At 43.1% G+C, this 144179-nt stretch overlaps 3 protein-coding genes across 13 annotated transcripts in view; 2 read left to right on the forward strand and 1 right to left on the reverse strand.

The window, feature by feature from the left end:
- Positions 1–4843: 4843 nt before the first annotated feature.
- On the reverse strand, positions 4844–15035 carry KIAA1143 (KIAA1143 ortholog). Of its 3 annotated transcripts, none has more exons than XM_069958365.1 (4): positions 14939–15035; positions 13074–13183; positions 9681–9822; positions 4844–5258 (listed from the first exon to the last, which is right to left on the reverse strand). In XM_069958365.1, the coding sequence occupies exons 2-4, from the start codon at positions 13179–13181 to the stop codon at positions 5053–5055; spliced, it is 456 nt and encodes a 151-aa protein (XP_069814466.1). In that variant the 5' UTR covers positions 13182–13183; positions 14939–15035; the 3' UTR covers positions 4844–5052. The 3 variants fall into 3 exon arrangements, with proteins under 3 accessions (XP_069814466.1, XP_069814464.1, XP_069814463.1); XM_069958363.1 differs by lacking the exon at positions 14939–15035 and adding an exon at positions 14842–14932; XM_069958362.1 differs by lacking the exon at positions 14939–15035 and adding an exon at positions 14640–14761.
- KIF15 (kinesin family member 15) lies at positions 14749–87332 on the forward strand. 2 transcript variants are annotated; one of them, XM_069958360.1, is made up of 35 exons: positions 14749–15134; positions 18521–18554; positions 20830–21016; positions 34061–34137; positions 36497–36534; positions 39139–39236; positions 39514–39693; positions 40868–41077; positions 41543–41668; positions 42036–42158; positions 52367–52490; positions 54638–54726; positions 56248–56457; positions 59033–59210; positions 60106–60247; positions 61066–61207; positions 62686–62883; positions 63344–63451; positions 63862–63967; positions 66037–66202; positions 67544–67694; positions 68767–68852; positions 68964–69042; positions 69163–69249; positions 69754–69858; positions 70021–70143; positions 70264–70410; positions 71991–72077; positions 74089–74226; positions 74305–74414; positions 76355–76430; positions 82258–82295; positions 82726–82891; positions 84176–84307; positions 87223–87332. In XM_069958360.1, exons 1-35 carry the CDS (start codon positions 15116–15118, stop codon positions 87280–87282), a joined length of 4140 nt encoding a protein of 1379 aa, XP_069814461.1. In that variant the 5' UTR covers positions 14749–15115; the 3' UTR covers positions 87283–87332. The 2 variants fall into 2 exon arrangements, with proteins under 2 accessions (XP_069814461.1, XP_069814462.1); XM_069958361.1 differs by having other exon boundaries at positions 60109–60247.
- A 7311-nt stretch (positions 87333–94643) lies between these two features.
- TGM4 (transglutaminase 4) overlaps positions 94644–144179 on the forward strand; it is a 53070-nt gene continuing 3534 nt past the window's right edge. The window contains exons 1-14 of one of the 8 annotated variants that reach the window (XM_069958366.1): positions 94644–94786; positions 99816–99962; positions 101152–101198; positions 126994–127034; positions 129511–129690; positions 130393–130499; positions 130639–130771; positions 133343–133461; positions 136355–136462; positions 140140–140314; positions 141137–141275; positions 141470–141573; positions 142782–143033; positions 144016–144179. The exon at positions 144016–144179 is cut by the window's right edge and continues 133 nt beyond it. In XM_069958366.1, coding sequence (XP_069814467.1) covers positions 94733–94786; positions 99816–99962; positions 101152–101198; positions 126994–127034; positions 129511–129690; positions 130393–130499; positions 130639–130771; positions 133343–133461; positions 136355–136462; positions 140140–140314; positions 141137–141275; positions 141470–141573; positions 142782–143033; positions 144016–144179 — 1770 coding nt within the window. In that variant the 5' untranslated portion in view covers positions 94644–94732. The other 7 variants (XM_069958367.1, XM_069958368.1, XM_069958371.1 and 4 more) reach the window with 7 other exon arrangements.

Genomic DNA, 144179 nt, shown 5'->3' on the forward strand with positions numbered 1-144179 from the left:
GGTGGAAATGGACAATCTCGGGGTGTTTACTGACTATCTGAGGTGGCAACAGGCAATCTGGTGGGGTTATGGGCAATCTGGGGTGGTTACGGTCAATCTGGGGTGGTTACGGGCAATCTGGGGGTGTTTACTGGCTGTATGGGGTGGTTATGGGGTGTTTACTGGCTATATGGGGTGGTTATGGGCAATCTTGGGGTGTTTACTGGCTATCTAGGGGTGGTTACTGGCTATCTGGGGTGGTGATGGGCAATCTGGGGGTGTTCACTGACTATCTGGGGTTGTAATGGGCAATCTGGGGTGGTGAAGGGAAATCTGGGGTGGTGACGGGCAATCTGGGGTGGTTGCGAGCAATCTGGGGTGGCTGCGAGCAATCTTGGGGGGATACGGGCAATCTGGGGTAGTGACAGGTAATCTGGGGTAGTGACAGGCAATCTGGGGTAGTGTCGGGCAATCTGGGGTGGTGACGGGCAATCTGGGGTGGTGACGGGCAATCTGGGGTGGTGACGGGCAATCTGGGGTGGTGATGGGCTGTCTGGGATGGTTATGGGCTGTCTGGGATGGTTATGGAATGTCTGGGATGGTTACTGGCAATCTGGGGTGGATACGGGCAATCTGGGGAGATTACGGACAATCTGGGGAGATTACAGGCAATCTAGGGTGGTTACGGGCAATCTGGGGTGGTGACGGGCAATCTGGGGTGGTTACAAGTAATCCAGGGTGGTTACGGGTAATCCAGGGCACTTGACTTTGGTGACAGGCGTAAAAAAGTGCCGGCACCATTTGGAACAAGCGATCAGTGGTATATAGTATATACCGCTGATCACTTGTACTGGGACCACACCGGGTGGTCACCGATCATTGCCCCATGCTCTCCACCACCTCCGGTGGTGGAGAGAATTAAGCTTTGATCATTTTTAGGAATCCATCACTGTGAACAGAGTCTGTTCACAGAGATGGCGGCGGCCATCTTGGATCAGATGGCCGCCCTGGGAGGGGAGGGTCAGTGACCAGGTCACGAGGGTTAATTCTGGGGACAGATGGGGACATGTTCTCATCTCCTCTCACTGTGGATTCACGGTGAGAAGAGATGAAAGCGTTCAGCTGCGCTGGCATCACTTTGGCGCAATAGAAACTATCTTCCTAGCAAAAACCCACAAAAACTGTCGCCGCATTGCAAGATCCATAGCGTTCTCATCTTTTGCGCGACAGAGCTGGTTTTGGGCTTATTTTTTGCGGGAAGATCTGTAGTTTCTATTGATACCAAGTTTTATATGTATATGACTTTTTGATCTCTTTTATGACGTATTTTCTAAAGTGGATTGATAAAATACAGCTATTCTGGTACTGTTTTTTTTATAGTGTGTGTCGTGCGATATAATTATTGATATAGTTTTATAGATTGGGTCGTTACGGACGTGGCGATACCAAATATGTATATGATTTGTGTTTTTGATCACTTTTATGTTTTATTGGGTATAGGGAATGTAATGCATCTTTATTATTGGGGGGGCTGTGTTGTGTTTGGTGCACACTTTTTTTACTTTTACACTAGTGTACAGTACTGTACACTAGTGTAAAATACTTTGATCACTGATACAATACATTGCAGTACCTGATGTTAGATGCCGCTGTCACGCTTTGACAGCGGCATTTAACGGGTTAAACTGCCCAGAGCGGAGAATCCTCCGCTACGGGCAGTTAGAGGAGGGTGTCAGCGGTCACACTGACCGCTGATCACCCGTCCTGCATTTGCCGCCGGGCGGTAATTTATTCTGATGCGCCAGCCGTTAAAAGGCGTACGCATCGGAATAAAGCCCATTAGTGGCCGCCGTGAAAAGGCAGCATGGCGGTCACTAAGGGGTTAAAATGTACCTGTCATGACATATAAAACCCCCAGCAAATATATAGTTAATACTTTTCTTATGTATGCTGTCAGTTTTGATATTACCTTTTTATTCTCCATTTTGCTGTATTTCACTAGTCCAGCCTCTTTTTTTTTTTTTTTATAAATGACATTTGCCCAGGGCCAGAAGATCAGACAGTATATTTAGCTGCAGCAGCGCACAGGGATGTGTACGGCTGCTGGCCAATTTATCTTCACTGGGCCAGTCTGTGCATTTTGTATCTTTTTTTTTGCTGTTACTAAAGACCAAATGGCCTTAGTGTCGTAGCCTTAACTGCAACTTTCTAGCAAGTGAGACACCTAGTGGCTGATTTTATAGCATTGTATTTCAGGCAAAAAAATAAAATAAAAATAAAGTAAATTGAAAAGATGTAGTACAAGGATGTCAAACTCAAATACACAGTGGGCCAAAATTAAAAAATTGGACAAAGTCAAGGGCCAACCTTGATAGTTATCGCCAAATGCGGTGGTCCTGGCACTGTGAGTGATGTGTGCCTCCCAGCACTGTGCACTATGATAAATGACATGATAAATTGCTATGATATGATTAAACCCCAACCCATGTAATAGCCCCCCCCCCCCCCCTCAATATTGACCCATGTAGTAGCCAACCCAACCAAAATTGCCCAACATAGTAGCCAGCCCTCCCAGGAGTGCCCAAATAGTAGCCAGCCCTCCCCAATAGTCTCCTACAGTAGCCAGCCCTCCCGAATAGTCTCATATAGTAGCCTGCTCTCCCCTGAAGTCTCGTATAGTAGCCAGCCCTCCCCCATAGTCTCATATAATAGCCAGCCCTTCCTCATATTCTCATATAGCAGCATGCCCTGCCCAGTAGTTTCTTATATATTAGCCAGCCCTCCCCCATAGTCTTTTATATATTAGATAGCCCTCCCCATAGTCTCTTATATAGTAGCCAGCCCTCCCTAATAGTCTCATATAGTAGCCTGCTCTCCCCTGAAGTCTCATATAGTAGCCAGCCCTCCCCCATAGTCTCATATAGTAGCCAGTCCTCCCCATATTCTCATATAGCAGCAAGCCCTGCCCCGTAGTTTCTTATATAGTAGCCAGCCCTCCACAGTCTCATATAGTAGCCACCCCTCCCATAGTATCCTATATAGTAGCCAGCCCTCCTCATAGTCTCATATAGTAGCCCTCCCCAAATAGTCTCATATAGTAGCCAGCCCTCCCCATAGTCTCGTTTATAGTAGCGATGGCGGTCCAGATGTAATTCAAACTCTGAATTGCTGGTGGGCCAAAAATAATGGCACCACGGGCCCGGGTTTGACATGACTGATGTAGTATATTACTGCCCCTGACAAATTAGCATTACCTATTGACAGTAATGACAGTGCCCATTTAACTTGAGTGTTCAGTTGTAATTAAAATTTTTATGAAAATTTGAATACTATACCATACAAATTACATCAATATATTTATTTTCCAATAAAATCTGCATTTTATGAATTATGATGATTTGCCAGACTCCTTATTTTCCTTCCTTTTTAGGTGGTCGTCAAGAGGTCCACGCGATGTACACTGAACAGGACCAGTTATGATGCCGTCTGGACTATTTCACTAGGGGAACATATTGTCTATTACAAGAGAGGGAAATACTGCATATTTGGACAACTGCTATAAATAGCTACTATATATCATTTCTTTTCATTTCTACCTCTTATGAAGAATGCAGTAAATATCCAATTTTATAAATAAATAATCCTTAGTCTATTAACTTTTTATGCTACTTTTATTTTCTGATCTGCAGGTTTTCAATGCAGATTCTGAACTGAAAATCTAGTGATATACACTACATTATGTTGATGTCGTTATATACCGTGTTTCTGCGAAAATAGGAAATTTTTGGGCTAGGTCCTATTTTCTGAGCAACATGGTATGCCCCTACATTGTAGCCCCACTTCATATGATAGCTGCCATACTCTATGTCCCACTGTTGTTAGTCTCCTATACTGTAAGCTCCCCTGTAGTTAGGCCTCCATACTGTATACCTCCCTCCCCCCACTCTGTAGTTCTTCCTGCATACATCCTCTCTCTGCAGGTAGTATCTATAATTTATACCTCCCTCCGGAGTTATTCATCCATACTGTATACATCCTCCCTCTGCAGGTAGTCCCCATTACTTTATACCTTCCTCCTCCCTCTGTACTTATCCCACATACCCTCTGCTTCCAATATTTAAAGCGACTCCGTATCCACAATCTGTCCCCTCCCCCAAACCACTTGTACCTTCGGATAGCTGATTTTAATCCAAGATCTGTCCTGGGGTCCATTCGTCAGGGGATGCAGTTATTGTCATAAAAACAACTTTTAATCCGGCAGCGCTGTGTCTAACGGCCGGGGCTTACATTTGTATATACATTAGGCTACCACCACCTCTATATCCTTCCTCCCCGCCCTCCTCATTAGGAATGATCCAGGAACATTTACTGCTGTTTGAGCTTTGCACAGGTGTATTAACGATCCAGCCCATGTGCCGGGCTGCCACAGTTGGGGAATAGGAAGCAATCTGCCTGGAGTATTCCTAATGATGGGGAGGGTGGGGAGGAAGGACAGAGAGGTTGTGACAGCCTAATGCATATTCAAATGTAAGCCCCGGCTGTTAGACACAGCGCTGCCGGATTAAAAGTTGTTTTATCAGATCTTGGATTAAAAGCAGCTATCTGAAGGTACAAGTGGTTTGGGGGGAGGGTCAGATTGTGGGTACGGAGTCACTTTAAATGTCCCCTACTGTGCATCTTCTTACCACTCCAGTCTTCCCTGCAGATTGCGGTGAGCAGGTAAATTAAGAAAAAGAGGCAGAAAATTATCAGCACAGAATTAGGGGCATGCTACAAATTTTCTAATATGCAATGTGATTTTTGCCATGGACCTGTTACAGATTCTATCCTTTGTAATTTTTGGAATATGTGTTATAGGTATGTCTTTGAAGTATACAACACCTTTTTTTATTTCAGTTACAAATGGGTTCATGTCTAGCTTTGTATACAAAGCACACAATGACAATAGATAAAAGGAACTAGTAATAAGAATCAGGAAAATTTAGTTCAAGAAATAATTACTCTGAACTAGTATTTTCAAGGCCAAAGAAAAAGTTCTCAAATATAAATAAAAAATCCAGTGATCTGGATGATCTAATCTTCATCCTCCTCATCGAAAGAAAGTAAGCTGGTATTTCGCACTTGTTTCTGGCTGGATTTGGCAGACATTGATTCCTTGCTGTCTTCATGCTTTTTTTTCTTGTTGGACGATGCATTTATACCTGTGAACTTGTCACCAGTTGAACGTTTTTCAGGCTTTTTAAACAAAATCTTTCCATTTGCAGGGGTGGGTTCTTCTTCTAAAGAAAGAATTAACATTAAAGTAAAAATACACAACTCAAATTCATGGAACAAAAACACGTTTGTTTATGAAGAAAACAAAGTACTAGCTTCCCCCACCAGGATGATGATGATCCTGTTCTGTGCTATACTGCAATAACCTACCAACTACTAGAGAACACGAGTCTCTTGTACCCTGTAAGAACGAAACCACAGTGAGCGTTTTCAGCCACAAAAGATACACAAATACAGTGCTTGTCTGTACTCAGCAGTCCAATAATCCCAGGGTGATTTGCCCAGGGGCAGTTTAGGACTAGTTGTAGCCCAGGGCAAAATTAAAAGTGGGTCCATGGATGCACAACCAAAGATCACAAAAGCCCCTGAATTGTGCTGCATCTTAGCTAATGTAAGTTGAAACACTAAACCGCAGCGGATTGTGACCCCGGCAAAATGCAATAAATTTATGTTTGTAGCAACGTGCTAATTATAATGTGACCTCATTCACCTACATCTCATTCAAGGAGCACAACAAAGTGATTTTTGACTGTGCAACAAGTGTTGCAGTCAAAGTTTTCATGTTCCTCTAGCCCAATCATGTCCTCTTTATAATTTTTTTAAATAACTCATTTACTCATTTATAACTTATTTTATTCACAAAATACACCTATAGCGCCCCCCCAACCTAACCCTGCCCTGTAGTGTAACCCCTAACCCCCCACCCCAAGGACACACAAACTCCCCCATGGGAAACCCTAAAGGCATCACAAGTGCCAGCAGCCCTGTCCACAGCACACAGAACGGTGCTGCTGGCACTTGTGGTGCGGCTGCCTCCCCAGAGGCTGGAGAGACAGCGGGGACACCGGTATAGCAGCGCTCACCCCACTGCCCGGTCCTCTGTGCAGTGGGGTGAACACTGTGGTCCCCGCTGTCTCTCTCAAGCTGCACAATTATTCGCTGCAGCGGGAGGGAGACAGCGGAGAAGGAGAAGCCGCACACAGGAGGAGATGCTCCTGTTGATGTGGTTCAGGCGTCTGGCAGGGGTAAGTTTGGGGGGGGGGGCAGCTGCACCACAAGTGCCGTGGACGGGGCTGCTTGCACACTTGTTATGCGGATGGGGCGGCCAGGATGGGGGTATTCTGGGGGTCTTTGGCTGCTGGACCGGGGGGGGGGTGTTGTTGTGATCTGAAAGGGGGGGCAGCCGCACCACAAGTGCCAGCAGCCTCGTCCTATGGGGGGGCCCTTGGGGTGTGGGGGTTGGGGGTTACACTACAGGGCGGGGGAGGTTGGGGGGGGGGGGCACCTTTGGTGTATTTTGTGAATAAAAGCAGAGTAAATGCCCCTGTTAGTTTTACAATGTAATTTCTCCATATACTGGGCCCCCTGCTGGACACTTTATATGAATTACACCCGATTCGTGACGTCACTTTTTTTAAAGAGAAATTGAAGCCTGCCTGATCTACTAAATTTAGGGAAATAGCATTATATGTGTATTCCCCATAATAAGTGTACAATTTGTCTAACTTTTCTAATGTAATAACATATTAAAAAATACATTTTGCCTGGAGATGTCCTTTAAAGGGGTAGTGCGGCGCAAAAAAATTATTCACAGAATAACACACATTACAAAGTTATACAACTTTGTAATGTATGTTATGTCTGTGAATGGCCCCCTTCCCCGTGTCCCACCACCCCCACCCGTGTACCCGGAAGTGTTGGTGCATTATATATTACCTGATCTGTGCCATTTTGTGCCAAACGTCATCTTCAGACGGACGGCCGGGTCGCTGCTGCCCCCCCCCCCCCCCTCCGCCGCGTCACAACTGTGCTCAACCGCGATTGGCTGAGCACAGTTATGCTCAGCCAATCGCGGCTGAGCATCTGATGATGCTGCAGAGGGCGGCCGGCATTCGGAACAGTCGGAGCTGTTCGCCGGCCGGCCGAAGAAGACGTCACTGAATGAAGATCGGAGACGGGGGTCGGCACAACAGGTGAGTATAGCGCACCACACTTCCGGGTACACGGGTGGGGGTGGTGGGACACGGGGAAGGGGGCCATTCACAGACATAACACATTACAAAGTTGTATAACTTTATAATGTGTGTTATTCTGTGAATAATTCTTTACCGCCGCACTACCCCTTTAAGGCTACATTCAGAGGTCTGTATGACAGACTACGGACAAATAGGTCTGAGCATTGTGGATGGCTACGAATGCACGTCCATAGTGCCCTGGGTCCACAGTGACAGACAGCCCTATGAACGTGTGAATGTAGCCTACGATTGCAATGAAGAGAACTGCATCTAAGGCCATAACACATCTATATCATAGGGTCAAACTCTAAGGGTGCCTTTACACAGAGATATTCATCTGACAGATTTTTGAAGCCGAAGCCAGGAACAGACTATAAACAGAGAACAGGCCATAAAGGAAAGACTGAGATTTATCCTCTTCTCAAATCTATTCCTGGTTTTGGCTTCAAAAATCTGTCAGATAAAACTCTCTGTGTAAAAGCACCCTAACTCCTATAGTGAGGGCAGTAGGGCTCCTATTGATCACCATTGTCTACCCATTTTTTCCCCAGTGTACACCTTTGTCACTGCTCCATTCATTCTCTATGGACGTCCGTACTCAGTTGAGCAGTCAGCTATGTTCATAAGACCCAGAGAGAATGGACAGAGCAGCAGGTGTGTGGCTACACTATTCACCTGGGAGAAAAGCAACCTCCATTTTTGTGATTGGTGGGAGCTACCATGCTCAGACCCCCAACTTTTATATACTTAAGTTGAGGAGGTGCAGCTCACAGTCACAGAGGTGGCAAAAGGATCGAGGTTACCTAAAAATGCCTCTACCTAGTAATAGGCAGCACAGTAACAATATGGATATTTGAAGAATTAGTCCTCAAGATCTAAGCCTTATGAGAGTTGGAGATGTAAAATTATTGTTAATAGGACTGTAAAAGGAATATATAGACATTGAAACGCTTTTGCCATCATACTTTGTCCCCCGGCACCAATGTGTAAAGGACACTGCATCAACAGCACAAATTGGGGCCCCATACCTTTAACACACATACATTTTTTGAGCCGGGACTGCAGCCTCCTATCTAGCAACACCATTCAACGTTGTATTGCCATCTAGTGGACAGATACTTACCTGATACAGGACTGCGCTGAGCACGCAAAATCCCTTTGATTCTGCACGAGAAAGCGCTAGCAGAATGACTCTGCAATCTCCTGTGGGACTGGGACAGTACAGACATCAAACAGGTGAGAGGTGACTGTGGTACCATATTATGTTGTTCACAACTGTCTCTCCCCCCTAGAGTCAACGAGCTAGCACTTGTCATAGCTAACTCCTGTTAAGTAGTACAACAGATCTCAGCGTACGGTACCTTGCATGACACACCAGCGCTCCTGCAGTATGAGCGCACCCCTTCCTGCAAAGAGGTAGTACAACAGATCCCAGCGCTTCAGCTCACTATTTTTGGCAAAGTAGTAGTACAACAGATCCCAGCACCTCTGCAAGAGTGCTGTGCATTAGCAGGTGCACAACTCTTGCCTAGATTTACTAATGTGTCTGTACACAATTTTTGGCTTGTTCTTGGTAATTTTTGGCACACAGGCTTTTGGCTGTATTTACTATTTCTATGAGCCATTTGGGTGCCACAATTCATGCCTAAGATACTTCATGATCAATGAAAAAGATGAAAAGTAAGAGGAGGCAATGGCCACTCCCTATGCTGCTAGATGCATTCAGGACTGTTTCTGTATCCTGCAAAGTTAAGCACTCTTTTCAATTCTATCTCCCATAAAAAGGGTATTCTCACAGTAAGTTTTATTTTACTCACAGGATAGGAGATAAGTAGCATGTTGTTGGATTTAACCACACTGATCCTTAGAACACCGGGAAACTATGCTCCCCAAATAAATTAAGCTTTTGCGGTTTCGAAAAATATCAATTTTAGCAACATTATTAACTTATTTTGTACTTTTGTACTATTTGTACTATTTTCAGCTTTTAAATGGACTTTCACCACAGATGGTGAGGCCCCACCATCCTCTTGGTCAGTCTGGTGAGGCCCAGGCATTGCCTTGGTCTGTTGGGTGAGACTCCAGTAGAAAAAGTTTGAGAAGCACTGCCCTAGCGGATAACTTGTTGTTGTTAACACACCCATTTAAGGGCTCATGCACACAACCACATTTTCCTTGCAATCCTTTTATAAATTACATCATGGTTACCTTGCTTGCATGTAGTATAATGTAGATGTTTTTCCCTAGAAGCATTGATTTCATTAGAAAATAAAGTTCTTTACAAAAGCACCATTGGGTGGGATGGGGTGGCATAAAAAAAACTGTGGAAGGTTCATGTGAAAAATCCCTTTAATAAATGTCTCCTAAAGTTTATACTATTTGACTTATGAAAGAAAGTAGAAGTTTACAAACCTTTAGAACCTTTCAGCTGTTGTTTAATGTCCATAACCTCCTCTGCTGTCAGGTCACCTTTCTTAAGCACCACAACCTGTGGTAATTCATCCTCCTTATCACTGCCATCACTATCATCTGCCACTGCTGGAAGATCCTGCCGCTGTGAGAGGGGGAATACCGGCAAACAACACCAAACTACATTAAATATTTCACTTTACATATACTGCCACTATTCCAAAGGAACCAAAAACCCATAATACATAAGTAAACAAAAACAAATTATGAATTTATGTTCACATCACATTTAGATATTTTTGGCATTCATCAATAAAATCTAACACATACCTCTAGCTCACTCGTTTGGTCTCTGTTGAGTGAATGAAGCCCTATGTACGATTGGCATATACACTTAGCATTGTAGATAAGAAACTCATACAAAAAAAAGTGAAATTAAACACAGTGAAACCTTGGATTACAAGTAGCTTGGTCTGAGAGCGTTTTGCACGACAAGCTAACAATTTTTCGGTAAACAAGCACCCGTGTCCCCATCCTGATGCTGTACTTGGTAGAAAGCTCTCTCATTGTAACCCACTGCTACCTGATCAGCGATGCTAGTAATCAGATGCCTGGCGGCTCTCCTACGGTGCCTGTCTGCGTCAGAGATCCTGTAGAACTGGGGAGATCCTTCTGTGGAAGCAAGCAGCTCAGCCTCATCTCCTCTTCCTGCTACAGGAGGACTGAGGGCCCTATTACAACAAACCGATAATCATTTGGTGTAATAGAGCTTGTGAAAAGACGATTAGCTGACGTGCACAATGTCAGCTGATCGTGGTCTTTCAACGGGTTGAAAAATCACATTAACGACGGCCCACTGCGCATCATTCCGTGTAATAGGAGCAATGGCAGAAGACTGCAAACTGACTTCAACGGGCCACTCCTTAGATTGTCTGGGCAGCCCCTCCCGTAGCTCCCTCCCCGCTGTCTGTGCGTATAATAGCACAGACAGCGGCGCTGATCGGACAGGTCAGTGCTCGCTTTCTCCTCTTAAAATGGCAGAGTGTGAGTGAAGCTACGATGCCCTTTTACTTCAGTGTTCAGGCAGAGTAAATCCTGCGTGCACAGATGTAACCCGAACTGTGAATTCTTCAACTCCCCAGGTATTATTCCACACTTAAAGTGTACCTGTCGTTATAACTTTTAAAATCTAAATTAACAGTAGATGTGATATAAAGAAAGTTTGCCATATATATTCTTTTTTTTTTTTTGTAATCATGCTGTGAAACAGAGCTGGACCTATTAGAAATCCAGGTCCAGTCTCCTGAAGGCAGATTTTCTAACTTGTGCTGGTTGAAAAAACAGACTAAACACAGGGATTCTGACCAGTACAGAGAGTCACAGCTTAATATGTCCATCAATCACATGACTGCCTTCTCTCTGTGAGCGCTCAGATGGCCTGGGATACACAAAACTTCCTGTTTTCTGAGAAAAAAAAAAAAGAGTCAGAAAACAGGAACTGCCATGTTCTCCATTATAACAAAAAATAATGAATGTAAATTGTTAACTTGATATAAATGTAGGATGAAAATGTTTTGGCTTTTTCACCTGATGACGTTGCTATGGCATGGAAACATGTAGAGGAGACTATGTTGATCATATTTTAAAGTGCATGACACCCAGTGTGCGATATTAAGCAGAGACCTGCAGTCTCTGCTTAGCATATACTACTAAAAGACCTACAGATTGCACTGGGTATTATGTGGTTTTAACCACATCCTACATTTATATTAAGTTAATTAGACTAAAAGCTATGTTTTATATGTTTTAGAGTGGTTTTCTAAAAGGGGTTTTGTACCAAGAGGAGTGTGCAATAATAGTTGCGGAACACCGAAAACACCTGTGAGAATAGCGTGTGTCAATCAACTCCGCAGGGCCTCATCCACACATCTCCTGCCACTGCCATGTACAGTACAGACCAAGGGACACTCCTTCTCATTCAAAGAGTTTTCTGTATTTTCATGACTATGAACATTGTAGATTCACACTGAAGGCATCAAAACTATGAATTAACACAAGTGGAAATAAACAGTATATTTAACAAAAAAGTGTGAAACAACTGAAAATAGGTCTTATATTCTAGGTTCTTCAAAGTAGCCGCATTTTGATTTGATAACTGCTTTGCGCATCTTCGGCATTCTCTTGATGAGTTCCAAGCGGTAGTCACCTGAAATGGTCTTCCAACAGTCTTGAAGGAGTTCCCACAGATGCTTAGCACTTGTAGGCCCTTTTGTCTTCACTCTGCGGTCCAGCTCACCCCAAACCATATCGATTGGGTTCAGGCCTAGTGACTCTGGAGGCCAGGTAATCTACAGGCATAACACCCCATCACTCTTCTTCTTGGTCGAATAGCCCTTACACAGCCTGGAGGTGTGTTTGAGGTCATTGTCCTGTTGGAAAATAAATGATGGTCCAACTAAACGCAAACCAGATGGAATAGCAAGCAGTTGCAATCTACAATTTTTATAGTCATGAACATACAGAAAACTCTTTGAATAAGAAGGTGTGTCCAAACTTTTGGTCTCTACTGTACGTGTCGCCGACCATATTGCCTACATATGGCACTGGATGGTGTATGACTGCTGCTTCCCTCTAACCCCTGAATTAACTCCTTAACTGACAGCTGCTTCAGGCAGCCAGCACTAGTACCAGCAGGTTGGCAGTGACCTGTTAAGGGAGAGTTAAAGAGGTACTCTGGGCTATGTGTATTTTTAGTGTACGGCCGGGGAGGGGGTGGATATAAAAGCCACCGGTCAATTACCTCCCCGGTTCCATCGCCGGGTCCCGAATTGCGCCGCCCTGTTCTCCCGTCCGGCCGCCGCTTCCTGGTCAGAGCTGCAGCTTGAGATGTGACGTCTCAAGGCAGGTCAGCCATTCAGCAGCCGAGGCAGGACTCTGTTATGACCGCTGAATGGCTGAGCTGCCTTGAGACGTCACATCTCAAGCTGCAGCTCTGACCAGGAAGCAGCATTCGGATGGGAGAACAGGGTGGCGTGATCCGGAACCCAGCGGTGGAACCGGGGAGTTAAGTGACCGGCGTCTTCTATATCCGCTTCCTCCCTGGCTGTACACTGAAAATACACATAGCTTGGAGTACCCCTTTAACTAATGAAATTGCCTGTGTTTCAATAATTTCTCATGGGAAAATTTGCTTTGATATACAAGTGGTTCTTGCAACAAATTATGCTCATAATCCAAGGTTTCACTGTACTATTTAGAGAGAAAGAACATTTATGTATGCAAATGTCACCCTTCTGTCAGGAGGACAAAGCTGTAAATTACAGATAGTAAAGAAGTCAATATGCTTGGTTTCTACTACAGTAAGAACAAAGTATAATGAACACAGGAACTACATACCTTTGTGTCCACGGTTGGCCCTTCTTTAAAGCCAACATCCTTTTTAAATTTTTTCAAGAAAGACGGCTCTGCAGGCTTCACATAGGATACTTGGTTTCTTTTACTCATGGCTGAAAGATATTTTATTATACAGTAATCCACTATGTTTGTCACAGAAGCAAATCAAATATTGATACAAGGAAACCACACTAAAACACCACATCTTTAAGGGTCTATTTACACAGAAAGATTATCCGACAGATTATCAGCCAAAGATTTGAAGCCAAAGCCAGGAATGGATTTAAAAAGTTAAGAAATGTCAGGCTTTCCTTTATGACCTGATCTCTGTTTATAGTCTGTTTCTGGCTTTGGCTTCAAATTTTTGGCAGATAATATTCCGGTGTAAATGGACCTTTAAAGAAACCAATCAGCATAATTGTGCTAATATATAGATCAACTGTGCAACTAGCCATCTGGGCGGGGAGCCACCCATGACTAGTCCCGGTTCTCTCCCCACAGAGTGTACTTATCGGCAGAGAGACGTGAGTAGTCACGGGCGGCTCCCCGCCAAGATGAATTATTTCCGCTCTTCTCACTGCCTTACGCACCTTAATAAAACTGCTTTTTTCCCAATGTAAAGCTACTGCAGCTGCGGCTGGTAGCCTCAGGGAGATGCACAGTAGCTCTATACTAAAGACATAGCTAGAGGGATTTTTGGCGCAGAATCTCCATGCCGAATCGGTCTGTGTGTGTGTGTGTGTGTGTGTGTATATATATATATATGCGCTATGGCTGCAACAGGCTGTGTGTGTGTGTGTGTATATATATATATATATATATATATATATATATATATATATATATATATATATGTGCTATGGCTGCAGCAGGCTGTGTGTGTGCGTGCGCACTATGGCGTGCCCCCACACTTAGTGACCCCTCTATATCACTATGGCTGACCTCTATATTACAGGTACCTGGCATTATTAGCAGTGTTTCTGTGTGTATGGTGAATATTTAGTTAGAAACATAGAAGATTGTCAGCAGGAAAAGATCACCTGCTCCATCTAGTCTAGGTGTGAGTAGTTCAGGACATGGAGGCTGGAGACTGGCTGCATCCACTGCACACACAGGAGAATTCGCTTTATATCTTTCCTTATTCCCTCAGAAGTCGCCCCAGGATCATGTAGGACAATAGGGAGAAGCTGCTGAGCCAGTGTGATAAATAACTCCCCTGGTATCTCACCGGCCATTTATGAAGGAGCAGGAGTCGGTCCTCATAAAATTCAGGAGTCGGAGTTGCAGCTTACCGACTCCACAGCCCTGCTATCCTGTGTGTACTCTCTCACTATTGGATATGACTATATGGCTAGGGTTACACACACTCCTGTCCTTTATAGTGATAAGTCAATAGGGTTTATCTGAATACTGGGCCCTGTACTGGGGTTTTCTGCCTATTATGCAAGGCAAATGTGAACAAGACGCTAAGCAGTTTCCCAGTGTAACTGCACAGAATAGCCACCAAGTCCTATCCCTTATCCCATGGTTATGAGAGATGTCAGGAGCCATACTCCTCTATTGTCCTACCACTGTCCATACACTGCACTACAGTCACAGTACACAGTGGGATCTGTATTAGGGAATCCCCTCAGCCACGTGCGTGTATATAACGTTTACGCAGCGGATGAGCAGGGACACACACAGACTACTGCGCTACATCCGCATACAGGAATGGCCTCTAACAGACCGTCACACGGCTGCATGGAGCAGAGCAGACATCCGTACATACCTTTCCTCACTCAGCCCCGATACCCACAATTCCTTACAGTTTCAAAACAAGCTACACGGGAAGACGGGGACTCGGAAGGGACAATCCGCATACTAACCAGAAGCCGCGGACTACACAAAGATGGCTGTATCCGTAAGTGGGCGGAGCCCAGTGACAGCTTGTGAGGGTTTCTTAGCTTAAAGCGCCAAATTTGAAGTCTCCGCCATTTTGGTTTTCCGAAGAAGGAAAAGAGCGAATCAAAATATAACCAAGAGGGACGTGAGCGACAAGGAGGATGGCGCCGGGGACGAAAGGTATTGGCCGGGCAGGTCATCGATGTAATGGAGTGTCAGCCTGCAGACTGGAAGGACCCGAGATATACTGCGCATATACATGTACCGATACGTATATTATATGTACTGAGCTCTGCTGCCCATACATGTAATGATGCGTATATTATATGTACTGAGCTCTGCTGTCCATACACGTATCCATATGTATATTATATATACTGAGTGCTACTGCCCATACACGTAATGATACGTATTGTATACATATGTACTGAGCTCTACTGTCCATACATGTACCGATACGTATATTATATGTACTGAGCTCTACTGCCTATACATGTACCGATACGCATATTATATGTACTGAGCTCTACTGCCTATACATGTACCGATACGTATATTATATGTACTGAGCTCTACTGCCCATACATGTACCGATACGTGTATTATATGTACTGAGCTCTACTGCCCATACATGTACCGATACGTATATTATATGTACTGAGCTCTGCTGTCCATACATGTACCGATACGTATATTATATGTACTGAGCTCTGCTGCGCATACATGTAATGATACGTATGGTATACATATGTACTGAGCTCTACTGCCCATACATGTACCGATACGTGTATTATATGTACTGAGCTCTACTGTTCATACATGTACCGATACGTATATTATATGTACTGAGCTCTGCTGCCCATACATGTACCGATACGTATATTATATGTACTGAGCTCTACTACCCATACATGTACCGATACGTGTATTATATGTACTGAGCTCTACTGTTCATACATGTACCGATACGTATATTATATGTACTGAGCTCTGCTGCCCATACATGTACCGATACGTATATTATATGTACTGAGCTCTACTGTCCATACATGTACCGATACGTATATTATATGTACTGAGCGCTGCTGCCCATACATGTAATGATACACATAGTATATGTACTGAGCACTACTGCCCTTACATGAAATGATACACATAGTATATGTACTGAGCTCTACTGTCCATACATGTACCGATACGTATATTATATGTACTGAGCTCTGCTGCCCATACATGTACCGATACGTATATTATATGTACTGAGCTCTACTGCCCATACATGTAATGATGCGTATATTATATGTACTGAGCTCTGCTGTCCATACACGTATCCATATGTATATTATATATACTGAGTGCTACTGCCCATACACGTAATGATACGTATTGTATACATATGTACTGAGCTCTACTGTCCATACATGTACCGATACGTATATTATATGTACTGAGCTCTACTGCCTATACATGTACCGATACGCATATTATATGTACTGAGCTCTACTGCCTATACATGTACCGATACGTATATTATATGTACTGAGCTCTACTGCCCATACATGTACCGATACGTGTATTATATGTACTGAGCTCTACTGCCCATACATGTACCGATACGTATATTATATGTACTGAGCTCTGCTGTCCATACATGTACCGATACGTATATTATATGTACTGAGCTCTGCTGCCCATACATGTAATGATACGTATGGTATACATATGTACTGAGCTCTACTGCCCATACATGTACCGATACGTGTATTATATGTACTGAGCTCTACTGTTCATACATGTACCGATACGTATATTATATGTACTGAGCTCTGCTGCCCATACATGTACCGATACGTATATTATATGTACTGAGCTCTACTGCCCATACATGTACCGATACGTGTATTATATGTACTGAGCTCTACTGTTCATACATGTACCGATACGTATATTATATGTACTGAGCTCTGCTGCCCATACATGTACCGATACGTATATTATATGTACTGAGCTCTACTGTCCATACATGTACCGATACGTATATTATATGTACTGAGCGCTGCTGCCCATACATGTAATGATACACATAGTATATGTACTGAGCACTACTGCCCTTACATGAAATGATACACATAGTATATGTACTGAGCTCTACTGTCCATACATGTACCGATACGTATATTATATGTACTGAGCTCTGCTGCCCATACATGTACCGATACGTATATTATATGTACTGAGCTCTGCTGTCCATACATGTACCGATACGTATATTATATGTACTGAGCTCTGCTGCCCATACATGTAATGATATGTATGGTATACATATGTACTGTGCTCTGCTGTCCATACATGTACCGATACGTATATTATATGTACTGAGCACTACTGCCCATACATGAAATGATACACATAGTATATGTACTGAGCACTACTGCCCATACATGAAATGATACACATAGTATATGTACTAAACACTACTGCCCATACATGTAATGATACATAGTATATGTACTAAGCACTACTGCCCATACATGTAACAATACACATAGTATATGTACTGAGCTCTACTATCCATACATGTAATAATACATATGGTATACATATGTACTGAGCACTACTGCCCATACATGTAATGATACACATAGTATATGTACTAAGCTCTACTGCCCATACATGTAATGATACACATAGTATATGTACTAAGCTCTACTGCCCATACATGTAATGATACACATAGTATATGTACTAAGCTCTACTGCCCATACATGTAATGATACACATAGTATATGTACTGAGCTCTACTATCCATACATGTAACGATGCACATAGTATATGTACTGAGCTCTGCTGTCCATACGCGTAATGATACATATGGTACACATCGGTACTGAGCTCTACTATCCATACATGTAATGATACATAGTATATGTACTAAGCACTACTGCCCATACATGTAATGATACACATAGTATATGTACTGAGCTCTACTATCCATACATGTAATAATACATATGGCATACATATGTACTGAGCACTACTGCCCATACATGTAATGATACACATAGTATATGTACTGAGCACTACTGCCCATACATGAAATGATACATAGTATATGTACTAAGCTCTACTGCCCATGCATGTAATGATACACATAGTATATGTACTGAGCTCTACTGCCCATGCATGTAATGATACACATAGTATATGTACTGAGCTCTACTGCCCATACATGAAATGATACACATAGTATATGTACTGAGCACTACTGCCCATACATGTAATGATACATATTGTATAGTTTTGTACTGAGCTCTACTGTCAATCGTGTAAGGATACATATAGTATACATATTGCCTGAGTGTCAATTCTTTCCATTGAATTTGGGCAATGAAAAAGAAATCATGGCACGATCCTTCAGATGCTGTGTGTACTATAGAGAATGAGCATAGTGTGCAAGGTGCTTTGGTGTTATATATCTATGGTGTTCAAGGCAGGATTCCTTTGGATATGGTAACATACAGAAAAAAATACTGCTTCTAAATGTTGTTTTTTTTTCTTTTATTAAGGGGACCCACTTGATGTTACTACATGTTTACCAAGGTATGTGTTATTGTAAACTGTCAGCGAGTTGTTTTGTTCTTGTCTGTTAAAGATGCATTGTTATTTTGGGTGCACCTTCAATATTTAACATCACTGTCATCCGAGGGGCAAAATAGATCCTGCACAAAGTCATCCATGTGGTGCTAGTAATTCCAAGTCATATATCTGCCACACAAGTCATAGGGCCCTATTCCACAGTAACGATAATCGGCCGGATCGGCCCCATTTGGCCCGATTCGGCCGATTATCGTTCGGTGAAATAGAGAGAACGATCAGCCGATGATCGCGTCATCGGCTGATCGTTCATGTAGGGCCAGACCTAAAATCATCGTTCCCCCACCGCGCTTCGCTATGGTTGAATAGCGGTGCGCGGCGGGCGACCGACGATTTCAGAAGAAGCAGCATCATACATTACCTGGCTGCAGGGCTTTTCCGCGCTGTCTTCATCCCCGGGTCCCGCGCGCTCTATCTTCTGAATGGCCGTTCAGCTGACGGAGCGCTCAGCCAATCACAGGCCGGGACCGCCGCGGCCTGTGATTGGCTGAGTGTGGCCTGTCGGCTGACCGGCCGGTCAGAAGATAGAGCGCGGGGGACCCGGGGAGGAGACGGAGCAGAGGACAAGCTCTGCAGCCAGGTAATGTATTGCTACAAGGGCTGCAAGGACATCGGTAAACGATGTCCTTGCAGTCCTCGCTCAACGATCATCCGCCTGTGGAATAGGCCCAGTAAACGAGCGGCGATCTAGTAGATCACTGCTCGTTTACATCGTTGATCGGGCCCTCCTCGGCCCGTGAAATAGGACCCATAGGTGTAAAAGAAAAAAAAAGTTGTCAAATAATTTACACTTTTTTTTTAGGCCCGGTGGCTTCGCCAAGGCCGTATTAACAGCTGCTGCTGCTGCCCTAGGCGCTAAACCTGAAGATGCCCCATCTTGGGGAGCGTGGTTTCAGCCACATGCATTTCTCTAAATGTGGAAACATTGTCTAAATTGCGTTTTTCGTGGTTTTCAACAGCTTAAAACATAAATTTCCACATTGAATCAGTGATTAGAGCATCTGCATATTGTCTGAAGGAATTCTCACCACAGGATTGATAGATTGGTAGGTAATAGCTCCAGGAGTCACATTTACCACCACCACACCAGACCTGACCAATACCACCATATCCCCCCCCCACACCCCCTTGAAGGGAACCTGTCACCCGACCCCCTGGTGCAGCCCCGGATACTTACCCTTTTCTGTAAGTCCTGCTCCTGGACCCGGTCCCGGGATGGAGATATCGGCGCCCGAAGCTGAGCGCGCGCTGTATGCTAATCAGCAGAGATGAGTCCAATGTCCATAGAGAATGAATGGAGCCGTCATTCTCTATGGGCATCGGACTCATCTCTGCAGCACGCGCACCACTTGCGGCGGGGATATCTGCGTCCCGGTACTGGGTCCAGGGGAGGGACTTGCAGGAAAGGGTAAGTATCCGGGGCTGCATCGGGGGGTTGGGCGGGCTCTGCGCCCACATCCCAGGTGACAGGTTCCCTTTGAAAAGACAACAGATTTACTGACAATTTTGAACAGAAGGTGGGAGACTAAAAAAAGTTGTTTTCTTCTCCTGCTCCCTGGTGCTGCCCCCTTGAAAGGTGGTGCCCTAGGCACTGGACCACCTAGGCACTGGACCTAGTGGTAAATACGGCCCTGCCTATCGCTGTATCCATATTTTTCCACACTTCCTAAAGGCCGTGTTCCACGGGCCGACTCTAAGAAGCAAATGAGCGCTGTTAGCACTCGTTCGCTCCTCGTTCCCTGCTCGCTGCTGCCATTATTACACGCTGATCGCTGATCGTCCGGGCAGCCCATAGGATATAGTGGCGGTCTGCTGCCACCGCTCCTATTCCACTGAGCAACAGCAGCAGATCGCTGCTATATAAGTCGTTTGTCATTCAACATGTTGAAAGACAAACTACTTCAACAATTAGCCGACATGAATGTCGGCTGATCGTTGCTTCCTATTCTATGGTACAATTTTTGGCCGATAATCGTTCTGTGGAATAGGGCCTTAAGGCTGCATCCAACTGCTTCACTCAACAGTATTCAAATGCCGAACAATTGGACTTGAGCATGCCTGAGCTGTGCTTATCTTTATTGTACACTTCCAGTTTGCAGTTTTGCCACCTCGTCCATTGTTGTTGTGAAGGCAGCATTATTCCAGTGAGGCTTGTGTTCGTATACGGATATTATCATAATACTGAGTAAGGTAATCACAGGTATTCTTTGTTACTATACAGCTCTGAAGGGGATGCCATCAAAGTATTTGTGAGGATTCGGCCTCCTGTGGAAGGAAGTCTGGTTGGAGGTGAAGGGGATCAGGGACTATGCCTCTCTGTGTTGACTCCGAAGACAATCCGTCTACACTCTAAACCGGAGCCCAGAGTTTTTACCTTTGACCATGTGGCAAATATGGATGCAACTCAGGTCAGTGTAAGGTCCATTGTTACTGTATTTCTGCACTTATAAACACTGTGTGGTGGGGATCATCCTCAATGACTTCTAATGGGGTCTTTCAGGATCTGTCATTATTATTGCATTTAGCACTTTTCCTGCTGTCACAAGGATGCCAACAGTGAGGTAAAACCTACTGCAGGTGCCACATGCTTGTCTAGCACTTATTTTGACAAAAACCTGACGTAAGGTGCCCAGGAATACTAGGGAACCCCATGATCTCCTAGATGCTGTTACAGGGATTCCCTGGGCAGAGGAGGATTGTCATACAGAGAAGCGGTCTGCATAGTCTTTGCATGTCAGTGTATACAGTTTACAGTAACAGTGATGGACTGTTACCACTAGCTCGCTGTGATCAACTATCAGTGAGTTTGGAAACAGCTATATATAAACATATACAACGTGAATGTCAGCAGCACTGCTTGGAGCTTGGTGGGTGCCAGCTGGAGAATCCAGACCACGGAGGAGGAAATAGTAAAAGTATTCCAACAGCACTCCGAAGTAGTGAAAAAAACGTGTGATTTATTCCATCTTCAAAAAATGCAGCACAGCAAACAATAGCAAACAACGTTTCTGCCGTCTCACACGGCCATTTTGAAGCTTGAAGCTTTGCTATTGTTTGCTGTGCTGCATTTTTGAAGATGGAATAAATCACACGTTTTTTTCACTACTTCGGAGTGCTGTTGGAATACTTTTACTATATATAAACATAGTTATGTGTTCCCTGATGGTAACCTGTCTCTATAAAATTCCCCTAAAATTGTGAACACCTTTTTCTTTTCATACCTTTGCTAAAAATCTCAGTTATTAGATAATTGTAAACAACAAAGGGTGTTACTCCTCTAAAACGCCTATATTTCCCAATGGGTAAAAATTTACTTTTATTCAGATCACATTAAAATATCTAACACAAACAAAAAATGCACAAAGTGAATATGTGATTAAAAGGCTGGACACCATCTAGAATCAGTGCGATATTATTGCAAGCCTAACCCGCTGTAAGCAGTACTATAGAACTAGGTTCCACAAGTCATGAAATTCCCCTGTAGGGATTACAATACAATTATTACAATTATTGTAACCCCGATGCGGGAGTTGCATGATTTGTGGAACCTAGTTCTATAGTACTGCTTACAGCGGGTTAAGCTTGCAATAATGCACTGATTGTAGATGGTATCCAGCCTTTTAATCACATATTCACTTGGTGCGTTTTTTGTTTGTGTTAGATATTTTAATGTGATCTGAATAAAAGTTAAATTTTACCAATTGGGAAATACAGGCGTTTTGGGGGAGTAACACCCCTTGTTGTTTACAATAATTGATGCCTCCTTTTGGACTTGGGATCCGGTGGTCCTTGAGTTATTAGATAATTGTCATCTATGTTAGAGGCTAAAGTCAACAATGGAGTTACAACTGAGTAAATAGTAGAATTATGACAGCGGCACTCATGAGTACGTGATGAGGAGTTACATTTGACAAAGCTGTCCATACGCCTTCAGTAGCTGTTGGCTATTTCTTCCAGCTTCTCCATACACATGTTTTGCCCAGCGCTGCTGAGCATGCATGTGTTCTTAATAGGGAGAGGGGAATAAGCCAAAGTCTCCAGGCTGTGTTGTCCTGCTCTGTATGCCAAATAGTGTTTCTGTCCATAAGCTGGCTGGGCATAAAGCGTATCCTGGAGGAGGGTTGCTTGATATTTAGCACTATAAGGTACACAGGGAGCTGCTGTCAGTAAGTGCAGTGAGTACTCTTACTAATATTGTACACTAAACAATTGTTCTATTCACTCTTAATCAGGGGTCGGGAACCTTTGGCCCTCCAGCTGTTGCAAAACTACAATTCCCATCATGCCTGATGGGAGTTGTAGTTTTGCAACAGCTGGAGAGCCGAAGGTTCCCCATCTCAGCTCTTAATTGTTAAATTGCATTCTGTTCTGGAGATAAAGAAAGAAATGTATCATTTTGGACTTTCCACAGTTCCTTTTTCTAGCTTGCATCTTCTTTCAAGATCTGATATTGAAAATGTATCAAATTGTCCCATAATGTACAATGAATTTCTTGTCTTCTGAGTTTTATGCCACCCATTAAATGGAGTGAATTAAAGCGTAAGTGTCATTTCAGGGTAATTTTTCTGAAAACATTAAATATCAACAGTACAAGCGATTTTAAGAAACTCTGTAATAGGTTTTATGTACTAAAAGAGTTTCCTTCTGTACTGAAAAAGCAATCTCCCAGCCTCCCCCCTCACATCAGAAGAAGCAGGATTTCTGCGTCCATTATGTGGCTATGGAGAGGGGAGGGGCTGTTAGGATGACTGAGCACGGAGGATTTCTGCAAAGCACAACACCCTGCAATCTTCTCTCAGTAAGTTCATAGATAAGCACTGACCTTTCTGACACCTGAATTTAGCGTTTTAGGTGCCCAGACAGTCTACAAACAGCTGACCTTCATGTCACCTCTTCCTGCTCCCTCATCTCCCTCAGCCCCTCCCCCTTCATAGGCTTACAATGGAGAGAGCAGAACCCGTCTTCACTGGCTTCTCTGTAATGAAGACGTGTTTGCCTGATAATGCACAGATAAGAAGTCAGGGGGGGAGGCTGGGAGATTGCTTCTTAAGTACAGAAGGAGGCTTTTTTTGGCTGATGAAACCTATTACAGAGTTTCTTAAAATCGCTTATACTACTGATTTCTGCAATAAAAAAAAAAAACATGACAGTTACGCTTTAACCCCTTAAGGACAGAGCCTGAAATGGCCTTAATGACAGAGACAAATTTTATGAATATGACCAGTGTCACTTTAGTCATTAATAACTTCGGGATGCTTTTACCTATCCGGCTGATTCTGAGATTGTTTTCTCGTGACATATTGTACTTTACATTTCTGGTAAATTGGAGTCGATACTCATAACAAATCTTTATGAAAAAAAACCCAAATAATGTGAAAAAATGTGAAAAAATGCATTTTTCCAACTTTGAAACTTCTTTGCGTATACAGAAAGTGGTTATACCACATAAATTATATATTAAATAGCATTAGCAACATGTCTACTTTATGTTGGCGGCATTTATTAAACTATCTTTCATTTTTTTTAGACGATAGGAAGCTTAAAACATTAGCAGCAAATTTCCAAATTTTCAGTAAAATTTCAAAATCAGATATTTTTAGGGACCTGTTCAGGTTTAAAGTGTATTTGAGGGGCCTGTATGTTAGAAAGCCCCACAAAGCACCCCATTTCAGAAACTGCACCCCCCAAACTCTGCAAAAGCACATCCAGAAAGTGTTTTAACCCTTTAGGGGAGTCACAGAAATAAAAGCCAAGTGTGTAAGGAATTTGAAAATTTTAATTTTCTGTGCAGAGATTTTATTGTAATCCAATATTTTTCATAATTATAAACCTATTACCAGAGAAATGCACCCCAATAATTATTGCCCCGTTTCTGCAGTTTATAGAAATACTCCATATGTGGCCCTATTGCGCTATTTGACGCAACCACAAGCCTCAGATATAAGGGAGCGCCTAGTGAATTTCAACGCCTCCGTTATATTTGGTCATTTTTGACTGTACCACTTCAGGTTGGCAGAGGCTCTGGGGTAGGGCTGGGCGATATTGGCCTAAATCAATATCGCGGTTTATCGCACATGTAGCCGCGGTAACGATAATCGAACGATAATTATGACACACCCCTTTTTGCAAACCACACCCACTTGCCGTGCCAAACTGGCGATATTTTGATTCAAAAAAATTAAAAAGAACTGAGCAGCAACCCATGGTTAGTCTATTATCATTATTATTATTTGTCATTATTAGGGGGTCTCAGCAGAGACCTGGACATGTGTATATACAGGTATACACCCTCTACAGGGTATACACAGGTCACAGAGGGATAGGTGTGTATGACTATATGGGGGGGATGGATTGGGGTGTATTACTATACAGTAGGTTGGGATCGGGTTACAGGACTATACAGGCAGCACATAGGGATAGGGGGCGGATAGGGGTGTATGACTATACAGGGAGGGCAGATAGGGGTGTATGACTATACAGGGGGGGGGGCGGATAGGGGTGTATGACTATATACAGGGGGCGGATAGGGGTGTATGACTATACAGGGATGGCAGACAGGGGTGTATGACTATACTGGGGGATAGGGGTGTATGACTATACAGGGATGGCGGACGGGAGTGTATGACTATACAGGGATGGCGGACGGGGGTGTATGACTATACAGGGATGGCGGATGGGGGTGTATGACTATACAGGGATGGCGGACGGGGGTGTATGACTATACAGGGATGGCGGACGGGGGTGTATGACTATACAGGGATGGCGGACGGGGGTGTATGACTACAGGGAGGGTGGATAGGGGTGTATGACTATACGGGGGGTGGGCAGGGGTGTATGACTATACGGGGGGGCAAGGGTGTATGACTATACGGGGGGGGGCAAGGGTGTATGACTATACGGGGGGGGGCAAGGGTGTATGACTATACGGGGGGGAAGGCAGGGGTGTATGACTATACGGGGGGGCAGATAGGGGTGTATGACTATACATAGGGGGGCGGACAGGGGTGTATGATTATACGGGGGCGGACAGGGGTGTATGACTATCTGGGGGTGGCGGACAGGGGTGTATGACTATCTGGGGGTGGCGGACAGGGGTGTATGACTATACATAGGGGGGCGGATAGGGGCGTATGACTAAACGGGGGCGGACAGGGGTGTATGACTAAATGGGGGGGCGCGGATAGGGGGGTATGACTATACGGAGGGGTGAAAAGGGGCCTGTAACTTTACAGGGGGCACATAAGGATGGCAGGCGGGTAGGAGAATATTATACAGGGAGGGGCATGCTGTTACCTGTAGTCCCCTCAGTAACAATACAGGGCTGTAACATAGGAGGAATGGATGTGCTGCAGCAGGCAGGATACCACACACAGCTATAAGTTATCCTGCCTGCTGCAGCCCATTATTCCTCCTATGTTACAGCCCTGTATTGTTACTGAGGGGACTACAGGTACAGCTGCTCCTCCAGCTATGACATGCTGGCGTCACTGCACACACAGCACAATAACATGTGCAGGGACGCCGGTATCAGAGCGGGAGGTGGAGGAGCAGTACGGCCCAGGTGACAATGCCGCCCGACCCGCCCCCCGCCCGTCTGAGCGCCCTCACCCCCCACCCGTCTGAGCGCCCTCACCCCCCACCCGTCTGAGCGCCCTCACCCCCCGCCCGTCTGAGCGCCCTCACCCCCCGCCCGTCTGAGCGCCCTCACCCCCCGCCCGTCTGAGCGCCCTCACCCCCCGCCCGTCTGAGCGCCCTCACCCCCCGCCCGTCTGAGCGCCCTCACCCCCACCCGTCCGGTCCCAGGCCCCGTCCCGCCGCACCTGTCCATCCATGCGCCCACCCGTCAAGTCCGGCGTCCCTGCACACACAGCACATTGACATGTGCAGCGCTCGCCGGCCGGGGGGTGGCTCGGACGGGACTGGTGCCGGGGAGGGCAATGTCAATGTGCTGTGTGTGCAGGGACGCCGGACGGGACCGGACTTGACGGATGGGCGCATGGATGGACAGGTGCGGCGGGACGGGGCCTGGGACTGGACGGGTGAGGATGCTCGGACGGGCGGGTCGGGGCGGGGGGACGGGCGGGTCGGGGCGGGGGGGCGGGTCGGGCGGCATTGTCACCTGGGCCCTGCTGCTGCTCCTCCACCTCCCGCTCTGATGCCGGTGTCCCTGTGTGCAGAGACGCCGGCATGTCAGTGGTGGAGGAGCAGCAGAAAAAAAATACAAAAATACCGCAGATACCGTCCTGGCTAAGTTGAGGTCGGTTAACCGACGCCAGTGACTGTATCGGTATTTTTGCGGTATACCGCCCAGCCCTACTCTGGGGTGTCAAAACCTAAAAAACACCCCTAAAGGGACACCATTTAGAAAACTACACCCCTCAAGGAATGTAACAAGGGGTGAGGTGAGCATCTGGACCCCACAGGTGCTTCACAGATTTTCCGAACAATATGGCGTGAAAAAAGAAAAATTTATTTTTTACACTAAAACGTTGTTCTAGCCTTCAATTTTTCATTTTCTTAAAGGGATAAGAGGCAAAAAAAGACAAAAAATGTGTAGCGCAGTTTCTCCCGAGTACAGAAATACCCCACATGTGGCGATAGAGTGCCAAGGGGGCGCAGGACGAGCCTCCAAAGGGAAGGAGCGCCAATTGGCTTTTGGAAGCTGAATTTCACTGAAAAGGATTTCAAGGGCCATGTCGCATTTACAGAGCCCTCGTGCTGCCAAAACACTGGAAACCCCCCACAAGTGATTCCATTCTGGAAACTACACCCCTCAAGGAATCTAACAAGGGGTGCAGTGAGCATATGGACCCCACTGGTGACGGGCACAAATGTGGAACAATGTGACGTGAAAGGGAAAAATTTCATTTTTTCACTTTCATGGCACAAATGTGCCCGTCATCAAGGGGTCCATATCCTCACTGCACCCCTTGTTAGATTCCTTGAGGGGTGCAGTTTCCAGAATGGGGTCACTTGTGGGGGGTTTCCAGTGTTTTGGCAGCAGGAGGGCTCTGTAAATGCGACATGGCGTTCATCATCCATTCTAGCCAAATCCAACCTCCAAAATCCAAATGGCGCTCCTTCCCTTCGGAGGCTTGCCCTGCGCCCACATGGCGCTTTATGTCCACATGTGGGGTATTTACGGACTCGGGGGAAATTGCTCTACACATATAGTGTGTTTTTTTCTCTTTTAACCCCTTGTGAAAATGATAAATTCAAGGCTAAACCAACATTATAGTGTAAAAAATGTAATATTTCATTTTCACGCCACATTGTTCCACATTTGTGCCCGTCACCAGTGGGGTCCATATGCTCACTACACCCCTTGTTACATTCCCTGAGGGGTGTAGTTTCCATAATGGGGTCACTTGTGGGGGGTTTCAACTGTCTTGGCAACACAGGGGCCTTTTGAATGCAACATGGCCCCTCGAAATCCATTCCATCCAAATCCAGCCTTCAAAAACCAAATGGCGCTTCTTCCCTTCGGAGGCTTACCCTGCACCCGCATGGCGCTTTATGTCCATATGTGGGGTATTTCCGTACTCAGGGGAAATTGCTCTACACATTAAATGTTTTTTTTTATCTTTTAACCCCTTGTGAAAATGAAAAAACATGACAAGATTAATGATTTAGAGTAAAAATTTTACAAAAATTACACTAAATGTTGGTCTAGCCTTGATTTTTTTCCATTTCCACAAGGGGTTAAAAAAGAAAATGAACACAAAACGTGTAGGGTAGTGTCCCCTGAGTACGAAAATACCCCACATGTGGACATAATGTGCCATATGGGCACAGGGCAAGTCACCAAAGGGACAGAGCGCCATTTAGAGGCTGGAATGGAGGATGGAGGCCATGTCGAAATTACAAAGCTCCTGTGCTGCCAGGACAGTAGAAACCCCCGACAAGTGACCCCATTCTGGAAACTACACCCCATAAGGAATCTAACAAGGGGTGCAGTGAGCATATGGACCCCACTGGTGACGGGCACTTACGTAGAACATGTGCCGAGAAAATAAAAAATAAAATTTTTTTCATTTTCACGTCCCAAATGTGGCCGTCACCAGGGGGCCATATCCCCGCTGCCCCCCTTCTTAGATTCCTTATGGGGTGTAGTTTCCAGAATGGGGTCACTTGTGGGGGGTTTCTACTGTCCTGGCCGCACAGAGGCTTTGTAATTGCGACATGGCATCCTCTAATGGAAATGGCGGCCATACCTACTTAGCTGGGGAAAAGGGACAATTCTAATTTATTTGGGGGTATTAGGCCAATTATTAGTTTATAAGGTTGGAAATGACAGGTGTCCATCAAATTCAACCTGTGTTGATCCAGAGGAAGGCAAAAAACCCTCGTGAGGCAGACGACAGTAGCCTCATCACAGGGGAAAAATTCCTTCCTGACTCCATAATGGCGATCAGAATAATCCCTGGATCAACGTGACCCCTGAAATAGGAATAAGGGACAGAATTTAGATAATGTAGAACCCCAATGACGTGTGGTGCACCTTGAAGCGATCCAGTATGCAGAGGCCGGGGCGATCAGGACAGGCGTCACACTGGAAAATGTTGTCCTTCCTGATCCCCCTGTTACGCCACACTCTGCACTTCTTCTGGGGTCTCCCGTTCTCCAGTGTGGGGGACGTCACCTGGAAAATGTTGCCCTGGTGCGATACGGGGTCCTTCATATCCAGAAGCGCTGGGTCCGCTCCATGGCTGCTAAATATTAGGGCGCTATTACTGCTTCTGATATGTTCGGATCGTGCCGCAAGCTACAGGGCAGCGAGAGACCAGAGGAGGGGGCGCTGGTATAAAAGTTATCCCCGTACAGGTGGTGACCTTTATCCAGCAGTGGGAAGATCAGTTCCCGGACGATCTTCCCACTAACTCCGAGGATGGGGGGGAGGGGGGCATCTGGGGGCTGGATTCGGGTGTCCCTTCCTACATACACTCTAAGGGTACATGCACACTGCGGAATCGCGACAGATAACCCTTCGTGCATTCTGCAGCTGGCACCCACCGGCGGACTGATGCAGGCGCACGTCTCCACACGTGTCATAGACTCCATTCTATGCACGGGCGGATTCCGCTCTCCGTCCAACGTGTTCATTCTTTGGATGGACGATGGAATCCGCCCGTGCATAGAATGGATTCTATGACACGGGTGGAGACACATGCCTGCATCAGTCCGCCGGCGGGTGCCAGCTGTGGAATGCACAAAGGGTTATCCTTCGCCATTCCGCAGTGTGCACGTACCCGAAATCTGTAAGTGTACCCTAAGGCACGCTCACAGAGTTTGTAGAATTTCACACCATACCGTCATCTCTTATTGGGACGGTACTGGCGGAAAAGATGTGTCTGGGGGCAGCGTACGCTACGCTACCCCCAGATACGTCATTGGAGGATGAGGATGATGAGGATGAATGGAGGAACGAAGGACCCCCCATTCATCCTCACTGGCTGTTTCGGTGTCGGAGGTAATAATAACGTATCCCTCTGACGCCGAAAACACCCTGGGGGTCATCTTTATACGGGGATTGGTATATGGGGTATGTAGTGGTGTAGTGTCAAACTTTATTCACTGTAGTGTGGTGTAATGTAGTGTTTTTTACGTGTTTTTTTACAGTAAGTATAAAAAAAAAACCTACGCCAACAAAGGAGTTGCTGATAAATGCCGCACTTATGTGCGGCACTTATAAGCAGACCGTGGCAGTAGAATATAGAAAAAAAACACCCTACGCCAAAAAGGAGTTGCTGATTAGCAGCGCACTTTCGTGCGATGCTGATCAACGCTCAGCGGCGATAGGGTGCGGAAAATAGAAAAAAAAAAATTTGAAAAAAAAAAAAAAAAAAATTTCTACATTTGAACATCCCTGTAGCTGCTGATAAGTGTATTACACATATCAGCCGCTAGAGGGCAGCAGAGCGCAAAATACGGAAAGAGCCGACGCTGGAGCCGAAAATAGCCGAGAGAAGCCGAACGTGACGTCACGGAAGAAGCCGAAGACCCGAACGAAGACGAGGATGCCGCGAACCCGGAAGACGCCGATCAGGAGCCTGGGACAGGTGAGTAATGTACAAATACCTGCTCTGGACCCCTCGGCTACCTAGCTGAGGGGTCCAGGGCAGGTATTTACTATATTGTGGGACTCTGATCGCCGTGCCACCGGCCCGATCGCCGTGAATGGCCGGCCGGTACCGGCCGGCCGTTCACGGCGATCGGGCCGGTGGCACGGCGATCACCATTACTTTTTACAGTAATGGCGGTCGGTGCCGTCCTCGGACAGCACCGACCGCCATTTTTTTCCGGGTCATCGGGTCGCCGATGACCCGGAAAGGTTCCGATCGCCGCTATTGGCTGATCTGAATTGATCAGCCTATAGCGGCGATCGTAAGCACGGGGGGTGTTAACCACCCCCCGTGCCGTGAAGCTAAGATGGCCTGCTATGATTTATAGCAGGCCATCTTCCCCGACCGCTGTGTGTGAACACGCAGCGATCGGGGAAACATCGGGCGTAAATTTACGCCCTGATGCGCCAAGTACCAGGGCGCGAGGGCGTAAGTTTACGCCCGATGTCGTTAAGGGGTTAAGCTAGACCCCTTTTTAGACCAAAACAGGAAAATGACGGGCATGGCATAAAGTTGCCCAAAAAAATGTTAGAAATGCATAGTAAATGTATCTATAATTTGGCCTCCATTTTCAGACACATCAGAGACTGGATTAACTGTACTTCTTTCTTTTCTAATTATTCCTTGGAGTCTGCTCTTTCTTTTCCTAGGCCTTTGGCTTCGCTTCTTCACTTCTCTATTTCAGAACTACCCTCACATTTTATTATAGTGCTTGAAAAGCACTATATTGTAATCCGTATTCTTCTTCTTCCGTTTCTTCTTTCAGACATTTTTCTGTGCACAATACAGCCCGAAACTGCGTTTCGAAGCCCTCGGCGGTGTGTGGTGTGTGGGAGATTGCTTCTTAAGTACAGAAGGAGGCTTTTTTGGCTGATGAAACCTATTACAGAGTTTCTTAAAATCACTTATACTACTGATTTCTGCAATAAAAAAAAAAAACATGACAGTTACGCTTTAAGCTAGACCCCTTTTTAGACCAAAACAGGAAAATGACGGGCATGGCATAAAGTTGCCCAAAAAAATGTTAGAAATGCATAGTAAATGTATCTATAATTTGGCCTCCATTTTCAGACACATCAGAGACTGGATTAACTGTACTTCTTTCTTTTCTAATTATTCCTTGGAGTCTGCTCTTTCTTTTCCTTGGCCTTTGGCTTCGCTTCTTCACTTCTCTATTTCAGAACTACCCTCACATTTAAAACACAACGTTATTATTGCTGATACCGTCGCCACATGGAAAGCTTTTAAGACAATTGTATAAACTCCCATTTAGTCTTTCTAAGTTTTTCCCATTATGGGACAATCCTCTTTTTCTACACGGTTACACCAATCCTGACTATATGGTATGGAAACAAAAACTAATCACTCACTTAACCCCTAGACGACCTAGGACGTACCGGTATGTCCTGAGCTATAAAGTGCGCTCCAGAGCGGAGCGCGATTCATAGCGGGTGGGGGCCAGCTGCAATCAGCAGCCTGCACCTCACCATTAATGACACGCTGCAGCGTGCCATTAACTCCTTAAACACCACGGCTGCGGCGTTTTAAGTGTGACAGGGGGAGTCCCCTGTCACTTACCGATCGGGACCCCCGTAGTGTTACTGCGGGGGACCCGATTGTTAAAACGGACCGCCGGAGGTCTCTCACCTGCCTCCATGTGGTCCGATCGGCGCTCTGGTCACTGAGCCTGCACAGGCAGGCTCAATGAGCAGAGCGCCGATAACGCTGATCAAGGCTATGCCTATGGCATAGCTGTGATCAGTGTGTAAAATGAAAGTAATCAATGTGCAAGTCCCCCAAAAGGACTTAAAATGTATATAAAAAAAGTTAAAATCACTAACACACTACCCCAAAACCCCTCCCCCAATAAAAGTTTAAATCACCCCCCTTTCCCATTATATAAATAAAACATATAAAAATAAACAAACATGTAATATACCGTATTAGCGTGCATAATTGTCCGATCTATTAAAATATAACAAGCGTCATTGCGAGCGGCGTAGACAAAAAGAGGGAAAAAAGTGCGCGAATTACCGATTTTGTTACATTATATATAAAAAAAAATTAAATAAAAGTGATCAAAACGTCCAATCTTCATAAATATGATATTAATAAAAACTAGATGTCATGGCGGGAAAAATGACACCCCATAGGTGAAAAAATAAAACAGCTATAAGCGTCACAATAGGCCCATTTTATTATAGTGCTTGAAAAGCACTATATTGTAATCCGTATTCTTCTTCTTCCGTTTCTTCTTTCAGACATTTTTCTGTGCACAATACAGCCCGAAACTGCGTTTCGAAGCCCTCGGCGGTGTGTGGTGTGCTATCTATTTTTCGTTTTGATCGGATTTGTCGTTTTTAAGAAATTTACATTTAAAGACCCCTAATTTCCCATAGAAAATAATGGCCCATTGCAAATAATGGCCACACTCTAACCGCTAACAGCCAATCACAGCACATATGCAAATAGCGGAGATATAGCAGCCAATAGGAATTCTAAGGTCCTGTCAGGCATGTATCACAACATCCACAGTCAAATGTCCACTATTGGCCAATAGAAGATGTAATATATGGAAGGTCCTTAACAATTTTGTCTCCCTGACCTGAGTAAGATTGTCATGGTAACCGAGCAATGATCTTTACGATTATAAGAAGCAGAGGTCAGTCAGTAAAAAAGCAAAGCTGAGGCAGCCATGTAGCAGGGACGGTACCCAAGCCGCTCTTAAAGGGACGGTACCCAAGCCGCTCTTAAAGGGACGGTACCCAAGCCGCTCTTAAAGGGACGGTACCCAAGCCGCTGTGTAAGGGGAATTACATAAGTAGCTCTTAAAGGGACCCAAGTCGCTCTAAATGGGTCCCTTTAAGAGCGAAATAGGTCTTCAATTGATCTTGGCCAGCAGGCAACATTTTAAAAATGTTGAAAGACAGTCATTGCTACGTATTATAGTGATGCACGGCTGATGAAAGTGTAAAGAAAATAAAGATTATTTACCTGTCAACGTTTCCCGTTCTCCTGCTGCCTTTTCCCCACTTTCCCCAATCGCGGCAGCCACCACTGAATCTTCTGAAGCCGTCTCTGAAGTGACAGGCCACTCAGGCTACCACCGAAAGGTGGTGAGTGGGGAAAAGGCAGCAGGACACAGGTGGAGCCTGGACAGGTAAGTATAACTTAATTATTTTCTATATAAAGCAAGGGCTGCATGGACATGTGCAGCCCTTGCCACAGTATTCTTGAGCCATGTAATAGGCTCTATTTTATAACTTTTGAATACAGTGATTTGTTTTCAACTACTTTTCAATAAGTAATACTTAATTTGTTGTCTTTCAGGAATCTGTGTTCTCAAGTGTGGCAAAGAACATTGTGGAGTCTTGTATGAATGGATACAATGGGACCATCTTTGCTTAGTAAGTTGATATCATGTAGTGATGTCGCAATACTAGAATTTTGAGTTTGATACCGATACCAACTTTTTTTTATTTTGATATAATTTTGAAACTTAATATAAGTATAAAACAAACAGACATGTCATCTGTATTCTTCAGGTCTGTACTATTACAGTGATGGACCAATTTGTGTACCTTTTCATTTTACTAGTTTAAAAATAAAGTTTACATTTTTTAAATAAATGTGCTTAAAATTACCCTATTCTGGCTCGTATAACTGATACCAAATATGTTTTGTTTTTTACATTTTATTTTTTGAAAAAAGGTAGAAGAAGAGGTTATTAGAACTGTTATTTTTTTTATTTTAATTCACTTCTTTGCTCGAACATTAAGGAAGCAGTCCGGGGGGGTCTGACAGTGTCGGGCCATCCTGTCTGACGAATATAAGACGCAGTCAGCCTCTCACTTATTCTTGGTGTTGGTAGGGAAAGGGAGTTTGGTGCTCTGGAGTGAACTTTCCGTGCTTAATCATAGCTGCTCCTGGCTGTGTGGTTCCGAGGACAGGCCGCGAAGGACAGAGTTAGTTTTTTTAATTTAATTTAAATTTTCAAAAAAGAAAAATTGTGAGCCCTCCTGCAGTGAATAAATTTGATTAGTCGCCCAGCCCTATTTGAGGCTGCATGCTGGCACAGCTTTCTGTAGGGATGTTTAGCCACATTCGATCAGATTTATCAATCTATCAGTTCAGATTGGTAGCTATGGACCAATTAGGCTGGGTTCACACTGCGTTTTCAGCTTACGTTTAATGGATCCGTTTTGTTTTTTTTAACGGACAAAAATGGTGTCAGCAACGTTTTTGTGTCAGTCAAAAAAAAGGATCCATTTTTTTTTTATAATGGAAGTCAATGGAAAAAGGGATCAAAACGCATCCGTGCATCAGAAATGCATCAGTTTTTTGCAATCCATTTTGCATTAAAAAAACGGATTGCAAAAACGCAGTGTGAACCCAGCCTTAGACTATTTTTTGTCTCTGATAAACCTGGGTCCGTTGTCAGCATTTGACTTATTTTTTCTTCCAATTATATATTTTCTATACGATCGCAGTGGCCCAAAAAAAAAAAAAAAAAACACGAAGGTGGGGATATTCAACCCCGTGTATACCTCCAATAGCACAAAAAATTTTATCACAGAAGGGGGTACCATTTAAAATGTAAACTTTAATGATAATGCTATATAAAATACATAATAATCCCCACAAAAAAACAAACTACAAATATTTGTCACTCTGGACCTGCACATTTAGGGGTATAGATAGACCAAGCACATATGAATTTGCAATGAACTTGCAAAAAAAATATGATAACTGCTGTGCATACCAGATCATATGAAGTGCTGTGTGTTTTCTTTGCCTGGTGCAATTCAAATCAGTACCCAGCTTTCCAAGGGTCCTGAAAGGTAATAGGGAGGGAACAAAGCCCTGTTGCGCCCTAGTGTGTAAGTAGGACGGCTCTCCCTGACGGGGCACTCCTAGCCCCGAGCTACCCCTTTGAGAACACCCTACACTATAAAGTGAAAAAACACTATTATAAAACCCCTACAAAAGTCCTGCTCCGATGTACGTTTCGAACCAAGTTGTTGGCATCATCAAGGAGGGAAACTAGTATAGGGTAACTATACAAACAGAAATAAGAGGATCTAAAGAAAGTTACCTCTGTGCAATGGCTAATGAGAGTAACCGCTCACAGACAGCCATCTGCAGCTGATTATCACTCATTCCTGGTGCGGGTGTAGGAGCCACTGCCCCTCACCTGCACCAGGAATGAGTGAGGTCCCTCTACCAGTTTAGTTTTTTTTTTTTTTTTTTTTTTTTTTTTTTTCCCCTTCCCTTTTTATATTGTAGTTGTACAGGTTATATGGTATAATAATATAATTTGACCTCTATGTGATGGAGTTATTCAACTTTTTTGGAGCCAAACTAGTCTGTCTTCTTTTTAGATATTTCAGTAGGCATACGTGTGTCTAATGATATTCTTAGTCCATTTATGTGAAGCTGTTATATGGTACGTATAAAATTGTTGAGATTGCGCTGCGGCTTGGTTTTCATACCGGCACATGATGAGGTATTTGTCTCATGGTCTCCTGTAGCGAGAAAAATATAGATTGGCGTGTTATATGTTGTATTATAGTCCTGTCCAAAATCACCATGCGGTGGCTCTCCATGCCTATGACTTTAACATAAACCTTACAGACTGTGCACATAGCTGTGCCATGTTTATGAATCCAGGGGGTAATGATTATATTATTCTGTTGAATGATTCAAAATCACTAGTATCGTTACTAACAAAATCAGCAAAGTGATGTTATACTTTTCCTTTTTTAGTGGACAGACTGGTTCAGGAAAGACGTTTACAATGATCGGTAAGAACATATGTTCCTTTACCTTGCATTTAACCCATATTTTAAATAACTGGTATGGTTAAGAATCCAATCGGTTCTGTCACAGTAATAGAAGCATCTATTGCAATGACAGAACCGATTGCACTCTGTCATTCATGTATGGGCTTTTAAGATAATGGAGGTCCATCCATCTGATGACACAGGCATAGAAGCCGCAACTGTCAGGAGCAGAGCGAAGCTCCATTTCTGACAGTTCACCCTTAGGGTAGCTTCACATGTACCGTATCGCAGCGTTTTTATCGCTGCGTTTTTAACGCGATTTTTTTAAATGCGCGTTTTGATTTTCACATGAAAATCAAAACGCACATGTAAAAATCGCACCAAAAGCGCAGCGTTAAAAACACAGCGATACGGTACACGTGAAGGCACCCTTAGGGTACTAACACACACGGCATATACGCCGGCTGGCATCAGAAGGGGTTAAGCGGCCGGCAGATTTACATACATGCAGCGGTCGTTCAGACTGCTGCGTGTATGTATTGACAGTGATCTGCCAGGACCTAGCCGACTCGCAGCGTTATTAACGCTGCGAGACGGTAGATGTGAAGGCACCCTTAGGGTACTAACACACACGGCATATACGCTGCGTATTTACTGCTGCGATACGCGGCATATACGCTGCGTATTTACTGCTGCCATACGCAGCAGATTAGATCTAATGAAATGAACACAGCATCAAATCTGCACCATCAAATCTGCTGCGTATACGCTGTGTGTGTTTGTACCCTTAGGGTACAAACACACACAGCAGATACGCAGCAGATTTGATACTGTGTTCAGTCATTTAGATCTAATCTGCTGCGTATCGCAGCAGTAAATACGCAGCGTATATGCCGCGTATCGCAGCAGTAAATACGCAGCGTATATGCCGTGTGTGTTTGTACCCTTAAGGTGCTGCAATCAGTGCCACAGCAGCATCTAATAGGGTGACAGAGGGAGAAATCTCCCTCTCTCCTCCAGTGCCGCTTCACAAAGCGATTGCGAAGTAGTGATGGTAGCCATGGCAATTGGAGACCTCAGAGAAACCTCCAGTTTCTTGGCAAAAAACATGAAAAGGGGTATGGGTTCTGTGTTTTCATCTTTCATGATGGGTTTCCCTCATGAATCTGGTACATGTACTTTGCACTTATCTCACCAACTTTAAATTGGATGGTTTTTTTTTGTTCTTTTTGTTTCTTTTTTCAACAAATATATATTTATAAATTTTCCACATAATTAATACAAATGTTACAGAACGGAAACTTTGGTTAGGCAAAGTTTCATAGACCTATCGGGCATCATACAGCGTCTATTATTATCCACACACAGCAGTAGGTCTAATCTAAACTTGTCTAGGGGGTGGAAATGAAAAGGAAGAGGTGGGGGGATTGAAGGTAAATTGGTCTATTTTCACATTAAGGGTAGTCTCACACGTACTGGATCTGCTGCCGATCCTGGTTTAGTCAAGGTATATGTGGTCACATACCATTTTAATTCCACTGCCAGTATGTGTCCCGGCCCCCCGCATTCCGCTGCCTGGCCCAGAGCACACATTACCTGCTCTGCGCTGTGGCTGTGTGTGAGGCTCCTGTCGGTCCCTATCAGCCAGTCAGTGCACCGCAATGGCTAATTGGCTGATGAGGAGCAAGGAGAGCCAGGAGCCTCACACAGCTACGAAGCCGAGCAGGTAATGTATGCTTTGGGCCGGGGGTTAAAGTGGCCGGGTCACATATGCCCAGCGGAATGAAAATTCCGCTGCGGGTATGTGATCCCATAGACCTTCACTATACTAAGATCTGCAGTGGATTTCGCTGCAAACTCTGGTACGTGTGAAGCTACCCTTAGGGACAATTCTATCTGAAGCTTCAAATCTGCACTAGATCCTGTATGTGTGAATGGACCCTAAATGAGTTATCCAGGGCTTAGAAAAACAGCAGAACTCTTGTCAGTTTGGATGTGGTTTTGCAACTCTGTTCCATTGAAGTGAATGGAGCTGAATTTTAATACTACACACAACCTGAGTACGTGTGCCACTGTTTTTTTTGTTTTTTTTTTACACATTCCTGGATAACCCCTGTAATGACATGATTATGGCAAAATAATGCACCAAGTCATGCCAGAAAGAACAGCCAAATACACTAACAAACTATCCGATGGATAATTGGGATAAAAACCTAGAGCCCTTAATTACCGCTATATCAAAAACTAGACAATCTTAATAAATCTGGTTTATTAACTAAACCATTTAACTATGGAACAGAGTTAGGAGCTCCCTGAATCATCATTCATGAGGAGCTTTTAAACTGTTTAAATCTTTGTGCTACTGTACTGAAACAGCCACATAGTTGTCAGTACAGTAGCTTTAAAAGTACAGTACTACAGTAGTTTTTAAGCTCCTGGTATCATTGTGTATCGTGGTGCCGAGAACACGTCCATGCATGGACCGTAATGTGCGAATGCCCCCTAAGTCTATAAATTGACAACAATGGGAACTTCCATAACTCCATAATAAGCTGTGACACTAAGGTATGCCTCTTGTGGTGTAGTATTAAAAATGAAAGTAAAATGTATGTCTTTTTCTTTTAGGACCATCTGATTCTGATAACTTTACCCATAACCTCAGAGGCGTAATTCCTCGAAGTTTTGAATATTTGTTTTTTCTAATCAATCGGGAGAAAGAAAAGGCATGTATATGTGAAAATATACTGTTGGTGTTGTGTATAAAACATCTACCCCACCCTATCCCTGTAACAGCCAGTCAGATTAAAGGAGGTGATTTTACTGGAGGAAGCAATCTCCAGCCAGCATTCCCTGCAAGGGATGTGTAGTATTGCATGACAGACCTTCCTATGAAGCAGGACTTCGAGAGACAACACCTTAATGCAAAGATAAATTAATCCTTGTCTTGTTGCTCTATCTTTTTGTAATATCAAACATAATGTTATATATTTTGTTTTTCAGGCCGGTGATGGGAAAAGTTTTTTGTGTAAATGCTCTTTTATTGAAATCTATAATGAGCAGATATTTGACTTGCTGGACACTGCATCAGCAGGCCTCTGCCTCAGGGAGCATATTAAGAAGGGGGTCTTTGTTGTGGGAGCTGTGGAACAAGTGGTAACCTCTGCAGCTGAGGCATATCAGGTATGTTTATGAGGATGTCCTGATGCTCCTTGACTAGGATACACAACCAAAAAAGAAAAATGACATATAGGGAAACAGAAAATTTTCCCATGTATTGCCCATGTATAGAACGGCATTGGTGCGGGAAAGCTGGTGCCCAATGGGAGGACCCCTGCCCCTCTATGATGTGGCTCCATTGATTTTGGTGGCATTTCTACTACCAAAAGCATCACTGTCACTGGGTAGGAAGAATGCGGTTGTGTCAGGAACCATTACTAACAGGAGAGGGATGAGCTTAAAGCTTTTCAGGAGCTTCGAAAAGCCTCTTTGACTCTCTGTACCAGGGGATACAAGTATTTCCTTACATTCTGGAAACACAGACCCATATATGAAAGATACAGCTATGAGAATACATACAGCGGGATTGACATGTAAGTTAACCCCCGCAGCGGGATTGACATGTAAGTTAACCCCCGGTGGCCGGAGCATGCATAACCTGCTCCTTACTTCGACTTGCTTCAGGGGTTCCCGGCATTTGCTCATCCCGCTCAGCCAACCAGTGCACTGCCCCGCCTCAGCCACTGATTGGCTGAGCGGGACATCCTGCCGAGAACCTCCAAAGCAAGCCGTAGCCCGGAGCAGGTAATGTATGCTCCGGCCGCCAAGGGGGGGTTAACTTACGTACACGCAGTGGGAAGTAAATCCGGCTGCGAGTGTGTATTCTCATAGGGATGCACTAACAACTGGATCCGCAGCATGAAATCCGCTGCGGATCCAGTGTGTGTGAAGGCACCCTTAATGCTCGTCTTGTCTTTCATGGCGGAGAAAAATGCTTTTCTTCTCCAATGTAAAGTGTCAGAGAAGCTTTCTCAAGTCCCTGAAGTGCTGAGGGCTGTAATGCATTACGATATCTGGCTCTAACCTGTAGGGAAAAAAAAGTGGAACAGTCCCTTTAAGAGTAACTGCAATTCATGATTTGGCCAGTAGATAGCAGAAATAAATGAGAGTTCTGTATTTGAAGTTTGGTTTGGAGTGTAGAGCAGTCTGATTGGGATAGAAGAGTCTACTTAGAGCAAATATGATCTTTAGATCATACACAAGGGAAGATATTAACATTGTAGTTTCTTAGTTAAGATTGAAAAACTGTGCTTACTGCTTTTATGTCATTAATAAATACTTGGTAATTTTCTCTTAGGTTCTTTCTACTGGATGGCGAAACAGACGTGTGGCCTCAACTTCAATGAACAGGGAGTCCTCACGATCGCATGCTGTGTTCACAGTTACCATTGAATCAATGGAAAAAATTAATGAAATTGTTAACATTAGGTCTTCACAACTTAATCTTGTAGATCTTGCAGGATCAGAAAGGCAAAGAGACACACATACAGAAGGAGTGAGACTCAAGGTTAGCATAAGTTTAATTAGTGAACACTTGGTTTTCCTATCGCTGATTTGTTCCTAATTTTTACCACTATGTCCAATCATTAAATCAATCATGCTAATTTTATGTCCTTTATTCTCTATCACCATATGCATCATGTGGTGATAGAGAATAAAGGACATGTATATGTATTGATATAGATAGTAAAAAGACACATGTAATTAGCATCAGACTGGAAAGCCTTGCATTTTCGGGGAAAAAATAAAATTAGAAAAAAAAATCCTATTGGTAATCATTTATTTCAGCTTTGATGTCTATCTATTCTTGACTGTCTTGTCAGGTGAAAAAAGCATAAACAGTAAGTGGCCTTTGGCTGCATTTCCTCTGTAAAGCAAAAGCACCACTTCACTACATATTTATATATGTATTCTGTTTTCCCAATAATATATATAATATATAATTTTTTTTATTATTATTTCTTTTGATTAGGAAGCTGGTAGCATAAACCGATCATTAAGCTGCCTGGGACAGGTGATTACTGCCTTGGTAGATGTGGCGAATGGTAAACAAAGGCATATATGTTACAGAGACTCCAGGCTTACATTCTTGCTGAGGGTATGTATCCACTGAGTTATGCAGTTGTCTGGTAATAGAAAATGTATTAAAATAAAAAAAAAATCATCTGCCCAATCTATGCTGTGAGTTGCTTCCTCATCTGATCTCAACATGCATCTACTGTCTGCCCAGCCAGTCACCCACACCAAGCATGTTGAGATGTGGACCAGGAGGCATAGAAGTTTTTATATCGCCCCATATCCGTGTTTTTATTTTATTTTCATACATAGAATTTTACGCTGCTAAAGATTAATGACAATAGAATAAATCACACTTAACTCCTCCATCTTATAATTGGAATAATATTTAATTTCTGAAATGTTTGAAGCACATATCTTAGTCTGATTTCTTATTTCTCTATTCACAGGACTCCCTTGGAGGGAACGCAAAAACTTTTATTATTGCAAATGTTCACCCTGGATCTAAGAGTTTTGGGGAAACCTTATCGACCCTTCAATTTGCACAGAGGGCAAAGCTTATAAAGAACAAGGTAATCCTATTTTCTTTCCATACGACTTTCCTTTATTTGGTGAAGCCTGTGTGATTTGAAAATGTTAAAAAAAATCTAAAATGTTTAACGTAAAAGGTTGTTTTCTAATATTTAAGTTTTTTTATTTTTTCAAAAAAACAAACATTTACCGACATAGCAAGACACGGACCTTGAAAGGTCCCAAAATACAACAACACAGAAGTAGAGAACAGGTAGGGCTGGGCGATAATGGCCTAAATCAATATCGCGGTTTATCGTACATGTAGCGGCGGTAACGATAAATTGAACGATAATTATGACACGCCCCTTTTAAAAGCCACACCCCTTTTGAAAACCCCATTTTCCGATGGTAATACAAACGTGGATTTATTCCATATAACAATGTGCAGCAAACTTCACAAGTAGTACACAACGTTTTGGCATCTCCTACACCATTTAAAAGTGCCACTTGAAAATGGTGTAGGAGATGCCAAAAAGTTGTATATTACTTGTGAAGTTTGCTGCACATTGTTATATGGAATAAATCCACGTTTTCACGTGTGTATTACCATCAGAATATTTTTACTAGCTGACTTGATCCAAGGGCTGGGATTCATCTGCTGCCACCCACAGTTTGTTTATTGTGCTGCCTATATTTTTTGCTATATCTATATACTGTGGGATAGATTTCTCAAACATGGTGTAAAGTGAAACTGGCTCAGTTGCCCCTAGCAACCAATCAGTGTGTGTGTATATATATATATATTATATATATTATATACATACACACACATACAGATAGGAGATAGATAGGAGATAGATAGATAGGAGATAGATACATAGATAGATAGGAGATAGATAGATACAAAAAAAGAGAAAAAGCAGCACTGCTCAATTGGCGTTGGGTTGGTGCCAGCGGACCTAGGTCTTGACTCTTGACCGTATTCAAATAGTAAGTAGATAGCCCACTGCACTCAAAGGGTTAACGGTGCAAAATGCAGATTTATAAAATAAAAAACAATGTGCTGCACTGTTTTTTTGAATAAATCTACAGTACATTACGCATCATTAACCCTTTGAGTGCCGTGGGCTATCTACTTACTAGATAGATAGGAGATAGATAGATAGGAGATAGATAGATAGATAGATAGATAGATAGATAGGAGATAGATAGATAGATAGATAGATAGGAGATAGATAGATAGATAGCTAGATAGGAGATAGATAGCTAGATAGGACATAGATAGCTAGATAGGAGATAGATAGATAGATAGGACATAGATAGATAGATAGATAGATAGGAGATAGATAGATAGGAGATAGATAGCTAGAGAGATAGGTAGGTAGATAGGTAGACAGTAGATATATCCTATCTATCTATCTATCTATCTATCTATCTATCTATCTATCTATCTATCATTTATCTATCTCTCTAGCTCCTATACCTTTCTATCTAATATCTGCCCCCAGTCACTGTCACATGCTGCCCTGCCCCCCCCTCCCACCCCTCTCCCGCACATACAGTTGGGGTCAGGTATAGGTCGGCACCTCCATGCTCTCCCGGCCTCTCTCTCCCGCACAGGAAGGAATCCTCTGCCCCCTGTCACTCAGTGCTGTAGCACATATATCTGCCGGCAGCGTCCCGGGCAGATCGTCACACACGGCTGCTTCACCACTGCCATAAGATGAGGCGAGGAGGATTCCTGTTCGGGACAGAGTGCGGTGCCCGGTGGGGGGAGGATGTGCTGACCCCAGCAGCCACTTTATGTACGGGAGAGGGGAGGCAGGGTACGCCGTGCAGCTTCCAGAGCCGCCCGGAAGCAGCAGCAGCACTGAGCACACAGCACGCCTGTGCGCAGCCTGTCACATCTCCAGTCTTCCTCCTCAGGAAGATTAACAGAGGGGAGCAGAGCATGCGGCCGCAGGGTGAGGAGGAGGAGGGAGGGGAGAAATACCGCAGATACCGTCCTGGCAGAGTTGAGGTCGGTTAACCGACGCCAGAGACGGTATCGGTATTTTGACGGTATACCGCCCAGCCCTAAGAACAGGGCAAATATGTAGTACAGTGCGACAGTGCAAACCAAGGTGAAGTAGTTGGTCCAAGCAGTAACGAAGGTGCCTAACCTCGGCAGTAGTGAACAAAACCAGGGAAATATGAAAAAGTGGGATGGGATCTGTGGGTTATGAAGGTGCCCGGGAAACTACACAACAATGAGAGAGAATCTTCTTAGCGCCATGAACACTACAGACATAGACAAGGGGATACATACAACACACTCAAGGGGGGGAAAGAAGTGGAGGAGTACAAAAACATAAACAAAAAGATTGAAAGGTCACTGAAACCAAAGACTAAAACTGAATTAGAGAAAGAGGAAGAAAAGTAAAAATTGAGGATTGCGGCGGCGTCCAGACACCTGATGTAATTGAAAGGGACGGGAGGGAGAGGAGCTCACCCAGGAAACCTAGTACACAAAACGGGCCCGAGATCCTCAGGAGGTGACGCGCCTGTAAGTGTCCGTGCTCTGAAAAGACAACCAAGAGCCCCAGGTAGCAGTGTACTTCTTGACCTCTATCGGGGTACGCGCAATCAGATTTTCCATCTGGTGGATCTGGTTAATCTCAGCGAACCACTCATCCAGGGAGGGGGGGTCCGAGGACTTCCACCTCCTAGGAATTACCGTCTTAGCAGCCTGGAGGAGGTGTCGAGCCAGAGATTTCTTAAAGCGGGTTTGGGCGGGTGGAAACATAAACAGGAGCACTGCCTCAGGAGTGCCAGGGATAGAAACGCCTGTGATGTCGCGGATAAGCCGTAGTACAGTGTTCCAGAAGCTCCGCAGCTTCGGGCAACCCCACCAGATATGTGTCATATTGCCACCTGCATTCCCACACCCCCAACACTCATTGGGGACCGTCTGGTACCACTTATGTAGTGCTTCTGGGACCCTATACCATCGAGAGATTATTTTGTAACTGGTTTCTTGGGCTTTACACGCTATTACAGCCTTGTGGGAGAGGAAAAAGGCCTTCTGCCACTGTTTCTGGGAGAACTGTTTCCCTAGCTCCACCTCCCATGCAGAGCAATAAGAGGGCAGCTGTTGGGAGCGAGAAGACAGTAACATGCGGTAAATAAGAGAGATAGCGTGAGAGGAACATGCAGGTGCCAAACAGAGTCGTTCAAAATCGGATAAAGTTACGTGTAACTTATGGGTGTGGGAGAGGGTAACAGGGCCCCGTGTTTGACCACCTGATGGAAACATAGGGGAGAATGAGTAGGTACGCCTAGAAAGGGTGAAGAGAGGCCCGCCGGGAAAGACTGATTATCCTTAATCGGGGTCAGGGGACCTGTTCTATTCAGGAGGGCAAGAGAGGTGGACGACGCTGGTAAGGATGCAAGCGTATGGCGGACAGTATAGGATAATGGAGTAAGATCATGAATCGAAGGAGACCATGTCCCCGGGAGAGTTGACAGCAATCTCGGGCAGACATCCTGGGCCAATTGCACCCAGAGCTTAGAGGACGAGTGATAGAATAAATCCAAAACTCGGGAGTGCACACACGCTAGATAATACAACCGACTGTCAGGTAGGCCGACAACGCCTGCATCCTTAGAGCGTGTGAGGGTCTCCCACTTGATCCGTGGGTGACCGGAGGACCAAACAAAGGAGGTGAAAAGGCTTTGCACCTGCTTCCAAAAGGGGGCAGGGATGTGAACGGGGATGGTCTGGAGCAGATAGAGCAATCTGGGGAGAAGGGTCATCTTTATGATGTTAATCCTCCCAAACCAAGAGAACTCTTTTTGAGTCCAGGAAGTTAAATCTTTGGTAAATCACACCAATAATATCCAGGGTCTTTAAGGTGTTATCCCGGGCTTCCCTCGAAGGCACAAACCCTACTTGGTCTGGGTGGACAAGGGCGGGAAGGTGGGGATTTAACCTGTTGGCGAACAACTTAGCATTAATCTTCAAATCCACGTTTAAGAGGGAAATGGGCCTGTAGCTCCCACAAAGCTACTAGTGGCATGGGGTGGGAAGGGGGTGGACTCCGATATAGAATTGAAAGCCGATAACATCAGGGGAGAAAGAAAGGATTGGAGGGATTTATAAAATTGAGCGGTCAGGCCATCAGGACCTGGACTCTTCCCCCCCAGGTAGATGTGCAATGACATGCGCTAGTTCATGTGCAGCAATAGGCTCCTCCAGGTCAGCTATGGCTTCCCCAGGAAGGCGGGCCGAGATTGGTGGGGGTGAAAAGGGTCCAGGTGCCGGGGCCTTGGAGCAAGGGAGATGGTAAAGGGACGAGTAGTAAGAGTGAAATGTGGAGGCTATGTGAGGAGTAATATGGGTAACCGTATTGGACGGTGTTTTAATACATGGAATATGAGATTGCGTAATGGTGTTTCTCAAGGCTCTAGCCAACATACGCCCACATTCATTGCCATACTCGTAGAATCTACTGCGGCATGTTTGTATGAGGCGACCGTAAAAGGTTGTTTTCTGATATATTACTTTTGATAGTTTTGGCTTTTGAATCCTAGCACAGATTTATATAGCTGAGTTGTAGTTTGGAAAAATAGGTGCTATAGGTGGTTAGCACACTAGTACATGCAGATGGCATGACTGTTCAGATAAAGTCAGAAGTGTTAACTGTGTGTACATATATTCTTGCCCTGCATTTTGATTCCTGAAGCTGAACATGGGTCAAAAAGAGATGTTCAGGTGACTATATCATTGGGTGTTTAAGGCAGCATAGCTCAAGATAGTATGTTACAGGATGTACTCTAGACAGGAAGCAGGAGCAAACAACAGAGCAGACAGTTTGCAGCAGAAGGAAAGCATAAAAGTGGTGGTAAAATAACTATTAACCAATAAATGTTCATTCCTTTTATGTATTCTGTGCATGTGGAGATACTAAAAATGGGAAGTAAAACCTCAAAGTTCATTCAAAAATTGCTTAAAGGGTTGTGTCATGAAGAAAACTAGTCTATGACGATGCATTATGTTAAATGAAACAAATTTCAAGTGTACAAGCATTTCTTGAAATGTATTGTTTGAAAGATATAGACTCACTAAATCCCTATGCGCTGCTTAGTTTGATAACCTGTTGCCCTCCAACTCCAGCGGAACAAAAATTCTTTTAATTCAACTGGTGCCAGAAAGTTCCAGAGATTTGTAATTTACTTCTGTTTAAAAATCTCCAGTCTTCAGCCGCTGTATGCCCTGCAGGAAGTGCAGAATATTCTCTCCAGTCTGGAAGCATGAGGGATTTGCTATGCTCTGGACAGTTCCAGTCAGACAGAGGTGGCAGCAGAGAGCACTGTGTCAGACTGAAATGAATACACCACTTTCCACAGGTCATACAGCCGTACTGGAAGATTGGAGGGTTTAAAATAGAAGTAAATTACAAATCTATATAACTTTATTACACCAGTTGATTTTAAATATTTTTTTTTCATCTGGAGTACCCCTTTAAGGCCCATCAGTCATTGACTAGCTTGGGTCACTCATGCTCACTTCACATGATCACATGATCTGTCCCATTAGCACTGGCAGTTGGTTTTCACTTCACATGCAAGCAAGGGAATTATGGGAAAGGCTCTGCACTGTTGCATTGCAACCACAGGGTCACAGTTCAAACAGAATACCAGGAAGTAATGGGTCACCGGTCAAACAGAATTCCAGGAAGTAATCAGATGCATAGAAAAGAAAAATGATACAGGGATTTAAGCTGCCTGTACTAAAAGGAGCACATTATTTCTTCTTTACATATATGTATGTGGTACACATCTGATTATACCTTCTTTGCTTCTTGACACCACCCCTTTTAAAGGAGTATTATAAAATCCATCTACCTGCAGGGGTGAAATGGATAACAAGTACTAACTTACCTCTCACTGTGCCCGCAGTGAGTGGCGGGGCTCTGGGATCTCAAACGGTTGACACGTCACGACCCAGCCACTCAGCCAGTCAGTAACTGGGTGGGACAGTCTGTGGTAACCAGGGGTTGCCAGGTGGTGTTATATATGGCTGGTAAGATGGTGGTGTACCTGTGGCACTTGTCATGGTGGCCAGGAGTGGTATGTGGCCACCTCTGTATATACCAACACACACTTTTTAGTTAGTACAGGTGTAAGTGTAGTGTGAAGAAATCAGAGTCTCTGAAAACAGGGAGCCAATTTAATGTAGATCCCTTAGAGTGCCTTCACATGTACAAGATCCCCCTGCAGATTTGATGGTGTGTTCAGTTAATTAGTTACATTGATATCTGCACATATCATATCTGCTGCGGATCCTGTATGTGTGAACGCACCCTTAAAGTGCAATACTGAGTATACAGTTCTCTCTTTTCAGTATAGGTGTATTAATAAAAACTCCATCCCTTCAGCTGGGTACTAGGACTTGCCAATACTTGTAAAGTATATAATTGAAAACCACTTCTCACTGGAGGAATAATTTATTTACCTGAAAAGTCTCTGTGTTACTTTAGCTTGAACTTAGTTTGGTAGGGTGGCTTTTTAAAGAAAGAGTACCCATGGGTATGAACTTCTACTTTTTGCTGTCTATGGGCACTGAGTGACATAGAAACAGGAACATAGGTCCCAACTTGTGGGTCCCAACTCGTCGGGAGGACCCCTAAGGAAACCTGGCAACAGCAATCCCTTGGCTTTATGCGCTTACCTAGCCACTGACTTGAAATCCTGTCTTAGTTATCAGCAGGGCTGTGGAGTCTGAGTTGGAACTAGTTTTGCTGGAGTTGGAAAAAATGTTCCGACTCCAGCATTAAAGAAAATCTTAGAACAATTTAAAATTGAGTTTTGAGATGAATTTTATAAGTTTTGCTCATCAATATATATTATGAGCAACATTTTAAAAGGACACTGGCCCTATTAGATAAGGGAGTCGAGGAAACGTTGTCTGTCACTATTTGGCAGTTTGTTTCTGAGCTGGAAGAGTCCATCGTGTGGGGGGAGATCTATGCTGTTCTCTTCCTAAATGCTGGATGACTGTAGATGAGCAGCAGTGTAATATGGGGATATTCTGTGTAATATAGAGGAGGAGGAGAAGACATAAGTAGTGTAGCTGTAACCTCTGCCCTTAATGTGGTGTTTTTCTTCAGTGTTCTATGGCTGCAGCAGGCTGTGTGTGTGTGTTATGGCGTGCCCCCACACCCACAGTGAGCCCTCTATATCACTATGTGTGACTTCTCTATATCACTGTGTGACCCCCCTCTATATCACTATGGCTGACCTCTATATTACAGGTATCTGGCATTGTTAGCAGTGTTTCTGTGTGCATGGTGAATATTTAGTTAGAAACATAGAAGATTGTCAGCAGGAAAAGACCACCTGCTCCATCTAGTCTAGTTGTGAGTAGTTCAGGACATGGAGGCTGGAGACTGGCTGCATCCACTGCACACACAGGAGAATCTGCTTTATTTGTTTCCTTATTCCCTCAGAAGTTGCCCAAGGATCATGTAGGACATTAGGGAGAAGCTGCTGAGCCAGTGTGGTAAATAACTCCCCTGGTATATGACTGGCCATTTATAAAGGAGCAGGAGTTGGAGTCGGTCCTGATAAAATTCAGCAGTCGGAGTTTGAGTCGGAGCTGCGGCTTACCGACTCCACAGCCCTGGTTATCAGGATGAATAGAGAGCAGATGGCCAGCGTAGTTAGCAGGGCTGTGGAGTCAGAGTCGTGGAGTCTGAGTCGAAGCTAGTTTTGGCTGGAGTTGAGTCGGAAAAAATGTAGAATTTAATTTTGCTATGAATTTTACTAGTTTTGCTCTTGAATATATATTATGAGCAACATTCTAATAGGACACTGGCCGTATTACATTAGGGTGGTCGTGGAAAAGTTGTCGGTCACTATTTGGCATCTTGTTTCTGAGCTGGAAGAGTCCAGTGTGTGTGTGGGGGGGGGGGGAGGAGATCTGTGCTGTTCTCTTCCTGGATGCTGGATGACTGTATATGAGCACCAGTGTAATATGAAGATCCTGTGTGATATAGAGGAGGAGGTGGAGAAAACATAAGTAGTGTAGCAGTAACCTCTGTCCTCAGTGTGGTGTTTTCTCTCTGGGAGAAGATTGTGGGGGAGATTTATCAAACATGGTGTAAAGTGAAACTGGCTCAGTTGCCCCTAGCAACCAATCAGATTCCACCATATATTTTCAAAAGAGTCTGTGAGGAATGAAAAGTGGAATCTGATTGGTTGCTAGGGGCAACTGAGCCAGTTTCACTTTATACTATGTTTGATAAATCTCCCCACATGTGTTTTTCTTCAGTGTTGTATGGCTGCAGGTGTGTGTGTGTGTGTGTGTGTGTGTGTGCGTGTGTGCGCGCGCGCTATGGCTGCAGCAGGCTGTGTGTGCGCGTGCGTGCTATGGCTGCAGTAGGCTGTGTGTGCGCTATGGCTGCAGAAAGCTGTGTGTATGTGTGCACTATGGCTGCAGCAGGCTGTGTGTATGTGTGCTATGGCCGCAGCAAGCCGAGTGTGTGTGTGGTGTGCGCTATGGCTGCAGCAAGCTGTATGTGTGCTATGGCTGCAGCAGACTGTGTGTGTGTGTGTGCGCTATAGCTGCAGTATCACTATGTGTGACCCCCCTCTATATCACTATGGCTGACCTCTATATTACAGCTATCTGGCATTGGTAGCAGTGTTTTTGTGTGTATTGTGAATATTTAGTTAGAAACATGAAGACTGTCAGCAGGAAAAGACCACCTGCTCCATCTAGTCTAGTTGTGAGTAGTTCAGGACATGGAGGCTGGAGACTGGCTGCATCCACTGCACACACAGGAGAATCTGATTTATATACAGTATTCCTTTATTCCCTCAGAAGTTGCCCCAGTATCATATAGGACATAAGGGAGAAGCTGCTGAGCAAGTGTGAAGGAGCAGGAGTCTGAGTCGGTCCTGATAAAATTCAGGAGTCTTGAGTTGGAGTCGGAGCTGCGGCTTACCGACTCCACAGCCCTGGTAGTTAGAGTTGTTCTTTTAGTCCCAGTTGACCTCAGCCGCCTCTGTGTGCTTTTAGCCAGAAATAGCCAAGATGGGTTTGCTTGAGAAAAAATAAAGAAGAAATCCTTGGCTTGGTGTCCTGTAAAGGGGAACCATAGCGGGAGCTCTCTCACGGAAATCTTGACTGAATCAATTGACTAGAATTCCTTTAGGGAATAAACTACTCTCTGATTTGGCAGAAACAAGACCTTAACGTTGGCCAGTGATTGGTGAGATAACATGAGGTACTCTGCTCAGGGAGTGGTCAGGGGAAATCACCCCATACAACAGTGACATAGACACAAAAACAATCTCCTTCAGCTGTGCATACAGTACACAAAATACTGTGACATCTAGTTATGGGAAATAGGAAGTGCAGGTAGAAATAAGAAATGTGGGTATGCAGATACCCTTCACCCAGAGGGTCCTATACGAAGATACCTTACCACAGGTGGGCAAGAATACAGCAGGGGCCACACCCGTTCTGGTACACTGCACATCCATCAGCCAGGACAGCGGGCGGGGGTCCTGGGGCTGTTCCCGTGGCTCACTACGGGGAGAGGTAAGTTAGTACTTGTAATCAGTTTCCCCCCTGCTGCTGCCAGGCTTTATAATCTGCTGGATTTCTGCTTTAAGTTAAAGTGGAAAACTCTTTACAATAAAAAAAAAAAAAAAAAAAAAAGGTTTTAGCTACTTGTAAAACGTATTAATATCTGTAGTAAAATATTTTTCCGAATTTCTCATGATTACTAAAAGTAAATTTCCCATAGTGTTTATTCACAACTAAGCCTTTTGTCCACATTCTAAATATTATGTGAGCTTTTTTGCTAAGCGATGGATGAATAAGGTTAGGTTGTTGCGAAGCAACAGACGTAGCAGAGTAGCCTTCAGCAAATAGGCTGGTCATCCTTACATCCATCAGGCTAGCTGAAAAGGCTGAAAATAAACAATTCTTTGAAATGACAAAATGAAGGTGTCATTAGTTGTTTTAGAAAGTGACATGGCTGACAATCTGGCACGTGTGTCACCTCCAATGATTTAATGGATTCTTGTCATATCAGAAATGCTGGAACCTATGACAAATTGATGTGACCCAAATAGTAAAACCATTGCATCCAGGGCATGCCAAGTTCAAATACCCAATAGTTGTTTAGTTAGAACAAACACTGCTACTTCACCAAATTTGTGTCCGGTTCTTTTCTAGAGTTAATTCTAAATTTCTGTCATTTAACACCTCCAGGCTGTAGTTAATGAAGACACCCAGGGGAATGTGAGTCAGCTACAAGCAGAGGTGAAGAAACTGAAGGAACAGCTTTCTCAGCTCCTTTCCGGACAGATGCCACAGGATATTTCAATTGCCAGGGGTGAGATGAGAAATCAAAGGGATTTCATATTACCTACTTAACTCCTTCACCTTCACATTGTGCTTGGCATGGTAATAATGGCTTCTAGCTGTCACTACATAAATAATTTGTCTAAATGGTAAATGTCAGATTCCCAGGAACTGACACTTTTTTAACTTATTAATTAAGTCAATTTTTTATTATAGAGATATATATACATTTTTTTTTTTTTTTAGTTTTCAAACTTATTCAGATTCCTGAAGCTGTGTGTAGACAACTGTCAACTTAAGCTATTGAAACTAGATCCAGTGTGATGCAGTGCAGTAAATGCGATGGAGTTAGAGTTCACACCCTCATAGCTGCCAATCACAAGAATGCTCTGACATTCTGAAGAAAAAGCTACCAGTTATAGATGTTATGTTAGAGATAAAATTTTAAGTAAATTAAATATGAAATTGAAAGCAGTTTTCACACCATATAGATTTACAATGCCATTTGAAATTGAAATCTGTGATTGTCGGAGCTTTAATACAATATTAATGCATTCAGATGTTGACTTAATCTTGGGCTGGATTTTTATATTGAAGGAGTAACAGAGCAAAGGAAATTGTAGGAATAAAAAGGTTCTGAATTTCCGAAGGGCTTTTAGGGAAATAAATGAAGACATCTCAATGGTTCTATAAAAAAAAAATTGTGACTACTTCAGAATTACACAAAGCTTGCTATGTTATAAAAGTACTTGGGGACTAGCATAGGGTGGGTCTTTTTTGCAACCCAGCATGTTTATTGTAACTAAGCCAAAAACCGTAAAAAATTATAGCTGAAATCTACATTGGCTCACAGCTGATGTAATTCATTATATTGCATATGGATAACCACCAATCTGCTAGATTGGCCAATGCCTTTTAATAGAATTGATGCATCTTGTACTAGCACACGCCCCCCTTTAGAACAGCATGTAAAATGCCAGTCTTGTTGCCATTGCAACTATTATTTAGGGAATAATTTTTGATCCAAATATATTTGCAGTTATATATGACTTTTATTAATAACTCCAGCTATACCTTATATTATAGACATTAAGCCTTGACAATACCATGCAGTTAAAAGTGCTAGCAATCTTTCAGATAGAACATTCCCGATATGAACCAGTACATTGTCTGCAGGGCCGTTCCTGTCATTAGGCCAAATGAGTTTATTGCCTCAGACTATAGATTTGTAGAGTCCCTGAGGGGCGGCATGTTCCATGGAGTGGCCATAAATTGTACTGTCTGCTACACACCACTGACTGACTGACCCCATGACCTGCAAATGATGGCTGGATACAGATGTAGAAAGCAAGAAAGTAAGGACTGCAGACACTTTGCAGCTATTGTTTTATGCTTCAGACATCACTATACTACAAGTGATCACTACCCCTATAAATGGAACACAAGGTTTAATGGTAGTATGACCATGAATAAGATCACCATGAGTAGTCAGAATGCATTCACTCTTGTATGTTAAGTGAATTGTGTACACACTTGTGCAATTGGAAACTTCCAAACATTTCTGTCTTGAAGGTAGAACTTGAATAGGGCAACTTATCGTGGATCTGGATTGCGTATGCACTTATTAAGACAAGCTGCAGGTTTCCTGCACACACACCTTCATTTTGATTTCCAATAGGCTCTGGTGTGTTCTTGTGTGTGGTGATGGGGTGATGGTGGTGTGGGCAATGATTGTCTGATGACTAAAGAGCTCCGAGGAATGGGACTGAGCTGCAGGAAAACCAAAGAGCTGCTCTGCCTGCTGGTAAGCAGTAGCGAGGCTTCTCACTCATCTAATACCCTTTAGGATAGGTCATCGGTAGTGTAGTCCTGGAAAACCCATGTGCGCTGGAATTGCAACTGCAGGAGTGGATACTAAAGGGAAAAAAAGACTGCTTTTTAAACTGTTTTCCTTCTATGTTTTGGCTAGGTTGATGAATGTTATTGAATGTTTATACCAGCACACATTCTCCATTGAGATACAACTAAGCATTTGCTTTTGGGTAGAATGTTATATTTTCGCATCAGCTTCATACGTTATGCTTTTATTTCTGAGTATTTAAATATGTCTATTATGCCTTTGTGCACATGAAACTGCTATGAAACATTGCATTACATTGTGTGTAATCTTACATCTAGCTCCTTCTGTCGATGAAAACTGTGGAGATTATATGAATAACTTTTTAGATGCAATGATACTTTTGGAGAAATCTGATGCTGAAAAGAAGGTGAGATTATTACATACCTTAGCCATATAACTGTTTAGAAATGGAAAGTAATATTTTTCTTGTCTATTTACTAAGAATCTTTTTATTTAAAGCGAGACTGTACCCACAATGTGAACACCCCCCCCCCCCCCCCAAACCGATTGTACCTTCAGATAGCTGCTTTTAATCCAAGATCTGTCCTGGGGTCCGTTCGGCAGGTGATGCAGTTATTGTCCTAAAAACAACTTTTAACCCCTTAAGGACAGGGCTAATTTTCGTTTTTGCGTTTGTTTTTTCCTCCTTGTGCTTAAAAGGCCATAGCACTTGCATTTTTACACCTACAGACCCACATGAGCCCTTATTTTTTGCGTCACTAATTGTACTTTGCATTGACAGGCTGAATTTTTCCATAAAATATGCTGCGAAACCAGAAAAATTATATGCGTGGTAAAATTGAAAAAAAAAAACACAATTCTTTTCTTTTTCTTTTGGTGGGGAAGGCTTCGTTTTTACGCCGTGTGTCCTATGGAAAAACTGACATGTTATATATGTTCCTCATTCTTTTTTTTACTAACAGTAATTAGAAGCCTCCTGGGGCTAATACTCGCGGTCCCTGGCTACACATAGCAACCGGGGACCGCGGGCTGCAGAGAGGGCTCACGCCGGGAGCCCTCTCTGTTTAACCTTAACGGCCGCATGACGGGTATACCAGTCATGCGTCGTTAAGGGGTTAATCCTGCAGCGCTGTGTCTAACGGCCGGGGCTTACATTTGTTTATGCATTAGGCTGGCACACCCTCTCTGTCCTTCCTCCCCACCCTGCTCATCATTAGGAATGCTCCAGGCAGATTGCTTCCTATTCCCTACCTGTGTGAATACTGAACATGGGCTGGATTGTTAAGACACCTGCGCAAAGCTCAGACAGCAGTAAATGTTCCTGGATCATTCCTAATGATGAGAAGGGTGGGGAGGAAGTACGGAGAGGTGGTGCCAGCATAATGCATATACAAATGTAAGCCCCGGCCGTTAGACACAGCGCTGCAGGATTAAAAGTTGTTTTTAGGACAATAACTGCATCACCTGCCGAACGGACCCCAGGACAGATCTTGGATTAAAAGCAGCTATCCGAAGGTACAAGGGGTTTGGGGGGGGGGGGGAGGAATCAGATTGTAGGAATTCGCTTTTAGCAAAACTAAGTGTTTTCTTGGGGGGCAAGCGCTCTGACTTATCACTTAAGCTTGGGTGCAGGTGTGTAAGCCATGCAGTCCAGGACAGGGAATATAACGTTTTCACTTTGCACAGTTCAGCTTGTAAATGGTAAATAATATAATCAGCCACATATGAGGTGTCATGGTCTTACCAGTGAGAGACATAAATTAAACATTTCCTGGCATTATTTGTCATGTTTTGTGCCAGTTTTTGCCACTCTGCACTTTTTGGCAGAATTGTGTGTTCCGTACTATTATTTTCGGCTAGGTGCTTTATGACATCTTTGAAAGAACAAAATCTGTTCAAGTTCACAGTTTATAACATCTCTTAACAGGTGCTTTTACAAAAGGTGGCTCAGCTTGAAGATCTCTGTAACAAAAAAGAGAAGTTCATCCAGTCCAACAAAATGATTGTAAAATTCAGAGAGGATCACATTTCTCGACTTGAGAAAGCTCACAAAGAGGGTCGAAATTCATTGTCAAATAATGAACAAGAGGACCTCATAGCCGAAATGAAAGAAGAGCTTGTTGTTTTAAAGGAACAGGTAATGGTTGTTCAGTTATTGGGTGCACAAATGTTTTAGTTACTGATAGAATATTTCCCTTCCATAACATTGAAGAGATTATAGTTGGCAAGTTACTTAGGGTCCTTTAACAATTTTCGATGTTTGGCTGTCCGTGGCCGCAAACTGTCCAAAAGGGGCTTTTCTTGTATTAAAGCTTACTGGAGATGGAATGGCTTATCAGCATGTTACATGTTAAAGGGCATATCACGCGCTATTTCTAATCTTGTAGCTTATGTGTTACCGTCAGTATCATATTGGTTAAAAAAAAGTGTGGACTATTATCTTTTCTGATATGATTATTTACAAACTTTGTGATATCTGTGGCAAGTAATCCTACAGATCATCAGATACTATGAGAAATTCTATACAACCTGCAAAATTTCATTTTTTCCAAAAAGGTTTGTGAACCACTTCTACAATAATCATCAGGCATAATCAGATGCCTCTCCTACAGGCTGTGCTGTCCTGGTCTGTATGCTGAACGTAATCCTGTCCATAGGATGGAGGAGCATGTGACTTATGCCCCTTCCTCTGTGTCCTCAATAGGGCTTTTACAGGCTCAGTAGAGGACACAGTAGGATAGGCATGGTAACATGCTCGGCCATCTTATGGACTGGATCACCATTCAGCGTACAGACCAGGAAAGCACAGCCTGGAGAAGGGGGTGCCTGATATGAGCTCTGCGAGATACACAGGAAGCTGCTGTGCTAACATTTACTAATACTGTACACTGAACAATTTTACAATAAAGTAGCCAACCCCTATAGACCCAAACTTATTCCGTTATGTGGTGCAAGTTGTATCCTAAATATTGTTATATTCACATGAATCATGTGCCATTATGGCCCCTGTCACACATCATGTCACAATATGGCCATATGGCCTTATACACACATCTTTAGGTGTTATAGATCTATTTGGTGACATGATCCGTGCCACAAAAAATTGATTAAGCCATTGTGCATCCATGTCGCCTATCTGACTGGGTTCCTGCAAACGTGGACAGTTACCGAAACACATTTGTAATCCTGTCTGCAGTTGTCGGTCCGTAATTACAGACAAGGTTACTGATGTGTGACTGGGACCTAATGATGCAGTCACACATAAATGATCTGCTGCAGATTACAGATATCAATGTACTTAAATGCATCAATCTGCAGCAGATCCTGTATGTGGGGATGCATCCTTTAATTAAATAAAATATAGAAATGTCTGTAAAGTTTTGCTAGAGTTAACCACAAGTGTCCCTCTTTGGCTGTCCAAAAGGTTGGGAGATATGGTTTCATGCTGCTGACATTATGGGCATCATAAAACACTTATGGACTCCCTTATCACAATGTAATCCCTGTAACAACTGGTACATTCCTCTGCCCCTACTTGAAATCCAGGTCCAGTCTCTTGAAGGCAGCTTTTTATTCTTGTGCTGTTTATAAAAGAGACTAAACGCATGAAGTCCTGGCCAGTACAGTGTCGCAATTTAATGCGTCCGTCAATCAAATGATTGCCTTCTCTGTGAGTGCTCAGATGACCAACCAGCACAAAACTAAAAAGCTGCCTCAGGAGACTTTAAAACAAAGTATACAGTGGTGCCTTGGATTATGAGCATAATTCGTTACGGGGCCGTGCTTGCAATCCAAATCCACTCTTAAACCAAAGCAAATTTTTCCATAAGAAATCATAGAAATGCAGACAATTGGTTCCACACCCCAAAAATAATTATTTATTATTCTGAATAACATGTAAAACAGATGAAACAAACATTCAGAAACATCAGAATGTGACTTACAGTAATGGAGAGGATGGGAAACACAAGGCCTGACAGAGACTGCAGGGAGCACGAAGGAATGAGCAGGGCAGATGTGGGCACATACATGCAGCGCTCTCTGTCCGGGGAGAGAGGGGTTACAGCTATGAAGAGATTACTTCCACTGACCGGTCCCCTGATGTAAGCCCCAGCCTGAAGTGGATCTGCCATGATTTGGAAGGTGGGGGAGATTTCCTGGGTCAGAGTACAGGGCTGTAGACCCCGCTATGCAGACCATACCCCTGCTCCACTCGTGCTCCCACCCAAACTAAAAAAAAAAGTAAATTGCAAACATGCAAGTTACCGTATATTGATTATGCTCATTTAACAGTTCTTAATAGTCTCTGAAGGTATAGGCCAGAAACATGAAATTTGGCTACCCCTACAGTATGCAGCCATTCTTTTTTTTTTTTTTTTTTTTGCCCATAGACTTTGCCCATGGTTTTTCTATTATGTTATAGTGATATTGTGTAGAGTTCTAGTGTTATAGATTACTTTCCAATTGTATTGCAAAAATATACATGCAGTATGTGTATAGACCAATGTAGGATGTGATTTCTGTGGCCATGTTCAGTCTTGTCATAGTTATAATAGTTAATCTTGTATAAGAGCCCCAGTGTACTTGTATATCTAATTTGTCCAAAATATGTATTTCCTACCATCAATTACAAACTAGGCAGAATGCAAATATTATCTAGTATTTTTTAGCATGCCACTGAATTTTGTCCTTTTTTCTGTACAAATGTTCAGGTTGAGCATCATCCCCGTGTAGCAAAGTACGCGTTAGAGAACCATAGCCTCAGGGAGGAGAATAAAAGTCTGCGCTCTCTTCAGTCTGTAAAATGGGCTCAAGAAATTAACAATCAGAAGATTGCAGAACTTGAGAGAGCTTTCTTGGAGGCCTCTTCAGCTGTCAAAAACAATGGCGGTATGATTTCAGATTATTAGTATTACAGAAAATATTGTTTTGTGTTTTATACATCCACTTCTTTTACACTACACTATACCTATTAACCGGAGCCTATATATAAAGTATATATAGGTTAGTAATAACAATGTACATCTTATTTATAAACAGAAGGTGTTTACAGCAACCATTGCTTTTTGTTTCCTCTAAGTACACTAGCTATATAAAAAGAATTATTCTAACATGTCACCAGTACTGTAGTACATTGGTGATTTGCACTACATTGGCCAAAATTATGTGCACTACTTAAAGGGGTACTCCAGCGAAAAAGTTTTTCCCCAGTAATTGAAACACATTACAAAGTTATGTAACTTTGTAATATGCCTCAATCACCTATCTTTTTCCACCTCACCCCCCACCAGGAAGTGAAGTAAACTCATTCTTATCTAATGGCTATTGACCCCAGGAAGCCATTTTGTGACAATGACATCATCAAGAGGAGGCGCGTCTAAACCCTGTTAAGCCAGCCTCCCTTTGTCAGATGACACAGGTTGCTCAGCTCTGATTGGCTGAACAAGCTGTAAGCCATCTAACAGTTTTACAGAGTCAGTTACACATCGCAGGAGACAAAGTGCATCATGGGAAAGCCCAAACCAGGAAGTAAAGAAAAAACTGGAGCTTCAGGGTCCTACAAACAGCGGGAAATTCAAACGGAGACAGGCTCAGGAGGGATAGTAAATGTAAAAACTATGTTTGATTCATTGATTGTTTTGTTTTTTTGTTTTTTTTATCAGCACCGGAGTACCCCTTAAACCTTCCAACATTCTGTCTAATGTCTATCTACCTACTTCTATATAAACAAAATTGTCCATGACTTTTTTTGCTAAAATTACAAATTTTTTTTTCTTTTCTTCAGCAGTTCGGCCACTGCATTCAACACCAATAGCTTCAGATAATAATTCAGCTTCCACTGAAAAGTTGAAGGAGAAATTATTACACCTTCAAAGTGAGCTGGCCACTGCAAAACAAGAATATGAAGAATTTAAAGAGCTAACAAAGTTAGTTGAAAACATTTAGAAGGCCTTTCATTGGGTCGCTGACTATAAGGCTATGTTCCCACTACATATAGAGACCGGCCGTTCCGTGACCCGGCCGGGTCACGAAACCGCCGGTCTCTGCCCGGATCATCCTGGCCGCATTCTTTCCGGCCGCAGGGTTCTGGTGCGGGCGCATCAGCGCACGCCCGCATCAGAACCTCCCATAGCCCACAATGAAGCGAGCGGCTGAAGCCGTCCGCTTCACTGTGGGAACTGGCAGGGTTTCCTACGGCCGCAATTCATTGAATTGCGGCCGCAGAAACTGACATGTCAGTTAATTGCGGCCCCGTGCAGGATCCCGGCCGGAGCGTATACGATATGTATACGCTCCGGCCGGGATCCCATAGAACAATAGGCATTGTTCACCTGCACACAGTACGGCCGTTGTTGCCGATTGCAACAACGGCCGTACGTTTACGTAGTGTGAACATGGCCTAAGTCTGTATACAAGTCTTCATGCCCTGATGGCACAGCAAAAAATGTTCTGTAAGGAGCTTGAGCATGTTGCCTCAGTGCCGAGATGCGCAGGAAAGAGGCTATGCCGAGTGTTACTTAATTAAATGTAAACAGAAGCAGCTTTAGGATGCTGTCTATTGATATTGCTGTTGCTCTTGAAGTGATTTCTTAGGGACTTGGGCTCTTTATATGTGGTAAATATACTTAAGCAGCCTGATATCTATTGATATTGTTATACTACCATAGATGATAGCTAAATCCCTAAATCAATGCAGATTAATCATTGCTATGCCGATGTTACATAACCATGTTTATATATCTAGGAAGAAGCAAGTTGAGCAAGAGTCAGAACTGCAGTCTTTATACAAAACCAACATGCATCTTGAAAATATTTTAGAAGCCATCAAGGCTCACAAGAGGAATGAAGTGTCCCAGCTGAACAAAATGCATGTAGAGACAATAAAGGTAAGTAATAGAAACTTGTTTGCTTCACCACTGGTTTTCTGCATGTTTCTGGGGATGTAGATACAGCGGAAAGTGATGCTGAAGTAAGCAACCAGCCAAAAATCCAGGATAAGTGATCCTAGAAGCCTGGTGTGTGTGACCACACTTAAACAGGTTGTCCGGGATAGTATGGTGGTGAGCCCCCGAATGATGTTGTAGCTGTAGGACGGCCGGTCACTTGCTAGATGGAAGTGTGACGCCACTCCTTGCAGTGGATGGCCGAGGCACAGCCGGACCTTAAGGGTTTTGTCTCGTGACGCTAGTGCTAGGTGGGCACACAGGTGTGATGGCACGCCTGTTTTTTGAGTATAAGGCCGGGTGTATCCTTCTCCCCTGTGGTCGGTGTCCTGTCGGGTTGCTGCAGGGTCCCTTGGGATTATGTCACAGGTGGTCACAGCGTTATATTAACCCTCCCGAATATTGGTAGGACCTGCCACCCACAGAAAGAGGAAATGTCCCAAGGTTACGGTGCAAGTGCTGTGCAGGTGGTAGTCAGTAATCACAGACTCAGTAATAACGTTGACTTTGTTTACTACTTGTAAATGTGCCGCAGGGAATACAACGAATCTTCAGATACACTTGATACAGTTCCAATAAATATACATACATACATACATACACTTTACATAACTTTGCTCCACCCGGATCAGTTCCTAGCTCTTTGGCTTTTCTGCGGAGACTATCCTGCACTGTACTGACTCCTAGTACTCAGCGTGGGTTGAGGTTATCTATAGGCTAGTCCTTTCCTGAAGGGCTTAGCAGCGCATCATACAGCGTGTCTGATGCTTCAAGAAAAAGTGTTGTGAGAGCTGGGTGTTCTGCGTCCTTCCCATGCGGGGTACTGACTAAGAACTAAGAACTCCCCTTCCCGTCCAGCGTGTGCGTGCAGCGTGCGGTGGCTGGGTGGAAAGAGTGCAATAGAGAAACAGAATAGAAAAGAGAGAGTTGGGCAGAAGAAAGGAGAAATCCTATTGGACAACAGAATCTGGTACATACACAAACAATAACCCTTATTATCTAGGTACTTGGAGAAGGTTGAGAGTTTGATTTAGAAAACCCCTTTTCATATAACCTGCAAACTGTTGTATTAGAAAGTGTCCAGAGCACAGTATCAACACTCAAATCGGAGAGTTGCTTTAAACTGTCCCACTGAAGGGCCCAGCTGATAGATTTCAATGGGCACCATGCAATGCTTTACCCCTAGCTCCTTCACCACTCACTTTCCCTGGTGACAACAGCTGTTTTTGGGTGGGTCTCAGTTGCTAGAAACTATGATCAGCACATCATCAGGGGGCTTTAGATATCTGTTATGTCAAAAGTAAAAAGTTGTTGTATAGATGGTGCCTACTACATGCCAAGGCATTCACTTTCCTGGTTATACAATGCTTCATTTTTACTTTTATAGTCTTAAATATTTTTTTTTTATCATCCGCAATTAGAACATGACAACTCCCACAAGAGCTTACAACTTGAGATCACGACTTGTGCCACGTCTCAGCCCAGATTGCTTGCAGTCTGACTTAATGGAAACACCTAAGTCAAGGGATGATCTGGACAATATCATTGATGAACCCATCCCTCCAGAAATGAGTGAGCAAGCCTATGAAGCTATAGCTGAAGAGCTAAGAATGGTGCAGGTATACAGAATAATGAGCAGATTCAAATAATGTCTTGAAGTGTTAGTTTGCCACATAATATACCCCATTTAAAGCATTTTTGCTTTGTTTTTATTAGTCTACTTTGGCCCCTTCTGGGTGGAAAAAAAAGTTAAACTAATGTACCTCCTTTCAATTTCTAAAGTGCAGTTGCCATGATGTGACATACACAATGTGTGCGCATGTTATTCCTGCTGTTCTCTAAATAGCTTTATCCAGTGCTAGAGTAATTGTACCGCATTGAGTAAACCTAGCTGTGTACCAGCAGTATCAGGATGACAAAGCCAATAGATTTGCCCTGTGGTGTCTCTCTTGCATTAAATAAAGCGGTTTTGAGAGACAGAACTGTAACTGGTAATAGTACTATTAATATGCTAGTTTTATTGGAGAAATATATTATGGTGACACTTTAATAGATTTGATGATTTCTTTGCTTTTTCAGGAGCAAGTTACAACTTTACAAGCCAAACTGGATGAAGAAGAGAGTAAAAACATTAAGCTCCAGCAACAGCTAGATAAGATAGAGCATCATTCAGTACAGATTCAAGAGGTAGGGTGAAGGCAAACTATATCTACAAGACCCTAGATTCTTTGACTTTGATTAGTTTGTAATTGCAGATATGTAATATGTCATATACTAAACGTTCTTACTATGTGTACATTCAAAATGGCATAAAACTGTTATTGTACCCTGTAGACAGACCAATCTAGTTTACTACAAAGAATACTGTCACTGGATCAGTGTCAGTTTGGCCTGTGGTCTAGTGGTGTTCATTAGAGTGTATATGTATTTGCTCTATGGAAAGTTTTACCACAGTGTCACGTTAAGCTTGCCTCTAATAGGAAAATGCAGGGGCCCTGGTATAATGTGATTCGTTCTGATGTCGGGTTAAAATTTTTTGTCTCTTTGTGATATTACCCTGGTGGTTTGTCTTTTCACTTTTTTTCCTCCCTCCATAGCTCTTCACTTCAGAAAGGGCTACCTGGAACACAAAGCAGCAGGAGCTTCTTGAACAGATTAATGTCTTCGAAAAACAACGGCAAGACTTTAGGAGCAGTGAGGATGGTAAATTGTATAGATGTGTTCTTAGCCTATCTGCCTCCTACTACTATAGCTACATCTGTGGTCTCCATTCATTTTCCTATGAGTCTACTTCAAAGGGTTTATTCAAAGTAACTCATAGTGATAATTATGCATAATTCATACCTCACCAAACTGTTTGTGTATAGAAATTACTCACAATAATCATTTTGTGACTAATTTCTATATATGAACTGATGGCCCAGTGAGGTATAACTTGTGACTATTACCTGTTGTGTGTGGATTTAGGCCTGTGAGGGGGAGTGTGATATAGCCCAACATTTTGTGTGTATACAGAGTAACAAACTTAAAGGGGTATTCCCCCCAAGAGCTAAAAAAATGAAATGCTCCCTACCTAGCCGGTCTTACTCACCAAGTCCCTCTGGGTATTTTGAGCCGTCTCCCATCTTTCTAGCTGCTGCCGTTCCTGAGTTACAAGTTTTTCTAAAAGCCGTTCTTTATCCAAGATAGGAAACTACATTTCCCATCATGCAATGTTTCTGCCTGATGATGGCAATGTAGCAGAGCTGAGACAATGAAGGAGATGATGACAGTGTAGCAGAGCTGAGATGGAAGTGACGTTGTAGCAGAGCTGAGTTCGGGATGACGGTGTAGCGGTGCTGAGATGGCGGAGAAGCAGAGCTGAGTTGGGGATGACTGTGTAGCAGAGCTGAGTTGGGGCTGACAGTGTAGCGGTGCTGAGATGGCGGTGTAGCAGAGCTGAGTTGGCGGTGACGGTGTAGCAGAGCTGAGTTGGCGGTGACTGTGTAGCAGAGCTGAGTTGGCGGTGACGGTGTAGCAGAGCTGAGTTGGCGGTGACGGTGTAGCAGAGCTGAGTTGGCGGTGACTGTGTAGCAGAGCTGAGTTGGCGGTGACGGTGTAGCAGAGCTGAGTTGGCGGTGACGGTGTAGCAGAGCTGAGTTGGCGGTGACGGTGTAGCAGAGCTGAGTTGGCGGTGACGGTGTAGCAGAGCTGAGTTGGCGGTGACGGTGTAGCAGAGCTGAGTTGGCGGTGACGGTGTAGCAGAGCTGAGTTGGCGGTGACGGTGTAGCAGAGCTGAGTTGGCGGTGACGGTGTAGCAGAGCTGAGTTGGCGGTGACGGTGTAGCAGAGCTGAGTTGGCGGTGACGGTGTAGCAGAGCTGAGTTGGCGGTGACGGTGTAGCAGAGCTGAGTTGGCGGTGACGGTGTAGCAGAGCTGAGTTGGCGGTGACGGTGTAGCAGGGCTGAGTTGGCGGTGTAGCAGAGCTGAGTTGGCGGTGACCCGGCGATTGCGGGGGGCGGAGCTTGCCACGGCCGATTGCGGGGGACGGAGCTTGCCGCGGCCGATTGCGGGGGGCGGAGCTTGCTGCGGGCGAGTGCGGAGGCTATGCTGCGGGTGAGTGAGGGATGCCACGGTGATGGGGGGGGCAGTTGGTTGTGGGGCGGGTGGCTGTGTGCTGCGGGTGAGTGCTGCCAGGAGGCTCTGGACACGGGGTGAGCTCTGGGCTGGGGGTGACCGGGTGGCTGCTGTTAGAGAGGGATGCAGTCACAGCTGCGCTGATCACTGTCTCCCTCTCTAACAGCAGCCACCGCATCAGTGTTCTCAGTCACTTCACTGTGCTGGGACTGAAGACACGTGACGCCGACACGGAGGGTGGGGGCCAGGAGCAGGGAGCGTGTCGGGTTGGACTGAGGTCTGATGATTCTCTGCAATCCGTGGGGGTGAATGCAGCTGGATAACAGCAAAACTGTGCAGAATCCATAATAACTGTATATTGGAAAGATGAAAAGCTACGGGTGGGCAGCGTATTAATGCAAAAATAATTTTGGGGGGAATACCCCTTTAAAACCCTAAACGCAGTAATTTACAATATATGAAGAAATAGGTGGAGTGAGGGCTCTGCACTCAAGACCTTACAGTCTAAGAGGAAAATAGGGGGGTGACAAGAGAAGTGGGGACCCTACACACAAGCTTACAATCTATGAAATGGTGGTAACACAAGGGAAAGTAAGAGACTGCTGAATACTCATTTTGTACTATGCACTTAATTTACGGACTTCTAATATTTTTAAGTGTTAAAGAGCGAGGTTCATGACCTGCGAGTGGTTCTTCAGTCTGCAGACCGCGAGCTTCGGGGAGTGAAGATGGAATACAATTTATTTAAAGAAAAGCAAGAGAAAGAAATGAGCCAATTGTCTGACCGACACATTAATGTTCAGCTGCAACTGGATAATGTCAGGTACTGTCTAGAGACTGGAGGTGGCATATAAAGTACAAAATAGAGTTCTTTTCATCATTTTTATTTGAATTCTTTACTACAAACTTTATCATTGATCAGAGTGTATATCACTATGGCACTAAAGTGAAACTACACCTCTGATTAACCATGGCTATTTAGTCTGCAAATGTTAACTCCAGCATGTTTGCAGTATAGCTTTATGACCAGGTATTGCTGTTTTCACGTTTTACTGATTACTGTAGTAAAAAAAAGAATGATGTTACCATCCAGAATCTATTTACCGAAACTGCAAATACCAATTTTCTCTGTAGTTTGGTTCATTCATTTGTTAATATTATTGATTGTTTTTCACATGTTATAGGTATTCCTGTGTAATTGTAGACTTTCCTACATGCTGACATTTTAATAATCAGAACAGCAGGCAGCAACACAGTTTTTGTTTTCAAAAAAAGAACAGAAAAATAGTAAAGCAGATATGTTATAAAAAATAGTTAAATTTCCTGAGTAAATAAGGTCCTAAAAGTGTTCTCTCAGCAAAAGACTTGTAAAAATAGGTTTAGCAAATACTTAATGTGCACATTTTCCAGAAAGCAATAGTTCCATAAACTGTTTACCCATTGTGTGTTGGCTTGCACCATGTTGTTCTGCTCCAAGTTTGGCACAGACACATTATCCATACATAACTTTAATGGTGTAGCCTTTTAATCCTGTAGTTGTTCCTCACACCAGAGTCTGTGTATTTGCAGCTTAATACATTCTCAGAATACGGTGCTATAGAGGCTTTTTGAATTCCTTTGAAGGTAAATTATTAGCAGGTTGGTACATATGAACCTGTTGAGATATTTACCTGTTGTGGCTGAGGTGCTCATTCTGATGCCAGTCTTATTATCCTCAGTTTAACATCCTGCACCTCCACACCTACTTATGCATATTCATATATACATAAGTAGGCACGTCTCTATCCTCGAAGATGGCAGGACGGTGCACTGAGGGGTCTAGGAACTGTGAAGAAGGCTGGCACTGGAATGAACACCTCAGCTGCAACAAGTACATATCAGCAGGTTCATATGTACCAACCAAGCTGAGAGTTTCACTTTATGGAAGCAGAGTTCCTCATTTAAGACACTCATCTATTACACAAGAATTGGCTCTCTAGAAGACCAAGCACATTACATAGTTAACACATTCATTTCAGTAGAAAATATTTCAGAAATGGAATGCAGACATTCTCAAGTTTAATTCTTACTTGCAAAAGTGACCAAAAATTCAAAGATTTTAAAATCAATCTGTTTATTTACGTGAGGTTGGTATTAGTAAGGGTTATGTTTTCAAAAACTTTAGGTTGGAACATGAAACCTTGTTGGAGGAGAAGCGATCCCTTCAAGATGCCTACGACAACCTAGAGGAAGTGATGAGATTTGAGATTGCCCAGCTGAAACAGGAACTTTCTGACTGCAAACGTGAGAATGAAACACTGAAAGCTGAACTTGGCGTAAGATTTTTTTCTGTATATCATAAATTGAATTGCAGTATGCAACACTCAACATGAAGGCGTACAATTTGACCTGCCCCATCCTTCATTCCTATGTATGTGGAGCAAAAACTTTGGAGAAGCATGGAGATTCTACATAAAGGAAATATACAAAGTTCATTGAAAATCCTAGGTTTACGTATGGGGAAGGGGGTTACAAATGAGTATACATAACGTGTATGTAAATATTACATAAAAATATGCACAATACATATACACATCATACACAGGTATAAAGAAATGTACATTACCTGTATGCGTACATACACATGCACGACACATACATACACACATCATATACAGATATAAACAAATTACATATATGCATAGATAATACACACACAGACTCACATCTTTATGTCCACACAGATTTACCTCTGGTACAGGAAAGCACTAGGTACAGTTCACATGCTATCAGATCTGCTGCTTCAAGGCCCCACTGTGCAGGCTGCAGCCCCTCTCCCTCCCCTTCTCTTGTGTCCCAACTGCCAGCAGCTGTACATAGAGCAGAGGGAGGCAGTCTGAGAGGGGGAGGTAGGCGAGGGTTCCAGGCGAAAGAAGGGGCTGCGCTGATTCTGCCCACTACATGCTGCCTGTTGCTCCCTGCTTCTATATAATAAGATGAAACCCCAGGTTACTATATAGAGGCAGTGATTGACCAGGTTACAGGCATGTGCAACAGTGCTGGGGATTATATGTCACCCTGGAGCTGCTAAATAGGGAGGCTTACCTCCTGCTCAGGGGCCCACTGGGGGATTTTCCTGAACTCCTGTGGGACAGTCCGAGCCTGTTTCCCTGTTGCAGGAGCACTAAGTCCTTTATATAAGCCAAAGACCCTGTCCTTTCATATAAAACCACCTTCTTACTTTGTTGGCTCTTCGGCTAAGCTTTGAGAGAATATTGCCTTGTAATAAAGGGTTCCCAAAAGCATTTTTTATGCTTATTAATACACATTGTCATGTTTAACATCTCTGTAAAGTCTACCCATGTTACTTTTTTATAAGCAAAAACTGCATCACTTTTTATTTAACAGAGTCTTTTGGAGCTTTTGGAAACTGAAAAGGAGCACAGACAAAACCTGAAATGTCAGCTTGAGGAGGATAAGGAGAACAAATCAAAGTATGTGACATATTACCAAAAATATGATTAAAAAACCATCCCCTACAACATTGAATTTTGTAGTAAGGTGTTTGGATTGACAGTAATATGGTTAAATGATTGTACTTTTAGAGAGCTTGTGAAGGTTCTGGAGGAAAGTGTGAATTTAAAGAAGCAGTGTTCTGAGCTTTTCACAAAGTGTGAACTTCAGGTATTGTGTGACTCTTGTTTTATCGACACTGAATGGTTTATGCACTTGTTAAAAAACTTGGCTTCTATCAAATACATTGAGATCCACTTCTGCTTACATACTGTATGCAACTAATTTCAGGTCACAGAACTTCAGACACTAGAACTTGGTTTAACCTCTTCCAGAGAGACTATTCATGAACTAGAAAACAAATGTTCTTCAGATAAGGTATGTTATCTATACTAAATTTTGACAGCAGTATTCTTTCACTATGAAAATATTTTGACCACACCTGCCACTAGTTCTTCTGTCAATTTTGGGTGGTTGGACACTGTGGAATTGGCGGAGAGAATTTCCCACGGATTCCGTTGTTTGTCTCCACTCGCATTTATGCCCATCCAATGGACTCCATTCTATGGTTGGGCGAATTCCGCCGAAAGAATTGACATGTTAATTCTTTCGGCAGCCAACGGAATCCACCTGTGTATAGATTGGAGTCTATGGCACAGACAGAGATACAAGTGGGGACGAGTGACGGAATCCAACAGAACTTCTAATCTGTAAATTAGAAATCACAGCACACTTGATTGTATTGTCCATGGTTCTTCTGTCACTTTTTTAGGTGGGTGAGGAATCTGCGCAGAGAAGTCTGTAAATTAATCTGTAAATTAATATCATATATGAAATTATATAATTATTATAATTAATAAATATTTTCTATTTTAATTCAAGGAAATAATGGCTGACCTTATGAACCAAATTCAAGGATTGAGAACAACCATCTTGCACAAAACAGAGTCTATAGATGTTCTTACGCAAGAGCTGGAAGACCTAAATGTATGTGACCCTTTTGTAACCAGTGTCACACTGTTTTTCTAACCTTGCTGGAAATATTGTGTTGTACAGGATATGTCCAGCTCATATACAGGATAGTTATAGGATTGCCTCAAGATTGTTCTTGAAATAGTGTGTGTGTGTTTTTTGTTTGTTTGTTTTTAGAGCAAATACAGTTCTGCATTATCCGCAAAAGAAGAAAGCAAAGCTGTTTCAGAAATGCAAGAAAAACAAATTGAGGAGCTTAAGGAGAGTTTGGAAAGGAAGCAGTCAGCTGACAACATTGAAGTAAGTTACTTTGGAATGGGTTGCATCTTTCTGTGGTTCTTGTGATGCTATTTGCGTGCACACTGAGGAGCTTTTTATTAGAACTGTATGTGTATTGATCTATGGTTTCCTGTTAAACAGAGGGAACTTCTATGCGATGACTTAATTCATGCAACGGAACAGCTTGGCAAATTAACCGAAGCCTTTAAAAAGCAGAAGGCTTTGCTTAAAGAACAAAAAGAAGAACTGCTTAAAAAGGAGCAAATAATTGCAGAAATAACTAACCAGGTAACTAGTCTGCTCCAAGTAGTGTACTGTGGCTGTAAGGTTTCACAGCAGTGAACTAATATTCCAACATTCTTTTTATTTTGCTTCAACACTAACCCCCACACGCTCCACCACTGTTCCCTGCTGTGGCCGCATTCTTTATGAATATGTTGCCTGGCCCCCTGTCCAGCCCACATTCCCCTGTATGGCTGGTCAGATGCCTATTCCAGTGGCAAATTTAAAATACATTTACATAAACAAAAAAAAAATCACCGTGCTGCACAATAGTCATTTCTGGGTGGAAAAAATCACTTTAACCAAATAGTAAAACCCCTTTAAGACAGCTATAAAATTAAAACCGCATTGGAATTCACACTGCAGGCTAGAAAATATAGAAAACATACGTTACAATATGCATATGGATAAAAAAAAGGTATGTTTACATGGGCAGAAGAGTAACCCATGTGACACCCTGTTTCAGAGGGAGCCTCAGGCGAAACTGGGGCTTCTTGTAGACTTCAATGGGAGCTTCAGTGCTGAACTGCACTTGAAAAGAAGGGATGTATGTTCTTTTTTGCATGGTTTAAAAACTTAACTGGCTAATTTTGAACCTCTTTTTTTAAAAGGGTTATCCAGGACTACAAAAATATGGCACCTTTCTTAAAATAACAGGGCCGCACCTGTCCATTCACTTCAGTTAAACTGAGCTTTGAGAAAATTCAGGGGATAAAAGGAAGGTTAAGAAGTATTATTAAGTTTGGGGTAGACTTCCATGATTTATAGCTAAGCCATTTCCTTGGTCTGTATATTGGACCCGAGTAGTAAAAGAACTGCTGTATCCCATCAAGTCATACACAAAAAGCTTGTTTTTATTGTCTGTCTACAGCACAGGTGATAATTGTATAATCATTTTGGGACTCTTGTATTTGAGATATTTAAGAGAACAGCATTCGCCAAGTATAATTGGAGCAGTAGTACACTTACATAACCACTGCTCCATTCACTGTATGTGGGACTGATGATGATCGCTGAACACTTTCTCCACCAGCTCCTTAGCAGTAAAAAGTGCAGAGGTCATGTAGGTCATGTGCTTCTATATTTTTAAGGGGCACTCTGGATTCTGGAACCATCTTTTTCTTGATTGGTTGAGTCCCAGAAATTGGACTCCTTTATAACTATAGGTGATAAATGTTATTAGTGGGCTAACCCCTGTAAAGAAGCTGAAGACCCTATTACATGGTCTGATTATCACCACAATCTGTCATAAAAGCTATAGGCCAACGAATGAACAATCGCGCTCTCGCCGTAGTGAATTATCGAGCTGTGTAATGGGCTTTGTAAACAAGCACCATCTAGATCAGCACTCGTTTACAGTGACTTATACCTCTATACAGTGCCTAATACAGCCCAAAGGGTTACTGTAGGTGTTCCTTTGTCCATCTGACATGGATTGACATTGTAGTCGCCAGAAGTTTTATATTCCCTGACTAACTAAATGCAGGATAAATATTGTCTTGAGAAAACATCTTGACAGCTGTTCATGGCAGTAAGTTCTAAGGAATCATTCTCTTACTGGATTATTAATATTTTTCTATTTTAAGCTACAACTAAAGAATGAAATAGGAATGAGTGAGGATGCTGAAATAAAGCCACCCAACAACAAGAGCCCTCCTGCTATGCTGCTTCAGGTAGGTTTCAGAGCGTACAGAAATGAATGTTATCAATTTTACATTTTCCTGTTATTTTAAAGTATGATATAAAGGACACATTTATATCCTTTTTGCATTCTTCCATTCCATTGCATTCTTAAAACAAAGTGTTTAATATTTTTCCTTTGTTCTTTTATTGATATATATCTGGTGTAAAGATAGAGTAGACATATAAAGATATAGGAGGAGATTTATCAAGCAGTATTAGGCTATGTTCACACTGAGTGAATCAGGCGGAATTTCCAGAAAGTTCCAACGCGGAATCCTGCCTGCCTGTGTGCCATAGCCTGTCTATGGGAGAGCTTGTTTGCCTCTGCTGCCCCCGCTCTCCACTTGGCGAATCGAAATATCACTTCTTTGAGCAGAGAGCAGCAGCAGAGGCGTGCAAGCTCTCCCATAGACAGGCTATGGCACCCTGCGGCTTCTACCTGATTTACTCAGTGTGAACATACCCTTAAAGTAGGAATGTCTGTTGCCCTTAGCAACCAATAAAAGCTTGGCTTTTATTTTAGCAGGTCTCATGAATATTTGGGCGACCGCTATAACCGTATGACTTCTGCTTTTAGAGCAGAGTGATGGTCGGTAACCTAAAAATAATCTGTTAATGGGAGGGAAAGAACAGAATAGTAGGAGGAGGCGAGTTTGCTAAACTATTGTATTGGAAAAAATATTTCACTTGGCGAGCCTTGAGATGAGAATACCCCTTCAAATATTTAATTTTATATATTAGCCAGACTGCTGCTTTTAGAGCAGAGAGTTGTTTGATAACAGTGGTGATAACACTTGGGTTGGAGGTAATGGCAAAACTTTCTATAAACAATGCGTTTTAGTTGCATTTTCTGGTGTTTGGTTACTTTTTGAGCCCATGGCATATGGTTATAATGCAGCATGCTGTAGCTATGGCAGTATTTCTGACATTTTTGCCAATATCTTTGTGTGACAAAATTAGAAAAACTGCAAAAAAAAGGTTTGCCACTAAAGTTTTTAACTAATGTTAAACACAACAAAAGGCTTGTGCAAAGTGCAGTGGAACACACTTGAAATTTATGGATAAGCTCTTCAAGTCAACCATGTCTATATACGTTTCTACTGCAGATGCCCTGTGCAGTAGGAACATGTATAAACAGTGATCGGGACCCCCACAGTGTGACCGCCCCTCCTTCTATTACATTCAACAGCTGTTTGATAGAAAAGTGCCTACAAGCAAGTGTCCACCCTAACTAGTACTGCCAGTGTTTCTTAACATGTGTTGGATGTGGAGGTTTAATACTCACCTCCATCCTGTCAGATCAGCAATCTTCTCATAGACAGCCTCAGACAGAAGATCGCCAATAATACTGATCAATGGTATGCAGTGGCATAGCATTGATCAGTATAAGCAATCTAATGATTGCATATACTTTGAGATTTATGTGTATGTGCATATATTATATATATATATATATATATATATATATATATATATATATATATATATATATATATATATATATATATATATATATACACACACACACTTATACATATGACATAAACTGGAAAAAAAAATATATAAACCCCACCCCAAGAAGTTTAAATTATCTCCTTCCCATTATACAAATAAAATGTGTAAAAAAATAAAATAAAAGAGAGAGAAAATAAACATGTTTGGTATTGTGTGTAAGTGGTGTCTGAACTATTAAAATAATAAAATATCATAAATGAAAAGAGGGGAAAAAACAAGATTGATTAATTTTTGTTTATTACCTATCAGAAAAAATATAATAAAAAATTTGGCAAGAATTGGGCAAAAAAGTTTCCAACCAGCCCTGTAAGTGAAAAAATAAAAGCATTATGGCTCTTGGCTAATATGGATCATTGTGACCATCTGTGGACATATGTGCATCAATGACCTTTGATTTTGATACTTAACCTTTCTTTTAAATGTATTTTAAGGGCCTACTTTTTTTTTTTTAACTCTACACATTTGTCCATTTATTTATTTTTGTAGACTCCAAAAACACCAGTGGGAACCCCATATGAATCTGAACTGATTCATCTTTCAAAGAAAATGGCATTATTGGAACAACTTGTATCTGAGCTAAATGAGGAACGAATGACCAAAAATGAAGAAATTATCAGACTTAAGGCAAGATTTACTCTCACACTTACTAGTTAACGCCTGTGCTACTTTCTGTATTGTATATGATAAGAATTTGTGTTACAGACCCAGTTGTGTGAAACCGAAAATCTGCATCTTGAAATCCAGAACCTGCAGGGACAATGCAATGACTTAAAGCTTCAGCTGGAGAATGGTAAAAAAGGAGATGCTATTAGGTAAATACGTTTTTACTATGACATCTTTGTGGCTACAATGTTAAAAGGATTGTCCAACAATATATATTTTTACTACCTAAAGGGAAACGGACAGCACAGGTATGCATATATTCATGCTACCAGTAGCCTATCACAGAAGCATCATATAGTGCCCTTCAGTGGTGCTCTGCGTTGATAAATATTATCTTTATTTGGGGCTGATAGTGTCATAGAGGTGGGTGTGTGACCCTGTGTGCACCCGCCACACTCTCTGACCACCACTCTGCCTTCCGGCCGCATCCTGCAAAATGATTCTCGGGAAGGTGGGGTGGCCTGGAGACACAGCAGTGGCTGAAGAGAAGGGCAGGTGTAGACAGTGTCACACGCCAGCCTCTGTGATACTGTCAGCCCCAAATATAATTTTTTTTAACACACTGGATCACAGAGCAGTTCTGAAGCTAATTATGTGATGCTTGTATCATAGGCTACTGGGAATTGGCAACACAGATATATGCATATCCGTGCTGTTAGTTTTCCTTTGGTCAGGCTGAATAAAAAATGTAATTACCTGTCATGATCCCCCACCGCTGATGTTTTAACACTACCTGGTCCCTTCAGATCACAACTTACTGGTGATGTCTCAAAACACGCTCTGCTTCTTCTCCTTGCACTGCTGACCTTGAGTGTTGTGGCTGGGCGGAAAAAACTGAAACCTGAGACCTAGTCAACACACCAAACCACCTGTAAAACGTCACCGTGTTTGTGTTTTAATATTTTACTGTAAACTGTAATGTAACATCTAGCTGCAATGTATTTGACCAGAAAAAAAATGTAGTGTTTTTCATATAAAAAAAGAGCCCAGAAATACAATACATTTAACCTATTGTACGGCATGGCTGCACATGTACGTATGCTTTTATGAATCGAGCTTGGGGGCTGAGCTCGCATCATAGATTGTGAATACGGTAGTCAGTCAATAAGGACACCAGCGATAACATTGATGTCCACCATTAACCCCAAAATGGTCATAAGTGTGTCAGTGACAGGAGTGATGCCTGTCTGACTGGCAACCCCACAGGGTGACTGTGGGGGTGCCATTCGAATTCCAGGGTCTTGGAGGCCTTCTACTTACCTCTGTGCTGTCTGATCGGCAATCTGCTCCTAGTCTGCCTAGTAGAAGAGCCTTGAACTCACTGAACTATGCTGTGTAATAGCAAAGCAATGACCAGTATAGGTACTTTTTTTTTTAACACTTAGTATTACAAAGCCCCTCCCCAAATAACAGTGTCCAAACTATTAACATACAACAAAATAACCAAAAGCGGGGGGAAATGCCAGGATCACTGTGTTGTTCTTTAAAATCACATTTAGAGATGAGTGAAGCACTTAACGAAGTGCTTTGTTTGATTAGTGCTCCGCTCATTAAGCCTGCAGCCTTTCAGTGCTGCTCCGCTCCCTGCCACTTCACCCCAGGTGTCGGGAAAGGATGGATCCAATCCTGGGAAACTGGGAGAAGTTTCCCAGGATTAGATTAAGCTTTTCCCGTCATTCTGGGAGAAGTGGCAGGGAGCGGAGCAGCGCTGAAAGGCTGCAGGCTTAATGAGAGGAGCAATCAAAACTTTTGATGTGTCTCTATGACACTTTAACATTTAAAAAATAAATAAAATAAATTGAAAAGCTATGTAATCATGAGTATCACTGTGCCCCCCCCCCCCCCCCCCCCCCAAAAAAATAAAAAAAAATAAAATAAATTCTGTGAAATTGCGGTTATTTTTACTTCTTTTTTTTTTTACTCCACAAGTAGTAATTTATGAAATGAAAATTGGCTGTGTCCACAAGGCCACAATTTATGGTGTCCTTGCTGCTGTTGGAAGAGCTTAGTGGTGCACCATTTTTGAAGGCCATCTTTGGTCACTTTGAGGAGTCCTAACTTTTTTTTTTCTCTCCTTTGCCTTCCCTAGTAATGAGAACATAAAATCTGATATGCTAGATCTAAAGAAAGAGATGGAAAAGGCAGTTTCTGAACGGATGGAAAAGGTATTTAGCATGTTAGTACTGTCTGTTATGTATGGATTTTTTTATTAATACAATTTGTACTCTTCTGTGAAAAAAGCTCACAGATTTAATCTGCATAAAATCACATATTTTTATATATTTTGCCATTTCCTTTATTTAAAGGGATTATCCAGGATTAGAAAAACCACAGATACTTCTCTGCAAAAACTACACCACCCCTGTCCTCAGGGTGAGTGGTATGACAATAGCTCCATTCACTTCAATAGAACAGAGCTGCAAAACCTGCATCCAAAACCGAGGACAGGAGAGGTGCCTTTTCTGGAAGAAAGTAGTCATGTTTTTCTAATCCCGGATAACCCCTTTTAAAGTAGTTTTTACGGTTTGTAATAAAGCTTAATATCTTACAAATGAAAAAGTTATACAGTATATGAATTTTCATTTTCTAGTTATCAGTTTGCTGTCTATAAGTTGAGGACACCTTTCACATCGAAAACCAGCCATTATCATTCCCACTGTTAGAAAGTTGAAATAATCTGACAGTGGCGGCACTGATTGTATAGAAGTAGGTCCAGATTAATCCAACTGTGAGAAAGAGAAACTGTAAAATTCCCATAGCAACCAATCACAGCTCTGCCATTATTTTACCAGAACTAAAAACTGAGCTGTGATTGATTTGATGTGGGCAGATGTGTCTGTTTTACTGAGTTTGATAAATGTGGGCCGTGTTGTGTATGTACATATTCCATTGGCAACAAGAAAAGCGGAACCTAGTTATTTGGAGACTTCAAGGTATAATAACATTTATGGTGCAACATTCAGAAAGTCTTTCAAACCCTATCAAACTTTTACATTTTGATTCATTAACCCTTAGAGGACCGGGCCAATTAAAATTTTTGCGTTTTTTTTCTTGTGCTTAAAAGGCCATAGCAGTTGCATTTTTTTCACCTAGAAACCCACATGAGCCCTTATTTTTTGCGCCAATTGCACTAATTGTACTTTGCAATGACAGGCTGAATTTTTTTCATAAAGTACACTGCAAAAGCATAAAAAAATTAAATGTGTGGTGAAATTAAAAAAAACAAACACTTTATTTGGAGGGGTTTTGTTTTTACGCAGTTCGCCCTGGGGTAAAACTGACTTGTTACATATGTTCTTCAAGTCGTTACGATTACAACCATATGTAACATGTATAACTTTTATTTTATCTGATGGCTTTTAAAAAATTCAAACCATTAACAAATATATGTTCCTTAAAATCACTCTGTTCCCAGGCTTATAGCGCTTTTATCCTTTGGTCTATGGGGCTTTTTATTTATTTTTTGCACCATGATGTGTACTTTCTATTGGTACCTTGATTGCGCATATGCGACTTTTTGATAGCTTTTTATTTCAATTTTTCTGGATTGGATGCGGTCAAAAATGGTAACTTTGCACTTTGGAATTTTTTATGCGCTTATGCCGTTAACAGTGCAAGATGAGTAATGTGATTAATATTTTGGGCGATTACGCACGCAGCGATAGCAAACATGTTTTACTTATTTTTATTTATTTATAACATGGGGAAAGGGGGGTGTTTCAAACTTTTATTAGGGGAGGGAGCTTTTTATTAATAACACTTTTTTTTTTTTTTTTTTTTCTTTTACACTTATACTAGAAGCCCCCCTCATTGAGATCTATGCAGTATAGTTATACTGCATAGAACAAGGAGATCGGCACTATATTGCTTTCGGCTTTCTTGCCGGACACGAGGATCGCTCCTCCGCAACAACGTCGGGGGGGGGGGGGCAACCCCCCCACTAGATACCAGGGAATAGGCTCAAGAAGTATACAGATGCAGCTGTCAACATCTCTGATGTTTCTACACCTTAATCGGGGCTCATGTTGTGTCCCACCACAGGTGTTAGTAGTTTATAAACCCGTTCGAAAAAGCCTGTACTCTAAGTAAAAGTGGTAATGAAGTAGTACCTAAGTTTTGCCACTAGATGTTGCTAGTATGAATATTTTGTACCCATGTATTGCACAGCTGTAGTACTCAAGGGGTTATTGTTTGTGATTTGTGCACCAGTGAGAGCTCTTTTCTCTTCTCCACCTATCTCTATTCTCCTTCTTTGCACTCTCTTCTCCGCCACTCACAGCAGGTATTACATACCCTGTAGGAGGTTGTCACATGGAGAGGAAGTGTAGTCACACACTTAGTCTTAGGGTGGGTTCACATTGAGAAATTCTCACGGATAAACTCAGCTGAATTCCGCTGGCTGGACGCGCTTACGGACGCGCGCCTTTCCGCCGGCTCCATAGACACCATTCTATGGGCCGGCTGATTCCGCATTTCGCCGAAAGAATAGACATGTCACGGAATCATAGAATGGTGTCTACGGAGCCAGCGGAAAGGCGCGCGTACAGCCGGCGGAATTCCGCAGAGTTTATTCGGGAGAATTCCTCAATGTGAACCCACCCTTAGTCTGGTTTCTGCTCAGAGAGGTGAAAGACAGAAAGGTCCCTACAGTAGTCAAGTTGGGCCCTGGCTTATGCCAGGTCCCCCGTTAGAGTACAGGGTGTAACCAGCAAACCTTGGCCACTCTGCTCAACCCCGGTAACAAGGTCTGGGGCTTGTCACCCAACACAATAGGTGGTGCAAAGACAAGAAGTCAAAACACGGGCACAAGTATTCTACTTATTCTCAAGCCTGAAGAGACCGAAATGGCTGCACATCGCACTCATGGTTGATATGAAAGCTTGTTCAGCTACATTAAAAACCAACATCAGAAGCTAGTATATAATTTGATCAAACCATATTGCTTCATGTACCACATGCAGATCTCTGATAAACATGAGTCCCTAACCAAACAGCACTGTGCCAGTCAGTGACAGCCAATAATGCAAAGCATGCACAAGCAGGAAAGGGAGGCCACGGAATTGTCCTGCAACCCCAATGTTACAGGATCAAACCCCAAGGGCTCTCGTATCAACCATGGGTGTGATGTGCAGCCATTTCTGTCTCTCCAGGCTTGTGCATTTTATGTATTCTGTCCCTTTTCTTTGTAGCTAGCACTCCTCCTTTGTAAGACCCATGTGATCCAAATTAGCAGGAAACACCTGTGTTCATATGGTAAGTACCTCCTCTTTTCTCCCATTCTACCTGCAGGAGCAATGGTGAGAAGTAGCAGCCTTTTCACACTTGTGTTGCTTGATGGCTGCTTTCTCTGCCGGCAACACCAGCGTGGTTTGGAGGGGCCCTTGGGGTTTGGTCCTGTGACATTGGGGTTGCAGGGCCTTTCCGTGGCCCCCCTTCCCTGCTTGCGCACGCTTTGCGGGGTTAGCGTTCGCTGACAGGCACAGTGTTGTTTGGTTAGGGACTTAGTATCAGAGACCTGCACGGGGTACATGAGGCATTATGGTTTGATCAAATTATATACTAACTTCTGATGTTGGTTTTTAATGTAGTCGAACAAGCTTTCGTATCAACCATAGGTGTGATGTGCAGCCATTTCTGTCTCTCCAGGCTTGCGCATTCTACTTATTCTACTTCTAAAGTTCCGGCAGAGCACATTACTACTTGGGTTAGGACTCTTGTGACATCCTCCTCTCTACTTCTTTGTACTCACTCTACTTCTCAGCATGCAACCAAGCCAGCAGGGCTATTCTACCTCTCAAGCTCTCAGCACAAGTCTTGTCAGTCAAGTCCAAAGTATATTGTCCAGTAACAAGTCTACTGTATATTACTGTACCAAGTATTTCTAAAGTAAAGAAGAGTTTATGGTAACAGGACTCAGTGATTATTACTTAAACACTTATACAGTAATTGCACCTTCCCTGGGTCATCTCACCTTTCTGTGTGTAGCGGTATCAATCTGGTTGGGTCACAACTCCACTCCGGACCACTGTGATAAGCACCCAAGGGACCCTCTCACAGCCCGGCAGATCACCGACCACAGGGCAAAGAGTATAGCTTGCTACTCTAAATTAAAAGCAGGTGTGCCTCCATACCTGTGTGCCCACGTGGCACTGGTGTCACAACAGTACAACATCTGGCTGAGCTATATTTCGACCAACCACCACAGTAGTGGTGTCACACAGTACCATCTAGCAAGTGACCCGTCGTGCCTCACAGCAGAGCACCACCTTCACCTGTGGAAAATGTTTAAGAGCCAAACCCAAGCCATGAGGAGGAATTAACTGCCTGTAGATCTCAGAGAGATTGTTTAGAGGGGATAATGAGAGGGGTACAAAAATGTTTCTGCTGCACTGGAATTTAAATTATAGAAGTGTGGAACAAACAGAACTGCCACTCCACTAAATTATTCAGGGAACAAGGCCCTTAGTAAGAGAGGTGACCAAGAACCCAGTGGTCACTCTGGTTGAGCTCCGATGGTCCTGTGTGCAGATGGGAGAAACTTCTAGAAGGTCAACCATCACTGCAGCTCTTCACTAGCAGAGTGGCTAGAAAGAAGCATCTCCTCAGTAAAAGACACCTAAAAGCCTGCCTGGAGTTTGAGGGGAAAAAAAGCACCCAAAACACTTTGGGACTCAAGATTCTACTGTCTGATTAAATCAAGATTAGCCTTGTTGGCCTCAATTTTGAGCCTGCTAAATACCATCTCTACAGTGAAGAATGGTGGTAGCATCGTGCTGTAGGGATGTGCTTTTCAGCAGCTGGTACAGGGAGACTGGTCAGGGCTGAGCGAAGTTTGAATGGAAGAAAGTACAGAGATATCTCAAACCTGGTGATATAATACTCAAGAGCTAGAGGACTGTAATCACTGCCAAAGGTGCTTCAACTAGAGGGTCTAAAAACTTATGTCAGTACAATATTTTACATTTCCCTTCACAAAACGTTAGCAGAGATTTCTAACATTGTTTTAGCTTTGTCATTATGGGGTACTGAGCGCAGAATCATGTGAAAAAAGTGGAAGGGTCTGAAGACTTTAACCCACTGTATTCAAAGGAAAGATGGCACATTTTATAGCAAATACACTTAATGAAAAATGCATCAAAATAAGTCTCTAGCAGATGATTGGAAGCTTTCCTTGTTGTAAATTGAACCCTTTCATTTTATGGGTAACATATGGTAAAATCTTACTAGGATCACAGAAAATAGTGGATCATTAAAGGGAATCGGTCACTACGTTTATGCCACCATGAGAGCAGTATAAACTAGTGATAGAAATGCTGAACAGATCGGTGTATTACTTACTTCATTCTGTTCAGCTGTTCTCCTAATATGCAGGAGAATAGTATTCTTGTCTCACCCATCCCCTCACCCTCCAGCTACTGATTGACCGGTGAATGCCTATACACAGCATGGATAGATAACTGCCAATCAGCAGCTGATGGGCAGAGTTTTCTGCTTCTCATGAATATTGAGGACTGCTGGTCTTATGTTCATAATGGAGAGGACTACTTACCTCCATGTTGTTCAGCAGGATATCTCCGAATCAGCTGCACAAAGCAATGTAAGTGATGCATCATTCTGTTCAGCTTCGGTTACCAGTTTATGCTACCCTTACATAGGACAATAAACCTACTGTCAGAGTCTCTAACCTTTGGCCATTTTTATTCTTTCCATTAAAGCATTACTGTCACTTAAAAAAAAAGTTTAGACATGTCACAAGAACAGGTCAATAATTTTTCTTGGTCAGGGTCTTGGTGGTGTGACCACTACTGACTGCTATATATAGCTGGGAAAAGTGGGGGTATGCGCTTTACTTCCCAGCTTATTGCTCAATGCAACATGGTCTGCATTGTAATTTTGTTTCACTAAATACTTGTATTTGTCATAAAAAGGGGACAGTTCTATTGGTTATTATTTGTTTTTTGGTCTTTTAATCTAATCCTTTATTTTGAATAGGGAAGGACAACTGAGCAACTCCTGAAGGTGCAGAAAGAGTAAGTTAGAGGTTTCTTCTTTTTGGGGAGGTGTGTGGGAGAATGGGCTTGCCAGAATCCTTACAGAGGTTCACACTGAAATGTGAGCAAAGTTGCCTGTGTTGGTACAATGGGTATAGGATAACTCACATGTAGCAGATAATACTGTAGATTGGGCAAGTAAACTAGCAAGTAAAATCATGTAGATCCATTTTTTTTCCACTTTTTTTTTTTTTTTTCCAAAAATGTAGATTTTTAAATATTCCAAGGCAGGTTAACTCATTCTACAGTGTGAAAATTAATGAAATATGTATTATCTGCTATTAAAATGTATAATCCCTGATTTACAAAAAAAAAAAAAAAAGTGTTTAGATGTGTTATCAAACCTAATGACAACAAGTATACCTATTCTGGGATTTGTGAGCTTTTTATTCAGTGTATATTTCCATAGGTTAGAAGAACTGAGAACTATGATCAAAAATAAAGAGCAGTCAATCACCGAGTTGAACAGAGAACTAGAACGGACAAGAGCTTTAGAGTTAAAAGCCTTCCAGGAGAAAGAAGAAATTCGTTCACTATTAGAAGCAAAAAATGAAGAAACTGAAAAGAAGCTGCAGGTAACTGTCAGGAATGGTTTATCCAAGTCATGGTACATATACAGTAGAATTCTGTCGATTTCTGTCTTGCATTGAGCCAGATATATAGCCCACAAAGATTACCTCACTGCAGGCCCTTGCACAGTAAGTTTTTCTTCACATCACTTTTCCAGTGCCTGTTTGTCATATAAACTGCTAAATATTTCTGTAGCTCCTTGGTTTTTGTAACATGATGAGAGCATATATATATATATAACAGATGCCACTAAGGCTACATTCACATTAGCGTTTGACCATCCGGCACCATTCCGTCTACCTTTTCCGTTTTAGAGTAAGCAAAACGGAAACTGTCGGATCCGTTAAAATCCCCATAGATTCCCATGCTATTTTAGTGTGCTCCGTTTGCACTAATTGTGCCCCGTTTGCATGCAATCCGTTCAAGATCCGTTTTTTTGAACAGAAGAAAAAATAGTGTTTGCAGTATTTTTCTTTCCGCTTAAAAAAACGGATCACGAATGGAAAGTGCACTTCATTTTTTTTTTTTTTTACATTGTAGTCAATGAGGACGGATCTAAAACGGAAGGTATTTCCGTTCACATCCGTTTTTTTCATCCGTTTTTGCACTGAGCATGTGCAGAAGCAGCAAGAAACCAAAGAAGAAAAATAAACTGATAGAAACACGGATGCTGACTGATGCAAACGGATGCAAACTGATGTACAAAAGTCAGTTTTTTAAAGCCAAAACACAAACGGACCATTAAAAAAAGATGAACATTTTGCAATCAGTTTGCATCAGTCTGCTCATCAGTTTATGCTCATCCGTTTAATTAATATAGACGGATCCGTTAGAAACAAAGAAAAACACTAGTGTGGCTGAGCCCTAAGTAGGGAATGCCCCTAGCACATCCCTTGACATACAGACATTAACTCCTTTACTCCCCTAAACCACCAGGAATATAGGCAATATTTCTTAATGTGCTAGTCCTGGATGCTTAATGCGTTTTGCCTGGACACACTGTGGTCCTGTATATCTGGCGGCTTTAAATCTAACTATTAGAGTGCTGTATATTTATACTTATTTGCAGTTGTGTACTGCTCATCTGAGAGGGAACTCCAAAGGTTAAGAGGGCAAATTTCCAGCAATTGCAGCTGATGGTATGGTGTCCAGGAGGAGATGATGCCCCTAAACTGATATTTTACACCAGGGCTCCTACACGCCTGGCTGCCACTATCTATCTTTTTATTTTTGTCTCCCTGCATATTTTATGCAATTCAGCTTTTCATTTTAAAACAACTTTTAAACAGGAGTCAGAAATGTTGAGGAAGCAGATTTCATGTCTTGTGGAAGAAAATGGGAAGCTTCTTGGACACCAGAATCCACAACAGAAAATCCTATATCTAGTAAAGCTTAAGAAGGAAAACAACAAACTTCACGAGGTATGAAATAATAAAGCACACACAGGCCAACAAAGCTTGACAAAGATTTAGAATGCATGCTCACATTGGCTGCATTCAAATGCATGAACTATATATACTTTTAGGATCCTGCCAGTGCAAACCAGAGAACTAAAAAAAAAATTGGTTTTTATTTTCTTTATTCTCTCTTCAAAAATATCAAAAGTTATTGACTGCATCAGTCTCAATCCTGAGACCTGCTGCAATCCCAAGATACAGCTGAGGGATGAGTGTAGGGCAGCGCACATCTCTTCCTGGTTATTGCTTAAAATTCGACTCATTTGAGCACTCTCTCCTGGCTATATCTCAGGTTCGCAGTGGATCTTAGAAGTGAGACTTTTGCAATGTCTTAGGAGACATTGGAAGTTACTGCAGATGACAGTAATGCTTTGACAATTGCATTGAAATTGTAATAGGCCTTCCAGAAATGACACATTTAACTGTAGATTTTAAAAGTATGTATAAAGCAAATCTAGTAGGCACATAGCTTCAGTGCCTGAAGTCTATTTTTAACCTCAAAGTGACAGCTAATTTTTATTTTTAACCCCTAGACGACCCTGGACATAGGGTTACGTCATGGAAGTCTGTCCCCAGACAACCCATGACGTAACTGTACGTTCTGGGTGTTTCTCCCGCTATGAAGCGCGCTCCGGAGCGGAGCGCGCTTCATAGGAGGTGGGGGCCGGCTGCAGTGAGCAGCCGGGACCTCACCGGTAATGACACGCTGCAGCGATCGCGCTGCCGCGTGTCATTAACCCCTTAAACGCCACAATTGCGGCATGACCGCGGCGTTTAAGTGTAAGTGACAGGGGGAGTCCCCTGTCACTTACCGATCGGTCACACTGCGGGGGTCCCGATCGGTAAAACGGACTGCCGGAGGTCTCTCACCTGCCTCCGTGTGGTTCGATCGGCGATCTGCTGCACTAAGCCTGCACAGGCAGGCTCAATGAGCAGATCGCCGATAACACTGATCAATGCTATGCCTATGGCATAGCAATCAGTGTAGAAATCAAACTAGTGTATGTAAAAGTCCCCCAAAGGGACTTCAAATGTGTAAAAAAAAAAAAATTCAAAACACTATTACACTACCCCAAAACCCTTCCCCCAATAAAAGTTTAAATCACCCCCCTTTCCCATTATATAAATAAAACATATAAAAATAAATAAATAGATAAACATATAATATACCGTAGCGTGTGTAATTGTCCAATCTATTAAAATATAACAAGCGTCATTGTGATCGGTGAACGGCGTACACGAAAAGAGGGAAAAAAGTGCGCGGATTACCGATTTTATGTTACATTATATATTTAAAAAAATCAATAAAAAGTGATCAAAACGTCCGATCTTCACAAATATGGTAGTAATAAAAACTAGAAATCATGGCGGAAAAAATGACACCCCACACAGCCCCGTAGGTGAAAAAATAAAACCGTTATAAGCGTCACAATAGGCCCATTTTATTAATATTTAATTGCCAAAAAAAAGGATTTCATAAAAAATTACATATATAACATTAGAGAATTTGTGTAACCTGCATATGGTTGTGTTCGGACTGACCTATAGAATAATAGTATCATGTCACTTTTACCATATAGTGCATTACGTAGACACAGGAACCCCCCAAACGTTACCATATTGCATTCTTTTTTACGATTTCACCTATTTATATCTTCATAAATAATATATTTGGAATTCCATCATACATGTTATGGTAAAATGAAAGACGCCATTACAAAGTACAACTATTCCTGTAAAAAACAAGCACTTACATGGCCTGTAGATAGAAAACTGAGAGTGCTAGAGCTCTTAGAAGGGGAGGAGGGAAAAACGAAAACACTAAGATCAAAATTTGCGCGGTCCACTGGGTCATTTTGGGCCTGGTCCTCAAAGGGTTAAAGGCAATGAATCATTTATGTTTTATTTATTTATTTTTTTTACTGATTAGACAGACACACTGGAAGATTTTTTTTTTTAATATCATGAGGGCTGCTATCTAGCCTGAGCGTTTTTATCAGAATTTTAATATGCTGTCCCAGTCAGATGAATGCAAAAGACTTCTAGGCATGCTGACTGGTCTTTAGAGGAGGGAGACACTGACTTGTGAGATACAACTATTATGTGTACACTGCTGGGAAATTATCTGTACAGAACAGGGAGTCTCAGCTTTGTTTTAAGCCTAGTGATGAAAATGTAAACTGAATATAAATAGTATAAAGGAAAATTAGAGAGACATGTGAAATGTTTTGATTAGTCAGGGTTCGACTGACTAACTGCCACCAATCAGGAAAAGTCCAGGCACGGCACGTTCTCTTCTGGCTTTGTTATGTGACCGGGGCAGACGCATAATGTAAGTATGCAACCAACCAGGCCAGAAAAGGACACTGAGCTGGAAGTGAACATGCAGCGTGTGGACTTCTCCCAGCTTGTTCTTCTCATCGGTTGCGGTCTGAACTACCAGACCCTGACCTATCAAATAATTTAATGACAAAACATTTTTTTAATGATAGATTAAAAATTTTCTATCAGAATTTTTTTTTCTTTTCTTTTTGTGGCACAATCCCGACTGCCATGCCAGCAATCAGTACTCACAATCATGGCACAACAGATGAGAGAGCTCCCTCTCTCCCTTTGTCGAATCCTCTGTCATTTCCTTTAAATGGTGCGGTTTAGATTGACTGCATGATATAAAGGGTTAAACGGCCGGGAGCAGGCTCGCCTCCATTCGTGGCACTTGCCAGCAGGGTCCTGGCTGTATATTACTGTTTGCACTTCACTTGATATGTAGAGACTAAAATAAAAATTTACAGTATGTTTGAATCCTAGGTTGCTCAATACAATTGGTGAGAATTGCAATAGAATACACAATTTTCATGTTTTGTCTTTGTTTTTTTCAGGAAATCAATCGGTTGCGAGCAGTTATTTCACTCAAAGACAACGGTGCAGACATTTCTTGAAAGTAGATACTTTTAGGGTGCCTTCACACAGGACAGATCTGCAGTGGATCCGCTGCAGATCCCTACCCTGTAAAGTCTATGGGCAGACATACTCGCAGAAGGATGGACAATCCCGCTGCCAGTATGTCGGGAGACCGCCCTGTTAACCCCTGGCCAGCCGGAGAATATACAATACCTGCTCCGTGATCTGGTTTGCTTCGGGGGTTCCCGGGTACAGGTTCCACTCAGCCTATCAGTGTGCTGCATTGGGGCAGCACACTGGCTGAGCAGGACATGCAGCCAAAAACCGCCAAAGCAAGCCGGATTGCGGAGCATGTTGATGTACATGCTCCGGCCAGCCGGGGGTTAACGGAGCCGTCTCCTGATATAATGACAGTGGGATACCTATCCCGCTGTGAGTATGTCTGCCCATAGACTTTACAGGGCAGGGATCCGCTGCGGATCTCGCTGCGAAGCCGTCCTGTGTGAAGGCACCCTTAAGGTGAACCACTTATTTAGCAACCTTCTGCCTCCTATAGCATTGACTTGTCCAGTTCAGATTTTTAGATGTTTAACAATATAACAGTATAATTTAACTATAACTGATTTTACAAATGTCAAACTTGATTCTACTATATTCTTTCAAAAACAAAGGATGGTTCGTAGATTAGATATGCGGAAATCAACTTAAAGTACGGTTTTGATCAGTATTTGAGACCTTTACTAGTTAATATTTTTTTTTTTTTTAAAAACACTGCAATATAACAAAAAAGGAAAAAAGTTCTTGCTCTGGATTTCCCATAGAAGTAGGCCTCACCCACATATCCTTGTGTGAGACTAATACATGAGCCATGATTTCAGGCGGCTTAGAGCCCAGGCCAAATGCACAGACTACATTCAAGGTTATGCGCTTTCGCCCATTATGTGTTCTATACAGTCTGTACTCGTGGTTTCGCGATTGCAGACTGTGAATTACTGATGTATACACAAGGCCTTATCCTGTTATCTAAGTGGATTTGGACATGTAGATCATATGTTTCCCATTTATAGTAAATGGAAATAAGTGTAAATGCCTTAAGGGTGCGTTCACACCTACAGGATACGCAGCAGATCTGCAGCAGATTCGGTGGTGCAGATTTGATGCTGTGTTCAGTTATTTAAATGAAATCTGCTGCGGATCCGCAGCAGAAAATAAGCTGCGGATCCGGTAAGTGTGAACGTACTCTTAAACTGTTCTTTTATTGATAAGATATTATTGATGAGATAACAGGGAGATACACATTAACCTTGGCTTTGTTTTGTTTGTTTTTTTTTTTAATAGCATAATGAGCCATGCTTTTTTTCCTACTACAGGTTTTCTACTTGTACATTTATATTTCAAATATATTTTCCTGGGTGTAAAATGGCAGCTCTTACTGGCATAATGTAGAAATGTAAATATGTATTGTGTGCCCTTTTCTATGTAGAGTATAAATGTAACATCTATACTCTGTTATAAATCTGTTTTTGTTGTGTGTGTTTTTTGTGGTGTTTTTTCATCTTTTGTTTTATTTTGCATTGAGGGGCTTTCTATCACATTTTGGGTATAATCTTGGATAATAAAGCAACGGCCACTCATGATCGAACGATAGTAATTTGTAATGTTGCTGCATATTTTACGACAAATAATTATAAATTTGATGTAAGTACAGATGAATAAACCTCTTCTAGAAATGCTCTTGTGTTCTGAAGTTCACTTGTTAATTATAACATTTTGTTAGTTTATTATAGTTAAAACCTAGTTTTCGATGATTCTGCAGTCCATTATGGACTCTTTGGTGGAGTGTAATTTGGAAAACGCTGTAAATTTCAACAGTGCAACTTTTAAGAGATCTTTTTCTGCGAATATTTCCATGAGAAGAACTTTCACACATACACCAACCAAAGCCAGGAGGGGGGAAAAAATACATATGTTTTCAGAAAGGTCAGCCACTGTCTATTCAGCGCAAAACATCCTACACCTGTTGTGGCCAGCACAGGCTTCATTTGTGACACTAGAGCCAGAGTCTCTCCAACAGAGCGAAGTGATGCCTAGGCCTCACAAGACTGACCAAAGGAATGCCGGGACCTCATTATCTGTAGTGGAAATCTATATAAAAATAAAAATTGTTGCTCAGTCTACCCTTCATTTAGTTCCTAATTTCTGTATAAGTTATTAAAATAACTAATATACTGTAGTTATAGTCAGTAAGTAATGTTGCTAAACATGAGATTCTTGCTGCCAGGGAAAGGACTGTGCAGCTTATTCACTTTGTGTGGACTGCCTCTCCAGCAACCAGGAGGTGCCTCACAGTTTGAGAAGCACTAAGCTAAAGGACTTTGCATAAAGCAGCACACTGCCAAAACTGCAGGTGTGATGATCTGGGGGGCCATCACATATAACAGTTGGTCACCACTACTAGTGATATGGGGGACACTAAAAACTTAGAGATATGTGCAGGGCATCCTGCACCCATATGTGTTACCTCATGGCAAGTCTTCACACTGGCATTTTTACCAGGATTAAAACACATAGCAAGGGTTTCCAGGGAATGTCTCTGCTAGATTGCAACCTACAAAGGTGCTGGATCTACAGGCCCAGCTGCTATGCTAGTGGCAAATTTGCTACAGAATTTGCATGCCCAATAATTTCTCATTTTGTATCCAGGCAAGCGGTAGCCCAACAGGGTATTACAGCCTTCCCAGTAAGCTTATCTTTTCACTCTAATATTGTAATCATTTATATATACACTACTGACAAAAAGTTAGGGATATTTGGCTTGACTGTAAAATTTATGGAAAATGTGAACAGTTCATGCTACAGTGATCTAATATCATGAAACTGGGGCTTTTAAGTAAAAACATGCAATGGTGATCCCTTCATCTCAAACTATTTATTGAAATAAAAGCCAACGACAGTAGTGGATTTACCCCAGCAAAAAATGTCAATGTCTTGTCATGTGCCTTTGAGCATCAATTACAGCTTGACAATAATGTCTCATGTGGTCACAAGTTGACTGGTCTGCTGAGGCATGGCAATCCAGTGTTCTAGAAGAGTGGCCCTCAGGTCATTGAGGTTCTAGGGTACAGAGTTGGGCCATATTCACACCACGGACAGAACATAGGATCAATAAAATTGAATGGCCCAATTCATACATCCGTACAGGCCCCGATCCATGCTACTGCTGCAAAGAAAACAAAAACAAAAAAAAACGCAGAATGGATCACTGTCTTCTATGTAGTGGTCTGTAAAGTGTGGTGTCCCACCACAGGTGTTACTAGCTTGTACACCCCTCGCAAAAGCCTGTACTCTAAAGTCAAGTTGTACCTAGGTTTTGCCACTAGATGTCGCTAGTATGTATATCTTGTACTCAAGTATTGCACAGCTGTAGTACTCAAGGGGTTATTGTTCTTTGTGATTTATGCACCAATGAGAGCTCTTTTCTCCACCTATCTCTGTTCTCTCTCTTCTTTTGCACTCTCCTCTAACCCATTCACAGCGAGTATTACATACCCTGTAGGAAGTTGTCACATGAGGAGAGGAAGTGTAGACTCAGTGGGGGAGATTTATCAAACATGGTGTAAAGTGAAACTGGCAGATTAGATTCCACCTTTCATCCCTCACAGACTCTTTGGAAAATGAAAGGTGGAATCTGATTGGTTGCTAGGGGCAACTGAGCCAGTTTCACTTTATACCATGTTTGATAAATCTCCCCCAGTCAGTCTAAGGCTGCATTGCCACGTCTGTAATGGACTCTCCCCCGCCTGGGTTGCATCTGTAATTAGATGCTGGGAGCGGGGGAACTGTACAGATATGCTCCGTGTGGCTGATTCATTTCAGCACAACACATCTGTACAGTTCCTCTGCTCCCAGCATCTAATTACAGATGCTGCCTGGGTGGGGGAGAGTCCTTTACAGGCATTCCATGTGGGAATGCAGCCTAAGTCTGGTTCCTGTGGAGAGAGGACACAAGCCAGAACTGTCCCTGCAGCAGTCAAGTTGGGTCCTGGCTTATGCCAGGTCCCCTGAGAGAGGACAAGTCCAGTGTAGTCTGAAGCGAGGTAGTGGACAGATACACATGGGAAGAACAGACACCTGTTTCTTAAAAGCAGCACTTCTACTCACTATGCAGTGCTAAATGCTTCCAGAGAGGACAAAGTCAGGGATCATTCCAGCCCACGCTGTGAACATATCTAAAGGTGCAGGACAGTATCCTGAAGCAAGAGGAACTGATCTGGATAAAGCAAAGTTGCTATAAGCCTATATACTCTATTTCGCAGCGCAGGTGTAACCAGAAAATTCTGACCAATCTGCTTAACCCAGGTAAGAAGCACGGAGCACTACTGATGCACATTCGTAGTGCATTCCATGGTTACTACAGATGTCTGAATGAGGCCTTACAAGCCTCTACGTTGAGTCCTGTTCTCCCGGTATACTGTATATTCTTGACGGCTGCTGGATTTTAAAAATTGCCGGACATGGTGCAAGGTGGTGTCGTGTTAAAGGCTGCTTCTGAAGACACATCCTTTCTCTGGGGGGGAACAGGGGTGATATGATCCATAATTATAACAAGTATCATTGGAGTTAGGATTCTGTACACCACACTTAAAAAAAAAAAAAAAAAATCCAGCAGTCGTCACTATTTTAGGGAAGTGGCTGTCCACTTCCTTCTCCAATCTACTACACATATGTTATACGTTTTATCAAAAAGCAGACTTTTTGCTTCCCTGTCTTTTTATTTTTTTGTCAGAGAATATGAATAACGCACTTTTTTTTTTCCACTCCTGGTTAGTGGTTGGGTGAAGCCATTTATTGTCAAACTACAGTGTTTTCTCTTTTTAAATCATAATGACAACCAAAAAAAATCTAAATGACCCTTATCAAAAGTACACATGCCCTAGTTCTTAATACACCGTATTGACCCCTCTAACATCAATGACAGCTTGAAGTCTTTTGTGGTAATTGTGGATGAGGCTCTTTATTTTCTCAGATGGTAAAGCTGCCCATTCTTCCTGGCAAAAAGCCCTGTTCCTGTAAATTCCTGGGCTGTCTTGCATAAACTGCATGCTTGAGATCTTCCCAGAGTGGCTCAATGATATTGAGGTCAGGAGAGACTGATGGCCACTCCAGAACCTTCACTTTGTTCTGCTGTAGCCAATCACAGGTCGACTTGACCTTCTGTTTTGGATGTTTGGATTTTGTCATGCTGGAACGACCAAGGACGTCCCATGCGCAGCTTCCAGGCTGATGAGTGCAAATTTGCCTCCAGTATTTGCTGATAACATTTTGCATTCATCTTTCCTTCAACTTTGACCAAAAGTTCTGTGCCTGTGTAGCTCATACATCCTCAAAACATCAGTGATCTACCTCCCATGCTTTACAGTAGGAATGGTGTTCCTGTCAGCATAAGCCTTGTTGGCACATCTCCAAACGTTTATGGTTGTGGCCATAAAGTTTAATTTTGATCTCCTCACTCCAACTTACATTGTTCCAAAAGTTTGAAGGCTTGTCTCTGTGCAGTTTGGCATACTGTAGGCAAGATACCTTGTGGCATTTGTACAGCAATGGCTTTCTTCTTGCGAGTCGACCATGAAGCCAATTTTTCTTCAAGTGCCTCCTTATTGTGCATCTGGAGGTTTTTGTTTGTTATGATTTAGCCCCTAGATGAGCCTTAATGTACCGGTACGCCAGGGCTGCCTGTCAGCAGATGAACCTGGGTGCACCATTACATGCAGTCTGCAATAACCGATATGAAGCGAGCTCAGGAGAAAAGCTCACTTCATAGTGAGTGAGGGCCGGCTGCTATCAGCAGCTGGACCCTCACGGATAATGACAGACTGCAGCGATCCTGTCATTAACCCCTTAAACACAGCGATCGCGCTACGGCGTTTAAGTGTAAGTAACAGGAGAAGCTCCTGTCACTTACTGATCAGCGTGACTGCGGGGTCCCGATCACTTTCCTGGACCACCAAATGCGTTCCAGACGGTGTTCTGCTCATATAATCTGCCACAGGTGAAATCAGGATTGCTGATATATATATATTTATTTATTTTTTACAAAAAGTCCGATCAACACAAATACGGTATTGATAAAAAACAGTGATCATGGCATGGGCCATTTTAATAAAAATTATTTGCAAAAAAGAGAAACTTTCAATAAAATAAATCATTAGAAAATCAGTGTAAATTTGCAAGTCGTTGTGTTCAGACTGACCTATAAAATTATGGTATTATGTCACTTTTACTGTAAAGAGGATTACATAGACATGGGAACCTCCCAAAAGTTAAAAAAAATTGAATTTTTTTCCCAATTTAACAAACGATTTAATGATATATTTGGGGTTCTGTCATACATGTTATGGTAGATTGAAAGGTGCTATTACAAAGTACATTTGTTCCTAAAAACGCAAGCCCTTACATGGCCCTGTAGATAGAAAAATGAAAGCGCAATTTTGGGCTGGGTCAAAAAAAGGTTAAAAAGAGAAAACACAGTAGTTTGACAATAAATGGCCTCACCCAACCACTAACCATGAGTGGGATAAAACTGGGGTATGTAAACTTTTGAGCACAACTGTGTGCGTGCGTGCGTGTGTGTGTGTATGTATGTATGTATGTATGTATATATATATATATATAAATTTTTTTTTTTTTCTATCTCCCTCCTGCACTTTTATGGTCCACATAGGCCAGGCATGTCCAAACTTTTTTAGAAGAGTGCCAAATTTGATGAAGTGAACATGTGCGAGGGCCGACCATTTTACATGCTATATGCTTTATAACACAGGCAGATAATAGCAAGCTGGATACCTGGGGGGGGCGTAAAAGTTCGGAACGCGGGCCGCAAATGGCCCTCCGGCCGGACTTTGGACATGCCTGACATAGGCTGTAGAAGTCTGTGATAAAAAGTAAGGGCATAGGGATTCTTGGGCACATCATTTCCAGCCTTGCCCCTTTAATTGTCTGACCACTTCCTTTCCCTTTTTTTTCTTTTTGCGGATCTGCAAATACAGATGTCATGCTGATGTATTGAGATGTTTGCAAAAATCTGCCAGATAACAGATCCTGTGATTTGCTGACTGCAAAAAAAAGGGAGTTCTCCACCTCCATGTGATACTGAGGGCTACAGTACATATTAGAAACATTAGAGAATACACGAGCGTATTCCTAGTATAATACACGCGTAACCAACAAACGCGTTTACATCAGAGTGGGTCCATATAGTCTGATCTCTATTGACGCAACTCGCTGTTACCATGACAACAGTGCGGGCTGTCATGCAGCAATATGGCTGACGAGTCTCTGCCGCCCACGTGTAGCGCGTCACGTGATAAAACCCGGAAGCTTGTCTGTCCCTGCAGTTCAATGTGGTCCAGCTGGGGTTGTAGCGCGGCGGCTGGGCTGTTGGGGGCGCTGTCAGCCTCCTCCGCTAAATTTGCCCTGGGTGCGGATTATATGAGGACCCTATGTGAGGTTGCTGTAGGGGAGCAGGAAGATGTCTGTGAGTGGGTGAGTGGCTGTATAATCCACGAGTGCAGAAAGATCTAGTCACTAAAACGCTGTTTTAGGGTGTGACACAATGTAAAGCGTTATAATCTTGTTCTGATCACCATAGGTTCTAATGCCTCTTGTCCTGCAGTTATGTCAGATCAGGAACCTCTGGAACCAGACGCCTTCTTAAAGGGGTATTCCCAGAATCTAAACATAGTGCTGCCCCTCAGGATAGATTAGTGTCTGGTGAGCGGGGTCTCAGGACAGCAGTCCCATACATGTTATTACAGAAGTGGTGCACAAGCTCCAGTACTGCTGCATTTAAAGGGGTTCTGCAGTTCGCAGAGAACATCACAAACATACTATTCTTACCTCCTCAGGGTCCTCCGCTGAACGCTACCGACACCACTTTTGAGACTGGATTGTCTTAGCAGTGACAGCCCACTCAGGCAATCGCTGACTGAAGACAGCACCATGAGCTGTCATTGCGGAGACAAGTCCGTCTTAGAAGTGGTGACAGCAGTGGGGGACCCAAAACATTGTAGGAGAATGCTGGGGGAACGTGGTGAGCGAAGTATACATGGTTTATGTTCTCTGCCACAGCAGGAGCTGGAAGTAATAAGTGGGGTGCCTGGTGCATATAATTGGTGGGGGTCACATGAGTAAGACCCCTGCTGATAAGACACAACCTGTGAATAGGTAATGTTTTAATTATGAGAACCCCTTTAAAAGCCCTGATGTTTCTCAACCCTGAGAGGGAATCTCTGAGCAGGTTAGTCACATTAAAGTGACTGTACCACCAGGCCCAGACTGAAGCACTGGAGGCGGACCTACCCACCCTTAGTGGGAAGAAACCCCAGCCCCTCCATCACGTGACTCCATTACAATGGAACCCTATCAGACTATCATAGTCTGTGTCCCCCCAGTCCTCCTAGTCTGTAAGCTCCTGTGTCCCCCCCAGTCCTCCTCCTAGTCTGTAAGCTCCTGTGTCCCCCCAGTCCTCCTAGTCTGTAAGCTCCTGTGTCCCCCCAGTCCTCCTCCTAGTCTGTAAGCTCCTGTGTCCCCCCAGTCCTCCTAGTCTGTAAGCTCCTGTGTCCCCCAGTCCTCCTCCTAGTCTGTAAGCTCCTGTGTCCCCACAGTCCTCCTAGTCTGTAAGCTCCTATGTCCCCCCAGTCCTCCTAGTCTGTAATCTCCTGTGTCCCCCCAGTCCTCCTCCTAGTCTGTAAACTCCTGTGTCCCCCCTAGTCCTCCTAGTCTGTAAGCTCCTGTGTCCCCCCAGTCCTCCTAGTCTGTAAGCTCCTGTGTCCCCCCAGTCCTCCTAGTCTGTAAGCTCCTGTGTCCCCCAGTCCTCCTCCTAGTCTGTAAGCTCCTATGTCCCCCCCAGTCCTCCTAGTCTGTAAGCTCCTATGTCCCCCCAGTCCTCCTAGTCTGTAAGCTCCTGTGTCCCCCAGTCCTCCTCCTAGTGTGTAAGCTCCTGTGTCCCCACAGTCCTCCTCCTAGTCTGTAAACTCCTGTGTCCCCCCTAGTCCTCCTAGTCTGTAAGCTCCTGTGTCCCCCCAGTCCTCCTAGTCTGTAAGCTCCTATGTCCCCCCCAGTCCTCCTAGTCTGTAAGCTCCTGTGTCCCCCAGTCCTCCTCCTAGTGTGTAAGCTCCTGTGTCCCCACAGTCCTCCTCCTAGTCTGTAAACTCCTGTGTCCCCCCTAGTCCTCCTAGTCTGTAAGCTCCTGTGTCCCCCCAGTCCTCCTAGTCTGTAAGCTCCTATGTCCCCCCCAGTCCTCCTAGTCTGTAAGCTCCTGTGTCCCCCAGTCCTCCTCCTAGTGTGTAAGCTCCTGTGTCCCCACAGTCCTCCTAGTCTGTAAGCTCCCTATCTCCCACTAAGGCTGGGTCGGCCCGCCTCCAGTTGCTTCAGCCTGGGCCTGGTGGTACAGTCACTTTAAGATCCCATATGTGCGCACTAACTTTTCGTGCTCGGCGGCCCTGCAGAGTTAGTGCACATGCGTGGGATGTTGTACGCCAGACCGTTTATGTCAGGACACATGAAGGCAAAGAATATGGGTGAGGAGTTGTTTTTAGTGTATAAGATAGTTACCCTTGGATTCAGCAATAAAAGGACTATTATGGGATACTATCAGGTAAGTGGTGACTAGCCTGTTCATAGGGTAAAAAGATTAAAGGAAATATATGACCTGGTTTATCTTTCTGTGAAATTTCCCATATTTCCAGATTTTCTCTAGACCACCTGGCACCATCAGCCAGGCAGCAAATGCCATTTAGATGCCCTATGCTTACCACCATCAGTGCCCCTTTCTTCTGGCAGCCTCATGGCCCCCTTACATAAAGCCTGCACTTCACACAGCTGTCACACAGCATTATCAGCTGCTCAGACATAGCACATGACCACAGGAAGACATTTTAATCAGGTATATCTTCACCCCAACAGTGGCCAAGGGTACAAGCTACTATTCCTAATAAAACATTATAATTCCAGCTATGGAAAAAATCAAGTTGGCATCTGGCGAAAAGTTAAGTTATGGCATCGTTTAGTTTTCCAGTGACAGCAGTTGGGGATAGGAGCACCCGGGCTATGAATGTGGAGTTAGCTTTGTACAGGTTTTGGCTTAAAAAAATCTTATTAATATTGTGTAATTAATTTAACTTCCATAGGAAGTGTAGAAAAGGGAATCTAGCAGTAACCCATACTAACCTCTTTGTGTGGGCTGATCGGCACAGTAACGCTGAGCTCAAGGATCTGGTTTTCGGATCAGTTGCATTGTTCCAGAGACATTGGTCAAAACAGTATATACTAATTATCTTGCTCTGTGCACTGAAGGTGATCCCAGCGCAATGATTTCCCAGCCTGCCAATGATGCTCCGTCCTCAATATTCATGATGATTAAGGCTGGGTTCACACTACGTATATTTCAGTCAGTATTGTGGTCCTCATATTGCAACCAAAACCAGGAGTGGATTAAAAACACAGAAAGGATCTGTTCACACAATGGTGAAATTGAGTGGATGGCCGCCATATAACAGTAAATAACTGCCATTATTTCAATATAACAGCCGTTGTTTTAAAATAACAGCAAATATTTGCCATTAAGGGTACAAACCCACACACCGTATATGCAGCGTATTTACTACTGCGATACGCAGCAAACTCGCAGCAAATACGCAGCAGATTTGATCTAAATAACTGAACACAGCTTCAAATCTTCACCATCACATCTGCTGCGTATTTGCTGCGTATACGGTGTGTGGGTTTATACCCTAAGGGTACAAACCCACTTGACGTATTTGCTGCGTGAATCAGTCTTAAAATTAAGCAGGCAAAATGCAGGTTGGCTTTATACAATTGTTCTGCATTAAAATACGCAATTGCGTATTTTTGAAGCGTGAAGCTTGTTGTTAGCAAAGCATCAGTTGTTAACAACCTGTGCGAAAAATGCATGTAGCTTCACGCTTCAAAAATACGCAATTGCGTATTTTAACAACTGATGCTTTGCTAACAACAAGCTTCACGCTTCAAAAATACGCAATTGCGTATTTTAACGCAGAACAATCGTATAAAGCCAACCTGCGTTTTGCCTGCTTATTTTTAAGACTGATTCACGCAGCAAATACGTCAAGTGGGTTTGTACCCTTAATGACGGCCATCCACTCAATTTCAACATTGTGTGAACAGATCCTTTCTGTGTTTTTAATCCACTCCTGGTTTTGGTTGCAATATGAGGACCACAATACTGACTGAAATATACATAGTGTGAACCCAGCCTAAGGCTGGGAGTGACATCACACTCAATCATGAACATTGATTCTCATCTATATCTATGATGATCATGAATACTGATGAATTGTCTCCATTGGCAGTCAGGGAAAGTGGTACACCAATTTGAAAACCGAGAACACGGTTGATGTTGTCTTAGTTGTCTTCTGCTGAAGACAATAGACTGTTTATTCCAGGTTAATCATCCTCTTTCCCCCATCTCGCTCCACCCTGCCGTCTAATCTGTCAATCACTATCAATGGCGTCATTCTGTCCCCCAAGTCCACTGCCTTGGGGTTACCTTTGACTCTAGCCCGTTCTTTAAACCACATATTCAGGCCCTGACCACCTCCTGCCGCCTTCACCTCAAAAGCATTTCCAGAATCCGCTCTTTTCTCACCCCTGACTCCACCAAACTGCTGGTACATGCTCTCATTATCTCCCGCTTGGACTACTGTAACATCCTCCTCTCTGGCCTTCCATCTAACTCCCTTACTCCCCTCCAGTCTATCCTTAACTCTGCTACCCGACTAATCCACCTTTCCCCTCGCTTTGCCTCTGCCTTTCCCCTCTGCCAATCCCTTCACTGGCTCCCCACTGCCCAGCGTATTTACTTTAAACTATTGAACATGACGTACAAGGCCATCCACAACCTGTGCCCTCCGTACATCTCTAACCTGATATCCCGCTACCGTCCCTCACGCAACCTTCGATCCTCCAGTGACCACTGTCTGCGCTCCCCCCTTGTTCGTACCTCACACAACCGCCTCCAAGACTTTGCCCGAGCCTCCCCCATACTCTGGAACTCGTTACCCCGACACATCCGGCTCTCATCCACCATCAAGTCCTTCAAAAGTAACCTGAAAACCCATCTCTTCAAACTAGGCTACAACCTATAATAACTCTGCATCACACTTGACTGGCTGCACTTTACCTCCTGTTTCTCTCCCCATACCTTATAGATTGTAAGCCCTCGCGGGCAGGGTCCTCTTCCCCCATGTACCAGTCTGTCTTTTGCCTTCATGTAATGTGTTCTGATCTTGTATTGTTCCTGTTTGTTACCCCTATCTATTGTATAGCGCTCTGGAATTAAAGGGTGCTTTATAAATAAATAATACATTTCCATAATGTTACTCAATCCCAAAGACACTTGCTGTTGAACACAACAACATGAACGGTGCATGGAAAGTCATGTGTTTACAATCCTTATGAAGATCATTTGTCACTGTTCCACAGACCTTGATAGGATGAAATACACTTTCTCCTGTGTCTGTCCTGGTTGTAGGTCCATCTAATCCTCCGCCTGGGCTGCGCTGGTCTGGTGTTCCTGTGTAATGCTGCCATGTGGACATTCTTTGCTAAAGCTTTGAGATATTCTTCCTCATCCGCTACTGCTACTGTGACAACCACCGCTTCTAATTTTGTGTCATCAGTGAGTATATAGATACAAAAAATATGGTAAATTCAGCTATTTTTCTTTATAGTTTTACCAGTCAGATTATGTGTGCCATTAATATTTCTTGAGCTAGATCTTAGGTTCTGTTCACACTATGGAATCGGCAGCCCTTAATTTCTTTGAATGGAAGGGCCCGCGTACCTCTGCGCCTCTCCGCTTAAAAAATTTACATGTCCGTGCCTCTCCGCTTAAAGAATTGACATGTAAATTTTTTTAACGGAGAGTGGAGGCGTTCAAGCCCTCCCATTCGAAGACATTGCAGGCAGGATTCGGCGCAGAGTCCACGTGGGGGGGGTTTCCATGTGGAATCTCAGTGGCGAATCTGTAATGTGAAGGGGGCCTAACACATACTATAAGTAGAGATGAGCAAACCTTGAGCACTTTGATCACTGGTGGCTGGAAAATACATGTTTTCCAGGACTCCCTAGGGCTGCAGGGAAAGAAACAGCAGGTTAGAAGACTGTAATGAGCTGTAATGTCAGAATAAGGGACATTTTCTTACCTTTATCCTCAGCACTGTTTTTTGTAAATCATCAATCATTATATAAACTAGGCAGTTTGGTGCACTGGGGGCTGGACTACAACCCTCAGTGCACCAATGTGCCCTGCTGGCCTGTCTCTCAAGATGAATATAGAGGTGGTGATCTGCAGTGATGTCACTCTGGCACTCATCATGAATATTCAAGAGAGGGGGCAGGTAGGCAGGAACATCAGTGCATCAAGGGTGTTAGTCCTGCTCCTAGTGTACCAAATCGCCTAATTTACATATTGACGAAAATGAAGATTTAACAAAAGCAACACTGAGGATGAAGGGTAAGAAACTAACCTTCATTCTCAGCATCCTTTGGTGTCAAACGCAGGCCCTCCAGCTGTCATAACACTACAATTTCCATCATGCCTGGACAGCCAAAGCTAAATCTTTGGCTGTCCAGGCATGCTGGGAACTATAGTTTTGCAACTGCTGGAGGGCCTGAGTTTGACATCCCTGATATATAAGCTCTACTGTTTTTACAGCTTTTAGGAAAAAGAAACTTAGTCTAATAGATGTGTACTTTGCTTCCTTTATGACTCTCGCAGCTTTATTATCTGTTTAGTAGCAAGCATTCAGAATTTACATGATCTCATGAATTGAATCTGATAAATGTGTATGAAATATCTTCAACAGGCTGTCCTTGGCAAATTTCTCTTTGGAGAATCACGTGCTATTCTCTGGTGGGTTGGAATATCAATTACTTTATGTGGATTGGTTTTACTTCACACATCATCTTCACAGACAGAAGATACAACAAAAAAGAAAAGCTAATGGACTGTAGACATCTGTAATCTTTCTTCAAGATGCCTCATTGTAATGTGCATATAAAAAATATCTGCAACTTATCCGCTCAACCAGAGACTGTAGAAAACTGTGTGTTTGCCAACAAAGTAACCCTATTTAGTTTAATGAAACTGATTTTTATTCCCAGAAACTTCTGCAACAAATCTCTTCTACTGGTGTGACTATCTCTTTGGACACTAGTATAATAGGGACACATTCAAGCTGTCATTTTGGCCTACTTGACCTGCACTGGGGTAGGGACAGGTGCACAGATGTGGCCATATTATGCTAGTTTGAACACAACTTCTTCTATCCCATTCCTTTTAGGCTGGGTTCACACTACGTATATTTCAGTCAGTATTGTGGTCCTCATATTGCAACCAAAACCAGGAGTGGATTGAAAACACAGAAAGGATCTGTTCACACAATGTTGAAATTGAGTGGATGGCCGCCATTTAATGGCAAATATTTGCTGTTATTTTAGAACAACGGCTGTTGTATTGAAATAATGGCAGTTATTTACTGTTATATGGCGGCCATCCACTCAATTTCAACATTGTGTGAACAGAGCCTTTCTGTGTTTTTAATCCACTCCTGGTTTTGGTTGCAATATGAGGACCACAATACTGACTGAAATATACGTAGTGTGAATGCAGCCTTAACCCCTTAACGACATCGGGCGTAAACTTACGCCCTCGCGCCCTGGTACTTGGCGCATCAGGGCGTAAATTTACGCCCGATGTTTCCCCGATCGCTGCGTGTTCACACACAGCGGTCGGGGAAGATGGCCTGCTATAAATCATAGCAGGCCATCTTAGCTTCACGGCACGGGGGGTGGTTAACACCCCCCGTGCTTACGATCGCCGCTATAGGCTGATCAATTCAGATCAGCCAATAGCGGCGATCGGAACCTTTCCGGGTCATCGGCGACCCGATGACCCGGAAAAAAAATGGCGGTCGGTGCTGTCCGAGGACGGCACCGACCGCCATTACTGTAAAAAGTAATGGTGATCGCCGTGCCACCGGCCCGATCGCCGTGAACGGCCGGCCGGTACCGGCCGGCCATTCACGGCGATCGGGCCGGTGGCACGGCGATCAGAGTCCCACAATATAGTAAATACCTGCCCTGGACCCCTCAGCTAGGTAGCCGAGGGGTCCAGAGCAGGTATTTGTACATTACTCACCTGTCCCGGGCTCCTGATCGGCGTCTTCCGGGTTCGCGGCATCCTCGTCTTCGTTCGGGTCTTCGGCTTCTTCCGTGACGTCACGTTCGGCTTCTCTCGGCTATTTTCGGCTCCAGCGTCGGCTCTTTCCGTATTTTGCGCTCTGCTGCCCTCTAGCGGCTGATATGTGTAATACACTTATCAGCAGCTACAGGGATGTTCAAATGTAGAAATTTTTTTTTTTTTTTTTTTTCAAATTTTTTTTTTTCTATTTTCCGCACCCTATCGCCGCTGAGTGTTGATCAGCATCGCACGAAAGTGCGCTGCTAATCAGCAACTCCTCCTTTTTGGCGTAGGGTGTTTTTTTTTCTATATTCTACTGCCACGGTCTGCTTATAAGTGCCGCACATAAGTGCGGCATTTATCAGCAACTCCTTTGTTGGCGTAGGTTTTTTTTTTATACTTACTGTAAAAAAACACGTAAAAAACACTACATTACACCACACTACATTGAATAAAGTTTGACACTACACCACTACATACCCCATATACCAATCCCCGTATAAAGATGGCCCCCAGGGTGTTTTCGGCGTCAGAGGTTATTATTACCTCCGACACCGAAACAGCCAGTGAGGATGAATGGGGGGTCCTTCGTTCCTCCATTCATCCTCATCATCCTCATCCTCCAGTGACGTGTCTGGGGGTAGCGTAGCGTACGCTGCCCCCCAGACACATCTTTTCCGCCAGTACCGTCCCAATAAGAGATGACGGTATGGCGTGAAATTCTACAAACTCTGTGAGCGTGCCTTAGGGTACACTTACAGATTTCGGGTACGTGCACACTGCGGAATGGAGAAGGATAACCCTTTGTGCATTCCGCAGCTGGCACCCGCCGGCGGACTGATGCAGGCGCATGTCTCCGTCCGTGTCATAGACTCCATTCTATGCACGGGCGGATTCCATCGTCCATCCAAAGAATGAACACGTTGGACGGAGAGCGGAATCCGCCCGTGCATAGAATGGAGTCTATGACACGGACGGAGACGTGCGCCTGCATCAGTCCGCCGGTGGGTGCCAGCTGTGGAATGCACGAAGGGTTATCTGTCGCGATTCCGCAGTGTGCATGTAGCCTTAGAGTGTATGTAGGAAGGGACACCCGAATCCAGCCCCCAGATGCCCCCCTCCCTCCCCCCCATCCTCGGAGTTAGTGGGAAGATCGTCCGGGAACTGATCTTCCCACTGCTGGATAAAGGTCACCACCTGTACGGGGATAACTTTTATACCAGCGCCCCCTCTTCCGGTCCCTCGCTGCCCGAGCTACTGTAGCTTGCGGCACGATCCGAACATATCAGAAGTAGTAATAGAGCCCTAATATTTAGCAGCCATGGAGCGGACCCAGCGCTTCTGGATATGAAGGACCCCGTATCGCACCAGGACAACATTTTCCAGGTGACGTCCCCCACACTGGAGAACGGGAGACCCCAGAAGAAGTGCAGAGTGTGGCGTAACAGGGGGATCAGGAAGGACAACATTTTCCAGTGTGACACCTGTCCTGATCCCCCCGTCCTCTGCATACAGGATCGCTTCAAGGCGCACCACACGTCATTGGGGTTCTACATTATCTAATTATTGTCCCTTATTCCTATTTCAGGGGTCACGTTGATCCAGGGATTATTCTGATCGCCATTATGGAGTCGGGAAGGAATTTTTCCCCTGTGATGAGGCTACTGTCGTCTGCCTTAAGAGGGTTTTTTGCCTTCCTCTGGATCAACACAGGTTGAATTTGATGGACACCTGTCATTTCCAACCTTATAAACTAATAATTGGCCTAATACCCCCAAATAAATTAGAATTGTCCCTTTTCCCCAGCTAAGTAGGTATGGCCGCCATTTCCATTAGAGGATGCCATGTCGCAATTACAAAGCCTCTGTGCGGCCAGGACAGTAGAAACCCCCCACAAGTGACCCCATTCTGGAAACTACACCCCATAAGGAATCTAAGAAGGGGGGCAGCGGGGATATGGCCCCCTGGTGACGGCCACATTTGGGACGTGAAAATGAAAAAAATTGTATTTTTTATTTTCTCGGCACATGTTCTACGTAAGTGCCCGTCACCAGTGGGGTCCATATGCTCACTGCACCCCTTGTTAGATTCCTTATGGGGTGTAGTTTCCAGAATGGGGTCACTTGTCGGGGGTTTCTACTGTCCTGGCAGCACAGGAGCTTTGTAATTGCGACATGGCCTCCATCCTCCATTCCAGCCTCTAAATGGCGCTCTGTCCCTTTGGTGACTTGCCCTGTGCCCATATGGCACATTATGTCCACATGTGGGGTATTTTCGTACTCAGGGGACACTACCCTACACGTTTTGTGTTCATTTTCTTTTTTAACCCCTTGTGGAAATGGAAAAAAATCAAGGCTAGACCAACATTTAGTGTAATTTTTGTAAAATTTTTACTCTAAATCATTAATCTTGTCATGTTTTTTCATTTTCACAAGGGGTTAAAAGATAAAAAAAAACATTTAATGTGTAGAGCAATTTCCCCTGAGTACGGAAATACCCCACATGTGGACATAAAGCGCCATGCGGGTGCAGGGTAAGCCTCCGAAGGGAAGAAGCGCCATTTGGTTTTTGAAGGCTGGATTTGGATGGAATGGATTTCGAGAGGCCATGTTGCATTCAAAAGGCCCCTGTGTTGCCAAGACAGTTGAAACCCCCCACAAGTGACCCCATTATGGAAACTGCACCCCTCAAGGAATGTAACAAGGGGTGTAGTGAGCATATGGACCCCACTGGTGACGGACACAAATGTGGAACAATGTGGCGTGAAAATGAAATATTACATTTTTTACACTATAATGTTGGTTTAGCCTTGAATATATCATTTTCACAAGGGGTTAAAAGAGGAGAAAAAAAACAAAATGTGTAGCGCAATTTCCCCCGAGTCCGTAAATACCCCACATGTGGACATAAAGCGCCATGCGGGTGCAGGGTAAGCCTCCGAAGGGAAGGAGCACCATTTCGTTTTTGAAGGCTGGATTTGGATGGAATGGATTTCGAGGGGCCATGTTGCATTCAAAAGGCCTCTGTGTTGCCAAGACAGTTGAAACCCCCCACAAGTGACCCCATTATGGAAACTACACCCCTCAGGGAATGTAACAAGGGGTGTAGTGAGCATATGGACCCCACTGGTGACGGGCACAAATGTGGAACAATGTGGCGTGAAAATGAAAACACACAATATGTGTAGAGCAATTTCCCCCGAGTCCGTAAATACCCCACATGTGGACATAAAGCGCCATGTGGGCGCAGGGCAAGCCTCCGAAGGGAAGGAGCGCCATTTGGATTTTGGAGGTTGGATTTGGCTAGAATGGATGATGAACGCCATGTCGCATTTACAGAGCCCTCCTGCTGCCAAAACACTGGAAACCCCCACAAGTGACCCCATTCTGGAAACTGCACCCCTCAAGGAATCTAACAAGGGGTGCAGTGAGGATATGGACCCCTTGATGACGGGCACATTTGTGCCATGAAAGTGAAAAAATGAAATTTTTCCCTTTCACGTCACATTGTTCCACATTTGTGCCCGTCACCAGTGGGGTCCATATGCTCACTGCACCCCTTGTTAGATTCCTTGAGGGGTGTAGTTTCCAGAATGGAATCACTTGTGGGGGGTTTCCAGTGTTTTGGCAGCACGAAGGCTCTGTAAATGCGACATGGCCCTTGAAATCCTTTTCAGTGAAATTCAGCTTCCAAAAGCCAATTGGCGCTCCTTCCCTTTGGAGGCTCGTCCTGCGCCCCCTTGGCACTCTATCGCCACATGTGGGGTATTTCTGTACTCGGGAGAAACTGCGCTACACATTTTTTGTCTTTTTTTGCCTCTTATCCCTTTAAGAAAATGAAAAATTGAAGGCTAGAACAACGTTTTAGTGTAAAAAATAAATTTTTCTTTTTTCACGCCATATTGTTGGGAAAATCTGTGAAGCACCTGTGGGGTTCAGATGCTCACCGCACCCCTTGTTACATTCCTTGAGGGGTGTAGTTTTCTAAATGGTGTCCCTTTAGGGGTGTTTTTTAGGTTTTGGCACCCCAGAGCCTCTGCCAACCTGAAGTGGTACAGTCAAAAATGACCAAATATAACGGAGGCGTTGAAATTCACTAGGCGCTCCCTTATATCTGAGGCTTGTGGTTGCGTCAAATAGCGCAATAGGGCCACATATGGGGTATTTCTATAAACTGCAGAAACGGGGCAATAATTATTGGGGTGCATTTCTCTGGTAATAGGTTTATAATTATGAAAAATATTGGATTACAATAAAATCTCTGCACAGAAAATTAAAATTTTCAAATTCCTTACACACTTGGCTTTTATTTCTGTGACTCCCCTAAAGGGTTAAAACACTTTCTGGATGTGCTTTTGCAGAGTTTGGGGGGTGCAGTTTCTGAAATGGGGTGCTTTGTGGGGCTTTCTAACATACAGGCCCCTCAAATACACTTTAAACCTGAACAGGTCCCTAAAAATATCTGATTTTGAAATTTTACTGAAAATTTGGAAATTTGCTGCTAATGTTTTAAGCTTCCTATCGTCTAAAAAAAATGAAAGATAGTTTAATAAATACCGCCAACATAAAGTAGACATGTTGCTAATGCTATTTAATATATAATTTATGTGGTATAACCACTTTCTGTATACGCAAAGAAGTTTCAAAGTTGGAAAAATGCATTTTTTCACATTTTTTCACATTATTTGGGGTTTTTTCATAAAGATTTGTTATGAGTATCGACTCCAATTTACCAGAAATGTAAAGTACAATATGTCACGAGAAAACAATCTCAGAATCAGCCGGATAGGTAAAAGCATCCCGAAGTTATTAATGACTAAAGTGACACTGGTCATATTCATAAAATTTGTCTCTGTCATTAAGGCCATTTCAGGCTCTGTCCTTAAGGGGTTAATATACATTGTTTCACTTTCTAAAAAGAATGGGGGGGGGGAGGAGGAGGATATAAATGGGCTGACTAACATTTACAGGAGGAGTAGAGGTGACTTCTGTTTCTGCCTGCTGTGTTTCTCAAAACTTTCTTTATGCAAAACTAGACAATAAATCATGGGTTTGTTCTACACTTTTTCCAGCTGTTACTGTGTTTTCTGTATGTGTATTTTTTAGAGACGAGCGAACCGGGTTCGGGTTCAAGTCGATCCGAACCCGAACGTTCGGCGTTTGATTAGCTGGGGCTGCAGAACTTGGATAAAGCTCTAAGGTTGTCTGGAAAACATGGATACAGCCAATGACTATATCCATGTTTTCCACATAGCCTTAGGGCTTTATCCAACTTCAGCAGCCACCGCTAATCAAATGCCGAAAGTTCAGGTTCGGATCGACTTGAGCATGCTCGAGGTTTGCTCATCTCTAGTATTTTTATAATAACCATTGTAGGTTGAAAATATTGTATCCAAATAGTGTAGACCAAAACTCTATGGGAAACTAGTAACTGGCTCTGAAGCCCCCAAAATATCAGCCAAATAATAGAAAAAAAACAAGATTTAAAGAAAAAAAGGAGATGCCTAATATGGACAAAGCAAGTCCTTACATACCACAGTCAGAAAAAGCTACTGGAAGCTGTAAATTACTTTCTGTTTAAAGGACCTAAGTATTTTCAGGGTGCTGTACAGATCACACAGGGTCTCAGAAAAGTAAAATGAAACGGTGCCCAAAGGAGCAGATCATCCTGGCACAGGTGACAAGCAGTGCAGTACATGTAGTATCTCACTATACTGTAGAGAGGAGATACTAGACAAGCACTGCATGTACTTCACTAATACTGGGGTTTTAAAATAACCACTGGTTGATCATCTAGTTATTGACATGTGCTGTAGCATTGTATGTTTAGTCTGGTCTCAAGTTACAATGATCCAGAAAGGAACATTGTATCTTAAAATTATTTTACCAGAGGCCTTTGTAAGTTGAGGGATTACTGTATGTCATTACTAAGCATATTTTGCTAAAACTATTCTTACGAGAATTGTAAAAAAATAAAAAACCTAATGGAAGGGTTACACAGTGAGTGTAGCAGCGAAATCACAGGATGACTCATTTGAATTTCATGCAGGCGGCCAGAGCATAACTTACAGTGACAGAGGCACCCATCATCCCACACGCACAGAGCTTTATTAGATGGTGCAGGCTGAATCAAGCTCCCCTCCAGTGTGCTCAGTGCTGTGCTGCTACCGGACACAGCTCTCTCCTCCTAGCTAGCAGCTCTGGACGCTGCAAACACCGGGGAGGGGGGGGCATGCAGGACCCCCTGAAACAAGGTGGAGAGCTGTGTGCAGCTTCCAGAGCCCCGCTAGCTAGGAGGAGAAAGCCGTGCTTGGCAGCAGCACAGCGCTGAGCACACTGGAGGGGAGCTTGATTCAGCATGCACGATTTAACAGTAGTCTGTGCGGGAGGATGAGTGCGCTGTCACTGTAAGTTATGCTCCGGCCGCCGAGGGGGTTAATTTACATATTTGCAGCGGAATGTCAATCCCGCTGTGAGTATGTATTGTCATAGGGTTGAATGACACTGGATCCGCATCAGATTTCACTGCGAATTCGATTTGAGCAAGCCTACAGTATATCCACAGAAGATTATGTCACCTGTGTAATACCAAGAAAATTCAGAAGTTTTATGCCATTTTCGTTATTTGAGGATGGAATCTGAGAAATGTTTGTGCTATTGTTGTGTTATATTATTGCTTACCATGTTGCTGTTTGTGACGAACCTTTCAGAGAGTTCCAAAATGTGCAGAGCTCCAAGCTTTTGGTTCTGGCATTGGTTTCACATTTGCACATAAATCATGTATGACTCTTGGCTTGGGTCCTCTATTTAACATGTGTTAAAGGTGTTCTCCAGTAAATGAACTCACCCATTTAATGCCTATTGTTAGACCTTAATATTTGTATTAGTATGGAAGCCAATTCTCAGGTATCAAATAACATAGACTATCTCACCTCTTTTCCCAATAGGCTGCATAAATATAGGATATAATTGATAAGACAGTTCTATTAAATACTATGATTAGTTACACTGAAATGTAAGACACTAGGTCATTATTTTTTTTTCCACAACTCAATTACTCCATTACTCCATTATGACAAAGTGAAACCAGAATGTTAGAAATCTTTTATTGAAAAGGAAAAACTAAAATATTTCATTAATGTAAATATTTAGAGCCTTTACTCAGTACCTAGTTCCAGCATCTTTGGCAATGGAGATGAGTGAAAATTCGTTTCGCAAGGTCCGCGAATTATGGGTCGCATTCGATAATATTTGTGAAACTAATCTTACTAAAACAGTCAAACTACAGTAGCTACAATAGTGGGACGATTACAGAATAGCAATGTTTTCAACAAATGTTTTTACAGTGTCAAAAATTGGAAAATGCCACCATAAAAAATGTCAATCATTAAATTTCTGCCATGGACAGCAGTGGATGTCGATGGATCAGCGGCGTAATATCAATATTCTCTTAGGACAGAATTAAATATTAAAAAAGCGGCGTAATATCAATATTCTCCTAGGACAGCATTGAATATTATTAAATAAGCAACGTAAAATGACACTTTCTCCCAGGACAGCAGTGGACATTGGTGGACCAGCAGCATAATATCAATTTTCTCCTAGGACAGCAGTGGATATTGGTAAATGAACGGTGTAAAATTACACTTTCTCCTGAGACAGCAGTGGACATTGGGGGACCAGTGGTATAATATCAATTTTCTCCTAGGATAGCAGTGGATTTTGGTAACTGAATGTTGTAAAATTACACTTTCTCTTCGGATATTCCATATGCGGTCTGTGACATCATCTTCATAGTCTCCTATCCCAAACTGTCACCCTCCATAGGCATGCAGTGCAAGACTGGACTTTGCCCTGAAGCTGCCCCTCCCTGGCTCTCTTCACTTCTTTGTGGCCTCTGATCTCCTGCAGTCTCAAGGTTGGCTTCCAGTTCCTGACTCTCTGGACATTCCTCCATAAGATCTTTAGAGAACAGGGGCTGAGATTCTTGGGGGAGTGCTAAGCTCACAATGAGCTCTCTTGCTGATATCCCTGGCAAGCGGAATTGGGTCTGAGACACCACAGAAGACAGGGCAGAGGAAACATCCTGATCTTGCCATGGAATGGTGGTGGCACTGCTCTGGAACAACCCATTAGATGACTGCTTTCTCTGGGATTGGCTACTGCCTGCCGTAGAGCTTGAACTTTGAAGGATCCAGTCAACAATCCTAGCCTGGCCGGTGTTTACCTGCCAACTAGGTGTAACTGGTAGCTGAAACCTTCCTCTAATACGGTTAGGATCACCACTCCTATGACTTTTCCACTGACACCACCCTGTGTGCCAGCTTGGCCGCTGACACTGCCCATATCCCGAGAAGAGCCTGATTTTTTTTACACACTTGGACATATTGCTTGTATTTAGATTTTTGGATGGAACAAGACAAATATTAGATCATGGATAGTGCCAGTGATTTCAGAGCACTTTTCCCAGCGCCCACTAAATTATAAAGGCAGACGCTGTCTTCACTGATCCCAGTGAATTGGTATAACACACTATGAGCTGAGTGCACCCACTAAGTTTGGAAGACGAATGCTGTCTTCACTAATAAAAGCAAATTGGTATAACACACTAAGGGGTTAAGTGTGCCCACCAGGTCTGGAAAGAGGGCACTCAATTCACTGATCCCAGTGAATTGGTATAACACCCTAGGAGTTGAATGTGCCCACTAAATCTGGGAGGCGGACACTCAATTCACTTATCCCAGTTAATTTATATAACACACTAGGAGTTAACTGCGCCCACTAAGTTTGGAAGGCGGATGCTGTCTTAACTGATTCCAGTGAATTATTATAACACACTCTGAGTTTACTGTGCCCAGTGAGTCAATAATATGGAGTTTGTCTTCATTGGCCCCAGTGACTTTCTATAAAGCACAACAGGCACCCAGTTACTTGGTGAAACTGTATACTAGCTTAACAACTTCCACAGAAAACCACCCACAATCCACCCTCCTATCCTCTTTGTCCCTATATTTCTCTTTATTTCTCTTTCTGCTCTGCTCTGACTGTTCTCTTCCCCCTGATTTTCACTACACACACAGACTTATATAGAGGGGGAGGTGCTGACATCACAGAGGGGCCTGCAGCTGATTTGACGGGCGCTAGGGATTATGGTAAATCCCTTCTTCCAGCCCATTTCTCCACAATTCTGCAAGCTAACGTGCCACTGCCATGTTTAGCGAATTTTGTTAACGATTCCCTGTGATTTCGCTTTGCAAAACAAAGCAAATTGACAGCGCAATTCGCAGCTACGCCAGATTTGCTTTGCTCACCTCTGGCAGCGATTACAGGCTCCAGTCTTCTGGAGTATAATGCTACAAGGTTTACACACCTGAATTTAAATCTTTTCTGCCATTGTTCTCTGTAAAGCCTCTCATGCTCTGTCAGGTTGAATGGGGACATCAGTGGACAGACATTTTCAGGTCTCTCCAGAAATATTTGAGCTCACATCAGGACTGTGGGTGGGCCACTCAATGACATCATAGAGAAACCACTCAGCCTTGAAGGACAACCTATGGTCAAGTCTGAGGTCCAGAACACTTTGGATCAGGTTTTTATTAAGAATATCTCTGTACCTAGCTCCATTCAGCTTTTCTTCAACCTTGTCTCCCTGTTCTAGCTTCTAGAGAACACCTCCCACAGCATGGTGCTGCCACAACCATGCTTCACTATAAAAATGGTATGGAGCAGGTCATGAGCAGTGCCTACTTTCCTACAGACATGATGCTAAGAACTAAGGTTACAAAGTTTGTTTGTTTAGCAGACCATCTTGTTTCTCAAAAATCCTTTAGCTTTTTTGGAAACTCCAGATTCTCTTTAATGTGTCTTTTACTAAGGAGACGCAGCCACAAACCTAGTGGGCTGCACAATGCAGTCATAGTAACAGGAATTTTATGTCAGTGTGTTACTGTGCAATGTGCTGCTATGTCAGCCTGTTTTCAAACTCCCCAGGAAGGAACAGTAAAGCCCCTAGGGTGACAAGTCAGGTCAGTGCTCGCTTGCTCCTCTTTCCCCCGCTAGCTGATAGTGCTCTTACACGCATCAATAGCGGGTGAGAGCCGGGGTGGGGGGGAGTGGCGGGGCTGCCCGGGTGATCACTGGATCGTGCGGGCAGCCCATAGAAGATAGTAGCGGTCTGCTGCCGCCGCCCCTAATGCATGGAGTGGTGGCTGCATATCGCTGCTATCATGATCATTGGTCTTTCAACATGTTGAAAGACACTGAAAGACAACAATCAGCTGACATTGTGCATGTCGGCTGATTGTTGTCTTCTATTACCCTAAGCGATTATCGGCCGTAGCGGTCGCTTTGTGTAATAGGGCCTAAAGGTTTTTGCAGGGCTGGTGACCCTCTGCAGGGCTACTTTTCGTTCCACAATACAGTTAAAACATGCAGCCAGGAAACTTGGGTGGTCCACTAAATGACAGACTGGATGGCTCTCAGAGCATTTGCCTTGCTTACCAGATTGTTAGTCCAGTCCTGAACATATTAAAGTATTGTATTGCCCAACCACCCCCCCCCCCACCCTAAAAGTTATACAAATCACCAATATACACTTATTACTGGAAATGCTTATAAAGTGCTTTTTTCCCTGCCCTTACTACTGCATCAAGGCTTCACTTCCTGGATAAAATGGTGATGTCACGACCCGACTCCCAGAGCTGTGCGGGCTGTGGCTGCTGGAGAGGATGACGGCAGGGGGACACTGAGGGACACAGGACACTGGAGGGACACTGAGCATCCCCCTGCCATCATCCTCTCCAGCAGCCACAGCCTGCACAGCTCTGGGAGTCGGGTTGTGACATCACCATTTTATCCAAGAATTGAAACCTTGATGCAGTAGTAAGTGCAGGGAAGAACTTTATAAGCACTTTATAAGCATTTCCCATAATAAGTGTATACTGGTGATTTATATAACTTTTGGGGGGCAATACAATACTTTAATAAAAATTTTCGCTGGACTTCTCCTTTAAGCCACTGGCTACAAAGTGGTGTACAAGAGTGGCAGCTGGCATGCTTTTTTTCCTCATTTCCATAAGAGCAGCATGGATCCTACCAGCTGTTGTGAATGTGTCATATTTGGAGAACACTGGGATAAATCTTTCCTTCTTTTCTATGGTCTCTCAAGGTAGTTTAATTAATGGTCGATTACGTACATGCATTGTTTTTGTTATATTTTTTGAGGGTACAACCGAACTTGGGTTGAACTTATTGAGCTGTTGTGTAAAAGCAGCTGGCCTACAAGAAGAAGCGACGGGACAGGTAGATGATGGGTCACTGTGCCATTGTGATCCCACCTGCATCTACTTCTTAAGGATGCGGTCACAGTTAAAAACATCATTCACAAAGTGGGTCCCTCTTTTTTGCTGCTGGAAAATCTGCATAATCCTCCAGTGTATTATGTGTGACATTGTGGCAGATCTGAAAATTCTACTTTGATCAGACGTTACACTTTATTCTCAAATTTTCAAACAAGTGAATTGTTTTGTCTGTTTATTTGCTTACAAATGTGCATTCCTTTCTTCCAAATTCCAAAAATTAACTATCTTGGAAGGGCACTACAGTGCATAAAGCAAAAATATAATCCAGGATATTTCAGGTAGAAAACTGACCACTAAATGATTCTGCCCATAGGGGTTTTATGATTATAAAACTTCATACATATGCGTTTAACCCCTTAAGGACAGAGGCAAATTTTATGAATATGGTCTGTGTCATTTTATTCATTAATAACTTCGGGATGCTTTTACCTATCCGGTTGATTCTGAGATTGTTTTCTCTTGACATATCGTACTTTACATTTCTGGTAAATTGGAGTAGATAATTATAACAAATCTTTATGATGAAAACCAAAATAACATGAAAAATTGCATTTTTCCAACTTTAAAACTTTTCTGCTTGTACAAAAAATGGTTTTTCCACATAAATTATATATTAAATAGCATTAGCAATATGTCTACTTTATGATGGCAGCATTTATTAAACTATCATTCAATTAATTCAGACAAGAGGAAGCGTAAAACGTTAGCAGCAATTTTCAAAATTTTCATTAAAATTTCAAAATCAGATTTTTTAGGGACCTGTTCAGGTTGAGGCAGTATTGTGGTCCTCATATTGCAACCAAAACCAGGAGTGGATTAAAAACACAGAAAAGATCTGTTCACACAATGCTGAAATTGAGTGGATGGCCGCCATATAACAGTAAATAACTGCCATTATTTCAGTATAACAGCCATTGTTTTAAAATAACAGCAAATATTTGCCATTAAATGGCGGCCATCCACTCAATTTCAACATTCTGTGAACAGATCCTTTCTGTGTTTTTAATCCACTCCTGGTTTTGGTTGCAATAAGGCTCTGTTCACACAATGTTGAAATTAAGTGGATGGCCGCCATTTAATGGCAAATATATATGCTGGTATTTTAAAACAACTGTTATATTGAAATAATGGCAGTTATTTACTGTTATATGGCGGCCATCCACTCAATTTCAACATTGTGTGGACAGATCCTTTCTGTGTTTTTTAATCCACTCCTGGTTTTGGTTGCAATATGAGGACCACAATACTGACTGAAATATACGTAGTGTAAACCCAGCCGTAAAGTGTATTTGAGGGGACAATATGTTAGAAAGCCCCACAAAGCACCCAATTTCAGAAACTGCACCCCCCAAACTCTGCAAAAGCACATCCAGAAAGCGTTTTAACCCTTTTAGGTGAGTCACAGAAATAAAAGCTAAGTGTGTACAAAAATTGAAAATGTCAATTTTCTGTGCAGAAATATTATTGTAATCCAATATATTTCATAATTATAAACCTATTACCAGAGAAATGCACCTTAATATGTATTGTGCCATTTCTACAGTTTATAGAAATACCCCATATGTGGCCCTATTCGGTTATTTGACGCAACCACAAGCCTCAGATATAAAGGAGCGCCTAGTGAATTTCAACGTCTCTGTTATATTTGGTCATTTTTGACTGTATCACTTCAGGTTGGCAGAGGCTCTTGGGTTCCAAAGCATAAAAAACCACCCCTAAAGGGACACCATTTAGAAAACTACACCCCTCGAGGAATGTAACAAGGTGTGCCGTGAGCATCTGGAGCCCACAGGTGTTTCACAGATTTATTATATTCACAGAAAAATTATTACACTAATTTTTACACTGAAACGTTCTTCTAGCCTTCAATTTTTCATTTTCACAAAGGGATAAAAGAAAAAAAAACCACAAAATGTGTAGTGCAGTTTCTCTCGAGTATGGAAATACCTTACATGTAGACATAAAGTGCCAAGCGGGCACAGAACGAGCCTCCAAAGGGAAGGAGCGCCAATTGGCATTTGTAAGCTGGATTTCACTGGAATGGATTTCAAGGGCCATGTCGCATTTACAAAGTCATCGTGCTGCCAAGACACTGATCACCCTCACAAGTGACCCCATTCTGGAAACTACACCCCTTAAGGAATCTAACAAGGGGTGCAGTGAGCATATGGACCCCACTTGTAATGGGCACAAATGTGGAACAAAGTGACGTGAAAGTGAAAAATTTCATTTTTTCACTTTCACGGCACAAATGTACCCGTCATCAAAGGGTCCATGTCCTCAATGTACCCCTTGTTAGATTCCTTGAGGGGTGTAGTTTCCAGACTGGGGTCACTTTTGGGGGGTTTCCACTGTCTTGGCAGCAGGAAGGCTTTGTAAATGCAACATGGCCCTTGAAATCCATTCCAGTGAAATCCAGCTTCCAAAAGCCAATTGGAGCTCCTTTCCTTTGGAGGCTTGCCCTGCACCCACATGGCGCTTTATGTCCACATGTGGGGTATTTACAGACTCAAGGGAAATTGCTCTACATATTTTGTGTGTTTTTTTTTCTCTTTTAACCCCTTGTGAAAATGAAAAAATCAAAGCTAGACCAACATTATAGTGGAAAAAAATTTATATTTCATTTTCACGCCACATTGTTCCACATATGTGGCCATCACCAGTGGGGTCCATATGCTCACTACACCCCTTGTTACATTCCTTGTGGGGTGTAGTTTCTATAATAGGGATACTTGTGTGGGGTTTTCACTGGCTTGGCAGCACAGGGACTTTTTAAATGCAACATGGCGCTCGAAATCCATTCTACCCAAATCCAGCCCCAAAAACCTAAATGGCGCTCCTTCCCATTGGAGGCTCGTCTTGCGGCCGCATAGCGCCTTAATGTACACATGTGGGGTATTTCCGTACTCGGGAAATTTCTCTACATGTTTTGTTTTGTTTCTTCTCTTTTAACCCCTTGTGCAAATGAGAAATGTCAAGACCAGATCAATGATGTGTAAAAATTATATTTTTTTTACACTTAAACATTGGCCTAGCCGTGAATTTTTCATTTTCACAAGGGTTTAAAAGAGAAAAAAAAAACACAAAACGTGTCAGGCAGTTTGTCCCGAGTACGGAAATACCCCACATGTGGACTTAAAGCGCCATGCGGCCGCAAGACGGGCCTCCAAAGGGCAGGAGCGTCATTTGGCTTTTGGAGGTTGGATTTGGCTGGAATGGATTTCCAGGGCCATGTTGCATTTACAAAGACCCTATGCTGCCAGGACAGTGGAAACCCCCCACATTCTGGAAACTACACCCCTCAAGGAATGTAACAAGGGGTGCAGTGAGCATATGGACCCCACTGGTGACTGGTACAAATGTGGAACAATGTGACGTGAAAGTGAAAAATTTAGTTTTTTCATTTTCACGGCACAAATGTGCCTGTCATAAAGGGGTCCATATCCTCAATGCACCCCTTATTAAATTCCTTTGAGAGGTGCAGTTTTCAGAATGGGGTTATTTTTGGGGAGTTTACACTGTCTTGGCCTTTGTAAAATTTATGTCTACATGTAGGGTATTTCCGTACTTGGGGGAAATTTCGCTACACATTTCATGTTTTTTTTATGTTTTAACCCCTTGTGAAAATGAAAAAATAGACTAGATCAATGATTTAATATAAATTTTTTTTTTTTTACACTAAATGTTGGTCTAGCCTTGATTTTTTTCATTTCCACAAGGGGTTAATAGAGAAAATAAATTCGAAATTTCGAGTACGAAAATACCCCACATGTGGACATAATGTGCCATATGGGCACAGGGCAAGCCACCAAAGGGACAGAGCGCCATTTAGAGGCTGGAATGGAGGCCATGTCACATTTACAAACCTCCTGTGCTGCCAGGACAGTGGGAACCCCCCAATAGCGACCCCATTCTGGAAACTACACCCCTCAAGGAATCTAACAAGGGGTGCAATGAGCATATGGACCCCACTGGTGACAGGCATATATGTGGAACAAGTGCTGTGAGGATAAAAAATAGATTTTTTTTTCACTTTTACAGCACAAATGTGCCCGTCACCAGGGGGCCATATCCCTGCTGCCCCCTTTGTTAATTCCATATGGGGTGTAGTTTCCAGAATGGGGTCACTTGTGGGGGGTTTCTACTGTCCTGGCAGCACAGAGGCCATGCCTAATTAGTTGGGGAAAAGGGACAATTTTAATTTATTTGGGGGTATTAGGCTAATTATTAGTTTATAAGGTTGAAAAGGACAGAAGTCCTTCCCGACTCCATAATGGCAATCAGAATAATCCCTGGATCAACGTGACCCCTGAATTAGGAATAAGGGACATAATTTAGAAAATTTTGAACTCCAATGACGCGTGGTACGCCTTGAAGCGATCCAGTATGCGGAGGCCAGGGTGATCAGGACAGGTGTCACACTGGTAAATGGTGTCCTTCCTGATCCCTCTTTTGTGGCACACTCTGCACTACTTTTGGGATCTCTCCTTTTTTCCAGTGTGGGGGACGTCACCTGGAAAATGCAGTCCTTGTACGATACGGGGTCCTACATATCCAGAAGCTCTTGGGCGCTCTCCGTGGCCGGATATCAGGGCTTCTACTACTGCTTCCTGGAATTCAAGCTATTTCCACGGGTGGCCGGCACATCGGTACAGCACAAAAGTGTACATCGCTGTCTGTACCAGATATACGGCCACCTTTTTATACCACGTTCAGGTTTTTCTTGTGGCGTTAAATGGTTTGAGGACTTGATTTGAGAGATCAACTCCTCCCATATACTGATTGTAGTCAAGAACACAATCAGGTTTGTTCACCACGTTTGTGATACTTTGCACAGGGACAGGGGTGGTGCTATTCCTGTGAATTGTGGTTAAAATAAGGACATCCCATTTGTCCTTATATTTGACCAACAACATATTTTCACAGGCATAGGCCTTGTTCGCGCCCCTTGTCATCAGTTGTCTAACCGGGTTACTTTGGAGGCCTCTTTGATTTTTTCGGATCGTGCCGCAATCTACAGTAGCTCGGGACTGAAACAGGGGGATGCTGGTATAAAAGTTATCAACGTACAGGTGATAACCTTTATCCAGCAGTGGGAAGATCAGTTTCCAAACGATCTTCCCACTAACTTTGAGTATGGGGGGGCATTCTGGGGGCTGGATTTGGGTGTCCCTACCCTCATATACTCTAAATCTGTAAGTGTACCCTGAGGTACTCTCACAGAGTTTGTATAGTTTCACGCCATACCGTGATCTTTTATTGGGAAGGTATTGGCGGAAATGGAGTCTTCCTTTGAAGCTCAGGAGGGACTCATCTACCGAGATGTATTTCTCTGGGATATACATCTCAGTAAACTTGGCTGAGAAATGCTCTATGACCGGCCATACTTTGTACAGGCGGTCATATGAGGAATCATCTCGTGGCGGGCAACTTGCATTGTCGTTATAATGAAAGAATTTTAAGAGGGCTTCAGATTTAAACCATGTCATATCCATTCTGTAAAGTGGGGTATTATATATAATACGCCCACTCCAGTAATGCCGAATTGTGTTGTTGTTTTTTTTTACTAGGCCCATGTGCAGCAGGAGCCCCCAAAATGTTGTCATTTCAGCTGCATCAACAGGGGTTCACGCCATGGGCCTAGCAAAAGAAGATGAGGGGTTCTGGGCAAGAAATTGGTGCGCGTACAAGTTTGTTTACGCCACCATCAAATTTATAAGGTCATTAGAGAAAAAGAGCTTGAAAAAGTTTATTTCTCTGAGACCTGTGGGGTTAAGTTGGATTCTTGCTGCTGCTACAAAGCCAGGAATCTGGGGCTGATAATTTTGGGGATCTGGGGTCCAGATGGGGTCACCTGTCTGGGGGGCGGGATGGGGTCACCTGTCTGAGGGGCAGGGGGCAGCATGGGGTCACCTGTCTGAAGGGCAGGGGGCAGCATGGGGTCACCTGTCTGAGGGGCAGGGGGCAGCATGGGGTCACCTGTCTATGGGGCAGGGGGCAGGATGGGATGACGTGTCTAGGGGGCAGCCCAAGGTGATGATGATGATGATAATGATGATGAGGATGGCTGCTGTCGGAGGCAATAAGAGCGTATGTCTCCTCTGCCGAAAACACCATGTGGGCCATTTTTAAATGATGATTGGTATATGGGGGGTATGTAACTGTAGTGTAGTGTAGTGGTGTAGTGTAAAACTTTATTTCAAGTACTGTAATGTGTAATGTGGGCTAGTGTAGTGTATTGTAGTGTTTTTTACGTGTTTTTAACAGTAAGGGGGGGGAACCTACTCCAAAAAAGGAGTTGCTGGTAAATGCCGCACTTATGCGCGGTACTTATCAGCAGACAGTGGCGGTAGGATGTAGAAAAAAAGGGGGGGGGGGAAGCCCTATGCCAAAAAACAGGAGTTGCTGATCAGCGGCACACTTACGTGTGATACTGATCAGCACTCAGCGGCGGAAGGGTGAAAAAAAAAAGCTACCTGTTCACCCCAAAGCCACTGATTAGTGTATTATATACACTAATAGGCTATGTTCACACTACGTAATCCACCCCCCATGCTGACAAGCTAAGATAGCCTGCTGTGTATTACAGCAGCCATCATTACCCGATCGCTGTGTGTTTACACACAGGGATCAGGTAAACCACAGGCTTAAAGCCCGCGGTCGTTAAGGGGTTAATAAGCTGTAGATGTCTTATTCTTCATGGCCAATTGTGGACAATGTAGATAAGTCCGTTTAATAACACTTATTTTTCACAATGATTTATTGCAGAAAACCAGTTTCTAAGGGGTCAGTTTGAACCATTAGTGGCATTAGGGACACATTCCAAAGAAAATAGGTACAGTATGATACAGTACATCCAAATAGGCCATTTTATGGTTCAGGGTATGTCTGCAATATTGAAAATAGGGAAGTCTTACTGAGAACATATAGTCATAACTTAGGACTCATATTCCAGGCCTCTGCAATAGAAAATAGCTAATGCATTAAAGCGTAACTGTCATTTCAGGGTAATTTTTTTGAAAACATTAAATATCAACAGTACAAGCGATTTTAAGAAACTCTGTAATAGGTTTTATAAACCAAAAGAGTTTCCTTCTGTACTAAAAAAAGCAATCTCCCAGCCTCCCCCCTCACTTCAGAAGAAGCAGGATTTCTGTGTCCATTATGTGGCTATGGAGAGGGGAGGGGCGGAGAGGAGTGACTGAGCACCGAGCAGTCTTGCAAAGCACAACACCCTGCAATCTTCTCTCAGTAAGTTTATAGATAAGCACTGACCTTTCTGACCCCAAAATCCTGCGTTTTAGGTGCCCAGAGAGTCTACAAACAGCTGACCTTCATGTCACCTCTTCCTGCTCCCTCATCTCCCTCGGCCCCTCCCCCCTCCATAAGGATAGAATGGAGAGAGCAGAGCCCGTCTTCACTGGCTTCTCTGTAATGAAGACATGTTTGCCTGACTTCTCTCCCCCCTGCTTCTCCCCCATCCCCAGCTTTCTCTCCCCCATTGTTGAAGCACAGGAGAGAAGCACGGGGGAGAGAAGCACAGGAGAGAAGCAGGGGGGAGAAGTATGGTGGAGAGAAGCACAGGAGAGAAGCACAGGGGAGAGAAGCACAGGAGAGAAGCAGGGGGGAGAAGTATGGTGGAGAGAAGCACAGGAGAGAAGCACAGGGGGGGGGGGGGAGAAGAAAACAGGCCCAGGTTTCACACTGAGTTAGTATAAATACATTTGGAATCTACACTCACCGGCCACTTATTAGGTACACCATGCTAGTAACGGGTGGTCTTCTGCTGCTGTAGTCCATCTGCCTCAAAGTTCGACGTACTGTGCGTTTAGAGATGCTCTTCTGCCTACCTTGGTTGTAACGGTTGGCTATTTGAGTCACTGTTGCCTTTCTATCAGCTCGAACCAGTCTGCCCATTCTCCTCTGACCTCTGGCATCAACAAGGCATTTCAGCCCACAGAACTGCCGCTCACTGGATGTTTTTTCTTTTTCGGACCATTCTCTGTAAACCCTAGAGATGGTTGTGCGTGAAAATCCCAGTAGATCAGCAGTTTCTGAAATACTTAGACCAGCCCTTCTGGCACCAACAACCATGCCACGTTCAAAGGCACTCAAATCACCTTTTTTTCCCATACTGATGCTCGGTTTGAACTGCAGGAGATTGTCTTGACCATGTTGCCGCCATGTGATTGGCTGATTAGAAATTAAGTGGTAACGTGCAGTTGGACAGTGTTAGGGCCACGGCGGCGTCCCGTGCTCCGGACCGCCGCCGCACCCTCTCTCCTGCATCTACAGCAGCTGGTGTCCGTAGGCAGGGACCCGGCGCTGCTGTTGCTTCAGCCCCGGGGGGCGCCTCACCTCACTGCGCTCCTGTCCGTCGCTGTGCCGGCCGGCCGGCGCGCGCGTCCCCGCCTCCTAGGGCACGCGCGCGCCGGCTGTCTCAGGTTTAAAGGGGCAGTGCGCTCCTAATTGGCCTGTATGTTAATCACTCCCCTATAAGTTCCAGCCCTGCCCCCTTCCAGGTGTTGGAGCCTCTACATGCTTCCCATAGCGTTTGGCCCAGCTCCCTGTTGTTCCTGATTCCTGTCCGCTACCTGGTCCCTAGTCCTTGTTCCTGATTCCTGTCCGCTACCTGGTCCCTAGTCCTCGTTCCTGGTTCCTGCTCCTCTGTTACACTATTGCTCCTGTGTTCAGCCTGTCACCTGCGGTTACGCCTACAGACCTCTACCAGCACCTTCTCCTGCCTACTGCTCCTGCCACGCCTCGCCTGCCGTCACTAGCAACCAAGCCAGGGGTAGCGACCTGGGGGTCGCCTGCCGCAGCAAGTCCATCCCGCCTTGCGGCGGGCTCTGGTGAAAACCAGCGGCCCCTTAGACTCCGCTCCCTGGTGAGGTTAGTGCCATCGCTAGTGACGGTCCAGTGGGTCCACTACTCCAGGCGTTACAGACAGGTGTACCTAATAAAGTGGCCGGTGAGTGTATATTATTAACTATATGTATAATATGTACTGTTTTAGTGTAATTTTGTGCCATTTTGGTTGGTGTTGTGCCCCGGGATTTTTTTAGGTATAAAAAGTGTGTCGCGGCTCAAAAAAGGTTGAAAATCACTGTTCTAGAGTACAGAAGGAGGCTTTTTTGGCTGATAAAACCTATTAGAGTTTCTTAAAATTGCTTATACTACTGATTTCTACAATAAAAACAGTTACGCTTTAAGTGTATGATTGGTCCCAAATATAAATACTAATAAAATATAACATCATCACAATGTATTTCCAGCTTACTGTTTTTATTCTCCTGTATATAATAAACACACCTTTGATATATCTAAATGTTTAGCCACAAAAAAAAAAGACTTTTCATTGTCAGCAAGGCATTTTAAGCAGCAATAGGCTTATTGTAAATAAGTGTCGGCCCACCTCACGGTATGATGAGAAGAGTGTTTACAGAAGCAAATGCTTGCAATTTGGGTGGCACTTAAACATATGTTTTGTTCACTTTCACAGTAACACAAAATCACATTAAATCTAAGAATCAATATTGAATAAGTAATTTAAACTAACCTTTCCACCACCCTTTCAGTTTGCATAACACTTGTGCTTGTTTTTGGTGTGGCTCGAATTTCATAACTTTTTCTACAACTTGGCTGGTTAGATTTTGTAATCATTTCAAACTCCCTTATCTAAAAGCTGACCAAATGGAGTTTTTTAAATATTAGAAATAAATAAAAATGTAGTTCTTCCCGAAATTATTGCTTAATTAACTTCTTTTGAGGTTACAAACCCACTTGCCGGATCTGCAGCGAGTCTCCTTGCTGCGTCTTTGCAGCGAGACTCGCTGCAGATCCTGGCCCTATACTTTCAATAGCAGAGAAACTCGCAGCAGGGATGTACATCCCTGCTGCGATTTTGTCTGCAGCCCGCCCCATTAACCCCCCGGCCGCCGGACATTATACATTACCGGGTCCCCGTTCCTGCTTGCTTCGGGGCTCCCGGTGTCTTCACGGCCCGCCCGGCCAATCAGTGCGCTGCGGCGGGGCAGCGCACTGATTGGCCGGGCGGAACGTGCCGGGAGCCGCCGAAGCAAGCAGGAGCGGGGACCTGGTAATGTATATCCTGCCCGCCCCCCTGCAGCCCCGATCGCCCCGCAGCCCCCGGCCGCACGATCGCCCCCAGCCCCGCAGCCCCCGGCCGCACGATCGCCTGCAGCCCCCCGGCCGCACGATCGCCCGCAGCTCCGCAGCCCCCGGCCGCATGATCGCCCGCAGCCCCGCAGCCCCCGGCTGCACGATCGCCCACTGGGGGCGATCGTGCGGCCGGGGGCTGCGATGCTGGGGGCGATCGTGAGGTCGGGGGCTGCAGGGCTGGGGGCGATGGTGCGGCTGGGGGCTGCGGGCGATGGTGCGGTCGGGGGCTGCGGGGCTGGGGGTGATCGTGCGGCCGGGGGCTGGGGGCGATATACATTACCTGATCCCGGCTCCTGCTTGCTTCAGTGGCTCCCGGCACATTCCGTGATGACACCGGGAGCCCCGAAGCAAGCAGGAACGGGGACCCGGTAATGTATAATGTCCGGCGGCCGGGGGGTTAATGGGGCGGGCTGCAGACAAAATCGCAGCAGGGATGTACATCCCTGCTGCGAGTTTCTCTGCTATTGAAAGTATAGGGCCAGGATCTGCAGCGAGTCTCGCTGCAAAAACGCAGCAAGGAGACTCGCTGCAGATCCTGCAAGTGGGTTTGAAACCTTAAAGGGATATCCCAGAGGCACAAACATTCTTATTAACCGAGAGTGCTGTAAAGCTAAAAAAGAAGCCACACTTACATCTGCCCTGATCACCTCTCCAACCGTTCCCAGTCACCGCTGACTTGACTGCTTTTTTGTGAGGTGTGTCCCCACATGAACTTTTAAAAGACAAAAACATCTAAAACAGAATCTGTCAGCTGCAGTTCACATTCCCAACCGCTGATACTGTTAGCTGTTAGGACACAAGGACATGTCACCTTTCATATACTGTATCTGTCTGTGCTTCCAGGATGTAGTGACTTGCTTTTATTCTCTAGTATGAAAAGAGTCGAAGAGGCTTTCCCAAGCTCCTAAATAGCTTCAAGCTGGAGTACCTCCTTTACCCAGCCCCTCAAGTCTTACATTATTTCTCCTGTCCAGCGCTGGGGCCAGCATCCAGCTGCTCCGGTTTCCCAGTCCCAGACCAGAATACAGCCAGGGGACCGGGGCAGATGGATGTTGGCCTTACTGCTGGAGCAGACCAGCCATAGGTAAAAAAAAACATCTCTCGCCTGGAGTATCCATTTTATGATGATATTTTGGGGTTGCTAGCCATTGCAAAAAAAAATTTACCACAAAATTAGTGAAATAAATGGGGAAAATGGGAAGTCACAGTATGAAATTGTGATGTTCAGGGCTTAATAATAATTGATTATGTTATTCCCAAGAAAAGTATGGCACACCATTAGCCAGAAAAATCTGTGTGACGTTAGATACAATATATTATGTCGGTCATACCTTTATTGGCTAACCATTACATTTACAAATAAAGGAATAAGAGATCAGCACATTTAAGAGATGTCACACTAGGATGTGTTACATAGGGTTATGCATCCTCAAAATATACAGTATGAAAAGCAAAAAAGTGCAGAGATGTGGAGAGAGTTGAGTCCAGTTGTGTAATTTCCCAATGTAATAAGCCATTGTCTGGTATCAGTTGCTGTAATGTTTTTATCAATTCGAATTCATAGATTATCCTTGCCTTATCCAGTGTCCTGGTCCAGAGAGTGTCCACATTATGTCCTAGGCTGGGTTCACACACAGTATATTTCAGTCAGTATTGTGGTCCTCATATTGCAACCTCAACCAGGAGTGGATTGAAAACACAGAAAGGCTCTGTTCACACAATGTTGAAATTGAGTGGATGACCGCCATTTAAAGGGGTTATCCAGCGCTACAAAACCATGGCCACTTTCTTTCAGAGACAGCCCCACTCTTGTCTCCAGCTTGGGCGGGGTTTTGCTGCTCAGTTCCATTGAAGTGAATGGAGCTTAATTGCAAACCACACCTGAACTGGAGACAAGAGTCGTGTTGTCTCTGAAAGAAAGTGGCCATGTTCTTGTAGCACTGGATAACCCCTTCAGTGGCAAATATTTGCTGTTATTTTAAAACAACGGCTGTTGTATTAAAATAATGGCAGTTATTTACCGTTATATGGCGGCCATCCACTCAATTTCAACATTGTGTGAACAGAGCCTTTCTGTGTTTACAATCCACTCCTCGTTGAGGTTGCAAAATACTAACCAAATACTGACTGAAATATACTGTGTGTGAACCCAGCCTTAAGGAGTATTAGGCTCAAAGTTCTGGGGAAAGCAAGTACTGACCTGTCAGCTCAGTGCTTGCTTCCCTTTCATTTCCCGCACACTGCCTGTGCTATTAAACACACAGACAGTGAGCCGGGAGCAGTGGGAGGGGCCCCCGAGTGATCCTTAGATTGGCAGTTAAAGGGGTACTCCAGTGAAAAGCTTTTTCCCAGTAATTGAAACACATTACAAAGTTATATAACTTTGTAATATGCTTCAATCATCTATCTGCCCCCCTTCCCTATCTTTCCCCCCCTCAATCCCCCACCAGGAAGTAAAATAAACTCATTCTTACCTACCTAATAACTGTTGACCCCAGGCTGCTCTGTAGAAGCCATTTTGTAACTATTACATCATCCAGAGGGAGGCGGGTCTTAGCCCTGTTAAGCCAGCCTCCCTTTGTCAGATGACTCAGGTTGCTGAGCTCTGATTGGCTGAGCAAGATGAAATCCATCTAACAGAGTTTTACAGAGTCAGTTAGACATCACAGGAGACATCATGGGAAAGCCCAAACCAGGAAGCGAAGAAAAAATGAAGACACCAGCTGGAGCTTCAGGGACCTGCAAACAACGGGAAGTTCAAACAGAGACAGACTCTATGTTTATGATTGATTGATGTTTTTATCAGCACCGGAGTACCCCTTTAAGGCAGTTATTTGATTGATTTATAAACATTGAGCTGTGATACTCTGTACTGGCTGGAATTTCTGTGTTTAATCTCTTTTTTTTTTTTTTTAACAAGCACAGGACTAAAAATCTGCCTTCAGTAAGACTGGACCTGGATACAAGTAAGTATAGCTTTGTTTGACTGCATGGTAACTAAAAAAAAATAATGTAAGTTGCAAATTTGCTTTATATCACATCTACTGCTGATTTAAATCTTGAAACAACAGTGATACTTTAAGATGACTGCTTTCTTATAGGACATATATTACACCTACATTTTTTTTAGTCATAGAGATGTGAAATTTCATAATGGGATTACAGCCGTACAATAGGAACTGTACTCACTAAACCACTCCTTTTCTTATTACACTGATCTATTCCTTGTTTACCCCAGTCACATGGTTAATGTTAGATAAACATTGCCTCATTGGTGAATTTTCTATGTTGTAAGATTCTCAGATTGAATATAAAGGGTGTAATCTTTACACCCAACATCTGACTTGAAAGCAGACAGAACATAAAGAAATCCTATCCCTGGTGAGTGCAGACACCGACAATACACATAGGGGAGCTTGCACCTTTTACCTAATTGTGCATGGCTGTGATTTTTTTTCTAATGCTGTGTGCAATATTTAAGCAGAATTATCTTATTTTTCCTTGTTTTCACCACGATCACCTCTTCTCTGTATCTTTGCTAGGAGGGGGCGTGGTGTGAGATAAGTCAGAGATCATGTGTGATTTATCATGCATGATTTTTTTTTTTTTGTGCAAAAAAAAAAGTACTCCACTGCTTCCCTAGCATACTTTATTAGCCAAACTTTTTAAGCCAAACAAAACTGCACAAGAATTATCAACACACATGCGCCTAAAAATTAATTTTTTGCACAAGGTTATGCACAGCACGTTATTACGCAGATTATAGATTCCCCCATAGATTTACTATCTCTGTGTACAGTCTAGTATTTCCCCTACTGATATTGGCATTAAAAACTAATACTGCGTTACTTGTATATGTACTGAATGTTTATTGTATCTTAAACAAAGAACTTTACTTAAAAATAATGTGTGAATATGTACATCAATGTTCCATGCAAATGTTCTCAGTTGTTAAATATTCTCATTGCATATAACACCTAATCTCTGCATGGTGTGCATAGAGATTTAAATTCTTTTACTACATCTGGATTGTACATATTTTAATATCATAGTTGTTAAAAAAAACATTCTTGAGTTTGTACCAGATGACTACATAAGCATTGCATGTTTTCTAGGTAAAAAAAAATGGAAAAGGTACATTATATACTGGAAAATTATATCAATAAAAACTACAAAACAAATCCCCAACCAGCTTTGTCAAGAGAAAAATGTAAAACGTACGGGTCTCACAGTGTTGTAAAATGTTCTTTGCCAGTCCCCAGACACACCCATTCAGAAGCTTCCGGAGTCTATCCTATTTGAAATTTAAAAGATTTGGTGCAATTTACGCCAATTATGTTTGTTGTTTTTTTTTAGATCAGCATATGAAATGCTAATCTTCATTGTGGATGAAAGTCTATTAGAAAGCTGCAGAATGTTTTATTATTAAGCTCTATTGAGCCCTTTAGGAACCAGGCTGAAGTGGCTTTGTACTGATGATGATATTATCTTTTCCTTTCAAAGTGTGTTTATATTGTATTAAAGGCTGTTTGTGTTGGCATACGGCAGGATACGCCAGTTAGCACAACTAATACTGGTCTCGGAAGAAAGATAATAAGATATTAATAGCATTGTAATGTACAGCCACTTTTACTTATGACCTGATATGTCATTGAGACATGTTAGAAGACAGCTTCTATGGGGGTCAAGGAGCTTGACTCCCTCCGAAACAGGAGTATTTGGGTCCTGCAGTATACTTCTAATCACTCTTTTAAGTGGCAAGAGATTACATCTCAGAGATGTTCTAACATCATAGGCACTGTCTGGTGACAGATTACTCCTATAAGGAATGTAAGGAATATCCATTATTAATAAAGGGGTACTCTGGAAATAAAATAAAAAAGTTTGGTAATAAGAGCTTAAACCAAAGTGATTTAACTTTATAATATGCTTTTATTTCCAATTCTGTATGTTTCTGTTACTTCTCATACCTACCCCCTCCAGAAGTTGTATACCCCAATGGCTTATTATTTTTGGTTGTGTGCAGGATGCATATTTTACAGATCCCAAATGAGAAACAGATCACTGATCTCAGGGAGACAAGTCAAAGATAACACTGCCGGCTGCTGGTTAAAACGCTCAATGCAATGAAATCCTTGGTGCATTGCTCCCTGGGAAACATGAATATGCAAAAAAGAGAGCCCTTGGAGCCTCAAAACACAGCACTAGCCAGATATCTCTCCGGGAAGGATCCAGCCAAGGGGTGGCTTCTGTAAGGAAAACACTAAAACCACCATATTAAGTGGCCCTATAAGTAAATGTAAGAACAAGGGAAATACCAAGGCCAGGTATCCTCATCAGTGTGGAGCATTGCCCCTCATCTGATTGTGTGCATAAACCCTAATAGAAATAGAAACAGTTTTCAAGGTCCTGAATTGTCTTTCTTTCTTTTTCAGTTTTAAGAAATGGCTTTGAGAGCAACACAGGTGGACTTTCTGAAGCAGGAGAATGCCAATCTACACAACACTTCTGAATATGACAACTCGCACCTCATCGTGAGACGTGGACAGCCATTCAAATTAAACATTTTCTTTGACAATGAGGTGACTCCAAGAGATAAAGTAATCTTGCAGTTCACAATTGGTAAGAATAGCGCAAAACAGCCAGGAATACTATATTCATGGAAGATGTGCATAATACATGTATTAGTGATTTCTCTTCTGGGTAGTTGGACAGCATATCAACTTAGTAGCCAAATCCCAGTGAAGTAAACTGATGAAATCCATTACAAAACACTAATGCCAGTCCTGTCAGATTTGTCTGGGCTACCATAATCTGCAAATTTTGCAGTAAAATAAAGGAAATTGGAAACTTTAAGCATTACCAAAACATTAAAATTAGATTAAAGGGAACCTGTCATGCCCCGTGCCGGGGTGACAGGCTCCTGACCCCCCGCTACAGCCCCCTATACTCACCTGATCCCGCCAAGTCCCGCTTCTGGATCCGGTCGGGTCACGGAGATCTCAGCCACTGCAGCCCGGCTCGCGCGCTGAGAGATGAGTCCAACGCTCATAGAGAATGACGGAGCGCTGGACTCTCCTGTCATTCTCTATGAGTGTTGGACTCATCTCTCAGCGCGCCGGACTGCAGCGACTGATATCTCCGTGACCCGACCGGATCCAGAGGCGGGACCCGGCAGGATCAGGTGAGTATAGGGAGCTGTAGCAGGGGGTCGGGAGCCTGTCACCCCGGCACGGGGGGTTACAGGTTCCCTTTAAAAATGCAACCAAAATGCAAAGCATGGCCTTTGCACAAATGCTGAATATGCTGTTTGCTTAAATCTAGGGTCCCGTCCAATTAAGTCAAATGGAACCCTTGTGGCTGTTGAACTCAACTCTCCAGGCTTGCCCAATGATTGGAGTGCTAAAACTCAAGATTATCATGGCAAAGAGGTACACAGAAATTACAGTAATGTCTATGCTTTTTTATTGGCTTGTATACGAACATTTCACCTTTATATTAACAATTACTAATTTGATTTAATCTGCTTACAATCTACTAATGTTTTTCCCTACAAATTGTTATTCTTAGTGTATTGTAGCTGTGAACGCTCCAGCCAATGCAATCATTGGAAAATATTTCCTAAGCATAATAACAGGAAGAGGAATCATTTACATGACAGGGGATTGTCCAATTTACATCCTGTGCAACCCCTGGTGCAAAGGTAACACGTTTTGAGTATTGCTTATATCCTGTTATTATGCTCATGCTCACATACTTAGATGGAACATTATATTTAGTCTGCAAAATAATGTATAGAGTAGCTAAGGACTGTATTTGACAAGCAGAATCTTTATTGTGCAGCACTAAACGTGTTAGAGTACTTTGATATGGGTAACAAATGATGCAGATAGGGCTCCCTTATTACACTGAATTATCATTTACTCTAAAGTGCTGCAGTGTGTCAGAGAAACCATAGTTGTAAGCAGACAGGGACAGGTGTTGGAGTCACTGGTATGGTCCCAGTCAAGTTCTTTACTCTTTAGCTTTTTTAATTATATCACAGATGTGAGAGAACTGTCTGGTTCATGCTGCCTGTAGTTCAGGCGTCCTGAAACTCCTGAAATGTTGCCTGTAAAATGTGTGCCTGTTCCCTGCAATCTTCAGCACTTAGACATTGTAAAAGACCAGGACTGATGTCAGGGTAAGTTGGGTCCAATTATCTGCTTTTACCATAGGGCATTGCATTAAGTTTGAAGCCAGCATTTACTAGCTAAATACGAACGTTCCAGATCCTCATCTACTGTATACAGAATTGGACACTTTCCTCATAGATTAGCACTATAATCAACCCCTTCCTCTCTTCCTGGCAGCTTCTCTTCACAGTGGCTGTACACAGGTAACATCACTGAATGCATTGTTTTCAGCCGGAGCCGCACTTTACATTGTCTGCACTGTTTATTTGACATTCGTCATTTCAATGAATAGCGGCCGCACAAAACTGACATGTCAGGTTTTTTTACGGCCGCATACTTTGTGTATACACTCCGACCGGGATTCCATAGTAAGTAAAGCGATCGTGCAAACCTGCAACAACAGCCAGGGGGAGATTTATGAAAAGGTGTAAATATACACCTGGTGTAAAATGCCCATAGCAGCCAATCACAGCTGTTTAATGAAATCTTACATTGTGTGAACGTGGCCCAAATGTGCATCTGCAACCCTGACTGAATCTGTGACCCCCTGACTGCTTAACAGGTTGGTGGCACCACTGGATAGAGATCGGAACAAGCATTCAGAGCCTACCTTTGCTGCCCATGACTTTGTTTTTATTAAAAAAAAAACAAACTTTTTTTTTATGCAAATAGTAAGAAGCAGAACCTATTGTTCCCTGGGCCATTGCACCGCTGCACCTCACTGTGTTTTATGCACAGCTAATTATGCAAGGGACGAATATACATTGCAGTAAGCCATAGAAGTTCTCGGGCTAAAAGGATAATGGGTTCTGCCTCTTTTACACTATTCAGACAACAAAGGTTAATTCTGAATGCTTTCATTGGAATCTACACAGCAGTGCTGCTAGCTCAGGAGGCAGTCAGGGGGTCACAGATTCGCTGTAAATATATGGCGCTGTATACACATGAAAAAGTCTAAAACAGAACAAGGTATTTTTGTACCCTAGACAATTTGGTACCCTATATTATCAATATTATCAATGAATAATAATATAATGAACAAAACCTACCATACCAAAACTAAAATTACCAATAATACCACTATATAAGGGATCACACTATGACTCCACATTACCACATCACAGTAACTAAAATAAAATGGCCATATAGCGATAGATACCAGTGCTACACAGACTTAGCAGACCATGTAAGTGATTACAGTGCAGATAGATGCAGTGACTGACAGGGGGCATCTTCTCTCAGAATCTTTATCTTTCCTTTTTTTCCCCATCTGGCCCAGACTGCCAGGTTGACTTCTCTTAGCCACAATTCCTCTGTGCAGAACCTGATGGAAAAACATCTAAGGCTCCTTACTATTCCAAATTTATTGTCACAGATAAGCAGAAAGCATGCTTCCCTCTCACCCACAGTCCCGGTTTGGGCCTACAGTACTTGGATGATTCACCCTAAGCCCAAGCCCCAACTGGGTGACAGTTAGGGCTGTGTTTGCCATTGGGCACTTGTGGACCTGTGCCTCGGGCAGCAGTATTGAGGGGGGGCTTCAGTGAGCTAAAAATAAATGGGACCTGGAGAAAAAATGGATCAAAACTAAAGCCAGATTTCCCTGCAGTTTTAACATGCAGTTGCTCATTATGTTGAGGATTTATGATTGATCTCATTGATTTCCCTGTATAAGGGTGAGATCCATGGTGAATCTGCAACACAATCCACATGTAACCCATGCTGTTTTTTTTGAGCCAGGAGTTGGCACTTAAGGTCCTGTATTGCTGCCAACCTTCTACTGACCTGAGGCAGCCTGCTGCTAATGACTTATTGACAGGGAAAGGAGAATCTTTTGGATTCTAATTGCAAGCACTTCTAAAGTGGTGTCTGCTAGCCGTGCATCCTCAGTCATCGTAATTGCCCACAGTTGCACTGCCCTGTGCTGGGTGGGTGGTAACACCTAGAAAAGCACCTAAGCGTGTTACGCCTTGTCATGCCTTGTCTTGAAGGTAACCACTAACATGTCAAAGGTGTCAGTAGCATTAAAGCAGATAAGCTCTAAAAGCAACCTAAACATTGTTAAGATTTAATATTTCAGATTTTTTTTTTCTTATTAGATGACAGTGTTTACATGCCTAATGAGGACGAGAGGAAGGAATATGTTCTGAATGACACTGGTTACATCTATGTGGGATCACAAAATAACATAAAAGCAAGGCCATGGAATTTCGGACAGGTATGTATCCATTCGTATCAATGTAGCCTTGTCATGGAAAAGCCACTTTCAGATAGGAATCCTACAGCTCTATAGAGGAGTATTTACTAAAGCAGAAAGAGTGAAGCAAGCTCATCGGTTTCACCAGGCCCCCACTCCAACGGGTGCAATGTCCAAGAAAATACTGTCGAGTCCAGATTTTGCAGTGAAGATGATAGCTTTATTGGTGACTCTTAAAATCAATTGAGGGCTACATCACATCATGGCTAGGAGGACACCAACGAATTTCTGGTACAAGATGCACCTCAAATGCTGGACCTGACTATTTTCTTGGACATCAATCTGCACCTGTAGGAGTTTTAACTATATACCAAGCATGAGATCCTAACAGAGTGAAGCATGGAGTGGGAGGCATATGAAAATGAGCGGGGACGCTGCTGAACCTAAGTGCACCAAACCCTCCCCCCCGCCCCCCCCCCCCCCCCCCCCCGCTACTTTGGGAAGGGGGGCACTACTGAGGCTCAGTAACATCTCCAGTACACTGAACAATGTATTTCTGTTTATGTATATATCTCTATAACAGAAATAAACAGTGGCATAGTGATTACTGTCACCAGCGCTAGATCACAGTACCAAATGGTTAATTTGGGCTAGCCTGATGACAGATTCCATTTAACTAATGTCTGAGAGACTAAGGAGAGCTTTAGCTTATCACCACACATAAATACTGTTATTGCACCAAAATTGCATCACATTTTCAACTTCCAGGCGCCAAAATTTAATATTCAGTGCTATTCACAGCAGTTTTTAATTATTCCCATTTGTTTTATGATTCAATAGACAGGCAGAAAAATTTCCTTTTTTTGTATTATTGAGTTTAACTAAATTCAATAGAGAAATAGCTGGTAATGCAGAAATTGTATTATTCAATGTGCAATATTTGACAAACATCTTTTTTTTATTTTATTTTATTTTTTTAGCAAAGAATGGCCACAAAAAACTGTTGTTGTTTTTTCTCAGTAAAAAGAAAGGACCAAAAACTGTGAACATAGCGTCCTAAAATTTCCCCTGTCAGACACAGTTCTTTATTTTAGCAGTTACCTAGTATAACAATGTTGTTGGAGTTGTGCCCTATAGTGGGAGGGTCAGCTCAAGCTTCCTGCCAATTCTTTAGTAGAATAAAGATGGCCTGTATTCTTTCTGTATGCTGCTGACAGAAGCTGTCATGACTTGTTCCCCATTTAATGATGGTCTTTTATTGTTTGTACTTTTGTTCATGGAAAAAATACTGATTCCTGACTTCTCATGTAGACTTGGTAATGGTTAAGCAATCGGGTCTACAACACTACAATGGCCTTGCTCATGATAGAGTCTAAACAGTGCCTTTATTCTAATGTGGCAATGAGGCAGAACGTTCTTTACAGATTGTGACATGGGAATAACTTCTGAAAACATATTTGGACCATAGTGAAATCCTAGGGATTGAATTTGTCCATTATGTATAAGCCGTGTCTATTTAAATAGCAACAGGGCAAGCAGAACTGAGAAAGAAGAATGACATGATACATTCTACCTCACAAAATAATTCCAAAATGTTCAGCATAAGATATGTGTAGTTACGTCTCTGCAGAAGAGATAACTCCAGTCATAACTTCTTGGCCCTAATAAAAATCTGGAATATGGTCCCTGCTTTACAATGTGTCAAGTATGAAAATGGTGTCTGGTGTAAGGGAAACTTTTGAGTCCTGTTGGGCACCAGGGCCTGGATTTAATACCATTAAATAACCATTGATAGTAAAAATATATACTGTTGTATTGTATTACTATACATGTATAGTATAAATAAATATTACATTGCTTTTTCCCTCTCAGATTTTGGAGCTAGGTGATTAACTCTTTTCTAGTTGTCTGTGTAATAAGTAGATAAGTAGAAGCTGGTAGGAGCTTTAAGACAGGTAGATGCACAGGGCATTGGTATTGGGCCAGTGGAAGATCTTGCAGAGTGGCTATCGTGCAATGGAAGGCAGATAGAAGCCACCCAAGTGTGTGTTTGTGGCGATGGTAAGTTGCATAGTTTTCCTTAAATAGCAGCAAAAAGGCAGTATTTAACTGTGATTGGGAAAATTGCTGTTAACATTTTTATTTTTACCTCAGTTTAAGAAAATTGCCACAAAAACATAACAAAAACACAGTAAACATGCATTAAACTTGAGGTAACATTATAGCATGTGAACACAGCCAGAAGAATTCAGATCTTCAGAAACCACCACTATTGGGATCACAGGTCACTTTCCCTTCATGGCACTATTTCTGCACTGTGAATAAGAAAATGCACTGAAACTGCATATAATGTGAATTGATACCAACCCAACCAAGTATGATTAAGTGGACTGCAGTGATGAGACCCCCCCCCCCCCTCCCCTCTCTCTGCAAACCAGAGGCTTCATGGGAAATGTAGGCAGTATTAGGAATTCATATTATTAACAAAATAGGAATTAAGATGGCTGAAATCTCATGCCTGCCATCATGGCTAAAACAGGTACTAACACAAGGCATACACATGGACCTCTATATTACTCTCTAATAATAGCCTATGCCGCACTATATAAGCAAAGACTGCATGGACTTTTATATTTGGGCCTGTTGGGTCCTGCTGAGGAGTCTGTCAATTTGACAGGGAAAGTTGTGCTGCTTGCACTGTTCCTTCTCCTATTATAAACAATGGATTGTACAACTGAGGCTCTTAACGGAGACAGAGAAACAGATGTGGAGCTGAACCTAACCTGGTGCATACATAGGTCACTTAATGGCTTATAAAAATTGACCGTGCAGGATCAGAATCCAGTTGTATCCACTATGTATATCTAATGTATATCCATTGGTGTTTATCTCACTTTTCACTTCTGATTATTAGCATGAAGAAGACGTGTTGGACTGTTGCTTCCTTCTTCTTGACCGTAGTGGGCTCAAGCCAGCAGCAAGGAGGGACCCTGTCATTTTATCAAGGAAATTCTCAGCATTAGTATGTTTTACACCATTTTCACTATTATTTAAATTATGTCTGATTATTATTTAAATTCTGTCTGAGTCTGATTTTATATTACAATTCCCTTAAGAAAATATATGTATATATAAAATTAATACCGTGTTTCCCCGATAGTAAGACACCCCCGAAAGTAAGACATAGTTGGACTTTCGGGGGCTGGGCTAAAGTAAGACATACCCCGAATGTAAGACATAGTACATAGGGCGGTATTTTTGTACTTTTATGTCCCTGCGCCCGTCCTGTCAGAGGCTCGCACGCGCGCGCACACACACACACGCGCGGCCCGGCACGAGCGCTGCACGTCATGTGCAGGGACGCCGGTATTGGTGCGGGAGCTGAAGGAGCAGCAGGGCCCAGGTGACTGCCCGCACCGCCCCCGTCTGGTCCAAGCGACCTTCCCCCCACCCCCCGTGCGCGCACCTGTCCGCCCTCTCTGAGGCCCCGTCCTGCCGCACCGTCCATGCGCCCACCACCCGTCCGGTCCGGCGTCCCTGCTCACTGAGGGGAGTACAGGACAGCCGCCCTCACGTGCTGCTGCTCCTCCAGCTCTGACATGGCCGCCTCCCTGCACACACAGGACAACGTGTGACAGCTGACCTGTCATCTCATCCCCTCAGTAACAGTACAGGATAGGAGGAATAATGGGCTGCAGCAGGCGGGATAACTTATAGCTGTGTGTGTTATCCTGCCAGCTGCAGCACATCCATTCCTCCTATGTTACAGTCCTGCACTGTTACTGAGGGGACTACAGTCATACACCCCTGTCCGCCCCCCTATACAGTCATACACCCCTGTTTCCCCCCCCTATACAGTCATACACCCCTGTCCGCCCCCCTATACAGTCATACACCCCTGTCTCCCCCCCCTATACAGTCATACACCCCTGTCTCCCCCCCCTATACAGTCATACACCCCTGTCCAATATAAGACATACCCCAAAAGTAAGACATAGTGGGACTTTTGGGAGTAAAAAGAACGTAAGACACTGTCTTACTTTCGGGGAAACACGGTATACTGTATATATGAAATGAAGGGCACTAAAGGTAAGAGTAGTAGAATATAGCTTTTTTTTTTTTTTAACCTTGATCATCATTCCTCTCTGAAAATATTGATTTACATATGCAAATGAGGTTGTTTGGTGCACTGGGGGCAGGATCAGTGCAATGATCTGCCTCGGCACTCTGCAGTGATATCCCTGCTGCATTCATCACTGGAGAGCACGGCCCGCAGTGGCGTAGCTACAGTGAAGGCAGGGAAGGCGACTGCTATGGGGCCCCTGCATGAAGGGGGCCCGAGGAAGCCTGCCCTGCCTTCATGGTAGGTACCCCGCTTCCCCAGGGGTCCAGAGAGGAAGAGGGACCCCCACTGCACTGTTCAGCCCCCTCACTGTAGTGCCGGGTGAGCGGGCTGAACAGAGGAGCAGGACCTGCCAGACGGCACAGGAGAGGGATTAAGGACCTTTGGGTCACATGACCCAAAGGTCCTCAATACCTATGTGAAGATCAGCCCGGACTACAGGAGGAGGAGGGGGGAAGCCTGGGAGCTGTAAGTGCTGTGTATGTGTGTCAGTGAGTGTATATATGTATCTGTGGGTATATGTATAGGTCAGTGTGTGTATATATGTATCTGTGTATATATTTATATGTCAGTATGTGTATGTATCTGTGGCTATATATATATGTGTGTGTGTGTGTATGTCAGCAATGTCTGTAGCACTGGTGTATATGTGTGTGTTTGTGTATGTCAGCAATGTCTGTAGCACTGGTGTATATGTGTGTGTTTGTGTATGTCAGCAATGTCTGTAGCACTGGTGTATATGTGTGTGTGTATGTCAGCAATGTCTGTAGCACTGGTGTATATGTGTGTGTTTGTGTATGTCAGCAATGTCTGTAGCACTGGTGTATGTGTGTGTTTGTGTATGTCAGCAATGTCTGTAGCACTGGTGTATATGTGTGTGTTTGTGTATGCCAGCAATGTCTGTAGCACTGGTGTATATGTGTGTGTTTGCTCCCAAAGATGTTCTGCAGCAGCTTCTATTAATGCTGGGCTCTAATAAAAGAACCCACCATTAATATCTGCAGCATTTTCTTTTATTTCTGGTTGAGTATTTCTTATTACAATCAGATGATTTCCCTGTGTACAGTCTATTAATGCTGTATACATCAGCACTAGTGTAATCACATTACAGCGTATATATGTGTGTATGTCAGTGGCGTATCTGTATATGTGTTAATGGTGCCTCTGTGTGTGTATATGTGCGTCAATGTCTGTGTTTGGCGGGGGGGCGTACAGGATTTATGGGCCCCATACAGTTTTTTTGCTATGGGGCCCCATGAATCCTAGCTACGCCCCTGAGCACGGGGTAAATATATGCATTAGGAAGGGTGGGCCAGCCAGGACAAATCAGTGCACTAAGGGTGGTAGTCCCATCCCTAGTGCACCAAAGTGCCTCTTTAAGGTCAGCATAGTATAGGGACAGGTCCTTATTGTGCCATTAGGCTAATAGGAGAGAACATACATGCAGACTCGAGTGCTGCAAGGTTCTTTAAGCACACTCTGCCATGAGCATAAGAAATTCTAATAGAGATGAGGAAATTGCTGAAATGGAATAATCTAGACAAGTCTACAGAGCCATTTTTCTGGCTCTATGGTAACAAAGTCAGAGCGATTATCTCTAAATGGAGATGACCCAGAACATTCTTGACTATTTCCAGGAGAAGTCTGCTATAATAACTTTAAGGCAGAAATAAATCATCTAACAAATCACAAAATATCCCTGAAGTGCCGTCCTAAGTGGCTTTAGGCCAGTCAGTCTGTATGAGAAAAAGATTGAGAGACACCGATCAACAATTGTATAAATGAAAAAGTAGTCCAGCAATAAAGCTACCTCAGAGAGATAGCAAAAATCTACTAGTTAATTAGACATAAAGAGTTCTTCAATATAAATAGTTGTTGTTTATATTCAACTGGGGTCAGAAAGATATAAAGATTTGTAAATTATTATTATTATTAAAAAAATAAATCTCAGTTCTTCCAGTGCTTATCAGCTGCTGTATGCTGTACAAACAGTAGTGAATTCTTTCCAGTCTGACATGGTGCTCTCTGCTGCCTCCTCTGTCCATGTCAGGTACTGTCCAGAGCAGTAGGGGGTTTCTATGGGGATTTTACAAATCTCTAGACAGTTCCTAACATAGACAAGGGTGGCAGTAGAGAGCCCTGTGTCAGACTGATACACCACTTCCTAGAAGTACAGCAGCTGAAAAGTACTGTAAGACCTTTTATAAAAATAGAAGTAATTTAAAAAAATCTGTATAGCTTTCACTAGTTGATTTAAATTTTTGTCCTCTAGAGTGCACTTTTAGCCCCTTGCCTCTGCAGCCCATTTTGGCCTTATTAACTAGGCTATTTTTGCATTTTACATAGATATGTGATCTTCTCATAAAGTCTGCCTGAGGCCGCAGAGAGGTATTTTACCTTCAGCAATCAGGGAAAATGATCAGGACCCCCAGAGTCACACTGTATAGTGACAGGAGAGCAGCCCATTATTTACTGTGAGGATCTGGCTGCTGATTTTATACATTACTGTTATAATTTATTAATAATGATTTATTGGTGTGTCATTCCATAACTGACTGGATGCATATTTTCCTTAGGTTAACTCAAATGATGACCATGGAGTCTTGACTGGCAATTGGTCTGGAAAGTATTCTGCAGGATGTTCCCCCACTTCCTGGACAGGAAGCAGCGCCATTCTGCAGAAATATTACAAAACAAAAAAGCCTGTTCTGTTTGGTCAGTGCTGGGTATTCTCTGGAGTTTTGACAACAAGTAAGCAAAAAAAACAGGCCATATGCATTATTATTTAGTTCTGATGGAGTCTGGACCACTTAGGGTTTCACATGTAGTAGCGCTGTAGGACACTACCCCTTTAAGGTAGTTTTTTATTATTATTAATTTTTTTAGCTATGGGACTACAAAATAGAGTAGCTCAAAAAATATTTATTACTATAGTTATAATATTGCAGACCTATGCATCAGGATGTACCAAAGCAGCTATACAACCATAGATTAGTTTGCTTATCTGCAAGGTACCTCCCTCAGGAGCCATTTCTCCCTTGTAGTTTACACAGAAACATTGGCTTGTCCACACAGATGCCCTGCAAGTTTAACTATGTTAGTTGAGATGGCTGTACTTCTGACTTGTTCTAATGATAGACCGTAAATGTTTAGATCTTGGAAAGCTCTATAAGGGTATCTGCACACAGTGCGCTGTCCCTGTGCGCTGCCACTTCCCTCTCCGCCAGCTCCATAGACTCCATTCTATAGTCGGACGAATTCCGCTGTCCGCCCAAAGAATTGAAATGTAATTTCTTTCGGTGGACGATGGAATCCGTCCAAGCATATAATGGAGCCTATGTGACGGGTGGAACTTTAAGTAGGAGTGCGGGAAAGCAAGCAGTAGATTCCGCACTGAGTTTTCTGTGAGAATTACTCAGTGTGCATATACCCTTAAGAAGGCTGGTTTCTGATTGTTTTCAGGTTATTGTTGTTTTACACCATATTGTACAACAGTCTGTTTAAATTTTATTTTTGGGGGAAGAACTGGAGTAAAATCTATCTATCTATCTATTTTCTTTCTCCATAAAATAGTAATGCGCTGCATAGGGATTCCAGCAAGGAGTGTCACTAACTTTTCTTCAGCACATGATACAGAGGAGAATCTAAAGATTGATTTCTATATGAATGAGAAAGGAGAAAAGCTGGATGACTATTGCAGTGATTCTATTTGGTAAGAACCTTGCTTCCTAAATATTGAAACGGGGAGCCATTCTCTTTATATTCAGAATCCTTACAAAAATATTCATCAACAAATATAATAATGTAGAATGTAGAGATTGAAGCATTGTATATATTTATTATACTGTATATGCTGGTTACAATAATATCAATTACTAGCATTTCTATAACACATGTCTATCCTAGGAATTTCCACGTCTGGAATGATGTATGGATGAAAAGACCAGACCTTCCTAGTGGACATGATGGCTGGCAAGCAGTTGATGCAACCCCACAGGAACCAAGTGAAGGTAAGATGTGCAATGCAAGATAGATAACGTCTTCCTTTTACTTTTTACAAAGAAAGTGTCTTTCTTTTTTGTTTTGTTTTTAATAATAGAGAGTATGTTTGAGATTGAATGAGAAAGAAAGGAGTGGTGGTAGGTTTAGATGTATATGCTTTATCTTTCAAGCTAAGAAAGATCAACTATAGTATGATATTTTGAGAGATTGTGCCATTTTTGCAGAATTGTAAATCAATTTATCCTGACACTATTCACACTTTCCATCCATCTCCAAAGCTTTTTGCTTCATTAACTAAATAAAGAGGTTAAATCCAGGGTAAGGCTATGTTCATACTATGTAATAACAACGGCCGTATTACATAACAACGGCCATTGTTGTGCAAACGGCCACTGTTTCAGAAATAACGGCTGTTGTTTGCAGAACAACAGCCATTGTTATGAAATATGGCCGTTGTTTTTACACAGTGTGAACATAGGTTAAACTGCTTATTTCCACAGTTTGTTTTGTATGCAGATGAGGTGCTGTACCCTGCTGCCCCACTAAGGGCAACAGTCGACTCCTACACTTTAAAGCATTCCACAGTTATTCCTATAGCATGGAGTGATGGCGTATAACCAAAATATGTTGCTGTGATGGGACATACTTATAAGGTTTTTTCTGCAGTGAAACCAGTAAAGGTGATGAAGGGCTAAACCAGCACTGTAGCTTCTTCCTTCTCTTATGGGGTCGTGGTCACACGGGGTGGACCCCACCATCGGAAAGCGCTAACATATCAATAATACACCATAACTGATAGAAACAACTGTTTCAGGTTATGTTGGCATATACAATACCTGGGATAAGGCAGAAGAAAACTGCTCCACAAAAATACAGAAAACAATGACAATGGTTGTTTCCGTAAAAGTGCAGAAAGAAGTTCTAGAAAATGCTCTGTGCATCATTATGGGAAATCATATCAAAGTATTTCATGTAATAATTCACAACAAAACAGTGGACAGTATATATGGGTTTATGTGCTCAAAAATTGGGAAAAACACTGAGGTTGCTTGGTCGAGGAAACAGTCCTTATGGCAACATTAGGCATGTGGAAACTTTGTGGGAAGGGTTGAAGGTGTCATCTCTTAACTAAGCCACATTAAAAGTCATTAATCCATTCAAGGCTATTGAGAAGAGATGTACCAATATTCACTTTCCTCTATAAATCCACATCTAGGTGTCTTCCAGTGTGGCCCGTGTTCGCTGACAGCTATAAAAAAGGGAATGGTATATCTGCCATATGATGCCAAGTTTGTGTTTGCTGAGGTGAATGCTGACAAGATAGAATGGATGGTAAAAGAAAAAAATGGAGAAGAGCAAGTGACCTTGTTAAAAGAGGAGAAAAAGAGCATTGGGAAATATATCAGTACAAAGGCAGTCAACAGGAACTTGAGACAAGATATAACATTACAATACAAACATAAAGAGGGTAAGAGCGATTTGTGAACTGCATGCTGTGTACTATGCACTTGTATAACAAGTGGTGCCAGTTATATGATATATAATTTCTTATTTGTGTGCATATTCTGGATTTTTTAATAGACTCATTACTAAGGGATTTAGTGTGGGAAGCCAGAAGGATGAAGCTAATAGTATGCCATGCAGCCTGTAGTGTATGATGTATGATTTTGGGGCATTTTACTTGGGTATATTCTGAATGTGAACTATAAATGCAATGTGAGCAAAGCCTAGGTAGTATGTTTATATGTATTATATGTAAGTGGGGTTTAAGTTGTACGTCTGAATTCAATACACATTTGTCTTTCAGTTAGATGTCTCTTTATTGTAGTCTTGCTGGTGCGGAACAAAAGGAGAGCTAGGGGTTCGTTTCTGATGAGGGTCCCAATGGTGGCCCACCCAACAGTCTAACATTTAAGATACTCCAGATATCAGGAGCCATATATTTCCACTGTTCATCTGATTTAGATACTTTTTTTTCTTCTAGCACTTGGTGATGTTAGTTTCAGCATCCAATACACTAATAAGGGCTTAAACTTTCAATGGGATGGTCACCACTGCTCATCAGTGGGCAAAGTGCTCTGGTTCTCAACCAATTGAGAACTGAGTAGAGGTGATTGCCCTCTTGGCAGTCCTCGCAGAGTCAATGGAGCAGTCACTATTTGGTTTTTAAATGGGTTTGAACCTAAGCACTCCCCCTCCCCCCCAAAGTGAGCAGTGATGACCACCTTGTTGACAGTCTTTGTCCTCAATATAAGATAGGCAAAGTTGGCACATCTGCAATATGTTGAAGATGTCTGCATAGTTGAGAAAGGTTGTTTGTGTAAAATTCAGGTCAAGGAACCTCCTTACAAAATGTCATGGATTGCTATGTTTTAGTGAAAACTTGTGACATAAAGAGTGTAGGGACAGTGTAACATATGCATATGTATTAATTCATCTTTGTTGTCCAGGTTCCCCAGAAGAGAGGGAGACATTCCAGACTGCTTGTTCTCACTTAAAGTCAGATGCTTGCTTGGTGTTTGCAGCTCCTCCAGCACCTCCTCCGCCTGGAATTAAGATACAGATCACAGGAGAAAAAGAGTTACCTCCTGGGAATCCCTTGTCCCTTAATATA

This window comes from Dendropsophus ebraccatus, chromosome 2 (assembly GCF_027789765.1).
Source record: "Dendropsophus ebraccatus isolate aDenEbr1 chromosome 2, aDenEbr1.pat, whole genome shotgun sequence".
In the NCBI taxonomy this organism is placed as follows: Eukaryota; Metazoa; Chordata; class Amphibia; order Anura; family Hylidae; genus Dendropsophus; species Dendropsophus ebraccatus.

Coding starts and splice junctions, on each gene's coding strand:
- KIAA1143 (XM_069958362.1), bottom strand. Junction 9,823..13,073: donor GGCCAACCGTGGACACAAAG/GTATGTAGTTCC, acceptor CCCCTCTCACAG/CGGCAGGATCTTCCAGCAGT. Junction 5,259..9,680: donor ACAGCTGAAAGGTTCTAAAG/GTTTGTAAACTT, acceptor TTCTTTCTTTAG/AAGAAGAACCCACCCCTGCA.
- KIF15 (XM_069958360.1), top strand. Junction 42,159..52,366: donor CAAAGCTTATAAAGAACAAG/GTAATCCTATTT, acceptor TAACACCTCCAG/GCTGTAGTTAATGAAGACAC. Junction 70,144..70,263: donor AGTCAGCTGACAACATTGAA/GTAAGTTACTTT, acceptor CCTGTTAAACAG/AGGGAACTTCTATGCGATGA.